Source organism: Clytia hemisphaerica, unplaced genomic scaffold (assembly GCF_902728285.1).
Source record: "Clytia hemisphaerica strain Z4C2 unplaced genomic scaffold, Clytia hemisphaerica genome assembly, whole genome shotgun sequence".
Taxonomy (NCBI): domain Eukaryota; kingdom Metazoa; phylum Cnidaria; class Hydrozoa; order Leptothecata; family Clytiidae; genus Clytia; species Clytia hemisphaerica.
In genome coordinates, this window is record NW_027103289.1 from 906,549 (window position 1) to 1,044,096 (window position 137,548).

General features: G+C 35.5%; 6 protein-coding genes across 21 annotated transcripts in view; 2 read left to right on the plus strand and 4 right to left on the minus strand.

Annotated features, from left to right (window-relative positions):
* Positions 1-2,522: 2,522 nt before the first annotated feature.
* LOC136809521 (filamin-A-like) lies at positions 2,523-55,013 on the minus strand. 13 transcript variants are annotated; one of them, XM_067066124.1, is made up of 29 exons: positions 54,847-55,013; positions 24,186-24,480; positions 22,859-23,028; positions 22,171-22,344; positions 20,812-21,142; positions 19,614-20,603; positions 19,165-19,440; positions 18,747-18,997; positions 18,302-18,497; positions 17,868-18,080; positions 17,428-17,625; positions 16,997-17,265; positions 16,578-16,764; positions 15,926-16,213; positions 15,113-15,438; positions 14,598-14,795; positions 14,016-14,352; positions 13,318-13,827; positions 9,238-12,989; positions 8,842-8,979; positions 8,354-8,542; positions 7,883-8,060; positions 7,524-7,624; positions 6,968-7,114; positions 6,421-6,622; positions 5,905-6,129; positions 5,394-5,551; positions 4,567-4,753; positions 2,523-4,289 (listed from the first exon to the last, which is right to left on the minus strand). In XM_067066124.1, the coding sequence occupies exons 2-29, from the start codon at positions 24,466-24,468 to the stop codon at positions 3,586-3,588; spliced, it is 11,178 nt and encodes a 3,725-aa protein (XP_066922225.1). In that variant the 5' UTR covers positions 24,469-24,480; positions 54,847-55,013; the 3' UTR covers positions 2,523-3,585. The 13 variants fall into 13 exon arrangements, with proteins under 13 accessions (XP_066922225.1, XP_066922218.1, XP_066922211.1 ...); XM_067066117.1 differs by lacking the exons at positions 22,171-22,344; positions 54,847-55,013 and adding exons at positions 22,418-22,591; positions 51,253-51,372; XM_067066110.1 differs by lacking the exon at positions 54,847-55,013 and adding an exon at positions 51,253-51,325.
* A 14,035-nt stretch (positions 55,014-69,048) lies between these two features.
* On the minus strand, positions 69,049-81,381 carry LOC136809771 (serine/arginine-rich splicing factor 5-like). Of its 2 annotated transcripts, XM_067066329.1 has the most exons (11): positions 81,165-81,381; positions 80,875-80,945; positions 80,608-80,715; positions 79,779-79,866; positions 78,043-78,116; positions 75,470-75,563; positions 74,934-75,163; positions 73,003-73,138; positions 72,385-72,538; positions 71,800-71,880; positions 69,049-70,074 (listed from the first exon to the last, which is right to left on the minus strand). In XM_067066329.1, the coding sequence occupies exons 1-11, from the start codon at positions 81,345-81,347 to the stop codon at positions 69,851-69,853; spliced, it is 1,443 nt and encodes a 480-aa protein (XP_066922430.1). In that variant the 5' UTR covers positions 81,348-81,381; the 3' UTR covers positions 69,049-69,850. The 2 variants fall into 2 exon arrangements, with proteins under 2 accessions (XP_066922430.1, XP_066922439.1); XM_067066338.1 differs by lacking the exon at positions 71,800-71,880.
* Positions 81,382-95,549: 14,168 nt separating this feature from the next.
* Positions 95,550-100,193, minus strand: LOC136809731 (uncharacterized). Its single transcript, XM_067066282.1, has 2 exons — positions 100,036-100,193; positions 95,550-98,878 (listed from the first exon to the last, which is right to left on the minus strand). Exons 1-2 carry the CDS (start codon positions 100,085-100,087, stop codon positions 95,604-95,606), a joined length of 3,327 nt encoding a protein of 1,108 aa, XP_066922383.1. The 5' UTR covers positions 100,088-100,193; the 3' UTR covers positions 95,550-95,603.
* A 567-nt stretch (positions 100,194-100,760) lies between these two features.
* LOC136809613 (mesencephalic astrocyte-derived neurotrophic factor homolog) lies at positions 100,761-105,777 on the minus strand. The gene is made up of 3 exons (XM_067066158.1): positions 105,549-105,777; positions 102,496-102,620; positions 100,761-101,961 (listed from the first exon to the last, which is right to left on the minus strand). Exons 1-3 carry the CDS (start codon positions 105,634-105,636, stop codon positions 101,659-101,661), a joined length of 516 nt encoding a protein of 171 aa, XP_066922259.1. The 5' UTR covers positions 105,637-105,777; the 3' UTR covers positions 100,761-101,658.
* A 167-nt stretch (positions 105,778-105,944) lies between these two features.
* LOC136809623 (uncharacterized) lies at positions 105,945-119,032 on the plus strand. 2 transcript variants are annotated; one of them, XM_067066178.1, is made up of 9 exons: positions 105,945-106,072; positions 112,990-113,619; positions 113,860-113,977; positions 114,273-114,363; positions 115,002-115,054; positions 116,647-116,756; positions 117,070-117,160; positions 117,852-117,986; positions 118,745-119,032. In XM_067066178.1, the coding sequence occupies exons 1-8, from the start codon at positions 105,963-105,965 to the stop codon at positions 117,975-117,977; spliced, it is 1,329 nt and encodes a 442-aa protein (XP_066922279.1). In that variant the 5' UTR covers positions 105,945-105,962; the 3' UTR covers positions 117,978-117,986; positions 118,745-119,032. The 2 variants fall into 2 exon arrangements, with proteins under 2 accessions (XP_066922279.1, XP_066922271.1); XM_067066170.1 differs by lacking the exon at positions 118,745-119,032 and having other exon boundaries at positions 105,948-106,072; positions 117,852-118,094.
* A 1,563-nt stretch (positions 119,033-120,595) lies between these two features.
* The window catches only part of LOC136809639 (transmembrane protein 209-like), a 43,943-nt gene continuing 26,990 nt past the window's right edge, over positions 120,596-137,548 (plus strand). For both annotated transcript variants that reach the window (XM_067066188.1, XM_067066195.1), the window contains exons 1-2: positions 120,596-124,290; positions 124,711-124,775. In XM_067066188.1, the coding sequence (XP_066922289.1) occupies positions 124,091-124,290; positions 124,711-124,775 (265 nt within the window). In that variant the 5' untranslated portion in view covers positions 120,596-124,090. The remainder of the gene's footprint in view (positions 124,291-124,710; positions 124,776-137,548) is intronic.

The window sequence follows — 137,548 nt, forward strand, 5'->3', positions numbered from 1 at the left end:
GTTTTCATAAAAAAATTTACAAAATAAGATATGAGGTCTTTCGTTCAACCTCTGAAAAACATGAAAAAATAACAGGCCTCATATTTAAGCTCGATTTGTAGCTGTTTTACAAAGGTTCAACACGAAATTTTTTATACAAATGTTAGCTAAAGGATAGACGATTACTAGCCGATTCATAGTTTGAGATAAGGTTTGAAATTAAGGAAGCAATGCTACTGTAAAGACGGACTAATTGTCGGTTGAAATTCTTGTGAAATGGTTTTTTATTGTCGGCTCACACTCGGTACGCAAAAAAGAGTCTGGGGAGGAAACACGTATATTTCAAAGAACCATGCCGCAAAACAAACGACATGTTATTCCTTCTCTATTTATTCAAGTTCCTTGTTTGTAGCAAAGCCATAAACAGAAAGAAGCAACAGGTTTAGAGGGGGTTTAACTAAAGAATCCTGCATTTCTAAAAATAGACAAAAAGAACGACAAATTTCATAAAAAACGACATATTTCGCCGTCCACAACCCCGACCGAAAGTGACTGTACCATCCCTAGCGATTCATTTCTCTTTGTTTATCACGGGAAATAACTACATGTGGTCTAAAAGAACGACAAATTACGCATGCGTGTTACAATGCAGGATCCTTTAGAGGAACATACTGTTATTATGAGGTGTAATTTTAAGCAGATTGATCAAAGGAATCCTGTGATGTTTAAACCATATTTTGGAAAAAAGAGAGTAAATGAGGGCGATTTTAGCCATAACTAAATTGAAAATTTCTCCTGTCGGTGCAGTTGCTTGTACTTTTAAAAGATTTCCATTATTTTTACATGAATTTTTTTTCAAATTGAATTGAAATGGATCCTAAAATAGCACTTTGAACCCTTCAAAATTCAAAAATTTTCTCCGTTACCCAACCATGGTGGGCTTTTTGTTGATTTACTCAAACCGGTGCTCTTTGATGTGACCAGCTGTCCAACAATTTTTGATATGCATAAGTCAAGATTACGTCATTTTTCCTATCGAAAACACCCGAAAAAACTGGAATTTACCCCTGTGTATTACTAAAAATAGAAAAACAGAGGTCAAATTTCTTCCAGATTTTTCGGTTGTTTTCGATCACCAAACACACAGTTTATATAACAAAAATTATGAGCATGAAAACTAAATTTTCTAGGCGTAATGGCGTGAAATCGAAAAAATTGGCGTGATCGTGAAAATCAAATTTTTCAGGCGTGATGGCGTGAAATCGAAAAAAAATTGGCCTGATGGCGTGAATTTTGAGTCCGCTGGGGGGGGGGCTCTTAGAGGAGACTTTGATTAACTCCGGGTGATTAACTCCGAGCGGATTTTATTGAAACTACTTCCTATTCATAAAAAATCATATTTCATTTAATGTCTCAAGAAACATAATCGCCATAGTTAGTAGAGGCCCCACCCCTACTAACTATGCAAGAGGGAAGCAAGTGGGAGAAGTGGGAAAAAGTGCACTGTAAGGGTGTAAAATTTGAGAAAATACCAAATTTTGAGGTAAAATTTGAGAAATTTCAAAAAATTTCGCCCTGAAAAGGCCAAAAGATTTCGAAAAACTGCACTGTAAGGGTCCGATTTTAGAGACCTGATTTTTGGCCGAACGTACGGTCGTTTTCAAAATCGAGTAATATTTGTTAGTAATTGTTTGAATCGGGGGGGGGGGGTTGAATACGAGGCATGTGCAGTGATATTCGTGACGTAATTTATCCCCCCATTTATGAAAAGTCTATCTATATCATATCACCTTAATATCCGAAAACAAAAATATTTTAGGCATAAAATTCAGCAAAAATATGAATATCCAAAGCCCGGGGGGTAGTCAGGCAAATTGACCGACGGGTATGTGCGGCGGTTAAGGGTATGTTTTTCAAAATATCAGAAATGCACTGTAAGGGTGGACTTTTGATAAATGCACTGTAAGGGTGGAAATTTCAGCAAATCTGGGAAAAATTGCAAATTTTTTGCTCGAAAATATTGATTTTTTTTGCTCTAAAAGAGTTTAAAATTTGAAAAAATGCACTGTAAGGGTATGAATTTCACCGATTTCCTTCTGCACTGTAAGGGTGCGATTCTAAAAGCCAATTTTTTCGCCGCACATACCGTCAGTTGGTAAACCCAAATTATAAAACAGCAACCTCCCAGCGTATTATCAGCTTTTTGATGCTTACTGATAGTGGCGCGAACAAAAAAAAGCCTCTCCTGACTGGCTAGCCAATTAATTTCTTGGAGAGAAAGCGTGCAAAAATTGGCTTAAATTTAGAAAAAGTTAAAGTAAATTAAAAGTTTTTCAGGAAAGTTCGGTAAAAAACTTCTCATAAATTTGACCTTTCAATAGACGATATCGGCTTAACGTGAAAACTCAGATTTGATCCCCGAATATTGCCCACAATGCTTTGTGCGGATAAACTTCGATGGGACTTTGAAGTTGGACTCGTGGTTGGTCTAAATTAAATTCATGTTAATTTTCTCAAAACAACAAAAAACATACAAGATTAAATGAATTTCAAATTTGTCTATTTCTTTCGTTCTTTAGTTACATATAATAAAAGATCAGGGCAACAAAAATTATGAACTTTTTTTTTTACAATACTAAATAGTACTAAAAGCATCTAACAAAATAATAATATTACGCGCATAATTTCAAAGGGAGAAATTTTTTGTAGTTAAACAAAAAAACTCAAAACTTACGAGAGCCGAAAACTTCAATCTTCGCTCTTCACGTGATTCAAGATGGCGGATTCACGTGAAAACTGCACCGAGCTAAATTGAACTCTTGAACCCTCGAAGAAATGAGAATTTTCCAATTTCAAAGTTGGAATTTTGATCCATTATAAATAAAACGTCTTTTAGCGCGTTCTTTTTTAAATGCTAGCTAAGATAGTACAAAAGAAATCTTTTTGCATTTAGAAAGATTCGTCTATTTACAAGGTTGTCTAAAAAAGACAAAAACAAAACAAAAAATGTGACAAATTAATTTTTCTTAAAAGGTATATAAACAAAAAAAGGTTAAACTAAAAGCAAAAATACATTCTATCAACAAAAGGCTAAAATATCAAGCACAAAAAGAAAAAAGGCTAAAATGAAAATTAAGAAAATGAAAATATTTTAAAACAACAAAAAATTGGTGATTGACCAAAAACTATAAAAGGCGTGACTAGATATCTAAGTTCATTTCAATTTCAAATCCAATGGATCTGTTTGTGGTAAAATCTAAACATGTTTTCTGACTTCACTTAGTGCTTGTAGATTTTAAATGGTTTCAAAAAATATTTTGCTATTTTTTTATAAAATATTTTGGTTAAAAGGTTTTCCTAAGATTTTTGGCGAGCGATTTGTTTTCCATGTTCATTTGTCTGTCATATTTTTTTTATCTGAGTGCAAATTTGATTTCGCCATTTTTTTTCGCCATGAGCTCATTTGTTTCGATTCAAGACAAAGATCTCACAATCTTGAAGGCGAGTTCTCTATGGCCGGAGCACGGCTCTCAGCTTAATGTTCAGCTCCAGAGCTAAATCACATCTCTTCCATCAACAGCGGGCGACGACTAGATAAAAGTCATCTTATACAGTAACATGGAAAGGTGATCCTGGGATATGACTATCAGCCCATAAAACTTTCAAGATGTAATCACCTTGTTCTTCTAAGACATAGTTCACACTATAGATGTTTCCGCCAGTGTGTTTTACGATGATTTCTTTTGCCGGAATTTCTGGCCCTTCAACTCCGACCATTAAGGAACCACGCCCAGCACCACTGGCGTCAACTTTAAATTCAGCAGCTTGTCCAGGACGAGCTTTCTTTAAACCGTCCCCAGATGCGTTGCATTTACTGGCGTCACCAAGTCGCATGGCGGCGTCTAATTGGTCTTCAGATTCTACAATGCGAACCTTGTATGCGCTTCCTGGGATGTGTTGACCAGCGAATCGGATTGAGATTTCATAAACACCCGACAAAGTTGGGTTGTAGATAACTTTGTATGTGCCATCGTCCTGTTCAACGCAGTTCATCTTGACTTTAGCTGGTCCATCGATTGACAGAGCTAAAGCACCTGAGCCTGCATCAAGTGCATTGACAGTGAATTCAGCAGGTAATCCAGCTACTCCACCTTTAAGACCGGGTCCGTATGCAACGACTTTTCCTGGGTCACCTTCGAGACCTCCAACTTTGACAGTGAAGGGCGATCCAGGGATGTGATGTCCATCTAAGAACACGCTAACTAAATGATCTCCTAATTCTCGTGGAACAAATCGAACAGCATAGTTTCCTGAAGAGTAAAAGAGAAAAATGATTTGAAAACATGATGAGCACAGTGGATCATGAAGCAATAAACCTTTTTTAAACCTTATCCAAAATATTTTGTGGTGAATTCACTAGTTAGCTTTGCTCAAATTAGTTTCACATATCAAAATGCTTTACAACCGTATGTCACAAACTTAACCGGTAAATTTCATACATAGAAACAAAAACAACAAACTTCAAGAAACGAAGAAAAGCGAAACGAAAAAACTGAATTACGGTGCAATAACATAAAAACAACTTACCTTCATCGAGTTCAGCTACAGAACATTCGATACTTTCTCCGGATGGTGAGTTAACACTGGCAGCGATTGTTCCCTTCTTTCCTTTCATTTGAACAGCAAAAGATGCTTGTTGTCCAACGCGTAAAACTTGATCTTTAAATTTGTCCATAGACATAGCTTCTCCTTCATCGGCAGGCAGGATGTTGACCTAGAAAAATAGAAAGAAATAACCCCCGGTTTTAAATTTGTTTTAAATGTCTTTGGTAGAAGTTTAGGAGGTCTTCAACCTGCTTCAACGGGGGTAATGTTTTGAATTTTGTGTTTAGAAGCATCGCCCGGTTTTTAAAATGGTTTTTGCTTTATTTTTAAACGATTTAACTAACTTTTACGGGGGGTAACAAACATTGTTTGCCTCAGGTAAACATCTGATATTTTGAAAAAAGAATATAATGAAGAAAATAGTTTTAATGAGTAACGAAACTAATGGCAACTCATTAACGTCGCAACACGCAACACTAAAAATTTGAAAACTTTGGTTGGAATTATATATGATTTTTATTCCTCTGTGTATGTTTTTACATGTTTGTTTTTTTATGATGATTTTAAACACTTTGCTTTATATTGTTCAATTACTAATGTCATTAAAGAGTTTAGGTCAAGGAGCTTGACACTGCACTAAAATGACTCTACGAATTTAGGCTGATTGGGTGTAAGTAAAAATGTATTAGGTGGAATAACTCAGCGTAATTAAATATCATTGCTGTGATGCTTAATTTGAATAATTAGAAAATATTTTTGTCCCCACTCACATAGTTTAACAAGGGAATTTTTTCTTCTCATTATCTTACCTTGTAAGGGCTTCCAGGGATAGCTTCATCGGCAAAACGGATGTGCACTGTGTACTCCCCAGCTTCCACAGGGTACCACGTGATGTCACACGAGCCATCTCCGTTGTCATGACATTGGATTTCAGCCTTTGCAGGGCCTTCAACTGCCACGGCGAGACCTGCAAATACGGGATAGAATAATATATTAGAAATGGTATTTTAAACGTCATCAACCACGATGGGATAAATTATTATAATTCAAACAGTAGCAGGAGACTTAAGGCAAGCATTCAAAATTGTTTAATGATAACTTCATAATTAGCCAACCTTTTTAATATAAGAATTTAATACGTTGTTAAAAATAGGACTTGTAATTTTTGGAACTGAATGTTTCATACTGTCTGTATGAACGACAAAAATCAGCCAAAAAAATCTCTTAGAAAGGTGAGCTTTCGACGAGTGCTTTTGGCACAGAGAATCACTAGAATTGTTATAAGAATTTAATAGAAATAACAAAAAAAGAAGAACCAACCTCCTGGTCCAGCGTCTCGGGTAATAACAGTGAAACTGGCTGGTTGGTTACAGATGCCACCTTCCAATCCAGGTCCACTGGCTTTACATGCGGCCGCACCTCCCGATGGAGCCTCCACCAACACTTTGAATGGGGATCCGGGAATGTGACGTCTGCGTGCCTTGACGTTGACCAAGTGTTCGCCTGTTTCGCGAGGAACGAAACGTACTGTGTAGGTGTCAGGGCCTGAGAAAAAAAATTCAAAATTGGAATTTTTGCTGAATGACATACTGAAATCTGTCTTTCAAGATATTTGGATCATGATGTACAAAGACGCTAAATGGGTAATCTAGTTTCATGACAAGTTACGTAATGTTAAGACGTTGAACAAATCGTTGTTAAGTTATTCAACATCCATATAAAAACATTTAAAAGACGTTTTGAAAATCGATGGATAAAATTATGAAGTATTCGAAGCTCTTCTCAAAAATGGGAAAAGTCTAGATTTATCATTAAATGTCTATCTACACTACTTACCAGTTTCGACAACCTCAGCATCATCCTCGATACCAGATGGTCGTGTAACGGATGCTTTAAGGTCTCCACTTCCACTGAACTTGATGACAAAGTCTTGTGGAGATCGAGCCTTAGATGACGGGAATGCTAACATGTCGGAGAACATGTCTGGTGCTTCTTCTTGGACACCTTGCTCAGTGACAGGAATGATTTCCTCATCCACCTGACGGATTGGAAAGAGTGAAGCAATTTTGAAAAAGGATGATTATGAAGTTTGGATAGAACATTGCAAATATGGGTAACAGAGGACTATTTATCTAAATGTTATGTTAAAATCATTAATCTTGTATAAGTAAGCATCTTTAAAGCGTCAAAGAAATCGTCGACCTTCGATAATCGTGGAATAAAATAAACAAGGATTTATAACGAGTGAAAAGAGGAAAAAATACTTCTTAAAGTGAGAGAAAGTAAGTTTATGGAATAGGGAAAGAAGGCCCATGAGTACAGTATATTATGAGGAGAAGAGATAAGACCGGAAAAATACCGGGACAGAGATTTGGGCACTTACCAGTCCATCACCAACTCGGCATTTGAATGGTGACCCTGGTACATGAGCATCAGCATAAGTGACATTGATCAGGTATTGTCCAGCTTCGGATGGTGTGAAGTCCACAGAACATGTTCCGTCTTCGTTGTCTACGCAATTGATCTCAACCTGACGGATTGGAAAGTATGCGTTATTGTTAGATTATCGTTTCGGGAGATAGGAAAAAGAATATCGTTTGAAAAAAGAGTGAACCTTTTTTTTTAATTGAAATACTTTACCATTATTTCTCGTTCGAATTTGATTTACAGAGCCATGAACTTAGCACATGTGCAACTCACTCTGACTCACTCAAATTCATTTACCAAAGTTTTGAATGTAAAGATTTTGGGTACAACAGCATTATGAAAACGTAGTGAATCGTATCTTGCTAAAAGAGGCATGTCAAAACGCTTCCGTTCAAATTCAGTAGCTTTACGTGTTTAAACTGTCAGTCAAACTAGTACATTATTTAAAAATTAAAACGGAAATTTTCAGATAATACACCATTGGACAGGAAACTGAATGTCTTGATTCTTACCTTGCTTGGACCTTCAACAGAGAGACCGAGACCACCGTATCCGGCATCTCGTGTATCCACAGTAAAGTCTGACCGTTTGTTTGGTTTTCCACCACGGAGTCCTAAAGAAAGGTAGACATTTTGTTTAAAAAATAAGTGTTTTAATTTATCATAGTGGAAATGACCTCAAAGCTTCCATGCAAAAGTTGTGAAATTTTGGCGATCTTCAACGAAACGTTTCGAAAATTATGCTAACACCTTTTTAAGCGAAACTTCTTCATTTCCAATGCTTATAACAAGGACGGAATCCCAATTTCACTTTCACCTGTTCATTAGGAAAATTAAGTGTTGTGAAAATTTTCTTATGTATGTCTCTTTACCTGGTCCGTGACATTTGACTTTAGAGGCGTCTGGTTTTCCCATGGCGACATCTTCAGGTTTGACGATGACAACGTAGGGACTGTCTCCAACATCTTTGCCGTGTTTCTTGATGTGAATCAAATGTTTGCCAGCTTCTTTAGGTACAAACGAAACGACAATTGTGTTGTTGGGTCCAGCCTGTTTGAGAATGAAAGAAAACAAGTTTGGTATACAATGTTTACCAAAAGGCACTGGCATAAGACTTTAATTTCGACTTTCTATAATTGCTAAGACCGTTAATTTAAATTTCTTGGTTCTCTTTCGAGCCTGGATGAAAGTCATTCGTTTAGTGGTTCTTTAAAGCTAAACCTTTGTGCATGATTTTGTTGAATTGAAGCCAGAAAAGCTTCTTTTGTACTACGCTGAGACAAGAATCGGTCTAAGACCATCTGAGAATAATGACCTTCGTACACTTCAAACTAATAACAAACCTTAAGTTCTATCGGTTCTTCGCCGCCACTTGGTGGAATCAATGTTCCCTTCAGGTACTTCAAATCTTCGGGCAACCGTATTCCGGGTATCTCAAAACCGACGTCATAGCCCGGCTTCTTTTTACCGGCACCCACCATGACCTCGATCGGACTGCCCGGTACATGATTACCACGTCGCTTGATGTTAACCTACGGGAAATACGGAAAAAAGATTAGAGAAAAGGTAACAAAGATCCTAGATTTATTTTATAAAATCTCATTGATAGCCGCATACAAAAAGTTGTGAATAGCTAAGTAGAGACTCTGAATGTTGTATAACGTGTTTAGGTGAAACCACTCTAATTATTGTGATGGGCAAAGACCCTTTACTCCAAGGAGGGTAACGTCCTTAAACTACATCACATTTTTGTTGAAACCACTTTAATCAAAAACGTAATTTTTGAATCAATACACCAGTAACTTTAGATGGTATTATTAAGACGACGTACCTTGTGTAATCCTTCTTCTTTGGGTGTGAAATTGATGACCAATTGTCCTTGAGGATTCAATTTCAATTCAATTGGTTCTTCGTCACCAGTTGGTCTTGTCAATGAACCTTTCAAGAATCTCAACTCGTCTGGTGAAACCTGGAAATGGCGACAATGGATATAGTAAGTTCATTTCTATTATGTAGCAGACATCAGGGGACCAGGGTACAATAATGTCTGACAACGAGAGAGCTGTCTGCTTGTTTGAAGCAATACTAGTGTCGAGTAATTAAATGATTTACTATTACTTACAAAGAAGTGAATGTCTCCTAAATGGGCTTCTCGGAAAATCTCATCGAAATATTTACACTTAAGAGAAGCATTTGAAAAAATGCATATTTAAAAAGTTAACTGTACCTCCATATCGAGTCCAATATCGACGGGTTGTCCGACAACCGGTTCTTGAACTTGTTCGGGAGCCGCCTCGACCATGACTTCAAATGGTGATCCAGAAACGTGACGTCCGTTCTTCTTGATGGAGATTTCGTGACGTCCAGGTTGTTCGGGTACGAATGACACACCGATGGTGTTGTTATCATTCAACTTGAGTTTCAATGGTTCTTCGGTACGTTTTCCTGGTCGTTTCAATGCTCCATCCAAGTACTTGAAATCGCGTGGTAAGTTCAATCCAGGGATATCCAAATTGACGTCGCATTCAGAGCCGACGGTTGGTGCTTTAGCAGATGGTTCGTCGCTTGGCTCAACCATGACCTCGAATGGGGACCCCTTGACAGGTCGGCCTCGTTTGGTGACATCGATAACGTGACGTCCTGGTTCTTCTGGTGTGAATTCCAAAGCCAAAGTGTTGTCTGGACTGCATTTGCATGGGATTTCGTCAACTTTGCCGTTTGGTCTGGTCAACTTAGCCTTAAGGTCTTTCAAATCTTTAGGTAAGTCAATGTCGGGAATGTCGAAATCGACGTCACATTTGTTGCCGACGGTCGGTTTGGAGACTGGCGATACAGCTTCTTCAACCATGATTTCAAATGGCGAGCCTTTGACTGGTTTTCGGTTTTTCTTGACATCCAATAAATGTTTACCAACTTCTTCTGGTGTGAAACTGATTGCCAATGAGCCGTCAGGAGCCATGTCGCATGGCACTGGCTCTTTCTTTCCAGATGGACGAGTTAATTCGGCCTTGAGTTTGTCAAGATCTTCTGGTAACTTGACGTCGTCGATGTCCAAGTTGACGTCGCAAGGAGAGCCAACGGTTGGGTTGGATGAAGCTTGTTCTGGTTCTTCGACCATAACTTGGAATGGTGAACCCTTGACTGGGCGACCGTTTTTCTTGACTTCGATGGAGTGAAGTCCTGGTTCTTCAGGTGTGAATTGAAGGGCTAAGGAACCATCAGGAGCCATAGCGCATTTAACTGGTTCTTTTTTGCCAGATGGTCGAGTAAGCTCAGCCTTGAGTTTAGGCAAGTCCTCTGGAAGGTTGATATCAGCGCTGTCAACATTAAGATCGCATGGAGATCCAACAGTTGGAGCTTGAGATCCTTGGTCCTTTGGTTCCTCAACCATAACTTGGAATGGAGATCCCTTGACTGGGCGACCATTTTTCTTTACTTCGATGGAGTGAAGTCCTGGTTCTTCTGGTGTGAATTCAAGAGCCAAGGTACCGTCAGGTGCCATAGCGCATTTTACTGGTTCTTTTTTGCCAGATGGTCGTGTGAGTTCAGCCTTGAGTTTAGGCAAGTCCTCTGGAAGGTTGATATCTGCGCTGTCAACGTTAAGATCGCATGGAGATCCAACAGTTGGGCCTTGAGATGCTTGGTCCTTTGGTTCCTCAACCATAACTTGGAATGGAGATCCCTTGACTGGGCGACCATTTTTCTTTACTTCGATGGAGTGAAGTCCTGGTTCTTCTGGTGTGAATTCAAGAGCCAAAGTACCGTCAGGTGCCATAGCGCATTTTACTGGTTCTTTTTTGCCAGATGGTCGTGTGAGTTCAGCCTTGAGTTTGGGCAAATCTTCTGGAAGGTTGATATCAGCGCTGTCAACGTTGAGATCACATGGAGATCCAACAGTTGGGCCTTGAGATGCTTGGTCCTTTGGTTCCTCAACCATAACTTGGAATGGAGATCCCTGGACTGGGCGACCATTTTTCTTTACTTCGATGGAGTGAAGTCCTGGCTCTTCTGGTGTGAATTCGAGAGCCAAGGTACCGTCAGGTGCCATAGCGCATTTAACTGGTTCTTTTTTGCCAGAAGGTCGTGTGAGTTCAGCCTTGAGTTTGGGCAAATCTTCTGGAAGGTTAATATCTGCGCTGTCAACGTTAAGATCGCATGGAGATCCAACAGTTGGACCTTGAGATGGTTGATCTTCTGGTTCTCCAACCATGATCTTGAATGGAGATCCCTTGACTGGGCGACCGTTTTTCTTGACCTCAATGGAATGAAGTCCTGGTTCTTTAGGAACGAATTGAAGTGCCAATGTACCATCAGGTGCCATACCAACTTTAACTGGTTCTTTCTTGCCAGATGGTCGTGTGAGTTCTGCGTCCAGTTTGCCAAGATCCTCTGGTAATGAAATGTCATCAGAGTGGACATTGACGTCACATGGAGCTCCAACAGCTGGTGCTTTCTTAGATTGATCAGCTTTGTCAACCATAACTTTGAATGGCGAGCCTTTAACTGGTTTGCGGTTTTTCTTGACATCGATGGAATGCTCTCCAGGTTCGGTAGGCACAAATTCAAGAGCCAAGGTACCATCAGGTGCAATGGCGCATGGAATTGGGTCTTTCTTTCCGGTTGGTCTGGTTAGCTCAGCCTTTAATTTATCCAAATCTTCTGGTAATTTGATGTCATCACTGTCAACATTTAAGCCACATGGATTTCCAACTCTCGGGAGCCCAGATCCTGGTCCTTCATCTGGGAAGTCCATTGGGGCGCCAGATTCGACATTATTAGCAATTTCAGGCATAATCTCCTCATCAATTGGCTTTCTCTTGTTCTTCTTTCCTGGTCCAACTTGAACTGGGAATGGAGATCCTTCAACAGGCTTTCCTCGTTTCTTTACGTCGATCAAATGCTCTCCTGGCTCTTCTGGGACGAAACTGACACCAAGAGTATGATCATCGGGTCCTTGTTTTGGTGATAATGGCTCTTTCTTTCCGCTTGGATGTTGGAGCTCAGCTTCCACATTTCGCAAATCGCGTGGTAATGACAATTCTGGGATCTCTAAATCAACATCGAACGTGTCCCCGACTCCTGGACCATCTTCTTCGGCTGGGCCGACCATGATCTCGAATGGGGATCCTTTAACTGGACGTCCACGTTTCTTGACATCAATCAAATGTTTGCCGTTCTCTTCTGGGGTGAAGTTGACAGCTAAGGTCTCATCTGGCCCAACATCGCACTTCAATGGTTCTTTCTTTCCACTTGGTCTGGTCAATTCAGCATCAACATTCTTCAAATCTCGTGGCAATGACAGTTCAGGGATGTCCAAATTCACGTCACAGTCTTTACCGATAGCTGGTCCTGATGCAGAATCTGGTGACGATTCTTTAGGTTCCTCGACCATGATGGTGAATGGAGAATCCTTGACATGTTTACCGCGTTTCTTGATGCCAACAAGATGTGGTCCAGCTTCTTCAGGAACGAAGTTGACGGCTAACGAATTATCAGGTCCAACACCGAGTTCCAATGGTTCTTCTTTGCCACTTGGACGAGTCAATGTTCCCTTCAAGTCCTTCAAATCCTTTGGTAGATCCAATTCTGGGATATCGAAATTGGCAGCACAATCAGAGCCAACGGTTGGGGCATCAGCCTCATCCATGACTATGATTGAGAATGGTGAGTTGGGTACGTGACGTCCGTCTTTCTTGACACTGATTAAATGTTCTCCTGCTTCAGTTGGGACGAATGATACAGCAATTGTACCGTCTGGACCTAACTTGACGTCCACTGGCTCTTCTTTGCCGGTGGGTCGACGTAAAGTGCCACGCATCTTTGAGATGTCGGATCGTTTGCATGGTTCCGGTTGGTAGAAGTTCTTGTCACATGGTTTACCGACTTGTGGGTATTGGTCGGGTGTTCCTTCAACCATGATGACGAATGGAGAATCGTCGATTTGTTTGTTGTCTTTGTAGACCTTCAACAAATGTTTTCCTAAGAAAGAAGAAACGAGAAAAATCAGTTAACAAGGGATTCGAAGACAAAAGCAAGCAAGCAAACCATGGGGTTAATTGTTCTTCAAATTGAATAAATGTCACTGGTATTATAGAAATCATTCATATATCTCCACACGTTAAAGCTTATCAAGGATCGCGGGGGTAAATTGTAAAACTGAAGCGTATCAGTATCACATGAAGTTAGTAATACAATGGTTCTCTCCATAAAGATTTTGGCTCAAAGTAGAACTAGTCAAACTTCGCTTACAGTTCGTACATTTCAGTTTTTATATTATAGCTTAGTGGGTTACAAAATGAACACATACCTGGTTCTTCTGGGACAAAAGTGCAAGCAATGGTGCTATCCGGAGCTTCTTCGACCTTTACGGGTTCTTCTTTACCGTTAGGTCTGGTCAAAACTCCCTTCAATTTAGGTAAATCTTTGGGAAGTTCACAATCGGTGCATTCCAATGGGATTTCACTTTCTTTGCCAATGACTGGAGTCTCCCGAACCATGACTGGGATGGGTGATCCGTCAATTTCTTTGTTGTTTTTCTTGACGTGGAGCAAGTTCTTTCCTGGCTCTTCAGGGACGAAAGAAGCCAAAATTGAGTCGTTAGGTCCTTCGGCAACGTCCACGGGTGATTCTTTGCCAGATGGTGCTTCCAAGACACCCTTGAGTTTTGGGGCGTCTTTTCCATCTACGCCATCGGGTGACATGCAAAGATCAGATGGGCGTCCGACTTCGACAGCTGGCTCGTCTTGAACGACCTTTGGTTTGAAGGGACTTCCTGGGACGGGTTGGTTGTCAAAGTTAACGATAACGTCATAGTCTCCTATAAAACAAAAAACATAAAAGATATCAGGCAATGTTGAAATCCAATGACGAAAGTTTCAATTGAATTTTATTGTGTCTTTCAAAGTTTCAAATTCGAGAGAGATCTAGACAAATCGTGCCTAAAGTTTACTTGTTCCTATATTAAGAGATTTTTCGAAACGTCATATAAACGTGGTAGGAACGTACCTGCTTCGACTGGAACGTACGTGACTTCACAAGTACCGTCACCATTATCGACACAGTCAATATCAACTTTGCTGGGCCCTTCGACAGCAACCGACAAATCTCCGGGTCCGGCATTCTTTGTATCAACGGTAAATCGAGATGGTACGGCGACAACACCCTTCTTGATACCTTTTCCGTATACTTTAACCTTGTCCGGTCCTCCTTCTGTGACTTCGAATTCGAAGGGGCTTCCGGGCACGGCGACGCCATCGTAAGCGACGTCTAAGATGTATTTTCCGCATTCCTTTGGTGTGTAGTTCAAAGCGAAGGTTCCGTCACGGTTGTCTTTTACGTCAACCTAGGCGAAAGTATTGAAATGAATTAAAACGGAAAAAATATTTAAGATCGGCCCTGCTTCTTTGACCAAACAACGGCCTAATCGCCTAATCATTACAGTACAAGTACATTTCAAAAACCTGAGAATACTTATCTTAGCATATTACTGTTTTTTTTTTACTTTGAGAGTAAGACTTATTTCCAAAGAAGTGATCAATTTTACACTTCCAAAATTAAAGAAAAAACAGACATTTGAAAAAATTGTACCTTTTCTTTCTTTCCGGATGGTGTGGTGATCTTTCCGGTCAAAATAGCACCACGGTTGTCGGGTACTTCGGAACAGTCGACAGGTGCTTCGAATTGTTGGTCGACACATGGTGATTCTTGAAGCATCTCTTCTAAGACTGGTGTCTTGATTTTGTCAACTTCTGGTGCTGGAGTACATTTGGGTTTGAATGGCGATCCCTAGAAAGAATGGATCAACAAATGAATCAATATTAGACCATTGAATTATTTTTCATCTTCATCGATGCAAATCCTCTCCACGGGACATTAACCGTGCAGACGAGATGTTACTGTTAATGCTAAAAATGTCGCTACTAATCATTTATGAAAACATAAAATAACAAGGAAAAATGTATGAAAAACATTGCAATTCTCCCACGTCGTGACTATTGAAGTTATATGGCAACACTGGTAAAAGTTTATAGACAGAAAAAGCTTTGCTTTAACGATAACTGTCGTAAAGAAGATTCTAGAAAACAGTAAACTTCTCCACCTACCTTGACTGGTGCACCACCGAAGAGAACTTCCAAATCGTGTGGTCCTTCTTCTTCAGGCAAATATTCACAAGCAATAATACCGTCTTCTTCGACCACCTTAACTGGCACTTCTTTGCCGTCTGGTCCTTTGCATTTAGCGTTGATTGCACCCTTACCTGCTTTACTAACGTCACATTCGAATGGGGCTGGCACACCCACGTGGGGCCTCGAGAGACCGGGGCCTGAACACGTAACTTTACGTGCGTCACCGCATGGTTCCCCAGATACGCGGAAAGGAGCTCCAGGCACTGCTTGTCCTCCGTATTTGGGGCTCACGTTGTAACGACCTAGAAAGATAGACGAAAAAATGTGTCACCACAAGCGAAATGGAAACTCTCTTTGGACGTACGAATTCACAAGACATAAACATCGTGAATCGAAATCGTAAACAAGTCAAAGAAGAAAAATCTTATTCTAGGGAGGTTTTATTTATTTATTATCAATAAACATGTCAATAATTTATTTGCCGAATTAGATATAACAGATAGAATGTGATATGATAAAGTTCCCCTTATTCCTTTATTAGGTATATTCATATTTTAATATCAATTAAACATCATTCTAATTGAAATACTTTGATGTTCAAGAGAATTTCGGATTATATGATTGAAAATAAAACCGATGACAGAAAGGGCACATGTTAAACAAAGAATGTTTTTCAAAGTCGGTGATGGTCAGATAAAGTCTGCTTGCAATCATAAACGTGATTTTAAACACGTGTATATCACAATGGTGTTGATGTTATCGAAAAAATTAAAAATAAAAGCAACTCACCCTTCTTTTCTGGTACATATGTCACCTCGAAAGTGCCATCCTCATTGTCTTTGACGTCCACTGGCACTTTGACGCCACCGGGACCGTCGACTTCGACGTCCAACGGGGCCTTGCCCGCTTTGGTGGCATCAACAGTGAAAGTGGCTGGTAAACTGGCAGGTACAGAGTTGGAGATACCCGGTCCTTTGCATTTGACTTTGCTCGCGTCTACAGGCTCCTGGCATGCAACTGTGAACGGCGAACTTGGTACGTGAACGTCATCTAACGTCACATTGACCGTGTAATCTCCTATAGAGAGACGAAAATTGAAAATATTTGTTAAAATAATATGTTTAATTCCTTCTAGGCATTTCTAATATTTTGAATCACAAAGATTTTTGTCATTAAGGGTTGTCTTTTTCGTATTTTGGCGTAGTGGTCCACTTAAAATGGAAATGCATCAGAGTGAATAAAGATAGTGATAAAATGGAAAGGAAACTATAGGTTTCTATGCTAGGTACATGAGGATTTAAAGACAGTATTCCAATGAGTTGAGTTCTTTATAAGTTGTTAGAGAAACTTACACAAAATCTAAACTAAACAAAAAGGAGAAAGGAATCGAGGCCTAGCTAACGCTGGACGTTGGAACAACGTATCATTCATGAGTCATTACCTGGTTGTGTTGGGTAATAAGTAACGGCGCATGTTCCATCACCGTTATCTTTGCAATCAATCTTAGCTTCTTCTGGTCCTTCGATGGTTAGACCGAGATTTCCGGGACCAGCATTCTTCGTTTCAATGGTAAAGTTAGCTGGTGCACCGATGAAAGCGTGCTCCAATCCTGGGCCATAGCATTTGACCTGAAGCAATAAAAAAGAACATGAGAAATGTGAGAATTTTGAGAATAAAACAAATTTTTCGATCATTAACTATAGAAAATACTTTCAGCTGTTAAATCTAAAATTTCGTAGATAAACCGATTAAGTAGTCAATGAAACACTACCTATATTGAATGGGGTAAACGCCCTAGACACCGAAGGATGCAATTTAAGTGTCAAAGATATTGACAGTTCATAAAGTAATATTTTGTACCTTGGTTGGATCTGGTTTGTCCAAAACATCGATGTAGAATGGACTTCCAGGAACTTCTTGTGATCCGTATTTGATGGTAAGTTTATGTTTTCCAGTCTCCTTTGGTGTCCATTCGACGGCGTAAGTTCCGTCACCATTGTCAGACACTTTAGCGCGAATCTTGCGTCCAGATGGAGATTCGATGGCGCAGGTGAGTTCACCAACTCCTGCGTCTGGAGGACATTCAACAGTGAAGGGATTGTCTTGTCCAACGATTGGCTCCTCAATTCCTGAAAAAATTTGGACAATGCAAGAATTAGTTTTGATTAAATTGTATTGTGTCAAAACATTGATTGTAATGGACGTACCATTGTATTAACATAAGTCAATGGTACAAGAACAAGTAGCTGTTTACCCAATGTAGGACTTGTGTAATGGAAATTGAAATGTACCTTGTCCTGAGACTTTGCATTTGGAGGCGTCACAGCCTGGCTCGACCTTGATCTTGAAAGGACTCTTTGGAACTTTAGCACCAGCAAAGGTGACAGTAATGATGTACTCTCCTTGCTTGGGTGGAACGTATTTAACAACGTAGTGGTTTGGTTTCTTCTCAGAGACATCGATGTCCTTGACTTTTGGCATGGACTCATCTAGAAAATTCGATAAATGAATTTATATAGATAGATTCAAAGTAGAGAACTAAATCCTTGACGCATTAGGTGCTTTTAATTTTCATGATAAAGCCTGAAAATAATAGGTTTTACTAATGTTGTTTACTATGTGTGGGTGTGAGTTAAACTGCTCCTTGCAACAAGCGATTTGGAACTTTAAGAGTAATTTTAAGTTGTATTATTTCAAGAAGGAATTAAAGTAAAATATTGATATAACGTACCAGTTGGTTCGATGTTAATTTCAACATTTCCTTCACCAGCTTCGGTAGCATCAACTTCAAAGTAGGTTGGTTCCATGGATTTGACACCAGTTGGTTTGATTCCGGGACCAAATACTTTAACCTTTGATGCGTCGAATGCTGGGTTGATCTTGACTTTGTATGGCGATTTGGCGACTGGTTTACCACCAAATGTGATGTTGACGGTATGGTTTCCTATTTGACAGAAGAATATGGTTATTATTTTATAAGAAAGTTTAGAATCCTATTTCAGATTATTTGTAATCTAAACAATGTAAGACTGAATAAGCATAATAAAAGGCGCCAAGAACTATTTTAGTAAATTTAGATTATTCAAACCTTTAATAAAACTATTGTGTGGTATTATTGTATTATCACGTTTATCTTGTATTACAAGAAACTCATCAGTCAATTACCTTCTTTCTCTGGGAAGTATGAGGAAGCAAACAATCCTGGTTCCTCTTCGGTAAGATCGACCTTGACTGGGTTTCCAACTTCATCAGTAACTTCAACCTTCAATTTAGCTTTTCCAGCTTTGCGTGTATCAATGGCAATATCACATGGTTTTCCTGCTTTGTTGCCTGGTTTCAGTCCAGGTCCATCAGCCTTCACCTATAAAGATGACAAGGAAGAGGTGTGAAAAAGAGTTAACGAAATAAGCCAAATCCTGGTTATGAAAGCCTCTTCGTTTGTAGAAAACCCAAGTGTCGCTAAAAATCCTATTACAAAAACCATTCGACTGACTTTAAAAACTCTGAAGTCAGTTCTATTTCTCTCAACTGAGACAAGGAACATAAAACACTGAAGAGGGAATGTTGAGAATCTTTTTTTTTAATTTGAATAAATTGAACATCTTGTTACCTTTGTTACATCAAACTCATCTGAAATGACAGCAGTGAAAGGACTGCCTGGGATGTGTTGATCAGCAAATGTGACGTTGATTTTGTAATCACCAGAATCGTTTGGCATGTACTCAACACTACAGGTACCATCACCATGGTCATCACATTTGATTTCAGCTTCGGTTGGTCCTTCGATGGTAAGACCAATACCTCCTTCTCCAGCTTTGCTGGCATCGATCTTAAATTTGGCTGGTTTCTTGACTTTTCCACCTGCAAGAGAGAGAAAATATGTTATTGTGTAAATCATAACAATCATTTCATAATGTGAGCTGACATTTATGCAATGCTTGCCAAATTACTGATTTTAAGAGTTGGTTTGGATATCATATTTCACTTTAGATGCTTAGTACAAACTACTTCTTATGAAAAACATTTACCTTCAAGTCCTGGTCCAGATGCTTTGACTTTGGTGGGATCACAGAATGGAACAACTTTAACACTGACTGGGGATTTTGGAATGGCTTCATCCATAAAGCAGATAGTGATAGTGTATTTTCCTGGATTCTTTGGATAATAAATAACAGAGAAGGTATCGTCGCTGTTGTCAGTGATTTTGCAGTCAGCTTCTTCTCCATTTTCATCAACGGCTTTAATTTGGACAGAGCCTTTGACTCCTGCTCCCTTGGTGAAGACAGTGAATTTGGCAGGTGATCCTAGAAAATGAAGAAAGTAAATTCATAAAATTCTGTGAGAATAATGAGAGCTTCTTGAAAGTTATTTCATATCCAGAAAACCCTAATAATCAAATTAATTATCAAATATAATTTTAATGAAAGAATTTTGCTGGTGAGCTTGACAATAAAGGAAGAAAGGAAAAATAACTTACCAGCCATAACTCCATCTTCCAACCCTGGTCCTTCAGCATAGACTTTGCTGACATTTCCACGCTTGCTGATAAGTGATTGGTATGGTGAGTCTTTGATATCAGAATCTTCGTATCTGATGTGGATTGTGTATTTTCCTGGTTTGGTTGGATAGTAGATACATGTTACTGTACCATCCCCATTGTCCTTGATCTCAACTTCAGCTTTTCCTGGGCCTTCCACTCCAACAGTTAGATTGTCAATTGGAGCTTTCTTGAGATCAACATAAAATTCAGCTGGTCTACCTTCAACACCTCTTTCCAGACCAGCTCCCCAAGCTCTCATTCTGGAAGGATCAGCAGTAGAACCAACTGTAACTTTGACAGGACATTTTGGTACAAGTTCATTATCGAACTTAACATTGATAACGTATGTGCCTGGTTTGGTTGGCTTGTATGAACAGGTAAAGGTGCCATCTCCATTGTCTTTGAGATCACATTTGACATCACTCTTTCCTGGTCCTTCAACAGAGACATCCAAGCCCCCATCTCCTGCTTCAGCACAATCGATGGTAAAAGTAGCAGGTTTTCCCGTTTTAAGGCCAGGTTCCAAACCTGGCCCGTAAATTTTGACGCGTCCGGCGGCAGATGTTACATTCACATGATATGGACTTTTGGCAACTTCTTTGCCACCATATTTAATTACAACAACATAGCGACCCACTGCGAGTGGCATGTACATGCAATTAAAGATGTTTCCTGGTTTTTCCTCAACTTTGATTTCTGTTTTCTTGTTTCCCTTTGGATCGATTACATCAATCACAAGATCACCGCTTCCAGCTTCTGAAGCGTTGACTTCAAATTGTGCAGGTCGTCCAACAATAACCCCTTGTGGTTCTAGTCCAGGCCCTTTAGCGACTACCTTTGATACATCAAGATCGCTGGCCACATTAACCCTGAATGGGGATTTAGGGATGTGATGGCCACCAACTCTGATGTGAACATCATAAGTACCTGAAATCAAAACATTGACAATGTTTCAAAAATAGAAAAAAATTTTCTTAAAAACAAAGTTTAACAAGTGGGAAGTTTCTATCATTAGGCCCATTCTTGCCAAGCGTATCCAGGTTTATGATTTGAATAGTTCATTGACCTACAAAGATGAGATAGGTGGGACAGTTATGGGACAGTAATAAAAGAGTGAAAAAAAGTAAACACTTACCCATCTTTGGAGGAGTATACTGACATGAATATGTATTGTCATGATTGTCTTGAACATTACAATCCACTTGTTTTCTTCCTGGCCCAAAGACTAGAATGTTTAATTTACCCCTCGATGACCCGGATGTAAAGACCGTGAAGTCTGCCGGTTTGTTGACAACAACTCCATGTTCCTCAAGACCAGGACCTGATGCTGTGCAGTTTGAGGCATCGGTCATCTTCTTCTTGAGTGGAGCACCTGGTTTGCATTTTGCTTCTGGGAAGTATGAAACATATGTCATGACGGAAAGTTCGTCGACATTTGGGTTAGTGATTTCCTCTGGTGTAATAACCTATTTCAATAGATAATTGAAGACAAAAACAATTAAATTATTTATTGGAAGGAATAATGATCAAGCTATTTTATATAATATGATAAAAACACACTTCAAAAAAGAAATCTTGATTGGGCAACAAATCAGTCCGCTTCAAAAATGTGAAAAAGTTTCAAAATAGACTCATTAAAGAAAAACAAGAATTTAAATAAGTAGAAAGTAAACACATCCGAGGATGTTAGTCAGTTTGTCAGTCACAGTTTGATGTCAGTCAATGTCAGTAAGACTATCTAAATTGTCTAAACTGAAACTGTTTGAATCATGCTTTAGATTCATTCCAGTTGGTTACAGGATCTACACTGTCTAAGGTTAGTCATGCAGTCATTGTCTTTTGTCAGTGTTAGTCATTGGTCATTGTTGGTGTTTGTTTTGTTTTCTTTAGTATTGCCAAATTTGAACAACAGCCAATCACTTGATTCCTTGAGCATTAGCACTGTTTATATGCTGAAGAATATTATTTTGGAAAAATTTGTGCAAGTGAAATTTTGTGATTTCATAAAAAAGGGGGCACTGTGGTTGCAGCATTATAGTCAGTATTGTGTCAGTCTGTCAATGTGTGTATGGTGGTAGATAAATGATAATAATATGTGTATGTCTTATGAACTGTGAATTTCATTGGATTGTGTGAAATATATAATCTGTCGTATTTCAAATGTTTGTAAATGAAAATGAGTGCATTTTGATGCATCAAGTAAAGTTTCTGAAAAATGTTGCGTAGATCTTTTATTTCTTCAAAACTTTTGTCACCTTCTAGTTCTAAAATTGTCCATTATCTATGAACACCGAAAACAAGTCAAATTTCAAAACGTCATTACTTGATGCATAGTAAGTGTTAGGTGATAGTTGATGATAATGATGTCAGTCAGTAGGATGAAATAGTCAGTGTAAATTGTCAGTGATGCTACAAAGTGCAGAGTGAAGGGGCTAGTGAGAATGCTCAAGGAAAATACATGATGACTTAGTTTGTTCTTTTTTCAACCTCTAACCTGTGGTACACCTAACCAATCTTCAGCAAGTTTCATAGCTTCTCTTGCATTTTCAACTGCGTTTTTCTTGTCCAAGTCTTCCCATTCGGGGAATAAACCTGGAGCTGTAGATTCAACTAAACTGGCAATAGCTATCCCATCATTCCAATCCTTGCTAAAGTTAGAAACTTTAACCTAAAAAGATAAAATAAACAAAGAACATGCATTAGAAAAAATAATAAATCGTCATTGGACAGATGAAACAGACCTGTGGAACTCCAAGCCATTCCTCTGCCAACTTCATGGCTTCACGAGCATTTTCTACTGCATCCTTAGGATCTTTGTCTTCCCATTGTGGGAAAAGACCTGGTGCAACGGCATCAACTAAAGCACCGATAGCAATACCATTGTTCCAATCTTTACTGAAATTAGTCATAGGTACCTGCGAATTGGGAGAAAATTAAACCATATTTCATTAGCACTGAGCTCCGATTTTAAAACAGATCCTGTGATCAAGGCTGATGTGCAGTTATTCTTTTTGTGCAAAAACATCAGTTTAGTGCATAAAGGTTTTTGGTGTAGTAAGCCAAATTATGGACATAACTACCATCAAAGAATGGTGTGCGAAAAAGGTTGCAAGACTATGCAGCAGTTTTGATGACCTAATGATTTTGTGTGACCCTTTTGTTTTGTGTTTACATGACGTTACCTCTGGTGGAAGTTTGCTCTTGACCCATCCCATAAGGGCCTGTTTGGGTGTGATATTTGAGGCTTCATCGTCATCATCCATCATCGGTAAGCTGATTTGATATTTCAAAATGAGAGTCCATATCAGTCCTAGAATTAACTTTAAGTTTCCTTTTAAAATGTCGCTGGCGTCTAAAAAGAAAAGAAAAAGGCAAATATAAGTGATTTATTTGCAGCTCTCAAAAATTAAGATCTATTTTTGAAATCACTTTTTTTAAATTTGATAAAATTGATTGAAACAGTGATTTTAAACAATGAAATTAACAGCCTTGTAAATGGAAAAATGATGGTTAAAGTTTAAAAAAAAGTTACGTCAATTCTCAGTAAATTTCAAGGCCTGCATGAAGATTTTAGTTAACAAGATCATAAAAATGTCAGGGAAGAGAGGCAAGGATCTTTTTCATTTTATTTAACAGAATCAGAGCAAGGGATGAGACAAAATAGGTCAATATTTGCATCATGTTTAAAGCTTTTTGCAAAAGAACCATTAGCTCCTACTAGCTAGATCTCTATTCATGGGGTGCAATTAGCACCTTTAGTAGCTTAAAAGGAATTAATCAAGGCAAAGCTTAGCTAAATATTTTTCTCAGAGAATGAGAAAAATATAGCATATACTTTGATGGAAAGACAGAAGTATAGCCTTTCCAAAAATTAGACTATAATTTAGGATTGGATAGGTGAAAGAATTCTTGTGGTAAAAATCTTTTCTAGTGCAATTAGTTTTTGTTGTAAAAAAGGGGGAGTCTTTTAAATTGATTTATTTCTATATCTCTTATCAGTAGTTTAAAATCGACAAATGTTATGTAGACACATCTCTATAATAATTGTGCAAAGGGAGTTGTTATGTATTTTATATTGTTTATTTTTTCTGAAGAAAAGTATGTTTTCATCTGAAGAGTCCTCAAGGGAAAAATGAGTAAAAAAATTATCAAGTAGCATTTTACCTTGGAATCCTAGACATCTTACAGTTTTTTCTTTTCTCAAAAGTCAATATGTTATCAGAAATAACAAACAGATTTTGTGCTAAGTGAATAGACGGGGATATCTTTTTTTAAATAACTTTTACAGCTTTCTCTCTCTTGTGTCTTGTTTTGAAATCACCACTCCCCACTAAGTAGACAGCCATTATGGAATTTATTATCCGTGATCACACGAACAAAAGACTTCTGTTATTGAGAAATCCAAATTATGCAAGATTATCGTGCGTCCAGATTTTTAAAATGGCAGACAAAAATGTAAACAAACTGGATCGTTTCACGTTGCGAAAAAAACCAGAGAAAAGCACTTACCAATATTTACGAGTTTGATGTTTTCATCTTCGATAAATTTCAATGCGATGGCAATATTTTCGAGTTTTTGTGGCCTGAATGTAGGTTTTTTATTATATCTGGAAATTTTCTTGTGTGATAAAACTTGTAATAAAGCAATGAGTTTTAAGCCATCGCTCAAATCTTTTTCAATGTCATAAATGTAAAAGTTGGCACACTTCAAATGTTCATTACACCAACGCGTGAATGTGTTCTGTTGGATTCTTTTCCATTCAGCATCAACGGCTGTTGGGTCGTCAGGCATCCTGTATTCGTCCTACAACAAGAAAATAAACAAATCATCAGATTGAAGCTTACAGACCATAGAATATAATATACAACATTTTCCAGAAAGGACAGATGTTTTTAAATGTCTAATTTAAAAAATGAAATATCTAAGAAGCTAAAAGAACTTCCTAGACAAAAACGAAGCCTTCCCAAACTGAACTATTATATTAGTGAATTTCTTTCACAAAAACTCTAAAAGTTTCCATTTTCTTTCTTATACGATACACAAACAGCCACTCCTCGCTCCTCACGAAGAGAGCGTAATACAATTCATAGATAAGTAAAACAGCCTTTTATGAGATCAACGAAGGAAAAGTAAAGTCAACAAAACCACACCAAAATGATAACGCTGTAAAACCACACTTAACAATAAAAAACACTTGAATAAATACAACACATTAAGTAATAGAAAACCTCCCCGTCATTCCATCAGTATACAAAGTATAGCAATAAAAATAGAACATTATTTGATCTTACGTCTAAAAAATCGTCTGCCATTTTGTATGAAAAATATATCGGTCTTTAATCCCCTGTTACTTGGTGTGAATTTGGTATTTTGAAGATGTAGATTATCCGCGTATAACACACCACTGTGTTCAAAGTATTTTTAGTGGGGGCTACTGTAATTTTTTTCAGTGACTTATTTTGTCACAAAATTTTCTCTCAAAAAAATGACAGAGTAGCTACCCCTAAACCCACTTTGTTGCAAAAGACGTGAAGTGTTCAAATGTTAAAAAAGTATGTTTCAAGAAAATTTCAGCAAAAATTCTCGGTTCTGTGTTGAATGTAATAATTGTAATAAATTAACGTAAAGTCCCCTTCTTTTTACAGTTTATACTGTTTCTTATATTAATACTGATTGTTCAAACCTTTTATATACTTTCGCACAAGGGGCGTGATTTTACGGTTTAAATGACGAGTTCACTTATCCCCTTTCATAGACTCGCAATCGCATTCTAAACAAAACAGTAACGTCATTCGTAAGCCGTAACGAAAATGTACAAATTCGGGTCAAAATCTGTGCCATTATTCAAAACACTGTAATATTGTATATAAATTAATATAAGAGAAATAAAGAATTTAATATAAAGTAAAGAAAAGATCACAAAAGATAATACAAAAGAAAGGTTGAACAGACAGACCTTTTTATCACCCATCTTGTCTTTATATGAAACCAGTTGATGTTAAAAGTGTGTCAGTCAATCGAGAGTCAAGTAGAAAATGTACGCTTCGTCAAAGAAAGTCAAAACTGATGTGACGGTTGGAGAGAATCCCTTGATCGAATAATTCGTTCTTGTCAATGTGTTGTATTCACTCCTTAGATATTAATCTCTCTACAGAATTAAATCCAGCTTTTTATAAAAAAATAATCGACACACATTCTCCAAACCTAACGTCTGATGACATTAAAAGAACAAAAACAATACCTTTTAAGGAAAATATAACAAACAGAGGATCTCAGTGTGTTTTTAATGATCAATCATCGACCCTTTTAAATTTTTTGCATAAATTAAAAAAATCTATAGATAATGCACGATCCTCACCCTAATTTAATCGTCATGGTGATGCATACAAATTCTATTTTATCAGCCCAAACAAAGATTATAGAAAATGATTCTTTATACTAATGACGTTTTTCATGACACACAAAAACGATGAGATATTGATATGGATATGAACTGCAAGATCTAATTTCATCTTTTAAAGGATTTTATAAATTTTCTGTTCACTCGTTTAAGTGTTTAAGCGAACCTTTCACGGCGAAAATTTTTCTATCGATAAATGAACAGATTTCTAAAGGTTTAACATAAAAAAATTCGAGATAAAAACCTTCAGAAGCAATAAAACAACAACGTTTTAGTACCCATCCTCATCCATCTCAACACTCAACCCGTTAGGTATTGTTCACATTTAAAAAACGGGGCTGAACCAAATATTATAACTCGTTGGAAGAAACGCAACGAAATTTAGATTCTAAAACATGCTATAAAAACCAGGCTGTGAGACAGGGATACAACATAACATTAAAAGAATCGCAAATCACAGGGGCAAGCTGGAGTTTTTACAAGCTCTTATTTGATTTGGTTGGTCGTTAAGATGTAATAAAAGAATCTTATTACTTTTTCTAAAGAACGCGTCATCTCTATCACTTTAAATGACCAATTTTAGTGAAGTATCTTGTAAAAACTCCAGCTCATCCCAAATCACAACATGATAAAATCGCCACAAATCTCGTATTGAGCACCGATGATAAAAAAGAGATTTCAACGCAAGTATAAACGAAACTCCTCAAAAACAAAATCTATAGAAACATTCTATCCTTATTGACCAAAATATTTCCTAAATTATCTCGAAAATCCTTCATTAGTTTAGCAAAGCAAGCCCTCGTGGCCTCCCCTACTCACACTTTACTAAGTTCTCCAAAACTCAATTATTTTCCTTAAAAATGAAGCTCTAAAGTCTATTCACGATAAGTGTGCACTCTTTTTTCTTTTACCTATAACTTTTGAAGGAATTATTCAATCTTCATAAATTTGGTATCGTTGGAGAGATATTCGTGAGTGGAACAATCTAAAATCAAAAAGTCTTTAAAAAAACTCTAAAAATGCAGATGAAAATGAAGAAGAAAAAAATGAAGATCTTGTAGAAAAGGGCTAAAACTTTCATTTTCACTGGAGAGATTCTTTGATCTTAGGAGGTCATCACTGTGAAGAAATTTCACTGAAATATTTATTCAATATAAAGTTATGATACAAAGTTAATAAGTGATTGACCCCAAAAAACAGCAGAAAACAGCAGAAAACAGGGTTTTTAGACGTCAATCAGCTTATAACTTTGTTTGATATCTTTTGACTGATTTATTATTTTTTAGAAATTTTTTCACAGTAATGACGTTCGATGATCAAGGATTCACTTAAGTGAAAATGATGGTTATAGCACTTTTCTACAAGATCTTCATTTTTTTCTTCTTCATTTTCATCTTCATTTTTAGAATTTTTTAAAAGACTCTTTGATTTTAAATTGTTCCACTCACAAATATCTCTCCAACGATACCAAATTTATGAAGATTGAATAATTCCCTCAAAAGTTATAGGTAAAAGAAAGAAGAGTGCACACTTATCGTGAATAGACTTTAGTTATTTTTTTTTGTTAAACAGGTGAAGAAACATTGAAAAAATATCTTTTCATTTTAACAAGTTTTACAAATCTTCAATAAGACTGTGATAAAACACTTTGCTTTAGTATTTCATTGAAAAAGAACTTCTTTCATTGTTCTCGAGTCTATTATGGATATTCAGAAATCTTCACAAATATTTGTAGCCAAAATAAAAGGTTATAATATTATAGGTGACCTACAACGATCGTTTTTGTTATTAGAATCTTAGAACTTAGATGAAAGAATTTAAGTCACGCAGATTGTTTCAGCCTTGTTTCTTGAGCGAGATCAGATTCCTGAGGTAATCTTGGATTTTTACACATATTTTAGAAATCTTGTCTGCAATTTTTAAAAGCAAAAGCAAAGTAAAAAACGCCCTTCGAAGTCGGGTAGCTTTAGAGCCCTTTGAAACAAAATTCTAATAAAATGAAACATCTTTTTCGAAGAAGACGTCTATAATCAATTGAGTGTTGTTTATTAACAGCATAAATTATGCAGGAAGAACTTGTTAACCAATGAATAGAATGAATATAGATATTATTCTATTATTTCCTGCAGCATATTGAAATTCCTGTACTACTATTTGCAGAGAAGATTTTTTTGCAGAGATCTGCAGATAATGTTTTTGTGAAAAATTAAAAGAAGAAAAAGAACATGTTGTTATGAATAAAAACAAACAAATAGAGCTTTGAAAAGGAGCAAAAATTTTAAAAACACAAGATTATATATTTTTTACCAGGTCATACCCTTTTGACATTTTATGGCCGTTTCATATGCTCTTTCGTAAGGTTTGGGACTATCTTATTGTGATCCCTGGATCCTAGAAAATACTTGAAGCGAGCGGCAGGCTTTTCAGTTCAGGTGTTTGGGATGTACAGTATGTTGTTTATTAAAAGGGGCGTGGCTGGTTTAAGATAAGACAAGCTTGAAGGTATGATAGAGGATAGTCTGAATCACGCGGCATGAATCCGTTAGCGGAAAAGCAGCCTAAAGATACAGGGATGTAAAAACGTCATATAGACTACAGAATGGATGATTTCCACTCATCACTAGCTGCAATCGGCTTATTTGAATCATACCCTATTTGGTAATCGGACTAGACAAAAAGAATTAAAACGCGTGTGACACACGACGGGAGGCGGAATAACCTTTTTCTTCTTTAAAAATAGAGATAAATTTAATTTCTCAAAAATACGTCAGTCTGTAGAACACAATAGGGTTTGGAATTGTAATCTTGTCAGTAAAGATTAGAATTGGACATAATAATAAGGTTTACTGTTATCATAATGTCGGTTTTTGGAATTTTTGAGAGAAAAAATTACTAAAATATATATAATGACGAAATGTTGACAAAAAGCGATCGTCAAATCCGTCATCTATCAAAGAGGGGAGCGTCAAATTTCATTTCTAATCATTGTCACTGTTTTTTGGTATTTTCGTTGTTGTTGGGAACGTTTGTAAGCAAAAGGACTAAAAACCAGAAAAAGCACTGGAGAAAAAAACTCACTTATTATAGTAAGGTGCTTTTGACCTTATTGAACAACTTTTTGGCTATCAAACTAACAACTGGCCAACAGTTAAGATTCGATGCCTATAGCTATAATTTGGCAACTGGACAACAAAGAAATTCAAAACCTTGCATACGTGATTTTGAATGACATTTCGAAAAATTTCGACACGTTACAAAAATACGACATTAGCCATCTAAATAGGTTATAAGTACGACACTTGATGACGTAATTTTTGTTATTGTGACGCTAGCAACGTTTGACTTGGTGACTCGTTATCTCGTGGTTGCTAGGAAGTAAGAATCAAGATGAAACATAGACAAAAAAACCGAGCAGCACCATATAAGGTTTTGAATGTCCAAGTTTAATGAGAAAAATAACAAATCGTTGAGAAATCTGAAAACCAAGATGTGAATTGAATGTGAATTTGTAGGCTTTGTTGCCAGAAGGTCTATTATTAGATGACCCCATATGCAATGTGATTTTATGAGTTTTTGGTTGGGATTGTTGGAATCTTGCTAATCATACAGTATTGGAATTAGATAGTTTCAAAATAAGTCCAGGAAAAGGATCCTTGACATATATGACAGCTTGTGCGATTGGCCTGGCTGGTACATGTTTTTTTTCTTAAAGTAACTGAATGTACCCCCACGTGCGCCTCTATGTTAGACTTATAGGCACTAAGGTGTTTAGGTTTTAGTGCACCTTTTTATTAGGACAAACTATATGAGAGCAAATGACGTTGATAGAGCCAAAATATTCTGAACAAATTAAGAAAATTTTAAGGCTTTGCGGGCTTTAAACACCCGATTTTTTAAGGAATTGCACAAAAATACTCATGAAATGGCGAAAATAAAACGTTTTAAGAACACTTTTATGATTAACCCCCCCCCCTCCCAAGAGTTAAGGGCATCCAAGAGCTTCAAAGAATCTAATTATAGATATAAGATTTTTTAAGGAATACACCCCTACACGTTTTTTTTTTTATTAGAACCTAGTTTATAAGAACATATAGGCTGAAATTCGTCGAAAAATTAAGAACATCTTAAGAACATGCCCAGCCTCAGTTTGGAAAAAAATGACAAGAAACTACAATTTTTTCCTCTTTTTAAGCAGTTTACCGAATTTAGGGGTGGATCTTCAAAAGTCAAGAGTCAAATATTGTCCAAATTTTGCCAAATTTAAGTGCTCTTTATTTTGTATCATATTGTCGATTTAGAGTAGTCTGAAAAATTAAGAACGCATTTAAGAACATTTTAGGCTGAAAATTGCTAAAAAAATAAGCACATCCAGGCTCAGCCAAATTTTAGGTGTTCTAATAAAAAAAAAAACGTGTACATCAATTTAGGCCCAATTTAAGCTGGTAAAATGGATGGGATGCCTTGGAGTCTTTACAAGATGCTTAACTGATTGGTTATTTTTAAACAATAGGGAAGACGCGTTCTTTAGAAAAAGTAATAAAATCGTTTGTCTCAACATTTAACGACCAACAGAGTCATCAAAGAACTTGTAAAAACTCCAGCTTGACCCAAATGGATCCGTCCCAACTCATATATACTGCATATATTATTCTCTCGTAGAAGCGAACTATAGAAAATATAAAAACATATTAGCCAATGAGGCGTGATTTGATGGGTGTGTCCTAATATAATAAAGGATTCGCCCCAAATCTTTCCTGCAAGAAAAATAATAGTAGATAAAATGCCGTACCCTTTCTCGCTTCTGTCGTTGCATATTTGTATAAAATTCAATAAAATCTCCGTTAAGTGCGTTTTCTATGTAAAAAACTTAGGAAATCTTCTAGCAATTTGCTCTAATGACGATTTCAAATTTCAAATTTCTCGTCTTCATAAAATCACAAAGGGCGTACAACAGTTTTACGTTTAGTAAAAAAGTAGAAAGTTGCGTTTAAAAAACTCGTATTTGCTGCATAAAACAAGATAAAGCACACACAATGAAAAACGTACAAAAGGGTCTTGTTTGCGGCATATTTCGTATTGTTTACGAGCTGTTTGTTTCGATTTTCTACGAAATGGCTATATATACTATCAATGGCGAAGTTTGCCAGGTCAGGTCATATAAAACTTGGAAATATCATGCAAGTTATGGGGGAGCTATGCAAGTTATGGACAGGCTTAACAGAATGGGATAGAGTCGTCCGGTTTGACTTTAATTTGAAGGGAATTTGAAGGAACAAATTTGAGCAACAATATAAACGTACATACGTTATTAAGTTGGGGCAGAGGTCGGGTATTTTTTTTGTAGAGAAGAATGCGAGACAGGTGTTTCAAAGTTTTGAAGCAATTTTGATTGTCTTACAGTAAATGACCTAGTTATCATACTAAGAGTGTTGTTAGCAACGCACAGTTCAGAAAACCTTGTCGAGGTGTCGTTATGGTAAAATACAGCATAGTTAAGAGCATCATGACATGACTTCATTATTATAATTTTGCAATTAATAGGAAAATGTTAATTAAATCCAGTCCATCTTTCCTTCCCTTAATTAAATGAATGAACTGTATATAATGATCTCTGAATAGCAGAAACGACCTTTTATTAATTAGATAAGAGAACATGTGTATAAGTACTGGACAGAGTATACAAAATGATGTACTTGTCCAAATGACACAGCGTTTTACTGTTGAAGAGTTAACTCCTTCAGTACTTTGGGAAACTGAAATTTAAGGATTTTTTCGAAGCCATGGTCAGCCATCAAAAGCAATTATCTCAGCTTTGGTGAAAATAAAGTAGGTCATGTTTGGGTTCGTTGGAAAGCTTTTGTTTTAAGAGCTATCTTTTCAGCATGTCACTTTTTTGAATAAGGTCCTTAATGGAAACGAATCAAAGTTACCGGCAGCCGAAAGAATGGTTAATAAGTAAAGGAAATTTAGCCGGTCAGTACTGAAAGAGTTATTCTGTACCCATGTATATTTTCATCGACCTTTTTTCCCCATTTTACGAGATATGAACTTGACTTTTCCGATCTATTTAAGAATATTTTGTATCAGGGTAGACTTAAGGTCCTATTTCCTAGTCGGCAGGAGGTCCTTCGGGGGGGAGCGTGCGTAATACCGTAAGAAATACATTCGTCCTTCCCAGGACTCAGCAGTGCGGCTTGGGTAAGCGAGCAAAAACTGCTGTTGTCGCACCAGAGTACTTAAAACACTGAGTGTTGAGCTTCGTATAATCATAAGAAATATAAATAAATTAAGCATCCCCTGGCATTCAGTCTGGTATCTCTCTGTTTTGGTATACCTGATATCTGTCACGTATTAAAAAGCAAGGCTATCATCAAAAACAACAATCTAAAGATTGATTTATTGTTCCGACATTCGTGTATCATTTTTAAGGGTTTTGATGACGTAGGTTCGTTGAGAAATTAGATATCAAGAATTTTCATTCATAAAAAGATACTTTTTTCATTTCAAGATGTCATCAAAATAAGCCTATGAGGAGGCGTTTTGTCATCGCGTGAGTCTCCGTAGTTTCTTGATTGTTAGATTACTTCTTTAGAAAATTGGTTCGTATCAAACTGGTTACTCTCGGGTACCTAATAGCCGGGGGGGGTTTGGAATAAGCAGGGGGGTTGGAAAAAATCTCAAAATGTAATAAGAGGGGGGATTGGAATAAAAATGTCCTGGGTGGAAAATGTTCGAAAAGGAGGCTGATACAGCAGAATTAGGGCAAAAGAGGGAACTTTTAAAAAAAATTTTCACAAAAATCAATGAGCGGGGGGGTTGGAATAAGAATGTCCTGGGTGGAAAATTTTCGAAAAATTAATTAGCGGGCCCCCCCCCGGCTATTAGGTACCCGAGAGTATTGTATCAGAGCTGATTCATAAAGGTCAAGCAAAAAGCACTTAAGAAAAACACATTCAGAACTATTCCGCGACGGCTCTCGAACATTCCTTGCAACAGAACCGGTGGTACTCAACATTTTCCATTTTCTTAGGCAAAACACGTGACGTGTATGTGCGAGCCACAGTTCATTTTCGATTTTGGTCCCGATATACTCGTAATCTAGTACCTCCGAGAAATTTGCTCGAAAGGATTATCTTCAGTTTCACATAGAAAATTACCTCCGATCGCGTTCTAATTCCCGTTTTGAAATTGAGACAGGGATGTTTCCAGATGTTTCCAACGTGTTTAGATGGTTATCCTCCATCCTACACAAACCGGGGGCGTGTCAAATTTGAAGAAAAATTAACAAGTTTTCAATGAATTTGGAAGTTATTTTTAACGCTATGACAAGAATGTAAAACAAAATGATCTTTCTTACTTTGTTTGGGATTGAAATACTATAGCAAGAGACAGAGGAAAGAAAACTCATAAATCGGTGCGTGCCGAGACTGAATAAGGATTTCCTTTGAAAGCTTGTTTGCTAAAGTAGTAAAAAACCAATGAGTGTAAAAATTTTGTCATATATGGAGATTTTCTGTGAAAGATTTGGTTTAGCACGGAAAGTTGTTTAAAGAATTTAATCAACGAGACAAGGTAAACAAAAGTTTTATCTTCAAATCTCATAACCGATCTTTTTACTATGGTCAGAGCCTTTAAGGTAACCCGAGCAAAGGCTTGACTGTTTGGAAAAAAATCGTGCCGATAGCAAAATCCACTTCTCGTGATAAGGGATTATAAAAGTTTTTTGGAATATCTGTACCAAGAATTAGAAGCTTTTTTTAAGTCGGTGTTACGGTGATTGTAAAACACCCGTACGCCCGCGCTTTGTAATGGAATTGAAGAATGCCCCGCCCTCTGAATGAAAAATAAAGAAGCAGAAAAATACATTTTATACACACCTATTCACCTACTTTTAACTCCAGATCAGCTCATGCACAACCCCTCACTAAGTTACCAAACCACAATTTAACAACACTATACACACTGCATATACATCAACTTGAAAAAGGTGTACCATTCAAAATTTGTGGAGTCTTTGAAATCAAAAATTCAAATTGAAACTGTCTCAAGAGAAATTTATAAACAAAACTGACTGAATACTAGGTCTTGTATTCAATCATTTATATTACGATGTCTATAGTGTAGGGGCTCTTCAAAAAGAAACTGATGAATTCGACTGTTAAATTTTTTATCAATCAATTCATTTTCATCTCATTCCAGCAGAATTGACCTAGAAAAGCTCTCCACAGTTCAAAAAAACAATTCTTTCGAAATGAAATCGATTTTATTAGAATATTCTTAATAAATTATTAAGTGAGTTTGACCATTGATGAATATATCGCGATTAAGACATCCTATGTTGAAAATGAAAATGAAATTTTTGAAAAATATAGCCAAGAAATTTTAAGAGACTGTCAAATATAGAGCATACTGTCTTGTTTTTAGCAAAAGAGCAATATACAGTGATCGAACACTCCCTCGATAATGTCGCTGGTTTTCCTTTCAACATCCCCTTCTCACAGACCCGGTAGGATTTTTCCAGCCAGTGGGGATAAAAATAACGGACTGAAACTCGATGGGGATTGATATTCCCGTATCTTTTATGGCTGGGGATTTCAATTCTTTATTTTCATGATAATATTTGTCATGATAAACAATTTTTCCAGTGGGAAGGGGTTTGAGAAGGGGGTGTTTCAGGAAAAAGTTTTTATCAACGGGGTGACTTCAAACTGGAGGAATGAACTTTGTGGTAGAACCTATGTACAAATGAACCGTAACATTGCCTGTACATTTTTATGAGAATTTTTTCTCCTTATTGCTCTTCCGATTAAATCAACTAAAAAAGTTACATCATAAAAGGCATAAAAGATAGAATGACGTCAACAAAGTCATGAAATTTAGTTTTTTTAAATAGTCAAAAAAATTAAGTAAGACTTATCTGACCAAATCCAATAAGGGTAGACAGTTAAGAAAAAGAAATTTAAATTTGTAACAAATTAGTTAGGTAAATTTCGTCACCATGAAGGCTTTTGATTTGTCAAATAGGATTTGAGATCTAAAGCCATAGCCATATTTTCATCAAAATCTCATGGCTATCATTTTGTAGATTTAATACCTTCTTGGTCTATATTTATAAGGAGCATTATCACTTTTTGTAGAGTTTTAGATATTATCTTTATTCGAACAGGGGATAATTTCAGGACAGTACCAGGGCTATTCTAAGAGAAAGTCACTTAATCTAAAAGACCTCTAAAGAATTGTCCAGTTTTTCCAGCAGAGCACATGCAAAAAATTATTATCTTAGCGCTAATGACACCATTAAAGGGTAATTTGGAAACCATAATTTGGATTTTCCTTGTAAAGCATTGCAACACATTCAAATGCTATTTACTGAGAGTAAAAACGTCGTAAAAACTCATTATTAAAACATGGTTATAATCTTGAAGCAAAATGGCCGTTAAATAGGCGTGTTCCCTTCTTGTTAAAGCAGTCGAGACAAAATTAGCAGAGTAATTCAAAATTTTAAATCTTGTTAGTGTACAAATTTCAACGTGAAGTTATTTGTGGTCAGGAAGCATGTCTTCGGAATTGCAGCATTTTTAGCGAAACTTTTCCGGAAAAACTACTGAAAAAAAGCCTTAAAAATCGAAAAAAAACCACTATGACTATTCTGAACTTCATCTGATAGACATCTTCAAAACGGCAGGTATTATCCTTAAGGAGCACGGCGAACTAGCGGATGCCTGTAGCCTACACGGTAACAGGATATGTTTCCATAAGACAAGAAGGAGGAGAGAGAAGTGTTTTACCTTTTGTCCAATAGTGCCTCCAGAAACGACGACTTTTTCACGTCGCTCAACGACTTTCTCGCGTCGTTTTACCGGCGCCCCAACAACAGAAAACATGCTCATTTTGCTGAAACGGTATTTCCTCTTCGTAAAATAATTCAATCCAGTAAAATCAAAAATTTGAGGAATAAACAAATATTCTTTTGTGAAAGCCAGAGTTCTGAGTCCAATGGTATTGTTGATAAAACCACTCAAAATTGATAATTTTAAATCTTCATGCAGAAGTTATAAGGAAACCTAACGCTGGAAAATTATGGTGAAAATCGAAAAAAGAAAAAACAACAATCTTGGCCCCGAAAAATCAAAATGCAACGAGCTTATTTATACGAGCTATACTTTGAACCGAATATCAACTACAGTTGAATATTCTGAGATCGGATGAATACATTATGAAAAGAAAAAGGAAAACTTTGTATCGAAATTTTGTGGTTCCTATTTGAATCAGATGAATCGAATTGGACAGTCAATGCAATGGTACAGTTATGTGGGATTCGCAAAAATAGTTTTGCAATTAAAACTTGATTTAAATTTTGCGGGTAGATAATAAAATATTTTTGTTGAATTGGGAGCCATAGGTCATTCAAATCGGTTACATATTTTTGTTGCATCTTTGCTTCAACAAAAGTTAAATCATCGATAGAGGTCAAATATCAAAGAGGCCTTTTCCGCTTTATACACAAAGTCTGCCGACAAATTTTGTTTCTAATCGTTTATAAAGGGATTAGCAGTTATTGAGTAAATATGAAACGATGATTAAGGTTTTGGGTAATGTCGAGGCCTTTAAATGAGGAGTTCATTTGGAACAGAAAAATTCAATCAAACTTTCTAGAAATTCACGTTAAGTTCTCTGGTGTTTTTACCGAAAAAAACGACTTGCTTGATATTCAGTAGAGCATTTTTTACCGTATTTTGTCCGATATTACCAATGAATTGAAGATGGTACACGGTGTATCTCAGATAAGTGCTCAGCAATTAAAGAGACGGATCCAGTGTGTATCAAGTAATCCAGGGAGAAAGAGTGCCACCCTCCCCTACCTTCGGGTAGACACACGCCCGGCTGAACCACTGTGAAAGTGGGGAGGCTGAACGCTCAAAATGAGATAAAACTCACTAGGAATTTGAGAAAAAAATCTCTTTAGGTCAAAGCTGGGAAGGCTAAAGTCTCCCCAGTCTCCCCACTTCCGCCGGGCCTGAGACAACTATCAAAAAAGAAGCCTTGGGTTTGCCTCGCAAGTCGCAAGATTTGTTCATTTCGGACATAGTGTCTTGATTGACAAATAGGTATAGATAAAAGCAACATATTGCACATTTTCCTGCAAAGATTCTGATTTGATTATTAATCAGATTTTCTATCTCGATAAAAGTCTTAAGATTAAAAACTTCAAAATTAATGTTTTTAATGTGATTATAAGTTCGTTTTATCAACGGAAATGCTGCACTTAGAAAAGCGTTCCAGCGAGACACATATAATTAACAAGAGAAAATAGATAAAACTTTATGCACAGTAGGATGTTGCAAGCATCTAAAAAACCCACATAGACTATTTTAAAAATCCCTGCAAAAAGAGGTGAATGGTTGCACATTCTTGAAATGAATGTCTTCTTTCAATACTGATAATTCCAAGGTTGTGTGACTTTGAATCACTATAGCCGATTACAGATGTTTTTATTATATGAAAGGTCGTATGGAAGGAATTGGGCGAGTCACTTACTTTTATTTTGAAACTCAGCATGTTTTAATGAGATGACAACTGTATGTATTCCGATATCTAAGAGTTCTTGAGTATAGAAGTTGTACACACCCTTACAGCGATGCTTGGCAATCTAATTATTCTTAAAAGGCGTTCTCAAAATTGTTTGGTTATTCCTCTTGATTGCAATTAGCAAGATTTTTAAGACAAGTCTTGAAAATCTTTCTTACACTCATCTAGCCCTCGCCATATTCTCAGTCCTGAGAGGGTACCAGAAAGCAAGGTTAAAAGTTGAGCAAGGATGTTTTAAAAGCAAGAATCATTGGGTTGTGCAGCCTTTCAGCAGCAAAATAGATCTAATATTTGCATTTTTTTGTTGTAAATCCATCCATAGTTCAGTCCTTCTTCTTGATCCGCTCCAGACATTGGCTCGTAGTCAAGGTACAAAAGTTTGTCTGTTAACCGTTCAGAGGCAAAAGTGTTCTTTGAGTGAAAAATGTGCTTACAAAGATGATAAGATTCTTATAATAAGCAGATATAAAACGGCAATATCAAATGTTAAGAGAATGCACTGAGGTCATTAGAGATGTTATCAATCGCTAAAAATAAGAGAAACGTTTGAAAATATATGGTATATACAGCCATTGATTTAAAGAGATCGTTTATAGATTGCATGTGGTAATATGTTCTGTGTTCCATTACAATTTGGACAGTTTTTGTGCAGCGAATTTCCAAACTATTTATAGCCAACTCCCCTTGAGGAGGAAATCTCGCAAACCACTCACGGCGAATCTGCAAATCCTTGGCAGTAGAAAAGCATGCGAGAATCTAAACTAAAGCTTATCACCCTTTCCGGAAAGGTGTACCCTAGTTTACTTCCACCGGGAAATTAATTCTCATCGCAGTCGAATCTGGATTAAGAACTGTTTTACCAGGGTCATTCATAAGAGTTTACAAGCACTTAAATCTAAATTCGGTTAAGTCTAAAATCTAAAACAGGTTCAAGTACTTTATAATAAAATGAACCTCTTCACGTAACACACCTATCAATATACAGTAGATATCATATAACAAGGTATAGGGATTCCTCTGTCGTCAAGATAAGAAAGAAAAGAGTGATACAGTGAGATAAAATTTCAATCAACGAAAAGGTCAAATTTCAAAGACCTAATTTAACAAATGAATACATAAATCGCTCACAAAGTTTGTAGCAGATCAGATTCAAACACGCAAAATGCAAAAAGCAAGAGTGCAAGAGCTTTATCATTAACTATATGGTAACCCTGATAGGTGTCACTTTTACCTTAGACGAAAATAACTAATACTTTTTTAAAGCTCTTTCCAGATCCGTGCCACCAGACCAGGCCCTCAGTCATCGTTAAAGGAGTTGAAAATATAAACCCTAGAAGCCTCATAACTTACTTGGTCTCTATTAGGGTCTCCCATTTTGTCGTCTAAAGTCTGTTCTGTGTGTCAATGAAGAATATAATGACTGTTTCTTGCTGTACCAAGTTCAAATCCAAAAATTTCAAAACAAAAAGAATTCGAATTTTCTCCGACCACAGCAAAAATGTATAAGCGTGTTGATTAGGAGAGAGTCTCGCAGACGACTGACTTCAAACACAGTTCAATGTTTTCATAAAATGATCAACTCTCCCAAAAATGTGGAATAATATCAGTAAAAGCCAATGTTTTTGAAGTCAACAAAAATGGGACCTCTCCTTGTCTCAAAAATGGAATTATTTTTCGTGATTCTGTACCAACTAGCCTGTGTTTTGATAGTAAACGAGACAAGAAATCCGATTTTAGCTTTTTTACTAACGGACTCTACACACGCCCAGCCATTAAAGAGACAAAAATAAAAACAAAAAAATGAGAAAAGTAATTCCTTTTTTTATGTACGGGTATTTTTTGATGACATTATTTATTGTCTTTTTTAGTCAACTCAATTGTCTTGTTCCTGACGATTAATTACATTAGCGTAGAATACAAAAGAAACCATAACAGCCCTTAATAGAAAAATCCAATCTTTTTTTTTTGCTTGCTTTTGAGCTTTTGATATTAAAAAGAGCATCCTTAACATTTATGGAAAATTTGACAAAGTAAAACTTTTTTATAAGAACACCTTACAGTATGGCATAACGATCAACTGAGGGAATGTGAAATTGTAGAAAAACAACTTCTAGTATAGAGTGCTACCAATTCAAAATAAAAATTTCCAAATAATTCCTCGAATATTAGTTATGGAAAACTAAAACGTTCACGGCTGCAACTAGTTTTTAGCATAGCATATACTAGTACTGCATTAGCAATTTTTAAGCCAACACACCAAGAGGGTAGGTCACCAAATAGATTCAATATCAATATAACATGGATATGCTAATCTGTAGATTGATATTTTATTCAACCATTGCTTTATTGCAAAATAGAGATCAGGCCTGGCGGAACAACGGTCAAAGTGGGGAGGCTGAATGCTCAAAATGAGATAAAATCAGCTAGGAATTTCAGAAAAAAAACTAATTTGCTCAAAAGTGGGGAGGCTGAAGTACCTCCCGAGTCCACCGGGCTTGGGGATGGCCAAAAGCAACGCACAGGGGTTTGCTTCGACTATTTTTGCTTTTTATCTGGTCCATAATGATATACAAGTCAACTAATTTCACCAGTTCTTCCTAGTAAGTAAGGTAGTCTGCCACAGTCGGCGGCGACCCGAAGACACCTCTTTCGATAGCTGTCTACCCAAAGTTAGGAGAGGGTGCCACTCTTTCTTCCTGTACTGCTCGACTTCTCCTAATCTTAATTGCTGAGCATCAAACCCAAGTTCAGGCTCAGACAGACTTTAGCTTTGTTTTTTTCATAGGGTCAGTTGACTTGACTATCTATAGACTGAATGGAGTATTGTAAAGAGAGGGTTTTCAAACCGGACAGCCCTGGTTAAAGTATTACACCACTCTGGTATCAATCAAGCCCATATTTACATTCCCAAGTTTTGAAATATTTTCAAATTGTTATTTTTATAACTCGCTGACGTCAAACCTGTCGGGATAGTTGCTTTATAAAATAATAGCCCTCATTAAATTCCATTCCAATTTTTTTGCTTTGATTAATTGGCAATAATAAACATTTTCAAACGCTTTTGAAATGTCCTATATAATGACCAATTAAGGTTTAAACGCTATTTTGGTGAAGCATTTTGCTAAATTATAGCTTTTTTCTGAAAAGCTCTTATTCCACCATGTGGAGAGGAGGGGCTTTAAAAAGCATTTTATAAGAACAAGGTATATAAGAACACAAAAGTAAAGAATATAAATCTCCAAAGCCAAAGGTTTAGGAACATTTTAATACAGTTTCTTGAGAGAATTAAACTAAAATGTTCAAAATATTTTGGTAAAACAATAATCCTGTTTGAGAAATAATATCAAACATTACAAGGGCGGCAACGTTTTCAGAATCATTACAAACTGAAATATTCAATAATGAAATTTTAGGCGTTTATTTTTTCTGGATATTTTGATGAATAATAATCGGGATTTACACGTTTTTTGTATAAGAACATCCAACATTTTTAGAACCTTTGGATGTTCTTAACTTTTTGAGTTTTAAGCCTAAAAATTTTCTTAACATGTTCTTATTTTTGCCCGTTTTTCTAAAAGAAACTGGCTGTTTAAGAGTCAGAAAAGCCTTGAAATGTTCTTAACTTGTTCTTAACATTTCGGCTATCGAAGCCTTATGTTCTTATAAAAGTGTATTTATTTTCAAGACTAATATATTGACCAAACAAAAAAGGGGAGGGGCTATTAGACACAAATTGAAAATTTATCTAATCTCAACTAACTTTAAGTTCATCTACTTCCCTGGGTAACTGAACCAAACCCACCTTTTCATGGCCCCCGTCATCGGGGGGGGGGGCATGCCCCCCCTCCTCCCCCAATAATTTGCAAAGTAATTTTTTTTACTTTAAAAAATCTTACATATACCGTTTAGAGGGGTGAAATAAGGGTGAAAAGTCGAAAATTTTCTTCGTCGCCCAACCATGGTGGGTGGCATATTTTTTTGGCCCCCTCAATTCGATTCGCACGTCGAGGGCCATGCTTTTAAATATATGAGTATCAAGATGGCGTTGCAAAAACGTTCAAGACGGGAATGTTTTTTAGATGGATTAGAGGTAGGATCAATGAAAAAGTTACATAACTTTTTAAGAATGTTCTTTCATTGAAGTATTCTTATAACAGAATAGGCTCACTTACTTTATAAAAGCAAACCTAATCCGAAGAGTCTACACGGAACACAATATTTTTCAAAACAACAAAATAGGATAAACAAAAATTTGATTATTAGTATTGAGCAAAAACAACAAGTGTTGTTGTTAAGCCGAATCGGATAATCAAAGTACAGAAGTTTCCCAAGTTTATAACTTTACAAGTAAAGGTCAATAGACAGTTGACACTCTCTAATTCAATTTTCAAGTTGAATTGAATTTTCATCGAATAACGGAGTGTCGTTTATGAGAATTATCGAATAGTAGAACGTCGAATTAATGAGCGTCAACTGTATCCGTAAAAAGCCGTAGAGACATAGAACAACTAGTCCAAGATAAATCAAAGTCCTATAGATTTGATGTATCTGTCTATCTATAACGGCATTTGAATCTTTTAAAATCATTTAAGATTATGAATGACAAAACGAATCGATAAAAGTGACAAAATCCGATCCCAGCCTTGAAAGGATTGCAAAAAAAGCAAAGATACTAAGAAGCCAAACCTTCTTGAAAAAATAGTCCAGATAAAATTGTAGAAGCTGAAGCAATTTCGGCTGTTATTGTCTTTCTTAGCTCTGCTAATGTTCTTATCAATGCAGCCCATTGCCCTATATCCCGTAAACTGAGCACCCGCGTATTACCCTAAATCAATGGATAGAAAACAGTAAATTATCCAAGTTCAGTCAAGGCTTTGAAACAACGAGACTGATATAGAAAGATAATTTCTCCGTCTATTTATTTTTCCATCTGGCTGAGATTTACATTATCTTATTTACATCGGTCCTGACCATCAATGCGATCTACAATCTAAATTACCAATCCCACCCCATAATAATTGTCTTTGTTTAGTTGCAAAGACATACTTTAATACGACAACAAGACTATTTATGAGTGACTACAAAGCCATCTTTTACCACCAAATTAGCAGTATATCCCCGTAGATGCAACTAGATACGAGGTCACTCTTTGCATCGCTTAGCAAACTGCCCTAGGTCATAGCGCAGTCACGGGACACTGAATTCTGATATTTGAAGCATGAATTAAAACCTTAAACTTCAAAATCCAGTGTAATAACTATTCTGAATTGGGATAATACCATGGAACCTTAAAAATAAATTTACCTTGTTTTAAAAAGTTCCTCTTCCACAAAACTCCAAAGTTACCAACAACCAAGTGACCTACAACCAATTAAAACTGTTTCAAAAGGTCGGAAACGATATTTTGACACTATGATAACACAACTTAAGAATTTACTTTCCTAGCAACAACCAACAAATTTGACAAGCCTTGGCAAATCTCAAAGTCCAAGGTAAATAAAAATTAGGTTTAGAGCTTAGACCAAACATCAATCGTGATAATCAAAATGGAAATTTTTAGAAATTCTGTCATCTGATAATGTTTATAATCAAGCTTAATATACTTAGATGACCCGCTATGATTTTAAGTATAAGGGAGAGCAAACATTACAACCAATCCTCAAGCCATTGGCCACACCTTAATGAACAAATAAGTTTGGGGCTAAAATTCTATTGAATTGTAATCTTAGACAAAAAAAGGCTCTCATAGGAGATTATTCGAAACTAATTTCGACACCCACTAGTATTTTGACACTTTTAAGGATTTTCTACATCGCCATAAATTAACCTGGCTTTGAACCATTTCAGGATTTCAGTCTTTTTAGTCTATATTTGGTTAATCGTCGAAAGAGAGATGATTATTAAAATACCTTATCTGTAGAAAATTCGTCGGTCAAAAATTTCGCCGGTCAAAAATATTCGTCGGTAAAAAATTTCGTCACTTGGCAATAATTTCGTCACTTTTTGCCGACGAATATTTTTGACGGACGAATTTCTTTTCCTATATTGTTCTAAATTTCCCCTGTTGTACAGCATTTTTCTGTACTAAAGAGCTCTAAAATGAAATAATATGTTCTATTCAATTCGTCTGTAAAAAATTTCGTTACCAAGCGATTTTTTCGTCACTTTTTGCCGACGAATTTTCTACCGATAAGGTATTTCCAAACTTATCAAATAAGGTTGAATGAATTGTTAAATGAAATTTTGGAAAGTTAGGGGCAGATAACTGATGTGCACAGAGTCAAGGTCATTAATAATTATTAACAACCGAACAGGAACTGTATCTGTTTGACTCGTGACGCATATTACAACAAGCCGTTGCCAATAAAGCGGAACTATTTGACTTTTGAAGTGTTTTTCTAACGGAAAAGGAAATTTTACAACTCCCTTAGCAACAACAATGGCTGCTTGGCATAATGTAAACAAACATCAAAATGATTTTACTGTCGGAAATACAAAGGAAAGAACTATGATTTATTACACAGTTTGAACATTACGAAATTTGATTTGCAGTCGACCATGTTAGGTCATCGATTGTAAAAAGTTGTCGAGACGATCTCAGTCACGTGTTTTCACTTTGGACATTCAAGCATCCTCTCGACGCTATGATATTTTCCCATATCCCGTTTTTAAAGACCTTCGTTTTACCCACTCCAACTTTTTACTTTACAAGAAAGAACCGTTGTTGTAAAAATCGAACAACTTTTCAGCCGTTTTTTAACGTTTCAAATAATCCTAGACAATGGTAATCTTTAGATTCACCCGTGGGTCTTTTATAACGAAATCTCTTTTTTTAAATCCTGTAAACCCTCTGAAAATATGTTCTCATTTGGAAGAAGGATGGAATTTTAGCATGGAGATCCAGACTACTTTTTCGCTATAACAATTGAAGTCTAGACAAAATGTGTAGGAGAAAACTGGAATAATCGGAATAAGTTGTGGACTCAGAGATAGGAAGAGAGGGAAGTATGAACAGTGGGAATCTTACACCTCCCCACCTCAGCCAGTATGGTATAACCTCTCCGAATAATTCTTACCTTTGTTGGAAATTTGGTGTTATAAACTTCGCTCAACCTGCTATTCTAAACACATCAACCACTATGCTGATTTCTTTAAGAATAATAATTGCCACAGAAAAATAACAGCAAAAACTTTATATGCAGCGTGCTTTGGCAAAAGTAAGCGAATTCTTGCAATTAAGGGAAACTCATTAAGTGTTTTAACGAAGTCAATTAACGAAACCAAATTTTAAGAAGTGCCAACAGCTTATGATGATTCTGATCAAAATATCTGATAAGAGAAGTAATTCAACCTTCGTGAGACTTTTCTATTGCAAATGAAATGCATTGATCAATTTGCCTGTATACTCTGAATAGAACCTTCATACCACCATCTGGTTTGTTAGAAGTCTATTGTCCATGGAAGTATGATATCAGATTATAAAGTATATAAGCTGAACCTTCACATGGTTATTTTGTATGCAATTGTAGGGGTCCCATCAGCGGCACACTTTTGATTAACAAAAAGATTACAGAATAGGCAGCTCATTACGAAGTATAGGTAGCACATAATAGCTACCTGTGCTATGGAAAACTTCTTCTCCGGGAGGATGGTTGATCTGGGAGTAACCTTAAATTTGCCATGTGCATATCTTTTGGTTTTCTCAAATTTGTATCATGTTTATTACACACATCTTTAAATAGCCAACAAAACTCAATTCATGATATGCACCACTTTAGAGTCTTCTGAGAACTTTTAAAATGCTCCACCCAATACGTCACTTAAACAATAGAAAAAGTGACGTATTGGGTGGAAGCTTTGAAAATTCTTGGAAGGCTCTCCAGTGGTGCATATCATGAATAGGTCTAATACCTTAGTAGCCATTGCACAGAGAAAGGCATTGGGACCCTGAAAATACCATTGCAAATACCCAAGCAATCAAACTACACTAGACGCTCTCTAATTCAATTTTTAAGGGGGATTGGATATCGACTAGTGGAGTGTCGTTTATGCGAGTATCTTGTTGATGGTGGCTTTCAATATTATTGAATAACTGAGCGCATCGAATAAAAGAACGTTGATTTAAAGAGCTACAACTAAATAAAATAATTGTGCTCGTGTGGTAGTGGTAGAACGACATGTAGATAACAACGCCAGGAATGATTGTTATTAAGAACATCCTCAAATGTTACCATGGTTACCGATGGTAGACAATATCCGGATTCTTAATTCGTTGCCGGCGTTCTATCACGCAATGTCATGTCATGACGTCACTTATAACTGTGTTGCCATGGTAAAATATGGAAACGATACAAACAGAGAAAATAAACTTTTGAACATTTTTATTCAAATATAATTTTACTTTATAAGGGCGTCAATTTTCCTTCTGGTTATTTTTATATAACTATCAAGTTGTTTCAATACATCTTGCCTTAGTATGACCCTCAATGATTTAAGTGAATGATTGTCAAAATTTCCCATTATAATTCAAGTTCGAATTAGAAAGTTATATTGTAGCACACTGTAGTAGAAGCTGCGAAATACGTTGACTTATATTTCAGGGCTATGAGTTTGAGATCTGTTGAGATGTATAAAATTATAACCCCCATTAAGGGCCTGTTTTTAAATAAATCAACATTAGCCTTGAAATTCTTTTTTAAGATTTCATGACCTTGAATATAAAAGACTAGGTTAAAGGTCTGAGGGTTTTAAAGGAAAAACCAAAGGTTATACTGTTGCACACATCTTTCTGTGAAGTCTTTAATGTGATGTAGCAGGCACTTTATAGAGGAATTCAACTTATCATTTTTCAAAATAGAAGGGACATTGATCATTTGAGAGAGGGGTTCATAGATATCGTAATACATACCCCGCTATCATCTGTCGTTTTTTATCCCTATTTTATTTATATTCGCAAAAAACTCCATATGACAGCTTTTGATTTTCTTGACAATAATGATGACATTCTAGAGTACGTCAGAAACTTCTTATCAGATTAATTTATACGAATAAATTATATGCACACCCACTAAATAATTATCATAAATTAACTTTGGAACATAATTTATGCGAATATAATTTCTTTCTGCAAATCTGTTTTTGATAAAAATCAGAGAGGATATAGTTATAACTCAGTTCATAGACAAAACATAAACTTATAGACACACGTTCATCTGATAGGAAGGACACATATTTCGTGAAACTTTTAAAACCTGTTTTGAAATACATGCTTAGCGGGAATAGTTTTGCATAGTTTAAATAAAGCTTTGGCTTAGCTTTGTTGACTCAACCAAGAGCTAATAGGTTTGACAGGGGAAATGTGTGGGTTAAAAGGGGTAAAAGCTGACAGATCAAGATATACACTTTCTTATAAGAACAATCTTATAAGAACACATGACGAGGCTCAAAATTTAAGAACAATGTTGAGCCTAGCCCGGGGTCCACTTAAAGCTTTTTGATAGACTGGATGGCGCAATTAAGTGGCCCGGTAGTATATGGTAATATGCTTTTGCTTAGGCGGATTGTAAAACAGTCCGCCAGATTTTAGTTGTTTTAGGAAGGTAAAAACAGTATGAAGCAATGTTTTTATTTGAGAATAAGGGATTGTAAATCTGTTATTGCTGTTTGTTTCTCATTTTTGATTATATCTTTCAACTCCAAGTAGTTTTTTTTTGTTATTTGGATTTTAAACATTCTTTTGCAAAATGGCGACCTCGCCAAATACTCCTAATCTACTTCACTGGACTCAGCGTCATAAAAAAATATCAAAAAGCAAAGTTCAGCCAAAAGTAGACTCTAGTCTATGTTGAGTCTAAAATTACTCAATTTTACTGGTTATTATAAAAAAAACAATTTGATATTCACTTTATACTAGATGCCGACATGAGCATTTTCGATTTCTTTGCCGATGTCGGGATTTGCCGATATGGGCACTTTCCATTCCTTTGCCGCAAACACTTCTACAAAGATTTTGTATTAGATGGTTTGAAATGAAAAAAGATAATAGTTAAAAGCTTTTCTATGTTAAAAATTAACTATTCAACAATGTTCAACTCAAAATTATAGTCCTTGGCTGATACTTCATATATTATTCAGAAAATGAAGTCAAAATCGCTACCTTTTGCCCATGTCGGCATATGCCGACATCTGGCAAATAGGTTGAACCTTCTTTTTTTCCCGTGGCAAATAGGTCGAACCTTAAAAATACGAACGGCAGTTAAAGGGTTAACACTCTTTTTATTATGAGAACAAACTTACAAGAACAATGAGGCTCGAAAATGCCATAAGAATAAGGAAAATGAGATCATAATGAAGAACAAAAATAGCAAATTAAGCAAATAAACGAGTAATAAATTAGGGGTATTGAACCTAAAAAACCTCAGTTTCGCTTTAGAAAAAGAAGCAAATAAGAGCAATTTGAGGCTCAAAAGTGCCAAAAATAAGAACAGTTAAGCCTCATTACTGGTTGTCTTAAAAAAGAGTGTATAGCGAGATGGTAGTAGTAGTATAAAGAATTATAAGGCTTGTTGAAGGTTTTGTTCTAAGAGTGGTAGCCAATAAAAGATAAGAGTGATATCGTTTGCTTACTCATCAATTTAATTTACAAGCTTTTTCACATTGGATTGACAGGAATGTGGAGCAAGATTGGTCAGAAAGAGAAAAAGTTTTTTGTTTATTCAGCAAAATATAACAATAGAGAGACACCGACCTGATATGAGATGATGTGTCTGATATGAAACGAAACATTTAGATAAAACTAAAACTTTTAATTGCCTTTGATCAATGGTCTTAGACAATCTCAGTTTTATCTGTCTTAAAGATTTTGTAAAGGGCTTTATGACCAAACTCTCCTGAAAACGTCAATAGTCACCGTGCAGTGTCTTTTGGTGAAAAAATGTTTAAGCTCTTTCGAACACCGGCAAAATGTTTTTTAAGTCGCCGACAGTAAAAACTCCGAAGAACCCAGACTATTCGAGTCTACAATTGAATTCGCGCTCTAATATGAGTATTAGATGCGGTTTTTTGGGATCTACAATTCAGACCACGAATAGCCTTATTTCATCATTTCTTCGAACTCCGAAACACCGACATAAAAAGAGCTACGACATACCGTCAAACTATGGATGTCGATAAAGAGGAAAGAATAAGCAAAATTTGAAAAATGTATAATATTGGTAAAAATGGCCGGTTCAAAGCCAAAAAGAACCAGATCTCTCAAATATTTAATTTCCTGTCTCGTGGTTTCACATACTAAAAACCACCAAAAACTTATTATCCATCACTAAGCTCCGAGACAGATTGACCACAGAAACTATAAACAGCCTACAGTATCTCAGACTAATAATAATTCTCCTGAAAATTGGATTTTGTTTCAACTCATTCATAACAGAGAAGAAGACTTACGTAACTCAAGGTAAATCAACCCAAACCCAACCCTACCCAACCAAACCCAACCCAACCTTAATTTATTAATGAAGGGGCCCCCCAGTTTAATTCCTACCTTTATTATTGTAAGTTTAATATTTCAACTGCAACCTGGAATTTCAAAGATATCAACCACTAATACTATTTTATTTAAAAACAATGCAACAAAAATAATACCCCAACCCAACCACTTTCTCAATTTTTTTAAAATAACTATCAACATATTGAAACCATGTTCCTCACAACGAATGTCGAAAATTTTAAAGATCACTCGGATATTTTTCTCTCTAACTGAAAGCTAAAAAGCGATGCAAAATTGATCGCAAAAATTGAACGGAATGGATGCATTGAGATTCAACCAAAATTCTAACCTAGGGGGCACTAGGGTTAGGGATACTGGGTATGTACGTGCTGGACCTCCAAACCCTGACCCTTAAGAGAGACTGATTTTTTGCTGAAAAGGTGACCCTTTTTCTTAAAAATCGTGAATTTTCCGACCCTTAGAGAGACTAGTTTAAAACTTTATGATTTTTCCGACCCTTAGAGATACTTTTGAAGTTGAAAAACCGACCCTTACCGTCCGCACATACCCAGCACCCATTTTTGCCTATAAGTACTAACCCTCACAGTAGACTCTCGGTTATTCGAAGCTCCAAGAGGGATAAAAATTTAGTTCGAATAACCGGGAGTTCCTATCTCAACTTAACCTTAATTGGAGGGACTTTTCTGAAGTAATGAGATATTGCGGTTCAGTTGAGGGTAATAAACACAAAGAAATTGCTTGAATAGCGATATGTAGCCCTGAATATTGAAAATTGATTTTTAAAGGAAAAAAATTATTTCAATCGCAGAAAATTAATGTTCTCACTCGATGAGGGTGGTTTAGCCTATAATGTACCCCAAGGGGAATAGAAATCGCTTCGAATAACTGAAAGTTCAAAGAACTGAAGTTCGAATAACCGAGAGTGTTTTTGCCTGGGTTGAGTAAGCAGATCCAAGGAGGACGCCATCTCACTTCGAATAACCAAATTATACGAATAACCGGGAGTCTACTGTATATGTGAAATTTTTACATGGGGGTGGAGGATATATTGTCCGGGGGTAGCAAAAAATCATCAAAATTTGCCTTGTCCAGGGTGTAAATTTGCTCTGTCCGGGGGTAATTTGGTGTGTCCGGGGGGTCAGCAGATGCTTGTCCGGGGGGGCAAAAGTCACCCTGTCCGGGTAAATCACTAAAAATTGTTATATCCTCCACCCCTGCATGTAAAATTTTTTCCAGAAGAGCCCATTTTGATTATCCCCACATTTTTAGCTATAACTAAAGAATCAAAAACTCCAATAATTCGAAAACGGGAAGTTTTCCGTCGAGGTTTTATCTCTACTGACTAAAGAATTCTCACCGAGTCACTAAGACAGGGTATTTTTCCATGAGTAATTTTAAGTTCGACCTTCATACTGGACTGAACGTAACTTTGTTGGATTTTCAAAGCTCTAAGAAATTATACAGGGGTTTTGGTTGTTCGTCGTAAGGTTTTCTCCAAATCAAATCAGTACAACAGTCTGCTTTTTAGGCCTTGAACCTTGAAAATATTCGAACCTAAAACCATGTAGCAAAAATTACTAAAATGTGGAAAGCTACCGTGAAAAGCACAGGCTGAAATCATACTCAGGGTAGTTGAAACACTCGCTGAAAGCCTGGAATGGTTATGTTCTAAACAAATGAAAGGCCAGAGTAGTAGTAAAACTTGTATTTAAATATTTACACGCCTTCTAGCATACCGATGGGACTACTGGAAAAATCCGTCAAAATATTATCCTATTAGGGTTTCAGTCTGTTATTTTACCCCCACTGGCTGAAATTTTACCAGGACTGTGAAAAGGGGTAGTGTATCTTAGTTTGAAAACAATTTGAAAGACAGGACTTAATGATGATTTGGGGCTGAAGGTGGTTAAAAATAAACAACCGAGCTCCAGAGAAATAATACTGGTTCTTACAAAAATCAGTATATGCGTTGTTTGTGAAATCCATAAAATTAAAATATTACCAACGACAAAAAACCAATAAAATTCGGAAAAAGAACTTTAATTTAAAACCAGATAAAAAATTAAACCAATCTACTTACCCCCATATTAAACAATATGTGTTATGTACGATGGTGTAAAGCAAGGAAACAAGGAACAGATAAAATGGACTCTTCTTTTTTGAAATCTCTACCTCTTGCAAACGAGGTCTATCGTGTTATGACTGTTTTTTTTGTAGATGAAAGTAAAAAAGGGAGAAATATTTATCTCCCTGTGGGTATTATCACTGATCTTTAAAAACTTGACTAGATCGGGTACCCTCTGTAACAAAATTATGTCTCCTTTTACGTTTTACAGAGACGGATCTACAATGTTTCAAAACCTGGTCCAGAATTCGATTGTTTCAAAATTTAGGGTTCAAAAATCTAACGTAAATTAGAAAACATTTTGACAGACCTTGAAAAATAAGCGTTCGGGAAGCAAATGACCTATCCAGTATGCATTGTAGATCTGTGAGTATTATTCTTTTACAGGAATAAAAACTTTGTTATGTCATATGAAAGATGATTAAAAATCCACTAATATTGTTATCTAGATAGCAGTTTAATTCTTGAAAGACGGGGGTTGTCATCATTTAATTTTCTAACATTTTGTATACATATGGAAGTAAAAAAAGTGTTCTCAGGAATTTTTCATTGAATTTTCGAGGTAAAATAAAAAACACAGATGAGTGGGTGGATTTGAAGAAAACAATTAGGTTCTTGTATTTTTAAAGGAAAACAGACCCCGTGAAAACTTTTGTTTTGTGTATTTCTAAGGAAAAATAGCCTTCAATGTCATGTAGCTTCTGAGAATATAAAATGATTTTTTTTTGTGTATCTTTTAGTGTTTTTGAAGGAAAATCCCCTTTAGAACAACGGTTTTTAAGGAAATTAATTTCTCGTATTTTTAAAAGAAATTGATATTTAGTATACATTTCTCAGAAGAATGGAATAATTCGTGTATTTATGAAAGAAAATTCTATGCAACTATGTCACACTTCGTATAGAATGAAATCGGTGTATTTTTGAAGGAATGGATTGACAATCGTATCATTCGGAGGTGAACTAGCAACTACTATATTATACAAATGATATATTAATGGAAAATAGCTACTTTTTTACCAGTGAACCCCCGGTTTAAAAATGTTCATGAAAAATTGAATCGTGATGTTTTGACATAAATACTTCTGCAGGTATTTTTTAATCCTTTTTTTAGTTTCACAGTCTGCACAGTTCAACAAAGCTCATATAAGGAAACCCACCCTGTGTGTATTTTTATAAATTAGTTTGTGTATATCATTTTAATCGGGATATTAAAATGATATATTTGTGAAAAACTGAATTTGACCCCTGTTTCTCTCATTTGTATAAGAATCTAATATCAGCAAGTCAAAATCTTTGATCGGAATTTTAAAAAAGTGGTAGCCTAACGTCAAACAACAACCATTCTTTATAACGGAACATTATTGTATTATAAATTCACACACACTAGTCCTATCATTAGGATACAACTACAGTTGATTTTTCTCTTATTCGATCCTCTAGGGACCAAAAGCTGTCCTGTCCGAATTAAAGAAAGACTCGAATGTAGAGAGTATTTTTACGAGGCTTTAACGAGAGTTCACTGTATTCTTAAACTCCGGTCAAAGATGGCGGGGACCTTATCGGGAAAAAAATGTCGAAGTTTTATTTAGTCGGTTTTTTTTTCGTCGGGAAAATTTTCGTCACTTTCCCCTGACATTTTTTTCCCGACAAGGTATACCTTATCGGGGAAAACTTCGTCGGGGAAAAGTGACGAAATTTTGGCCAAGTGACGAATATATTTCCCCGACGAAAATTTTCCCCAGCCTTAATGCGTTTACCAACTACCAGCAAGTGACGAATATTTTTCCCCGATGAAAATTTTCCCCGACAAAAATTTTCCCCGACGAAGTTTTCCCCGATAAGGTATAGCTTAATCCAGGGTTTCAAATAATATATGCTCACTAGTATTATCATTAAGGGACAAGCTGAAACTCCGGTCAAGGAAGGAAATAACGATGTTTAGGTATACATTTCTGACCAATGAATATGAATGGTATGTATTTTGCTGGCAAATCGTCATGTCTGTTTTTACATGAGAAAATTGGGAAGGCGTGGAAAGTAGATTTTAAGATTTATAACATGTCAGATTCGTGTATAATCCTTTACAGCTTTTGAGATAAATCGTTTACTTGCGTAAAAGAGGACAACATCTGTTAGCGATCTTTAGACGGTTTCTCTCTTCTCGAAATGCATAAAAATCATTGCGGCCCTACGTTAATTCAAAGTATTTTAAGTCTAAATCGCAGACCTCTATATAGATACACTTCCTATATAGGAAAAAGGAACTACCGAATATTAAAAAGGAGCCTCTTTAAGAAACTTTTTCGTTGGAGGGTGACCAGATCCATAAAGTATTTGCTGTCTACATCAACGTTATCAGACGAAGTAAGTGTCCCCAGCGCAAACGTTAGCGTTTCAAAAGTAAAAACCCCCTTTTAGAGATAGGTCTGGAAACGTTAGTTGAACGGTCTCTTTATGGAATAAATGTTAAAATGTTAATTTTGTTTAGAGCAATTAATCTTTGAAAAATATGTTCGTAGGATATTGTATTACGTCAGTAGAGAGCATTAGACGAGAAGCATGCTTGACTACTGAGCGGCTCGAGCTCTGCGTTTTCGGCCATCGTAAAGATTATATCGCATAGAGGTATCACCCTCTAGTTCACCCCACCCTCTCTCTAGTAGATACTTTATAGCCGCTCTCTATGCATACAAACTGAATTCCTCAGAGAGAAAAAAAGATTGACATCACTCGAATCACTAAATTTTCTCATTCTGTGAAAAATCTTTCTTTTGCCTCACTTCGATAGAAAGGTGGTCTTTAGAAAATTAATTTACACTACTATACTTATAGCGGTAACGTTTTCTATTTCCCAGCCCTTAGCAAGCAGCTTTCCACAATTTTATGTCAGTATTATGGAAAAACAAGCAGCCGAGTCACCGTGGGAATCCCGCCATCGAAAAAACACTGAGATTGTATAATTTCAACTTTAAATCAGGAAATATCATGTTGAACGGTGAAAAAGAATGCGGCTATTATACTTTGATTTTTCCTGATTTTTCCACAGGAAATAGGAAATATTAAAACACAAATAAAATTCCGAAAGTCCAAGTTTCATGCGCCAGTTTTTGTGCAATCATCAATCATATTATAAACACCCTCTTCTCACAACCCGGTAGGGTTTTTCTTTCCAGCTATACGGGGTAAAAATGGACTGAAACTCGATGGGGATTGATATTCTCGTGTCTTTTATGGCTGTAGATTGAATTGAATTCCATTGTTTTCAAGTGAGAAAATTCAGCAGATAGGGAAAAAATAGCACAATAGTTTTCAACGAGGATTAGTTTGTTTGATTATTTTTAGTAGAGAAAATTTGGGGCATAATTCATCACTGGGGATGATTTTGGCCAATTATTTTAGTTGGAGGAGAACCCATAGGGTGTGTGAGAAGGGAGTGTATATAATTGATAACCGGTAATGTGGTGTCCGTAAAATTCCGATTTACCAAATTAAAAAATATTCTTACAACACAAAAGATTAAATAAAATTAAAAACAAGATAATAACATACCTTTTAGAAAATTTCTGAAGAGTAAAATAGATTGGAAATTCAGTAAATGGAAACTAAAGCTCCGTCCAGTTGGTGTCAAGATAGATCTTTCAAAGTGAATTCCCTTCTCTTCAAAAGATTTTCACAGTACACGCACGTTTTTCCAACGAGACTCCCCTCTCTCATACAGAGGTCAAGTTAATGAACTGTCAAAATATGTGTCCAGATTTGGAGAAGGCTTCGAGTGTGTTGACAGAAGTTTTTTGCAAGATCGAACTTGATTGGTTAAGGGTTGAGTAAATAATGATGACATTTTTAATTATAAGACGACATTTTTGATTTTGTATCAAGGACTAAAATTTTATTTGGATAATACCTTGTTATTTTTTAGTAGAAACAAAACAAAGGAATAACTTGAATAACTTTTTATTTTCTTCCAAAAGGAATTTACTTCAATGGAAATGGCAGATAAAATTCTTAAATTCAGCAATTTTTTTCATTTCTGCTGATGTTTTGATAAGGGTTTTGGAAAATAGGTCAAGGGATTACCGGGAATGAAAATCTTCCACAATACCTGACATTTCTGATTTCAGTAATAAAGACAACAAAGTCTGATACAACACGACAACATCGAGTGTTTTCGAAAACTAACCCAGTGTTGTAGCCTAGAAATCTAAGCTAATTTGATTCAGTCACCAGAATAAATCTGATGGTAAGTTGTGACTGAATAGCTACCTTAGGGAAAGTAAAATCGGTAGCTTATCAACGGACAATAACGAAATCATATTTTGAACGCGTGCTTCCCCCCCCCCTGAGCCAGTATTCCAAGGCAAACTGAAAATCAGTAAATATATAAAATCTTCAAAGCATCGAAAACTCTATATTTTGCCATTAGGCGCATGTCCTAGCCTTGTGAATACGGGCTTAGTTAAATAGGTTAGCAGCGTTAAAAGTATAATTTGGATATCGAGACAGAATAGCTCAGTCTCACAAGTCAGACTGAATCAAAAAAACCTATAAAAGGTCAAAATCTGACCCTAGAATTTTGAAATCGTACTTATTGAGAAAGTATTTATAAGCTGCAGATTCTATTGGTAACAGTCTCAGAGAAGTTTTCTGCTCTATATAACGGTCAAGTTCTATTAAAATATCAAATTACAGTGGAGTCCCCATTACTCGAACCTCTATAACTCGAATGTCCCCCTTATCTCAAGTAAGTTTTTTTCTCCCCCCACTAAACAATGCCTTATAAACCAGTCTCAATGAATCGAACAAATTCCATAATTCGAGCAAATTTAAGTTTCCCATGCGTCTTCGAGTTATAGAGACTCCACTGTAGTAACGACCCCCCCCCCAAAAAAAAGGAAAAAAATTGGTAAGAGACTCTCGACATTTAAGTGTTTATTTTGTTGTTGTAAGTATTCCAGTAGAGGGTAAATGAAGTTACAAATTCATATAGAAGAGGTGACACTTTATTGTTCTTATGAAGTGCTAACCCCTTCTCTCACTTATATGATGGAAAAATAAGATACAGACAAACATAGAAAGACCACGATAATTCAAATACACGTTTTTTTATATAAGAATAAACTATATAGGACCATAAGGCTTCGATGGCCAATATGTTAAGAACAACTCTAAACCACCCAATATTTCTTAGGAAAAAGGAAAAAAAAATTCAAAAAAATGAGGCTTAAAACTCAAAAAGTTAAGAACATCCGAAGCCTTCAAAAATTTTGGATGTCTTTATAAAAAAAACGTGCACTGACGTACATAAACATCAATATTTTGAAATGGTCATTTATCTATTGGGCCTTAATAGCCTTCAAGTACACATTTGTATAAGAACAAAATATATAAGAACATATTGCTTCTATTGCCAAAATATTAAGAACAGTTGAAGACATTTTAAGGCTTAGTGGACTCTAAAACGCAAAAATCGCAAAAATCTTTAACTGATGTATATAAAAACCACGTACAGAAAGATTCGAAATGGTCAACTACTTTATATTGGGCCTTTAAAGTATATTAAAGTATAAAACAACTGCAGTAGAGTCTCCAACCTTAAAGTCTAAACGTTACTCTCCTTAACTTGGAACACCCCTGTCTCACAGCCCCAGTGGAACTTTTTCTACAGTGCGGATAAAAATTTCTATCGAAATCCCAATGGTGACAGAAATTATATTTTTGCATTGAATTTCGAAAGGGGATGAAATCAAAGTCGATTTCCCAGTGGGGCTGAAATTGTAAGGTATTTTGTCCACCGGGGACGAAATTTTGGCCAAACTTTTCCGTGGGGCTGGGGTCCCAGTGGGCCTGTGACAAGTCTTCTGGAGGTTAGAAACCGTTACAAACAAATCTCTACAAACTCGAATTTAAAAAATTCGACCAAATATCGATTCCCGTGCTTGTTCTTGTAATAAAAACACCACTGTATATTTTTGGTAAAGCACCGGTTGAAATTAGGAGAAACATTGGAGTTATCAGGCTGACCACAATTTGCACATAAAATTTCCCTATGAAACCCCAGAACCCAACTTAAAACATTCAACTTTTTCAAATTTAGACTGCTCGTATTTTGGTCCTCGTTGACACCCCTGTGTCTCACACTTACAGCCCCAGTGGAGGTGGAAATCTCTATCGAACTTGGATATAGAAATTCTATTGTTCAGTTGGGGATGGTTTTGGAGTGCAATTCTTCACTGAATTTCGAATGGGTTTTAAATCAAAGCCTCTTGTTAGTAAAAAAACTTGTGCCCAGGCACCAAAAATCAAAGATTTTGAAAAAATATAAAACAAGTGAGCCAAAGTTCAGCCAAATCTGACATTAGTCTCAAAGTTTTGGGACACACGCACACCCACAGACAGACACTCCTCATATAAACAAAAATACAGTACTATGGACATCTTGCTTAAAAAGTTAAAAGGGAAAAATCTGGTTTCTTACCCTGCTAAACTTCCTGCGTTTGGTTGACATCTCGAATTATTCAAATCAACCAGCAGGTAGAAAATTTATTTAATCTCTATCTCTAAGAAATTAAAATTGCACTTTCAGCATAATTATTAAAATGCAGGCTGAATTAGAAAATTTCCATCCAAGTGGAAGTTTTAATCCAAAGGTCTACCTAGGTTATGCTATAGTCTGACACGATTTAGTACAATAACGAAGAGACTGTCAGGAAATCAGAGAACTGGATATCGTATCAAATCAGCCAAAGAGACAGATCCGATATCTATTGAAATTTTGAATTTCAATAATATAAAGGGCTACATACACTACACAATATATTGTCAGGCAATATATTGATAATCAGTGATAATATATTGCTGAATGCCGGTAATATATTGAAAAGGTGTCCGAAATATATTGGCAGCTCGATTTGCAATTATTCTAACAATTCCTTTTTATAATAGAGCACCTATTGTTTACTCCATACATTACGGTCTGCAAACTATATTGTCAAATATTGTTCACCAATATATTGTGTAGTCTAAGTAGCCCTTAAGACAAAGTAATTTATGCATATTCAGACCAACCAATGTGCAAAACTATTTTAATGCATCACATTATCCATAGTACTTTAAAACATAACCAGATTTCGCTTCATAACATTTCGAGTGCTGAACATGAACACACGTCGATTGTAGAAAACCAACCCAACCCATGATGTAAATGGCAAAAAACAATATCCTTCACTTTGTACTGAGATTTTATTTGAACAAAAAAATGAATTATTATTGGTTAGGAAAATGGTTTAACCCTTATCTCGCCTCAGATCAAGAAGTTCACGAATTTGTGGTCAAAAAGGAACATGAGAAAAGTTGTTGAAAGATTACATAATCTTTTGACTAATTCCTAATGATTTTTTATGAAATTGATAAGATAACGTGATTAATTGGACATTATAAAGATTTCTATCATATTAGCTTCAACTATTTCTGGCTTTTGTAGTCCCAAAGGGAGTATAATCTACCGCGCTTGATATTGGGCCATTCCATTTTATATCCACACATTTCTAAAAATCTTTCTTTGCCTTGAAAAGGTTCGTCCACCCCCTGTATGTAATTTTTATGGAACATCCCATTTTTTGATACAAACGCAAGTCTCGAAGTGTTATGATAGACCCCTGTCTCACACAGTCCAACTTCTTCCGAAGAAGGGGATAGAAATTCTATTATTCAAAGCTCAAAAAATCCAGTGGAACCCCGAAGGGTGTCTCTTTGGCAAAATTAGGTACGGGGACGTGCCGCTAATCAGGATCCCTTTTTAGGCTCTGAAAATATCTGACAGGATTCGACTTTTGGTTATTTTGGACAATGGGCTTTTCCAGAAAAAAATTTTACCTGCACTGTTGAGGATTTTTCGATTGTTTGTTCGGACAGGGTCTCAAATTTACCAAATATTATTATCTGACAGCTTCCACGTTTTAAGCTCCAGTGACGCGTTCCCGTCGGCTTCAAGGTCAGTGATATTACCGAGTTTATGTATGTGTGTTTTTCAGCAACGGAGACGGTAAGGTTCTAATTTGACTAGTTCCTGACCATCTGAGGAAGACGGTAAATCAGCACTTTTATCGTCCATGATTTTGCGGGTCGGAACTGCGGGTTATATATATTCCAAATTGCTTCAATCACCTACCGTCCTCAAAAGTGCGAATACATAAACTCGCTAAAATTACCGAAATTGTAGGGGATTTTTCCACCGAAAACGAAATTTAAGCTAAATTTTACAGTGTAACCGTGACACAGGAGTGTTATATCATAAAAATTGGCATAGGTGCTCTTCACCATGAAACAAACATCCAACAAGGGGGGTTAATTTGCCAGTTTGACATAATGTAGTCCAGGGGATGTCAATCGAAGCGATCGAAGCGATCGAAGCAATCGAAGTCAATCAAAGTCGATCGAAGTCGATCATAAAGAGGAAAAAAAATGTAAATCTTCGATCGTCTTCGATCGATTCGACAATCACTTCGATCGACTTCGATTGATTCGACCGATCACTTCGATCGACTTCGATTGACTTCGATCGATTCGATTGACATCCCCTGGTGTAGTTGAAGGTGGTGATGATAAAATTGATTGGTCAAAGATTTCCCACCTAGAAAATTCTTCTCCCAGCCCCCCCCCCCCCTCAAATGGTTCAGCTGGCTATTTTCCTCAGATAGAGTATTCAGACCAGTGAAAGAAATTCAATAACAATTCAAATGTATACTAGTATACCTTATTTTTTTTGAATGCATCTTGGTCTTCTGGGACTGCGTCTCTTTTTCATCTTTTCCACTTGATCAACGTGTCCGAAACCAAAACAAAAATAGCCTTCACTAAATTTCGTGGGATTTGCTTCAAAATGGAATGCTGAACTGCATCAAAGAGTTTCAATCAATCAGGTGCAGACAGCAGAGTTTAGCAGTCATCCTGGCCTCGTGGCTCCTACCTGCACCTACAGAAGAGAAAATATTTTTTAGCGCATTATCAGAAAAATTTAACTCGTGAGAGCACAATTTTTGTAAACATTCGATTTGCAATAGAACGTCTTCTTTTTTCTGGAAACATTCGATCGATCGGTCGCGCGTGCTTTTTATTTAGAGGGGGCGGTTGTGAGGTGGTGTTAAACTAATACCACCATTTTTTGCTGGTCTGAATCGCAAACCTCTACAAAACTCTACAAACCACATGCAGTACCTCCGGGCGCCCCGGGCGAGGGAGGGGGTACTAAGGTTGGCAGATGAAGGGTATTACGATTAATTTTTAAGTTACTAGTTAGGTAGAAAAGGGATACAGTACTATAATACAGTGTACTACTTTAAGGGCAGAAACTTTCGCGGGCAGAAAGTTTCGCGAGACCGAAATGTCGCAAAATTTCGCGGATTTAAGTTTCGCGATTTTTACTTTTTGAAGAAAATTTTACGGAAGAAACTTTCGCGGTTTTTTGTGAATGTTCAATTTTAGTAGCAATAACTTTCGCGAGTGGCTGGGGAAAGTGAATAAAAAATTATTTCAAATCTCATTTTTTCTTCAATCGAAAGAGTGATATGCTAATATAAATGAAAGATAAACTATTTGCACAAAGTTTCTGCCCGCGAAAGTTTCTGCCCTTAAAGTATACCCTTTTTAGTGCGGATAGGACCTCCAAAAACCGACCCTGATGAAAGAATGATTTTTGCTGAAAAGGTAGCGAGTACCTCACTAAAAACCGGGATTTTTCATCTCGTTTCTTAGTGAGTTCCACTTTGTCGCCTTTCAAGTGTTTTGACGCAAATTCGATTTTTCCCTACTGCAAGGGCTTCAAAAGTTTAAAGTGACGTCAAAACTAGTTTGGAGCCCGAAAACCTGGGCTCAAAACATTCGAAAAAGTCGCAAAGTGGAATAGGCGTTAATTGCGTAAAAAAACGCGGGTGACGTCTAGCATAGGCTACTGAAAAGGTGACCCTTACCTTTTAGAGAGACTTTTTTGAAAAATTTTCTTCGATTTTTTGAAAAATTCTCTACCCTTAGAGAGACTTTTTTACAACTTTTTCACTCTAAGTCAAAAAAAATTCCTAGAAATCGTGAATTTTGCGACCCTCCGACCCACCGTCCGCACATACCCAGCACCAATTTTTGCCTAATACCCATCCCCCTCCCTGGGGCAGCACCTTAAGGGAACAAATAGTGTACTCTGTAAGGATCGAAATCCGAGGAAGGGGCCCCTTTCTTAACACCATCGAAGGGTCTCTCACTGGTCCTAACCCAAATATCTTGGGCCCAGGTTGGGAAATATTGGCTGGTATACTGTATGATAGATGGTGAGAATATGTCTACACTTTTACCGACTTTCGATGTATCAGGTGTACTTTAATGAGAATAATTTTCGCGAGGACTAAATTTCGCGGATTTCGTGGATTTGGTTGTCAACCGTGAAAATAAGTCCCAATGGAAATTTGAAAGGTCTTATTCACCAAATTTTTTTGAATTAAATTCCAAAAAATGCGTCAAAATAAGACCACTTTTTTAACATGTTTTTTGCCATCGAAGAAGCGCGTACATGTTTTTTTTTATAAGCATAACGCTTATAAGCATATGAAGGCTCAGATTTGCAGAATTCCTAAGCATAACATAAGCATATATGTTGGCCTGAAATATTTTTCAAGTTGTCATTTTTTATCTATTTAAAAAAGTTTGGTAGAGGTCAAGTAAAAAAAGACATTCCACGGCTAGCTACATTCCATTGCTCCCAAAATCTGAACAAATTTTTTGTATTTTACAACCAACATTGTATAATAGTTTGGCAGTAAAATAGAAGAAATAGCACAAAATTGTGAAATATTATCTCGCCATATAGTACTCTTAGGTGCCAAATAAACGGGGGGGGGTCGAAAAAACGGGCGGGTTGGAAAATTTTCGAAATTTTAATAAACGGGGGGACCTAATTTCCGGGGGGATTGGAAATTGTACTTCTGAAACCCAAAAATAAGGTATATAGGCTAAAATCAGGCTTTTTGGAGCAAAATAAGGGGACTTCTTTTTGCCAACTGAAAATATTCTTAAAAATTAATAAACAGGGGGGTCCTAATAAGGTCCGGCAGGGTTGGAAAATGTACTTCTGAAAACCCAAAAATTAACAAGCGGGGGGGGGGTGTTTATTTGGCACCTAAGAGTAATCCGCGAAAAATTAATGGACGGATGGTGGGTTTTGCAATATACACTGTTTAGGTTTGGGATATTTGAAATCAAAATATTTGTACCTTAAATGAAGAAATTTTGCACAAATCCGCCGAATTAAGTTCTTGCCAAAATAATTATTTTCCTCCAACCGCCAAACTTTAATTGTTTTACTCATTCCCTAAATTCCTAATGTTTTCAGGCTTTCAAACAAATTTTTTTCACCAAATTTTTTTCACCAAATTAGTACTAGTAATCGTATGGTCTGAAGTGCAATTGCACGAAAAACATACGATTCCGAGGTAATCGTCAGTAAATAATCATTAGTAAATCATAGTTTTTTTAGAAAAAGGGAAAATTTTTGACATTCGAATTGCAATGCAACTTATGTACACAAAGCGAATTTCTTTGTTAATTTCGCTTAGCGAAAGTATTACGATAGCCTTTCGCGGCGGCGGTGTAATAAAAAAATTAGAAAACGAAAGTACTCGATACGGTGGACAAACTCACTAAATTCAATTTACAAATTACACGCTCGTATAACCACGGATCATTTTCGCGGGTTTTCTTTGGATTACGTCATATATCTTTGTGTCTTTAGCTTCACAGTTTTGATTTTTTCTTTATTTTCTTATAAGCATATACTTAATAAGAATCATATCGATAACTCTTGATAGACGGTGATACAGCCTTCGGTAGTTAGTTCTTACAAAGTAAATAAGGGATGGCGCACAATATGAGCATATTTATTTTTCTTATAAGGATATACTTTATAAGAATCTAATCAATAACTCTTGATAGACGGTGATATACCTTCCGGTAATTAGTTCTTACAAAGTAAACAAGGGATGGCGCACAATATGAGCATATTTATTTTTCTTATAAGGATATACTTTATGAGAATCAAATCGATAACTCTTGATAAACGGTGATATACCCTTCGGTAATTAGTTCTTACAAAGTAAACAAGGGATGCCGCGCAATGTGAGCATATTTATTTTTCTTATAAGCATATACTTTATAAGAATCAAATCAATAACTCTTGATAGACGGTGATATACCTTTCGGTAATTAGTTCTTACAAAGTAAACAAGGGATGGCGCACAATATGAGCATATCTATTTTTCTTATAAGCATATACTTTATAAGAATCAAATCAATAACTCTTGATAGATGGTGATACAGCCTTCGGTAATTAGTTCTTACAAAGTAAACTAGGGATGGTGCGCAATGTGAGCATATTTATTTTTCTTATAAGCATATACTTTATAAGAATCAAATCAATAACTCTTGATAGACGGTGATATAGCCTTCGATAATTAGTTCTTACAAAGTAAACAAGGGATGGCGCACAATATGAGCATATCTATTTTTCTTATAAGCATATACTTTATAAGAATCAAATTAATAACTCTTGATAGACGGTGATATACCTTTCGGTAATTAGTTCTTACAAAGTAAACAAGGGATGCCGCGCAATGTGAGCATATTTATTTTTCTTATAAGCATATACTTTATAAGAATCAAATCAATAACTCTTGATAGACGGTGATATACCTTTCGGTAATTAGTTCTTACAAAGTAAACAAGGGATGGCGCACAATATGAGCATATTTGTTTTTCTTATAAGCATATACTTTATAAGAATCTAATTAATAACTCTCGATAGACGGTAATATACCTTTCGGTAATTAGTTCTTACTAAGTAAACAAGGGATGGCGCACAATATGAGCATATATATTTTTCTTATAAGCATATACTTTATAAGAATCAAATCAATAACTCTCGATAGACGGTGATATACCTTTCGGTAATTAGTTATTAGAAAGTAAACAAGGGATGGCGCACAATATGAGCATATCTATTTTTCTTATAAGCATATACTTTATAAGAATCAACTCAATAACTCTTGATAGACGGTGATATACGTTTCGGTAATTAGTTCTTACAAAGTAAACAAGGGATGGCGCACAATATAAGCATATTTATTTTTTTTATAAGCCTATACTTTATAAGAATCTAATCAATAACTCTTGATAGACGGCGATATACCCTTCGGTAATAAGTTCTTACAAAGTTAACAAGGAATGACGCGCAATATGAGCATATCTATTTTTCTTATAAGCATATACTTTATAAGAATCAAATCAATAACTCTCGATAGAAGGTAATATAGCCTTCCGGTAATTAATTCTCATAAAGTAATCAAGGGATGGCGCGCAATATGAACATACATATTTACCTTATCGGGGAAAACTTTGTCGCGGAAAAATATTCGTCACTTGCTCAAGGCTCGATGTAAAGTAGACTTCAGATTAGCTTCCATCTCTACTTCTTGTTTTTTCCCATGCAGTTTAAAAACTTTAGGCGAAATTTTCGACTTTAAGTCGTCTTGTTCTTTTTTATATTGAAGAAAAAAAATGTCTTTGTTTTTTATTATTACCATCGAGCGGAGCGTAGGTGGCTTAATAGTTTCGCGATGAGTGAGAGGCGGGTTAAATTTTTTCGCTGTTTTTTTTTTTGTTGTTTTTGCCGTCTTTCAGTTTCCGTATGTTTTACATTCCGTAGTTTATCCGGGCAATAATTTTGGGGCGCAAATTATGGCGTGGGTGTTTGGCTGCGGGCGTACTACGACCAATATTCTAAAGGTGGACTCACTCACAAAGATAAAAAACAGCGCTTTCCTCAATAATTAAAATACGTTAGTGTAAGAAGTGTAACCAAGCCTTTGTAAACATTCATCGTGAGAACCTTTTAATGGCTGCTTGATTGCACCATTGCACATGCTTTTCTTTTGAAGCTTGCTGCTGCTGTATAAATCTTTATCACGTTTTCTGGTCTTTTGTAGAGTATTTAAAGAGGTTCATTATTCGTTTACTACTAAGTATTTTATGTTTGTGTAGTTAGTGAATGCACCAATAAATTGATAATGCTCAGTAAGTAGTACAAAAAGAGTTAATTTTCCACAATCAATTTCATATCAATAACAGCACTAACAGCAAACATCAACACATAGCCCTCTTCTTCACTAAAACTACAAACAGCACAGGTATGATCTTTTTTTCCTTTTTTCACCAGATAGTAATGTGTTAAATGTTAACCAGTTGTGACAAATAGTCAGTTTTTTATCTGATGAAGTTTGATTGGTGTTCAATGAGTTTGGTTGAGAAAAAAGTTCCAGCGTTTCCTCCTCGATGCCAGCCCAGGCGATGTCAACCGAACCCTATCAAACCGATTTTCGTTATCGAACCATCAAATTTCATCGAACGAAATCGAACGGTTAGGTGTTTAATTACTGAACCTGATCGAACAGTAATCGAACTTTACCGGAAAATCTTCAGTTTGATTAAACTTTGATTACTTATATCGTAGTTCGATCAAGTTCAATCAGTGTTTTTGTAGCTCAAATGGTTCCAGTTAAAATTGCTAGCGCAACAGCTCTAGCCTAAACGATCCCTTACAATCATTAGGAGGGTGAGGTATCACACTTTCTTTATTCTGAAGATTTAAAAAAAAATGGCTCTTAAGCTTTTTAGCGTGAGCGTCTGCTAATAAGCCGTAAGAAATGGGCAACAAGGTAATAAATCAATCTTCAATATCGAACTTCACCGATCTTGATATACCTTTTGCTAATCAGGATTTTCATTTTGAATCATTAAAAACTCCAGTGGTACCGTTGTTTTGTATAAGATTCCCATTTCCGCACTAAGATTCTTGATACTTATCCCTATATATATTTTACAAGATAACCAGCAAGAAATTGGGGAGGGTTCGTTCAATGGGATGCAGTTTAAAGCAGTTATAAAGGAGTCATTGTTGTGATTTGTACTTATTTAGATTTATTGCATATAGAAAAACCGCTTAGCCCATCATTTTTATTTGGATGGATTGTTTATATTGTCATTTTTAAAACTAACCCATCATTTTTATTTATTTAGATAGATTCTTTACATTGGTATTTTTAGAAAAAAAGAAAACCTTCACATTTATTTCTACATGTAACCAAACTTTATGCTTATATTTTATTCCCCATGCACGCCGAATTATTGTCTTGTAATTGCCACTTTTAAAGAAAGTTAATCTCCCATTACAGAACTTTTTTTTCATCATAAAATCGACTTCCCTAAAATAAAAGTTTCCTGCGTCTAGAAATAAAAGGATAAAAATAAGTAAATAAATAAATAATAGTAATAACATTTAAACATATTGTTTCAAAGGTGGCAGTTAGTGTAAGCTATATCTAGTATAGTAAAAAAAAGTCTCTGACACAGGACTTGGGATAGAGAAAAGAATAAGGGGACAAAAGTGTCCCCCCGCCGAAGAGTGCAAAAAGTGGTAATAGTGCAATTAACGATTAATCGCACTCCTCTAAACCAATCAGATTCGAGTAATTTTGCACGGCTGACGATTACTTTATTAATCGTAGAAATTTTAGCGAGACTAATTTTGGCGCATATTAGCGAGTCAGGAAAATCTTGATTTTTTTGGAATTTTTTTAGCGAATCAAAAAATTTTGCGTGGATAAATTTTAGCGAATACTTGTATAGACAGGAACCCGTCTGCGTATTTTTTTTGAATCTGATGAATACTTGACGGGTCAGAGCTGTGAGTCCGATTTTGGCCTCAAAAAAATTACAGTGGGAAATTCGAATTTAGCGCTGTCCTCACTTACTAAAATAAAAACCAAATTTCGGAACTAGCGCTTTCTTTAAGAAAGTGTGACCAGTGAAACAATAACAGGATTTGATTGGCTGTGTTTTCAACCGTTATTAAAATATGGGAAATTCAAACTGTCAGCCCACACCATGCTATATATTTCGCCATCAGTATATAGAATAAGAAATCATAGCATGGATCTCCAGGCTAATACTTGTATTACAATATTGACTGAATTCGTTTCTAGCATTTCTTTGCACCGAAACCCTTCTTATTAATAAAAATGTATCAAGGCAATATAACCAGAAGTTTCGCGCGGATAAATTTTAGCGATCTGTCGATTCGGCGTGTTTTAGCCATTGAGTTTCAAGCCCGAAGGGCTAGAGGTCAATCTCCTTGGTAGGATTTGAAGCCAACAAATCCTACCAAAGTTGCGCGGCCTTGAGCGACCCGCCTGGTTTTTACACAAATGACAGATTGAATCTAAAATTTACCGCTTAATTTCGAAAAATATATCACTCGAAAACAAAGGAATTGCTAGATTCAATCCGTCATCAAAAATACGGCGCATATTTTAAGGCTTCAATTTTTCTTGCCTGAGAAAGGTTAGAGATTGACCTCTAGCCCTTCGGGCTTGAAACTCAATGGTTTTAGCGAGATTTATTTTAGCCCTATGGATATTCTTTTCATATATCTATAAGAAACTATTTTCGCTAGAGGATGGGCAGAAGCCTAAAATATTTGGGGCAAAGCTAAAGATTTTGCTTAGATAGACAATCGAGTTGTTGGAGTTTCGGCCGATGTTTAGTCTGACTCGCAAATGTAGGTGCACGCTTTATTATTTATAATCATAGCAAGACTGAGATTAGGCCTGGAAAACAATATATATCTTTTGTCACAGAACAAAAGAAATTTAAGCATATGTACAGGCCAAAGTAGATTTGGTTGAGACTGTCATGATCAGTGGCGTTGTGGGAAAATTTTTCTGGAGGGGCCAAAGTCAATTTTTTTTAAATGGCGCCCCCCTCCAATTTTTCAAAATGGTGTCCCCACCCATCATTTTTTAAACTTTTACCAAATTCATTTGCCTAGGCATAACGAGGAAGGGAATATTTAGTGTAGACTAGTAAACTAGTCGGTTATTACTTATTTATAATAAAACTGTCAATCAAATAATGTAAACACTAATTAAATATTCAGCACACGCGAGAGAAAAGACAGAAAAGACCTCACCTCTTTGATTCTTTTTATTTGGAGCTTGAATTTTTTGTATATGGGTCTGTTTTCAACGACTAGTTTACTAGTCTATATTTAGTGGAGAAGAGTAGATTTATCTTTGATGAATGGAAAAGGGAAAAACAGGCCCCACCATGGTTGGGGCCGACTAGAAAATTTTTTTAAATCAACTGCCAAGATACCCTAAATCACTAAATAAAAATAGACAAATTTGACACTTGCTAGAGTGAAAAGAAACTTAAAGAAACAATGTGTTATGCGAGCGAAGCGAGCGAAGTGAGCGAAAAAATAGATGTTTTATGATGTCAATATTGTTGTCAGCAGATTGGTCTTGGGACGCAGTTAGCTTTACATTTAATAATGCTATATTGTACACAAAAAAACTTATAAATTAGCTAGATAGCAAAGAAGTTACCCATTAACTGTATTGCGAGCGAAGCGAGCGAAAAAAATTGCAAGTATTTTATCTCAGTAAAATTGGTCCTGGGCGCAATTTAAGGCGCATAAAGTATGATTTTTAAGATTGGGGCGTTTAAAAAAATCTCTTTTGGCGCCCCTTGCTCTTCGGCGCCCCTTCAAAAAAGCTCCGCTGGGGGGGCCATGGCCCCCCCGGCCCCCCCTGCCACAACGCCACTGGTCATGATGATACAAGTGGCTATACACAAAGTCGAATTGTCACTCAATCGTAATCAGATACTTGTTGATTCCCAGATATTTTCTTTTCTGTCATTAAAACATTTTTTATTGGAATAAAAAGAAAATCTTTTAAAATGTACAAGATGTTGACATTGTTAATATCAAATACACAAAAAAATCCCTTATTTATAGTACTAAAAGGATACCGTGAGACATAATTTTCCTGGTAATAAAATTGGCCTTTTTTGCGGATTTTTTATTTCTGCTATCAAGTAACCTTAAGGTTCAATTTAGTTTTCTACTCAGTCTTACGGTGGAAAAAGTACAACAGGGTTTTGAATCAAAGTCAAAGTGAAGAGCTTCCTAGCGAAATTACCAATGGTATTCGAAGAACAGTACCAGATTCATCGTATTTCAAGTCAGAGAGGTTTAAAACTACAAGGCAAAAATAAAACATATTTACACACTGAGGTTTTAGAATGGCAAAAAAAATTGCTCAATAATATTTTTGTTAAAGTCCTTTTTTGAAAATAAAAATGAGAATCTATATTCTTCCATTCTATTTTAACTTCCTGGTTTAAAAAACTGGTCATGAATTTTACCTTTTTTTGGTTTAAAAGGTTGGTCAATGAAAAACCAATAAATTTACATGTAATTTTTGTTGAGCGACATTCCAAATCGCGTGTATGATTTAAAATACTGTATAAGTCCAATACCGATGTTTATTGTTTGATGGTGTTTGCGGTTTTAGTTAAAATCTTCGTTAAAAATACTCTCTCATTGCATCAAGTTAACAATATGAAAACTCTCCATTATAAAAAACATAAATTGACGCATGCGTACTTCTCCTCATCATTCATCCGCCTCCTCTTCCGTTGGCTTCGATGCTCGCCTCGAACTTCTTCGCGTGCTACGCGCGGACGAGGCGGCTGCTTTTCGACCGCGTGTGCGTTTACCATCGGCTTCGGCGTCTGGACTGGCGGCCGCGTCATCATCTTGTGAGCGCTCATCTCCATTTTCGTCAACTTCCATTTGCCCGTTTTCTTCTTTAGCGTCTTCTGTATTTTTCTTGTTTCCTTTGAGAAAAAAAAGAAAAGAAAACAATTCAGATGATTGAATAATCAAGAAATTCAAGGGTACCAAAGGGATCACACGCATGTTTATAGGAAAAACTATCATTTGATGACGGAACCTTGATCTGCTGGGCGAAGGAGAATTCACAATCTGTTTCAGTATGAAAGTGTAAAAAAAAAATAATAAAAAATAAACATGGAAAAGCGTTCGCTAGACAAATTTTCATTCAGGCTATTTGTATCTTAAGGGCTCTGACCATAGTCAAAAAATAGATTTTAGTGTTTGAACATAAAAGGTATGTTTTAGGTTCTTTAACACTTTTAACAAAGAATTGCCTATATAAATAGCTTTTTAATCAAATCCCTTAAGAGTAATTAAGAATTTAGTTACAAAAATGACGCTATGAACTTTAAAAAGACGTTAATAATATGTTGCATTACCTTCTTTTATAAAAAGTGCTAAGTTTTAATGGGTAATTAACCTTTTTGTTTCGAAGTTTTTTCAAACTGTTCGCAAAGAATTGAACTGTTTTAAATTTTTCGGAAAAATTTTCTAAATTAGTTCGGTAAAAGTTATGGCTGTTTATCTATGAAAAATTGGGTTGAAAAACTGGTCAAAAAGCAATATTTTCAAGATTTTGAGACAAATAAGCTTTTAGAAAAATTTTCCGAAAATCTATTTTTAGTTCGGTAAAAGATAAACCATCTACCGCAAAAAAAATTTCAAAATATTTTTTCTTCGCCGAAAATAAGCTCTTCAAAGTTGAAATACTCTTCTTCGCAAAATTCTTCATTTTCTTCTTCATCAAATTTTTTCATTGCGATTCTTAAGTTTTCAGACTCAAAAACAAGGATAATTTGTCTAACAGAAAATGTTTAACATGCCCCAGTTTTGTGGACTACATCAAGCAGAAATTTATATTTTGTACGTGGCAAATATTAAAAATTCACTATGGTCAGAGCCCTTAAACAAATTTAGAACGCCATGACCCTGCCTAAAAAAACACGTAGAAAAAAACTTTACGTAACACAAACAGGACTGCAAAGAAAGTATAACCTAATAGTTAGTATAACTATGCAAAAAAAAGCACCTCGGAAAAACTTAATTGACAACGCTTACTTCAATCTACAGAATAATGCATCGCGAATCTAAAAACGTAATAAAAACTACCTTGTTCCATAGAGAAAAACTACCCTGACTATCGTTCCTAGATTAAGTTTTTATTTCCTTCATGCAGATCTTATTTTGTGCAGGCTATTGTTCAAAATACAGACGTCAGTCCATGTTTGAGCTTATATACCGTATTACTTCGGATGAAATGACCCGGGGGGTTATTAAATTGTTTGGATTTTAGGAGGGGCCTTTATTCGACGGGAGCGTTTAAAAGAAGGGGCGTTTATTCGAAGTAATACAGTATCCTAAAAAATTACTTTAGAACCAAAGAACACCTTATTCCTGTCCTCAAATTACTTTTATTTCCGTATATCACTAATCTTGTGTTTTAAGAACTAATTTTAAGAGAGGCTAAAGAGTTAAGAGCAATTCGAGGCTGGAATTTTCAAAATTGTAAAGAAGTTTATGATTTCAGGCCCCTAAATGCAACAAAGTAGCGAAGTGAGAAAAAATCTTAAGAAAACATTTCAACCTGAAAACCATGAGCACATAAGAGCAGTTGATGATAAAATAAATCCATTCGGGTGTATTATATATGATCACTTATTACTTACCTTCAGTACCTGTCTTTCTTGTTTTAGTTTGTTCTTCTCCAACTTTGATTTCACTCATTTCTTGGACAATCTGTTCTTCTTCTAAACGTACATGCATGCAACATCAAAATATTTTGAAACTATTCTCTCTTCCTATTCTGAAGATAAACACTATGAACAAAATTCACCTCAAATTCTGATAATAAAGCTGTTCTAAGGTTAGTTGGCCTTGAAAAGTCCTATTCGGTTTTTAGGTAGAATTAAAATATGATTTGTCTAACAAGAAGTGTATAACATAGATAACCTCCCCTAGCCCCGAATCGTGATTCTCTCAAATTCTTTTACTGCTACTCAAAACTATAAAACAACCTAAGAAGACAGCCAGAGTCAAATACGAAAAGAAAACTTTTATTATCCTAAATTATAACCTCTTACTTTAACTTTTCTTTAACTTTTCTTCTACAGTTCAAGCCATTTTAATTTTAGAAGAACTCCACAAATTCTTTTTAAATTTCACTCTCCTGGTTTTCTTTCAAGAACAATATCAAAAGAAAAACAAGCTTAGAAACAACTTAAAAGAACACCGTAAGAACAACTTATTCTTACCTTCACTCTCCTCGACTTCTTCTTCAACTTCGACTTCTTCCTCAATAATTTCTTCCACAATTTCTTCATCGTCATCGCCACCTTCAGACTTCTTCGCTTTTTCGCCTCCTTCACCCTCACTCTCCGATGCGTCACCCTTCTCCTTCCGTCGCTCCTGAAATGTAACGATAACAATTTTATTTGCGTTTAAAATATTATAGGTAAATACTTCTGTCGCTCCTGAAATGTAATGAAAAGGAGCTTCTAACGTAGCTTATATTAGACGTCATCCGCGCTTTTTCTATGCTATTAACGAGATGAAAAATTGGTGAGGTGCTCGCTACTTGGAGCAGTAGTGGATGGAGGATGGAATATTATTCAAGCAATTTTGTAGGAAATAAGCGGTGTATATTTTTTTAACAATATCATTATCAAGGACTTACACCTCAGTTTGATGGCGAACTAAAAACGGAGGACGTATCACTGTGCAACTGCTATGTCGACTGAGCCAATCCACATTGGAAAAATTTTTTGACATAGCATAAATAGGTGCTGAGAAATTTCTTTAAAAAGTAAAGTGTTCAATAAATTTTGAGTCGGACTTAAGATATGTAGTCAACAATGGAGAAGAAAATATACCTTATTTCGTTTAACAGATCGTTCCGCTTCATCAAACATCTCATCGTCGCTTTGCTCTTTCTTCACCTCCTTCTTTTCTTCACCGCCCGCCGATTTACGTTCGGCCGAACGAGATTTCGAGCGTGAACGAGAACGCCTAGAATAAAGAGGGAGTATATTTCAACCGATATTTCGTACAGCTATCAATTCTAAAGTAACGATTGGATTGGATGCCCTTTACCAGGCTCGACTAAAGGCCGGTCTCCACTTGCGCGCGCTTTGATCGCACTTTTTCGAGCAAAGCTTCCACGCTATTGGTCAAAAGAAAAATGAAGCAACTCCATTGGCGCGATCTGACGTAACGGCTGATAAAAGTTAAAATGTATTCTTTTTTTCGAGCGCACGCTACATTTTAAGACGTAATCTTCTTTCCAAGCAAAAAGGATTGAAGCCAAAAGGTGTGATCGAAGCGCGCGCAAGTGGAGACCGGTCTTAACATTTACATACTTATATCTGTGAGCTTATCAATGCAACGACTTCAGACATCTGACACCGTCCATTCTACCCTAGTAAACTCGTACCTAGTCCCCTTCTATACAGCTTTGAACGTAAAGGTTGACAGGCGTATTAGTGACCCACCCATTGAAGTATAAGCCCGAAGGGCTATAGTTGGATTGAAGCCTACCAAATCCTACCAAAGTTGCGCGGCCTAGCGCGGTCCGCCTTGTTTTTACACAAATCACAGCAGATTGAAACTAAAATTTACACCTAAATTTTGAAAAAGACATCACTAGAAAACAAGGGAATCGCTAGATTCAATCCGCCGTCAAAAATACGGCGCATATTTTTAAGGATCTCTTGGGCGAACCCGAAAAACTTTTGTTTCCGGTCCACCGGGTGACGAAAAAAACACTCACCCGGCCGGCCGCAAAATAATTCTTTTTGCTAAATTTCGATCCCAAAACTCGATTTTTTAAAGCACTCGTAGAAGTTAAAATGATGGTCTTCTTTACCTTAAATCTGTAGTAACTTGACACCGCTACAGGCTTCGGCATGAGAAAAATTCACGTGTGATCATCGGACGCCTAGATTTTGATTTATAGTGGTCTAGGTGTGCGATTATTCAAATACTTAATTTTCATCGTTTATATTTTCAACTGTGTTACAATATCTCTAAGAACTGGACACTCTCTTTCATTTTGAATATTTATCTTCAATTGCTAAAGGCTCCAAACTGTGATAACGAAGGGAACTTTTTTGAGAAAAAAGTAAAGTGAGAGAAACATTACCCCAATTTTTTAAATCCTCACTTTATGAATGTTTCTTTTTATTTTACTCACAAGTCAGCATGATTCCTTTTATAAAAACAAAGCTGTTTACTTACTGAAAAGTCCCCACTTTGTGAATTTTTCTATTTATTTTACTCTTTTATAAAAACCAAGTTGTATATTAAAAAAAAAACATTCTTAAAAGTTGAGTTGCAAGCAAGAATTAACAAAAACAATGCAGGGTTTAGTTTGAGATGAATAAAATTTCATTTCTATAACAATGATCAGGATAAAACCTACATTCCAAGTGACTTCTAGGCGTGCATTTTACAGTAGAATATAAAATATCACACGATAAATCACACGCCTCAAAAACTGATTCACAAAAGTTTTTCAAACAAACAAACAAACAAACTAACCCTAACCCTAACGATGATATACGAAGAAAAAAAATGCGGCCTGTGACGACGAAATAAATTTTCACCCGGCCGGTGGACCGGAAAAAAAATTTTTTTTCGGGTTCGCCTAATAAGAACGTGTCAATTTTCCAACGGAGAGGAGTGAAAGTCGCCATTTGATTGTGCAGAAAAAAATAAAAATAGCAGTTGGATCCGATGACTATCTAGCAGAATGAGGACTAGCGCCCAGATTTTCCTACAGGAAATGAGTGAGGAATAAAAGTACCTTGGTGATCGAGACTTAGATCTTGATTTCGATCTCGACCTAGACTTGGATCTTGACTTTGATCTACTCTTTGATCGGCTGTGTGAGCGACCGCGCGAACGTGATCTTGAACGCGAGCGGGATCTTGAGCGACTGCGCGATCGACTTCTGGATCTGCTTCTTGATCGTGTTCGAGAACGACTTCTGCTGCGACTACGACTACGAGATCGTGATCTGCGTTTCACTTCATCCTAAATGTTAAGAAATTGAAGAAATTTTGTACAAAATCTAGTGTACGATTTAGAGATTCACGAAGCAATTTTTTGCGAAACTTGTCGGTGTTTATATATATCGCATTCGATTATGAGATTTAAATGAAAAGAGAGATTTTGTACAGAATACGAGAGAAAATTCGTTGATTATAACAACAAGTTTGAGCTTTTATTCTCATGTCTGGTTAAAAAGCCATTACATTACATTTGTCAAAAATAAACTTTCTCCCAGCTTAAATAGATTTCTTTCATGGGGACAATTTACGAGAGTAAAAATAGACTTACGATTTCCAGTTGAATTGGTTTTCCATTGATTTCAAGTCCGTTCAATTTTTTGAGAGCTCGCTCCATATCTTTTCTGGAGTCGAATTCGACCAGACTGTAAGAGAAGTGTGCAAACTACAATGTTTAAAGAATTTTTCATAATTTTCATCTTTCGCTATTTCTACCTGAGCTGGCCAGGCAGAAAAGCTGACCATTATAATAAAAAGGTGAGACTGTCTGGTTTGACCTTCTGAAAATACAATTATTTCATATCGACTCTATTTGAAACAGGCTTCTGAGAAGTCAAGATCAGTTTAAATTTTAATATTTTAGCCAAAACAATTGATTGAGAACATCTGTTCAAAATCTTTGTTGAAAAACGCCTGTCGAGTTTGTGAAAACACATCAGTGGATCTACTAAATATTACTGAAAATGTTTCACCAGTTTTGATCATGTTTGGGTAGTACATTAAAGGAAGAAATTTTGGCGGGAATTTAATTTGGCGGATGGCCGAAAAAGTTTTTTCAGAGGGAATTTAATTTGACGGTTAACTTGAACTGTCGAACGTGCTAACCGCACTGGGCTCAACTTCAGTGTTTTTAAATCATTCGTAGGCCCAATTGTAAAATTGTAACCAATTTCAACTAAAAACTCATGACCACCCCCTTAAAATGGAAATTATAAAATAGTCGAACGTGCGCACCGCACTGGGCTCAACTTCAGATTTTCCCGTTATTAGAAGGCCCAATTGTAACATTTCAAATATTTAGTATTAGGTAGCAAATATACTTTGTCCGTTTTGGCTGAAACTCGTCCCCAGGCCCCAAAAATCAAAATTTTCAAAAAATGAAAAAAACACCCCCAGATATTCACCCAAGGAACAAGTGTGCCAAATTTCAGCCAAATCCGACCTTTTTTGAAGTGTCCAGGCTGCCAGCCTCGTTTTGGTGAAAAACTCGTCCCCAGGCCCCAAAAATCAAAATTTTCAAAAATGAAAAAAACACCCCCAGATATTCACCCAAGGAACAAGTGTGCCAAATTTCAGCCAAATCCGACCTTTTTTGAAGTGTCCAGGCTGCCCCAAAGTTTTAGCCTCGTTTTGGCGAAAAACTCGTCCCCAGGCCCCAAAAATCAAAATTTTCAAAAAATGAAAAAAACACCCCAGATATTCACCCAAGGAACAAGTGTGCCAAATTTCAGCCAAATCCGACCTTTTTTGAAGTGTCCAGGCTGCCCCAAAGTTTTAGCCTCGTTTTGGCGAAAAACTCGTCCCCAGGCCCCAAAAATCAAAATTTTCAAAAAATGAAAAAAACACCCCCAGATATTCACCCAAGGAACAAGTGTGCCAAATTTCAGCCAAATCCGTCCTTTTTTGAAGTGTTCAGGCTGCCCCAAAGTTTTAGCCTCGTTTTGGCGAAAAACTTGTCCCCAGGCCCCAAAAATCAAAATTTTCAAAAAATGAAAAAAACACCCCCAGATATTCACCCAAGGAACAAGTGTGCCAAATTTCAGCCAAATCCGACCTTTTTTGAAGTGTCCAGCCTGCCCTAAAGTTTTCGGACGGACATACATACAGACAGACATACAGACATTCTCAGATTATAGCTCAACTGAAGTTGAGAATAATGAAAACCTTCCACAGGGATTAGCCCTTGAAGTCTCCAGCCTGCCTAAAAGTTTTAGCCTCGTTTTGGCGAAAACTTGTGACCACGCCCTTGAAAATGGAAATTTTGAAAAAATGAAAAAACCGCCACCAGGGATTCGCCCAAGTATCAAGTGTGCAAAATTTCGGCCAAATCTGATCATTTTTGAAGTCTACAGCCTGCCCCAAAGTTTTAGCCTCGTTTTGGCAAAAACTCGTGGCCACGCCCTTAAAAATGACAATTTTCAAAAAATGAGAGAAAACACCCCCAGATATTAACCCAAGGAACAAGTGTGCCAAATTTCAACCAAACCCGATCATTTTTGAAGTCTCCAGCCTGCCCCAAAGTTTTAGCCTCGTTTTGGCGAAAACTCGTGACCACGCCCTTAAAAATGAAAATTTTCAAAAAATGAGAAAAATACCCCCAGATATTCACCCAAGGAACAAGTCTGCCAAATTTCAACCAAACCAATCATTTTTGAAGTCTCCAGCCTGCCCCAAAGTTTTAGCCTCGTTTTGGCGAAAACTCGTGGCCACGTCCTTAAAAATGAAAATTTTCAAAATATGAAAAAATGCCCCCAGATATTCACCCAAGGAACAAGTGTGCCAAATTTCAGCCAAACCCGATCATTTTTGAAGTCTCCAGCCTGCCCCAAAGTTTTCGGACAGACATACATACATACACACACACACACACATACATTGTCAGATTCTAGCTCAACTGAAGTTGAGAAAAATTAAATTTGGAGGAAAATTTAATTTGGCGGAAGAAGGACATTTTTGTCCCAAAAATGCCATTAAAAAGGAAAAACCTGTTTCAAAGCCTGAAATAACACATATTTGGGGGAATAAATGGACAAAATCCGCCTAATCTGCCAAATTTTCTTCCCACCAAAATTTCTTCCTTTAATAAAGAAGAGTAAAGAAATGTAACTTTGACATCAGCCTTACCCTTCTCCGACTCGCTTCTTGTGTGCGTCTGCGAATAATACGGATCCAGCTTTTCCAAAGACTTCTTTCAAGTCCTAAGACAAAAAGAAAGAACATAAGAATAAAATTTAAGCGAGAATAAAGGTAACATGGCTCATATCCATACCAAATGAGAAAACTTTTAAACTCGTTCAAATTTGGTTGATTGTGTCGTTGCTGTGAATTGCGAATCATCGGGTTTGTGATGGTATGTTGCTGATTGCACATTGATTGAAACTGCAGCTCAATGTTCAACATGACAATTACATTTCAAATGTATCAATCCGTTCCTGCAGATGACAAAAAACATCTCGAGTAGATGCATAATGATTTGTAATTGAAGTGTATGAAAATGTGTCACCGATGGATGTTCGTCGAGTCTTTTAGAGTCATTGCAAGTGTTATTATGTGCGAACTACCGTTTACGAAGACTGCGGATTTTCCATATAATAGTTTCGATCGATCGCACCATCTACTAAAAAGGGATGCAAAAATCAAGCATCTCGTCTTTTTCGTCATCTTGTCATATCAATCTTTCTTCCGAGCCGGATATATTGATTATATAAGTTGTCAATTGTGATGAAAAATCAATCGAACCGAAGGCTTGAAGTGAAAAACAGGTCCAAATGCGGCTCATTCACAAGATAAAAGAACGGTCGATTATGTCGAATTAATTGATCAATTCGTCTGCTCCGACAATAACTACCAATGATAATGTCCTCCGTAAATACAACAAATTCGCTCAACATCGTCTGAGTTCAATCCAAGCCACAATAATTTGTCTATTTTAAAATGTATTTGATGGAAATTAAAGTTGCTCTTCTATCAATATCCTCGAGGGGAAAAAAAGCTGGAGAGCGTAGGCTCAGAATTCAACAAGGGTATTCAGTGGGCACTAACCCAGCTCTACAAAAAGCGGGGTGAAAGACTTGAAAGAAGTTCAAACTTGGCTGCTCAGCATGTAATTTTACCATGGGGGAGATTTTCCCATCTTCCAGAACAATATCTTACCTGTTCCATAGCCAAGTGTAGTGTTGCCGTAATATCTAAACTTTTTTATCGTCTTGTGTACGTCCGTGTAAAATTTCGAAAACTTGTAAATTTCGTAAATACGTATCGTGGAAATTACGCGAAAATAACGTCTGTGTATACGCTTGCTCGTAAACAAAGCATAAGGATAACGCGATTGCGAGTGACGGCAGCTTATTCCGTTTTCGAGCATTTTCTTTCGTAACGAATTTACGCGTGGCAATGGTTACGAATAGCAATCCAAGTTTCAGGACCGAATGACCGAGCGACACAACATAACGTAACGTAAAACAGCTCGTAAAATTTACGTAAATACGGGGAGAAATAGTCGTAAAATCTCCCTGATCACGACAAAACGAGCTGTAAAGAAGAAATACACAAAAACATTTCGATTGATGGCTACACTGCTTTCTCTCAAATATTGAAATATCAATCTCTTTTTGCTAAACATCGGGTCCATTTGGCAGAGAGAATTTTCTTTCAATAAAGAAAGAAAGGGTGTAAATTTGCAATACTTTGAAAAAGATTCAACATTGAGATCAGTGTCTAATAGAACTGACATTCTTTCCATCTTTCTTACTTTCATTGAGATAAGCCCTCTTAAAAGGCCCTCAAACATGTAACCCATCATGGACACTAAATTTGAGGTCGGCGACAAATCTAAAGGATGGAGCTAAATTGTAACTTACATGGAAATCACATCTAGTTGATAGGTTCTTGACCAGAATTCGATAGTCACTACGCAAAGGCGATCTTCTACGTGAGTGGTATGAGTCTCTGAAGGAATAGAGGTTAATTGTGTCAATTAGGGAGGGCCATACAATAAAACCAAGGAAACCACCAAGGAAATATATTTGGCAGTGCAAATGACGTAAATTTTACAACGCAATATTTGCTTTGCAGCCAAATTACAAAAAATCAGTCTCGTCCTAGCGGAAAAAAGATTTCTGAGTTTCGGTAATTCCATGTGATGGATCCAATGTTGCTTATGAGTTTCATCCTTAACTTCACTATTTTGAAATTTAATAATTTTGAGATTTCAGGAGTATGAAAGAGGGGTCCTTCCAAAATCAGTATACTTTAAATGTCAGAATTTTTCCCCACCAGAAAATTTTGTCAGGCCATTTGAGAAAGTGTTTGTAATTTAATTTAATTTAAGAGTGGAAGTATTTGTTTTAATGATTGCATGATTGTTACAAAAGATTGCTATAAAACTTCAGAAAAGGAGAGTATTTGAACATTTTTTATTAATAAGTTTAAAAAAATTAAAAATTTTGCAAATTGAAAGCTCTTTTGATTTTTTTGCGGGAATTAAATTTCACAAATTGCAAATTATTTTGCACTAAACAAACTCCTAATTGTTGTGCCCCCCCCCCTCATAAAAACAAGACATGACTAATACCTAAAAAAAACCATCTAGTTGGATTTTGGGTAAAAATATTCGATGTGATTGGAATACATCAAACAACCTTCTATACAACAATTTCTTACATTCATTCAATACAAGGGGTTACTTACCTGTATGAATCTCTTCTGTAACCTCTATCATGGTATCGACTTCCACCACCACCACTACCTCTTCTATAACCAAACTCTTTCGGTGTTCGTGCATGCTCCACTGACATTCTATAACACATAATAGACATTATTTTAAGCTGATTTTGAAAATATTTAAAAACAATAAATGTGCATTTAATAGGGACCACCTAAAACCTGCATATAAGCAACGATATTCCAGGATATCTATTGAAAAAATTTATAGCACAAAGTAAGAAAAATATATACCTTTCACCCCAAAGCATGCGACCGTGTAAATCGTGGACAGCATCTGATGCATCCCTCGAGCTTTCGTATTGCTAGAAAAAAATGATAAATGTCCAAAATATTACATGCTTAAAATATTACATATTCTGTTGAAAATATAGTTGTGTCTGATCAAACAAAGTTAGTTTTTTGCAATAAGGATTACAACCTTTATTGAAGGGAAGGCTTGACCCTTCCCTCTGACAACTATGATTGAAATGGGTAGGCGTACTGGCAAGGCTATGAAAACTTGAGAAAAAACAAAAACTTACGATAAAACAGTAGTTTCCTTTCATGGAAATATCCTTGACACGTCCGTATCTGCGAAACTCTTTTTCTACATCACGCTCTCTGATGTCTCTGGGAAGTTTGCCAACGTAAAGTCTTCCACCCATCATGCTTTTGGTTGGAAGAACAGATCTTCCTTCAGATCTTCCTTCATCGTAACGAGGCATCTTGAAGTTCTTAGTTTTTATTTAATTGACTAAAAAGAACACGTAGTAACATAGAAGTTTAATACTTGACCAATATCTAAATTTTTGAGAATGAAATTTCATTAAGATCTCGAATTTGATGGTTTCGACAGCATCAGAAGTTCCACAATAAGAATGAATTATTATGATGCAATGCTCTTTGTAAGAGCAAATCTGAGCAAATTAAAAAAAAATAAGATACTTGTTTGCTAATTAAATGTTTCTATCATTAATCTTGTTACAGTTCACACCAAAAGAGACACAAAACAATTATCAACAATTAATTTAGTTCAAGCTCATCATTAGAAGACTGTCTTTAAAATTTTGATTCTATTTTCTAATTATTGAGCATAAAGCGCTCTGACAACATCATCTTTTTTGAAAAGCAGCTTATTGCAGACTAAGTTACTACTAAGGAAATACAAATAAAGATCATTCACGTAAAAAAGAAAACAAAATATTATTTTTGGGTGTCAACATCAGAAACAGTAGGATCAAGAAAAAAATTACACAATAAAAAAGTGCAATATTATTGATTTTTATTTTTGCATAAGTTGCAGTTAAGATACATTAGATATAGGGATATTTGGAATTTTTAAACTTCCTAAAAAACCCCAGCAAAATATCTCATGATATCTATTTTCTGCTTCTTTACAAATACATCAGAAGATAATTTCCCCTCAAATAAAGCCAGATCAATGAAACAAAAGGCACATATAAGAACTGTTATAATTTAACCCCAAAAAGAGTGGTCTCTTTTTTAATTTTTAAGTTTATAAAACACTGTAAAAAGAGCACAATTTTGGTAAGCTTTAGTTGGCTTTGTCATTCTTTTAGTCTCATTTTGAATATTATTCTAATAGTTAGTTCTTATCACAGTCAAAAAATCTCAAACTTTTGATAAAAGGTTATTACCATCAAAGTTTCAGATTTTGCTTATTTTAACATGCTGAATATTTTAAAGGTAACTTCAAGCTGTTTCGAGCTATTTTACAGTAAGTATAATTAAGTAGTAGGCGTTTTGTACTTGTCGTTTTATAAAATCAGTTAGTGGAAGTACCTCAATTTTAAGCATGGTTCAAAGTTCACAATAATAACTTTCTTTTTATTACGGAAACCAAACGAGTGAGAACAAGTCATAAAACTAAAAGTCAGCGCTCCATGGTTGTGAAGTAGTTTACAAAATTATTAAGATAAAATGACATACTTTTTTAACAACCATTTTCTCTACAAAGCCTCTATGTAGGAGAATGTATCTTTCTATAAGAGATTTTTTATCACTTCACGGCAGATTAAAAAGACAATCAGAAAAGGAAAGCTTCTTTGTTTTTCATTTTTGCAATTATGGGGAAGAATGAAATTTTCAGAAGATGCTTTATTTGATGTGAGGATTTCCGTAAAATCGCGATTCCCCATGGTTGCAAAATGGTGGCTATGGGCAATTCCTTTGTTCTTTTACTATTTTCTCTTGTTCTATGTGATGTAAAAACGCTTCACAAATGGAAGACTAACTGAAAATAGTGATTTCTCTTCTCTTTTCAAAGATAAATGTTCAAGTTCACTTTATATTTTCTTTTTCTGCCATTTTAGAATAAAAAATTTTAAGGTGTCAGCCCCTCTAATTTAAATTAAAAAAAACAGGGAATTAGGTATGATTGGTTTTGAATTCAAATTTGATGTGACAGTTAATATTTTCAGTTACATAATTTGTGGGACTCTGGACTCTCTCCCCCCCCCATCAGAATTATTTAAAGTAAAAAGTAGTCGAGCTCCAGTTTTTGTACTATCCCTAGGTAGGAAATTAAAATCCTGCTAGCTGCAAGGGCGAAAAAGTTAATTTAGGATTTGTCTTACACACATGATTTTTAGAACCTAAAGCAGGGGGGGTCAGTGTACTAGAAGGCGGCATGTATGTGTACTACAAGGTATTTTTCAAAACTTGACACCCACCCACCCCTGAAGTACACCATACTACATGGAAAAATCCCAAAACCACCCCATACCCCCTATTTACTACCGGGTAGTACCTGGAAAAAAAAAAAACCACCCCATACCCCCCATTTACTACCGGGCACTACCTAGAAAAATCCGGAAAATAAAGAAACTTTTTCCGAAAATCAGAAAATCGGGTAAACATTTTTCTAAAAATCGGGGAAACTTTTGTTCGGAAAATCAGGAAATCGGGAAATTGGGAAAACTTTTTTCCAAAAATCGGAAAACAGGAAAAATTTTCTCAAAAATCCAAAATGCGTGAGAAATCAAACTTTTTTCAAAAATTATGCAAGACCATGTGGAAATGCATGAGTCTCACACCCAATGCGTGAGAATTGGCACCAATGTTGAATGTTTGAATTCAAATGTTCGAATGTTTACATTGACTCGATAAACCTTCATTTCAGTGGGATCTAGTAGGATTTCAATTCATTCCAAGAAGTTCGGAAGAATGATCTTGGACAAACTTGGCTTGATCAATTTATAATAGAACAACTTTACATTTCTATTTTAGCAGATAATTTCTGAACCTTTTTGTTTCCACACTTTTAACATCGATTTTGGACCCAACACCCCTATTTTGGTACACAGGTAGTAAAAATCAAATTCGATTTTGGACCCAACACCCCAATTATAGTACACAGGTAGTACATGACAAATTTTTTTCTTACACACCCACCCACCCCAGGATACATGCCACCTTCTGGTACACTGACCCCCCCCCCTGCCTAAAGATAAGAAAAAGAAAAAGATATAGACAAAGCGGGAGATTTAAGCCTGAAGGCAAATCTTTCTTGAATAGCTGATTTTCTATTTTTAGCACTCAAATGAAGGTTGTGGCTTCTTCATAAAGACGAAAGACATATCTGGACTTATTTTGTACTTTCGACAGTCTCTTGTTCATAGTTTTTCTGACTTCAGTTAGGAACATTTGGCGAGTTCCTGTACGCGGCCACAATAAAAAAAATCATAACAAAACTCATTAAAATGGCGTTTGTGTCTTTTCTCACTTTTTTGTAGCCTAGACAATGTAGCAAGCAAAGTAAGTATAAGCACACTGTGCTTTTAAAACCAAATACGGTGGGGCTCTGGAACAAATTACCAACAAAATTGACAAACATAAAAGACCTGGATGATTTTAAGAAAGAAATGGATAAAATATCAATTAGCGATTTTTAATCCTATTAAAACATAAAATATTCAAAATTTTAAACATTATCTTGTTTATTTTTACCCACAATTGCGACTATTAAACCTTTGTCAAGCTCTAACAAATTCCCTAACTGGACTTTCTGGGTCTTCGTGAGTTATTTTCTATGTTTTCTAACTGACTGAATGAGTTACCGAAGGATCGCCACCGGTGGGACCCACTAAATGCAAAGTTTCAATGTTTAGAAACCCAATGCCTTAGCCACTGCGCCACGGATTCATGCCAAGAAAGTGCTTCTGAAGGCTATTCATATTGTTCAAACTACAGACCAAACTATATTAAGAGAAAATCACAAAGGAGTGCTTGTTTTGAATGGAGTTTTCAAACTCAATTTTGAAAGAGAAATAACGGTACAAAATCTTGAAGGAAAATCAACTCAATCTATTGCAATGAGTCTAACGAATAGTTTTTGAAGGAAAAAGTTGAGTTTTTTCATTTATAATCAAGTTAATCAAGATGCAAGAAATCACCTACAGGATGTTTAGAGGGCAAAAATTGTCTTTGTCATCCAACCATGGCAAGTCAGTTAGGGAAACCATCCAGGATCCTGCCATTCTATAAGCCAGCAAAAACTAAATGACACTTGTAAACTTAAGTTTCTTACCATTTTCCATCGAAAACAACCAAAAACATTGCTACTTCCCAAAGCCGGAGACCAAAACAAATTATCTTCCAAGATTATGGCGCCCTTTTGGATCTATTGTTAAGGCCAGGCGAACCCTAAAAATATTTTTGTTTCCGGTCCACCGGGTGACGAAAAAAACACTCACCCGGCCGGCCGCAAAAAATTTTTTTTGCTAAATTTCGATCCCAAAACACGATTTTTTAAAGCACTCGTAGAAGTTAAAATGCTGGTCTTCTTTACCTTAAATCTGTAGTAACTTGATACCGCTACAGGCTTTGGCATAAGAAAAATTCACGTGTGATCATCGCACGCCTAGATTTTAATTTATAGTGGTCTAGGCGTGCGATTATTCAAATACAATTGAATATTCAATATCTCTAAGAACACTCTCTTTCATTTTGAATATTTATCTTCAATTGCTAAAGGCTCCAAACTGTGATTACGAAGTGAACTTTTTTGAGAAAAAAGTAGAGTGAGAGAAACATTTCCCCAATTTTTTAAATCCTCACTTTATGAATGTTTCTTTTTATCTTACTCACAAGTCAGCATGATTCCTTTTATAAAAACAAAGCTGTTTACTTACTGAAAAGTCCCCACATTGTGAATGTTTCTATTTATTTTACTCACAAATCAGCATGATTCTTTTATAAAAACCAAGTTGTATATAAAAAAACATTCTTAAAAGTTGAGTTGCAAGCAAGAATTAACAAAAACAATGCAGGGTTTAGTTTGAGATTAATAAAATTTCATTTCTATAACAATGATCAGGATAAAACCTTCATTCCAAGTGGTTTCTAGGCGTGCATTTTACAGTAGAATATAAAATATCACGTGCGATAAATCACACGCCTCAAAAACTGATTCACGAAAGTTTTCCAAACAAACAAACTAACCCTAACCCTAACGATGATGTACGAAAAAAAATGCGGCCGGGTGACGACGAAATAAATTTTCACCCGGCCGGTGGACCGGAAACAAAAATTTTTTTCGGGTTCGCCCCATCTAAAATGGTGGAAAGAGTTGTGGAAAGACAAAGGCCCTCGCTGCGTCGAGGGTGGTAACGCCAAAACGCCCAATATGATCTTCCAACAGAAGGCGAGTTAGTTGTCGCGCGAGTTACGTCATGCACTCCACCGCAGCGCATAACGAAGTGTGTTTAAATGAATATCATTAATTATAAGAATATCTTATGTGCTTACTTTCAGTAAACTTTGAGTGCTTCATTAAAGATGAAGAAGGTAAGAAGATAACAAATGCGCTGGATAATTTTCATTGTAACAGTTTGATCAATCATCGCTGAAAGTTTGAAAAAGTTTTTCCGACGCAAAAGAAATTGTCAGCCAATTAAAAGCACAGTGTGCTTATACTTACTATGTTTGCTACATTGTCTAGGCTAAAAAAAGTGCGAAAAGACACGAACGCCATTTTTTATTGAGTGACGTTATGATTTTTTTGATTGCGGCCGAGTACAGGAACTCGCCAAATGTTTTTTTTTTTTTTTTTTTTTTTTTTTTTTTTTTATTTATTTGATAAAGCAGGTTAAAAAAACGCAGACTAAGCTGATGTGGACCTGCAACTAAGGACTATATTACAAATGAAAAATAGTTAAAATGTATTAAAATTATGTATATGCTGTAAATAGAGATAAAAGAATTATTAGTGCAGAGATTTCTGAAGGATAGTTAACCAGAGAAAAAAGTAAGCTTGATAAGCTTATGTGGCTTAAGTGAGATTTAGTTTTGTTATAGGAGTTAATTAGAACTAGACTTGAGCTAACCTAATGTAACCTATGAGTCATAAAAACCTACGCATGTGCAATATAAAATTAAAAGCTATGTATCTAAAAAAAAATAATAAAATTTTAAAATCTAGGTCATCAAAGTGAGATAGGGAAATTAAGCAAACGAATTGTTTTGTTTACCAAGAATATAGCTAAGATAGGACTTCAAAGTTTATGTTTCATAATCAAAGAATTTAATGTAACGCAAAGTTCATAGGAAATGACTGAAATGATGTGTAAGTTGTTTGATAAAGATTAACTAAATAAATACATAGTCATCTCTAATATTGTATGAGTTATATGTAAAAGAAAATTTATTGATCTTATCTTTAAAATTTTTCAATTTATTCCTAAAAATGTCAAATTTTGACACATTGGTAAGTTCATTCGGCATTGCATTCCATATCTTTGAAGCTCTAACGACAAAAGTATTTTGATTTGTTGTTTTGAATTGACTAGCAATTTTTACTTGATTGTCCCTCCGTTTAGGAGTAGATTTTGAGTTCAAAATACAAAACATATTTGATAGTTCTGAATCAATATTTCTGTAAAATATTTTGTGCATAAGACATAACAGTCTTCGTTTATACAAATATTCAATACTCATCCATCCAGCTGCCTTTAGTACCTCATCGTCAGACAAATGGTCAGGTGGTTGGAATATTCGTCTAGCAGCTCGTACGTGCAGAATTTCTAGCTTTTTCAAGATAACATTATTGTTGCCCCATACTGTTATATTATACGTAACGGATGGAATAATCGTTGCAAAGTAAAATTTTGACATGACAACATTACCAAGAATAACCATACGTTTCAACATTTTGATTTTTGTGCGATAGTGCTTTTCGTTTTTATCAATTTGTACTCTCCAGGATAAGGAATCATCAATGGTGGTTCCCAAAACCTTCTGGTGATCCACAATTTCAAGGTTCTTCCCTTCATGGTGATGTTCTGCAGTGGACCAATAAATTTACGTTTGGAGATGATCATGATTTTTCGTTTTTCCAGGATGAATTATCATTCCATTCAAAGCTGACCAATTGTGCAGTTTATTGGCAGCTGCTTGGATTTTTGGTATCAATTCATCAATAGTATCTGCAGCACTGGATTCTGTAGTATCGTCAGCAAACATTTCCGTTTCATCTTGATTCTCATCCTCAAGAGTATCTTCTGATTTTGTTGCATCTGGAAGGTCATTCGCATGGTAGGAATAGCATCTAGGGCCTAAGATGGAGCCCTGTGGAACTCCTTGCTCTACTGGTTTGATGGTTGATTTACTATTTCCAATTTTAACAAACTGTTGCCTTTCACTTAGATAACTTTTGCACCACTCGAACAAGTCACCTGAGATTCCAATGGCAGTGATTTTCTTTAATAACGTTTTATGGCAGACGCTGTCAAAGGCTTTACTAAAATCAATTAGCAGAACTCCAATAAATTTCCCTTTGTCGAGTAATGAGAGCCATCTACTACACATTCTTATAAGCATGAGCTCTGGAGATCGTCCCTTTCTAAAACCCCATTGCTGATTACTTAGGAGTTGATGTTGGTAAACATGAGCATCGACTTCTGAAGCTATGATAGCCTCCAGCGTCTTTCCTGGTAAACAAAGAAGGGAGATGGGCCTGTAATTTTCGCTTTTTGTTTTTGACCCTTTATTTTTGAAAATACAAGTTACTTTTGCCACTTTATGTTTGGTTGGAAATTTATTTGTTTCAAAACTTTTCTTTGCAATATAGTGAAGACCAGTTAAAGCTTCTTCACCGATTAATCTCATTATTTTAGAATTTACACAATCGTGTCCTCCTGCTTTGTTAGGTTTGAAGACATGTTTAAAGATTCTGCTCAGTTTGTAGAATTTGTAGTTGACATTCGATATTGTAGGTGTCACTCTGTAAATATGGCTCATCAGGTCTGAATTTTCAGGTATTTTATCAAGTTTCCCAATGTTCGCAAAATAGTTATTAAGAATATTACATTTCATAGGTTCATCGGTTGTAAGGACCTCCTTTTCATCCTCTAGAGGGCCGACATTCTGTTGTTTACTTTTTCCGATAAATTCATTGATACAATTCCAAAAGTTTTTACTTGAGGGAGAAAGCCCCTGAAATTTATCCCTCCAATATTTTGCTTCAGCAGTTCTAAGAATTTTAGTGCAGTGATTTTTGGCTCTGCGGTATATTTTCCACTCATGTGAGTCCTTTGGTGTTTTTTGGGCTGTTTTAAGTAGTTTGAAGCGATTGTTTAACTGTTTACGAATTAGTCCATTGATCCATGGATGTGACTTTGATCTTATTTTGACTTTACGTTCTTTGAAGTGTTCATTGACAGTACTATTATACAAGGTTTCCCATACATATAATGTATCATCAACATCGTCAAATATATCACAAACTTGCCATGGGGCTGACAAGATATCATTTTTCAGCTGTTTTATATCAATGTTTTTGTAGTTTCTAACAGTTTTTATCATCGGTTTTTCCTTTATCTGTACTGCGGAGAATGAACAGAATATAAGGTGGTGATCTGAAATTGCAGGATCCATTGATTTTGCATTATTTATCTTGTGTTTGATCGCATTTGGTATAATTATGTGATCAATGAGAGTTTTGGATGTTTCTGTGATGTGCGTAGGTTCTGTGATTGCATTATGTAAGTTGCGGGTGTTTAACAGTTTTTTTAGTTGATTTCGAATAGGTGCACTAGATTCGTTTTCCTCTAACATATCAATATTCAGATCTCCAACAATAATTACATTACGTCTCTTGGTTGTTATCTCACTAACAATGGTTTCAAATTTGGTAAGAAAAGTTCGATGTTCACGTGGGGGTTGATATACACAAGAAACAAGAAATCTCTGTGATTTGACATTGCATTCCAACCAAGTCATTTCAAGATCTGTCTCATTTAAGGTTTTATATTCAATACCGTTTAGGATTTTTTTATGGTAAACTATAACTCCTCCCCAGCCATTTTCAGTTTTTCTGTCACGACGCAACAATTCATAGTTCTCAATTTTTACTTTGTCATCTGGTGTATCTGGTTGAAGATGTGTTTCAGTGATGGCAAGGATGTCTAGATTAGTTTCTTCCAACAAAACTTTGAGCACGTTTAGTTTTGCAAGAAGTCCATTTATGTTGAGATGAGCAACTTTTATTCCGTTTCCTTCATTGATTTTTGTAGCAATCTCTTTGAACGCTTTCATCATTTCCTCATCAATTTCTAAATTAATTTCAGTATCATTATTCAAGAGTTCATTTAAGTTTTCAGTTGGTATACGGTGACAATTTGGACAAAGCCAGTTAAATGTTTCCAAAATTTGAAGTTCATCATATCGCTTTGGACTGATCTGGCCACATTTGATATGTATCCAATTGGAGCAACCATCACATTCAATTGCTCTATGTGATATGGCAACAGCACGATTGCAAATAGGACATCTTGGAGCCATTTTATATAGTGATTTTAGACAGGTTGCCGCCTTTTAGTGGACGGGTCTCTGTCTTTGTTTATTTTTCTTGGTCATTCATCTTATCCCTTATTCACTAATTCTTAATGGAGTGAATTTTTTTATCTTTGACTCAAATTTAGAGTTATGGTGTTTCTTTTTATTTGTAATTTTTTGTAATTTTATTCCTAACTGCAAGTGACATTTAAGACCACTGCATTAAACTCAATTTTTAAGACCAAAACGGTAATAAGGAAAAGTGCTTGGAAATTACCCTGATGTCTACTTTCGCTTTTATGAAGTAGCCTTCACCTCAAATGAATGATCTGGCTGGTCATTAAAATACAAAGTTAAATCAAAACAGAAATGGTAGAGTAAAGCTGCAGGCAGAGCTCCGTACTTCTTTTGTTTTGACATTTGGCTGCTTTCATAGACCTTTTTTTAAAGAGGCAGCCATGTTGAATAATTATGTACTCTAGCATAAAAAATGATACAGCCATGCATAATTTTTAAAATATGCATGATACTGTACAGTAATTATGCATGGCTGTATCATTGTTTTTATGCTGGAGTACATAATTATTCAACATGGCTGCCTCTTTAAAAAAAGGTCCATTGCATTGGTCAGACGACCCACGGCATGGCCCGAACATGTTCGGGCCTCTTGAGTAATACTTTTTAAAAATGGCCCGCGCGTGACCCGCGCAGTTTCGGACCATGTTCGGGCCAGATTTTTGAAAACTTGCTACGATCGCGCGTGTAATTTCAGGACCCAATATTTATATTTTAAATTCCTTATTTTAGCAAACAAATTTAAAAATCTTCATCTACTGTATATTCAAATATATATTGTTCAAATATAAAAGTTAATCATCTATTTTCCAATTAAGTTAGGAAAATTATTAAAAAGAATGATTTGAATCTTACATAAATATGGTCTTCTTTTTATTCTTTATCCCGTTCCCTTTTCTCGTGGTCTTCTCCTATTCGAAGTAGAATTTTTCTGGGTTGTTTTTTGTACTGTTATACAACTTTGTGAATCAAACTGGTATTTGGAACTTTGAATTTGTCTAATGAAAATATTTAACAATGGATGATGATAAACCAGGAAAGGTAAATAAAATTAAATTCTACTACTTAAATACATGGCCCGAACATGGTCCGAACAAAATGTTCGGGTCGATTCAATAATACTTTTTTGTATTTTTGTACTTTTTTGAATTCACGGTATATACCTAGCCTAGGTATAAAACACCTGTGTTTGTAAAAGATAACACGTTTTGCAGTGTTTTAATAATGTAGAAAAAACTTCACGTAACACAAACAGGACTGCAAAAATTGTTTAAAAAAATTCTGCTGGAATAATTAGTTATTCAAAAGTCTGTCATCACGTTCTCCCAGCAAACGACAATAAATGATGATAAAGCGTTAAAGGCAAAAGCCAAATATGAAATGATACGTACAAAAGTGTGAGTGAAGAAGCAAAGAAGAGTGATGCTAAATTTTGAAAAAAACTACTGCAAGATCAAGAAAAGATCTTTAATTTTAATTCTTTCTTTTAGAATTTGTATAAAAGCTCTGAGTGACTTTATACCTCGACAAGATAAGCAAAACACAAGACATTTCCAGACATGTAAAAAAGCGCCATTTTGATTTGACTGAAAGCTGCATTTTAAGTGCGCATGCGTAGAGAAATGTGCGTATTATGATATGTAGTCTCCGGTAAATATACTAGTTCCGGATAATAACTGGCTGCGGTAATACCAGGGGGGGGGTCGGGCTCAAAATCTTCGAATATCTGGTATGTATCGAAAATCGAAGCCTTATGTTCTTATATGGTTTGTTCTTATAAGAAAAGTCAAAATTATCCTCTATATTCTGACTAGCAATGAGCTCTATGAAATTTGCTGATCCAGGTTTAAAAATGTTCTACGTCAGGTCTCGGGGATCAGAGAGTTAGAATATTCAATTTGAAAAAATTAATTAACAATTATTTTTAATAACTAATTCAATGTTGCGTGAATAAAAAGCACTCCCACATTTTCTTCTTACGATTTTCTAAAGTTGAATTGAAGGCGTAGTGGTATAGTGGTTATCGTGCATGACTTCTGTCCAGGAGGCTCGAGTTCGATACCCAACGTGGCACTACGATTCACTGGGCAAGTGAAATGAATTGGGTACCATAACTCTGATACAAGAGAATGGGTAGATATTCCAGACAACGTGGTGTACTGAGACACTCAGGAGGTTCTACACCTGAGAGGACATCCGTTGACATTCCGATGCATCGGAGGGCATATCTATCTATCTATCTATCTATCTATATTCTAAAGTATTTAAGATATTTTGTACTTGTCTTCCGAATAGACGGGGGGGGGGGTCCGAATAAACAGGGGGTAGGAAAATTTTCTAAATTCTAATAAGCGGGGGGAGATTGAATAAGAGGGGGGTAATTTGAAGACAGAATTTTTTTCAACTGATATCAATTTCAACAACAAAAAAGAGATTTTAGCAAATGAGCACGTAAAATAAGAACCAATACCAACAAAAGGAAAATTTTAACAAGTTTAAGGTCTATCTACACTGTGATATATTGAATTATTTGAATTTAATTAGCAGGGGGGTCTTAATAAGAGCGGGGGGTGGATTTTTTTAATAATACCCTGGCATTGGCTGGTTTTCGAACGCGTAAGATTACGTAATTCAAAAACAAAACGTCAGATTTCATTCGTACCTGGGTTTGAAACCATTGCATTGCAGTGTAATTTTGTAACGTCAGATTTTGTTATGACGTATTGTTTTAGGAAGTTCCCCCTCTGAGAGGGGGAACTCGCATCAGCCAACACCAGGGTAATCAGTAACGTAAATAAAGCCTGGGATACACGGGGACGAGGTTGGGGGGACGTCTATTCGGGAGACAAAGTCGAAAACAAATAGAAAAGTAGTTATTATCAAAATTCAACAAAAGAAATAAAGCAAAGGAACAGCCCTAACCGAATCCATTTTAAAGGCGCAATCATGGACTTTAATGTTTAAGAAAAATACTTAGAAAATTCTGGGAAAACGATGGAAAGGTCCCCCTTTCTTCCGGTGGCAATGTTTAGTGCGAACGGCCGTCCCACCGACCTTTCCAAATTCCAATGCTCTTCAACATTGCCACTGGGGGAAGAAGGGGGTGAAGCTTATATTCTACTCTTGTCTCTCCAAATTTTTGAAGCCTTCGGATGTTTTTAACTTTTTGAGTTTTAAGCCTAAAAATGTTCTTAACATGTTTCTTATTTTCGCCATTTTTTGAGTATTTTTTGTCTATTTTTCTAAGAAAACGGGTGTTTTAGAGTTCGCAAAGCCTTAAAATGGTCTTAACTTGTTCTTAGCGATTTGGCCATCGAAGCCTTATGTTTTTATATAGTTTGTTTTTATAAAAAACGTGTATGTCACTTTAAACACTGAAACAGAGAGAAAAAGGGCTTAAAATGTTTTGTCAAAATTACAAAAGTACGCAGAAAAATTACAGAAGTGCGCAAAGAAATTACAAAACTGCGCAAAAAAATACAAAACTGCGCATAACAGTAATTAACTTTTTTCCTTCGAACTATTTTTAAATTGCCCGCAAAAAAATAAACTATTTGAAATTTTTCGGGAATATTTTCTAAATTGATGTATCAAAAGTTATGACTCTTTTTGTACGAAAAATTGGGATGAAGAATTGGTCAAAAACCACTATTTTCAAGATTTTGAGACGATAAAAGCTTTTACAAAAATTTTATCCGAAAATCTTTTTTTAGTTTGGTTAAAGATACACCTTCTAACGCAAAAAAAAAACGCAAAAAAGTCTTTCCAAAATGTTTTTTTTTGCCGAAAATAAGGTCTTCAAAGTTGAGATACTGTTCTTCGCAAAAGTTTTCATTTTCTTCTTCATCAAAATTTTTCATTGTGATTTTTTAATTTTCAGATTCAACAAAAGTTGGCTCAACAGAAAATGTATAACATGCCATAGTTTTTTTGGCTACATCAGGCAGAAATCTATATTTTGTAAATGGCAAATGTGAAAAATTCACTATGGTCAGAGCCCTTTAATTCAGAATCACCAAAACAACACAAGTTGACGCAATTAATAGGAACTGACAACTGTAACTTAAAATTTTTATTTTTCAGTATATAAATCATTTTACCCTAAATATAAATTAAATTCAAAAACTATACTTTAACGTATGAACAATTTGTCCAGAATAAAGCGGTCAAATTTTTACAACTAATGAATTTTTTAAATGACTTTTTAAAGAAGGATGTACCAACAAATTCGTTTGGTTTTCCTTAACGCAAAATTTTTTAACATTCTTTGGGGATAAAAATGTGTTGAATGAATGAAATTGTCTCAATATTAATTTCAAAAGGTTCGGACTATCAAATGTTTTTACCAAGCAATGATAAACAGTTGACGCTCTCTAATTCGACGTTTCAAGTATTTGATACGCTCCATTACTCTATATTCTATAATACACAGTTGACACTCTCTAATACGCTCCATTATTCCATGGTATTGAAAGTCACCGTCAACGAGGCTCTACCATTTGATTCCCTCCCTTATTCTATGAAAATCCTCCTTGAAAATCAAAATAGAAAGCGTCAACTGTAGAATAAAGAAGCGTCATTTGCTGACAAAGAATTACTTTATCGGGGAAAACTTCGTCGGGGAAAAGCGACGAAATTTTGGACAAGTGACGAATATTTTCCCCGACGAAAATTTTCCCCGGCCTTAATGTGTTTACCAACTACCAGCAAGTGACGAATTTTTTCCCGACGAAAATTTTCCCCGACGAAAATTTTCCCTGATAAGGCAATTTAAAGAATTTCTCAAAATATGTGCTCGTGCAACGCTAAAAATGCTGTGTAAGCATATGAAAAGATATACGTTAAATAATGTTCTTTGAAAATACCAATAGACCTTTTTCATAAATTACGTCAGGAACATCACTTGCCTCGTATTCAAACAATTACCATGGTGATCATATCCCTTGAGACATTAAATAACTATTTTATGAATAGAAAGCAGTTTTAATAAAATCCGTTGGGAGTTAATCACCATGACAATAATTTCAAAACGAGGCAAGTGATGTTCGTGACGTAATTTATGAAAGGGTCTATTGTATCAGCATGTACTGATTGGATAAGCTGAATAAAACTTAGTCTAATTTTCTAAGACATGCTTTATATACACATTTTCCTAATTTGAAAATAGCACCAAACATAACAAGACAAATTGGTGTCAACAACATGATTAACTCCAAAACGAGCAAAATCTCTCCAAAAAAGTAAAATTCAGTATTCCCCAGCACATCTATGTTTATTGATAGCGCCCAGAACATATTAAAGAGTACTAAAATTCCTAAACAGGACATTGATATCAATTGAACGAAATTAAGAGTTGGATCTTTGAATGGTTTTGTAACGTAATCATGTATCGTGAACAAAACCAATATGATTCCAGTTGGGTACAGTTTCATTATTGGTGACCTGATAAACGTGGTAATAACTATAAGAATCAATCGACGTAAGATTAATACCGGTTCCCATACAGTTCTCTCCAGGCGATCATCCTTCGTTTCAAGTTCTCTGAAAGGCTCGTTAAGGTAATTTAGAATATGTTTTCGTTCGTTAAACATTTGCTCACTCCATTGATTCAACCTGTTATCGCGACAATGATTTTTGATAATGATTGCCAGGGCCGTCGGAGGAAAGGTTTGAATTAACAAAAACTCATTTGGTGTGATACGCCATGATCTTAAGGAGCGACTCCCTACAAACAATACTATTGGAAAAGGAATAACCCAAACAGCAATTACAACCATGGCGAAGATTTGCCAGGGCTGATGATAACATTCCAATTCTGCTTGGTAGAAAATATAATAAGCCCCATCTATTTCAATACAATCTATTGACCGTATACATATCACTGCAATGCTGGCGTAACCAAAAGTCATTAACTGGACATAACCGACTTTCAATCTGGTCATGAATTTAGATCTCAAATGCTGGGTTTTACGGTAATTTCGGATTACTTTTAAAACCAACATTGCTGCAAATATCAAAAAGAAAACTCCAAAAATAACACTTAATCGGAATAGCTCCATGACTGCAACAATTTTGGTTTGAAATGGGCAGATTTCAATTAAGTCTGACGATGTGATATCAATTTTGACGTTGAAAAAAGATGTTAGAATATCAATGAAATACGGCATTTTGTATTCTATCCTTGAAGGAGCATTGATGCGAATAATAGAAGCTGTCTGGTAGAAAAAGAATGTGATTTTGACTAAACCAGAGAACATTGTTGAAGTTTGTCCTGTCGGTTGGTCTGTACTTCTGTCTTTGTCCGTCAGTAAGTAAGAAGCGTCCATTTCATCATTTGTGTCAGAACTCGTTTCAGTTTTCAACAATGCTTGTTGGTTTGAAGGTCTATTGAATATGCTTTTCGAGAAAGTCTTTTTAATGTGAATGAATACATCTTTATAGTATAACAAAATGACAAATGCAAAAACAATTCCAGCACCGTGTATCAACCAAAACCACCATTTCGGTTTACAAATTTCAGATTCTACACATTTATTATTAGAGCTCAACAAACTGATCGAATGGTTGACCTTGCATTCACCACACAGTCTTCCTTGGCGGTTGTTCATACACGCGTTATAAGAATTACATTTCTTTAATCGAGGACAACAATAGAAAGCTGGGCATTGGTGAAAAGTGACGTGTCCAGATTGATCAGTAATTCCCCAATAATTACCTTTACTTTTGATCCCGTTAACACAAAATGCTTGATATGGACAGGGGAAACATGTTGTGTTATGGATCAGTAAATTTCCAGCTTGGTTCCATTCAACATATGATCGATCAAATGCATTATAGCTTGTACCGTCACATTTGGTACACCAAAGTTGAAAATAATCATTTTGAGTAGTTTTCAAATCCCCCTGCAGATAATAATCCGAGTGCTGGCATTGCAATGATGTGTTTCGGATAATTACAGCGTTCGAAAAATTGTTCAATTTTTCTACGAAAATAACAAGATTTTTAATTTCATCCAAATTACCAGAGTTTATGGTAACATTGGATATTAGTAGATTTTCATATGGATTTTCGTTTACAAAACTGATATAAAAAGCGCGAGGCATCCAAGCCGGAGTTGTATTGTTCAGGAATGTGCAATTAGAGATTTTGATAATATTTGACTTTATGGTGACTATGGATAATATTGAAGTACTGAAATCAATGTCCATTACGTTTTGACTGATGTAGTTATCATTAAAGTGTGTGTTCCCTATCTCTACGAGACCCGCATTCTTTATATTTATTGCACCCCGGTATGTGTTTTTGAATTCACAATTATAAATGACTACTGAACGACAGGCTACTGATTCGAATCGAGTCAAAGGACCTTCGAATTTTGAATCAGCCAATTTCATAATGACTTTTCCCAATGACAACACATACACATAGGATATGATTTCAATACTTGAACTTTTCATGGTTATATTTGAAATGGAAATATTGGCTGGGTAATAACCTGCAATTATAATGTTGGTAACTTCAAAATAACAACCTTTGATTATAAGTTGACTCAACCCCATCACCTCTTCATTGTTAACCTCTAAACCAATAGCATGGTTAAAGTCCGTGTCATAAAACACATTCCCATGGTATTCAACTCTACTCTGCTTATCGGTGAAAATAATAATACCAGATTCTAGAAACGTGTTCTTTATTATTTTGAAATCCATTTCAATTTCTGAAGCATCTATATAAAGAAAGAAATTAACGAACTTGCATCTGGAAATGTATAATATTCTTTTTATTCGTTCTGCTCCATTTTCGTTCTTGACAAGTAACCCTTTCTTACGATTATTGTGTTGATAATTTGTATTAACATTTGAAAAGAATAGACAATCCTCCAGGAAAATAATCGAAAAATTGGTTTTGAAAATAGCGAAATCGGGTTCTACTACTGGTACGAAAACGCTTGACTTGCGCAAAGTTACATTGCTGCTGTATGAAGTGTTTTTGTCATAAGTGGTGGTAAATAAGATGTAATCATTCTGATGGGTCTGGAAAATCTTTATAGAAAGGTTCTCTATCGTCAAATTCCCTGAAATTGAGAATGAACTGAAAGTTTCCAATAAGTGTTTGTGAGTCTTGAATTCAATGATAGCCAATCTGCTACAATTGTTATCGCCTTCAGAATCACAATAACTGGAGATTGTTAAAGTATGTGGTATCTTTACTGTTGTATTCTGGGTATAGATATATTGAACATCTAAGAGAATAGAGTCTGATTCATTAGATGTGCTGATGGCCTGCTGCAAATCTTGACATGGATGAATAATTGTTCCACAGTCTGTTTCGTCTGTGCTGTTTGCGTTATGCGAGACGTAGATGAATCTTGACTCAGTTATATAACCTAAAATGTAAAGAAAGATAAGAAATGAAATTACCACAGCCAGATCTGAAACAATATAGGCACCTCACCAAAAACCGGGACTTTCCATACCATTTCTTGAAAAGTTCCACGATTTTCTGAAAAGAAAAACAAGGAAAGGCTTTCAAGTGTCCTGACGCAAATTCAATTTTTTCCTACTGCAAGAGCTTCAAAAGTTTATAGTGACCTCAAAAAATCTAATGTTTGGAGCCTGAAAACCTTGGTTCCAAACATTCGAAAAAAGTTGCAAATTGGAATAGACGTTAATTGCGTAGAAAAAACGTCTAGTATAGGCTCTGAGCCTTCCACAACATCCACAACACTCGTCAATAATTGTCACCTTAGCGAGTTTAGGTTAGGAAGTAAAACAATTATGAACTTTCTGCTGAAAAAATGTTTGCTTTTTCTGAGGGGGTTTGTAGGGGTTAGAAATACCATTTTCCCGTCAGAATCCCGGAATCCCGAAAATTGAAAAAAAATAATAACACCGTCACATCAGTTTGTAGAGGTTAAAATTTACTGGCATAATTATAAAATATAAGGCTATAAATACCGTCACTGTCTGATTTTAAGATACAGTTTCTATTTTCGTCAAATCCGGTAATACCGTATTAGAATAGGACCAATCCCGTCACACCGTAAAAGTGCAAACCCCCTTTTTCTATCTACATCTAAAACATCCTCCTTCTTTTGAAGTGATAAAGAGAATTCCCAAAGCTCCTGTAAGACGATTATCGATAGACTTCTAAGCCAATGAAAATACTAGGACAGAAAACTGAGCAACGTCTGCCGTGGCGACCAAACCCGTTGCTGAAGTCATCACCATCTTCCATAAAATTCGGATTCAGCAAATTAGTTTTCATCGCCAACTTTCCAGACTAACACTCCCTTCTCACAGACGTTCCCTTCCCACTGAAAAAATTGGCCAAAATATCGTCCCAAGTGGAAAATTATACTCTAGTTTTTGTCCCCACTTAAAATAATCAAATCATCAAATCCTCACTGCAAAATATTGTGCTATTGTGTTACAAAAAAAAGGCACTGAAAAAGGATTTTATTAGAACCCTACCGAAACCAAAGGCGTTAGTTATTATATGGAAAATTTGATCAGACCTAATCAGCAGACTTTAGGTTCTTACCTGATATTATTTGGATGCATTGTAAAACGAATAAAATTTTGACATTGACCATTATGAGTTTTTTTACTGAATCTCTCAATCTATGTGTATCTCAATTTCTATTCTCCTTTCGCATAACATCGGCTGCTATACATATGTATGTCGTTGTTATTATTTTCTATGTAAATCGATATCTATCCTTTTTGTTATGTTTCTTGTGTCAATAGAGCTTTATACCTTTTTTAAACAAGAACATTTTATTATGACCTTTTTCTGAATTATATTTTCACTTGAAAGGAAATACGTCTTTGATTGATAATTCGACCAGTATTAAACAGCTCAAAAATGATAAGCAAATGGGACTGGGATCTAATTCAAATTGCTTTGAAACCCAAAGCAAAAATTGGTATTTTTGTGGAAGTTTTGAGCTGACTGGTGGTGTGGTATAAATAATATTTGCGATTAAAAATACATTCAAATTCTCATTCTTCAATACACGGGTTGCAAAATTTTAGCAGTGCAGTCAAAACACGTGATTACTCGAAAATGTTCACATGATTTCATTCCCATGTTACTTTATTAGTGTTGATAAATTCCAGCCAAGCAGAAGTGAAGGTCATGTAACAAACGCATAAATATTTCGAGTAAAAGCGTGATTTGATATCTGCAACCCGTGTATTCAAATTCTCTAATTCTAAGGTTTCAGTTCAAAGAATTTTCAGGTTTCAGAATCAAAGTTCAAGGTATTTGTTTCTGATTAGTGTCAGAATTTTTCATTGCTTGAACCGAAAAAAATATCTAGTTTTTTAAATATAACAACAGATAGATAGTTTATAAAAAATTTCCAAAACATTTCTAGATATTAATAAAATAAGACAAACACCCCCTTCTCACAGACCCAGTGGAAATCCCTTCCACTGGGATAATTGGCCAAAATATCGTCCTCAGTGGAAAATTACACTCCAATTTTTGTCCCCACTGAAAATAACCAAATAAACAAATCCTCACTGCAAAATACTGTGCTATTTTTCGCATCCCCATTGAATTTTCTGACTTGAAATCTATGATATTCAAATCCAAAGCAATAAAAAACATGGGAATATCAATCCCATTTAGTTTCAATCCGTGATTTTTATCCCTACTGGCTGAAAGAATTCTACCGGGTCTGCGAGAAGGGGGTGTAAACAATATCTTTTATAACCAAGCAGAGCCCTGCCGAAATTTTTCAAAATTTTAAAAATCTTTTTCAATATTACTAAATTTTGATGAAAATTCTCAATTTTTAAAAGCACTCTGGCAATTAAAAACGTTTAAATTGAAAACACTAGAGTGAAATTGAAAAAAAAAACCTATAAAAATTGACAAGAATCTTTGATCACTAAACTTTATGACAAAAAAACAAAACAATGTCTTCAAAAAGAATTGTTAACGTATTTCTTAATTATTGACACTCAACAAATCGAATCAAATCAAACCTAAAAGCCATTTTTTTTTCTGGTAAACAACCTGGGTGGCAATGAATTTATCAGTATAATAAAGCTTTGTTAAGATGACATAAATATGTTGTTTTAGTGAAAACATCCCGTAGAAAAGATTCTCTCTAACGTGTCTTGTTGATGTTTACAAAAAGTTCTTCATAGAAGTTTATAATTCAACGTGTCGATTTTTGACCTCCTCAATACGTTTAATATAGTCTGATTTTTCTAAACATCCACTGCAAGTCTCATCCCAATTTGCCAAAATATTTTTCAATTGTTTAACTCTCATTTTCTTCAAGTTGATATTTTTCCAATCGAGTTCTTTTTCATATGCCAACTCACAAGTTTGTGGATCTTTCTTCTTTAGTGCTTCACAAATACTAGTGATTGGTTTATAGAATCCAATAGGTTTGGTAATGTCTTTGAGAATGTAAGTGGCTGCATCTTTCGTTCCTCCAACGTAGTAACACTAAGGAAAAACGGCAAAAATATTAATAACTAAAAATTACACTGCATTACTTAAGTGCATTTGAGCCAAGTAACAAATATTATCACCCTGTCCGAGTATCTTCACAGATTGAACTAGGTAAACCTTAGAAATATGATGTTAAATAGTTTAAGACTTACTCTCAAATCTTGAACTAGATGCCCAGGGGAGGGGGGAACTAGGTCAGTGAAGGGTACAGGTTTGTGCCACCCTTTAAGGAACCTTGGAAGTCCCTTTAAGGGTTGGAAAACCAGAAAATTTAATTTCAGTGCCATCACGGGTCGAAAAATAGGAACATTTCAACTTTTTGGTTTTGCCCCATGAAAAATCTAAATTTGGACAAACTATTCCCAAAATGGGTTGTAAAATTTACAAAATTTGACCATTTTTCCTCAATTTTAGTCCCACTATGGGTCAGAGGGTTGAAAGTTAGGCAGCACATAACCGCCAGCTAACAATCCTAGTACCACCCTGGCCTAGGTGACAAAGAAAAGTACCCAGGTAAAGTTAACTCACGAATCTGTTATCTTTATTTTTGGCTTTCCCACATGCTTTCTTTAATTTATCTGTCAGCTTATCTTGGCTTTTTCTGTCATCATCTGATAAGGATTTCTCGAATTTCGTTAAGAACTTGATACAAACTGAAAAAAGAAAAATATATTTACATAAAATCTGTAAAATCATTATTGTGGTCTTTTGATTTAATAGATTCTGAGGAAAATTTAACTTCCCACGCAGAAAAAGACAAGGATTTAATGGCTTCTCTAATCTATATATTAATAGCCGTGCTCTGTATGTTGTGTGTCACCACTTTCATTTTCCATTTGTTTGTGTTTTGAAAATATGACTTCGAGTTGTTCAATAAGTTTGTTTTGATTGATAGATTATAATTTCTGCCTTGACTTGCCCAACTATTTGTTTTTTTTTCTCTTTTCTTTTGTTTTATGTTTTCGAATGTAATTAACAACCTTTTGATTTTTAAAGTCATTTGAATTCTTTTCAAAACAAAACAAAACAAAATCTTTTAACGAAATCTGTTATAGAAAAGAACAAACCTAAAATAAAACATGACAATCCCAAGACAGTTTCTCAGAAGGCAGCAACATTAATAAGCGGTAAAAAACAAGAGTTCTTTATTCAGCTTTCTTTTGCACTTGCGGGTGCGCTTTTTCAAACTTCTTGTTCACGGTATGGAAATTTTTTTTACCGGGGGATACTAAAATCAAAAGCGCTAGCCACCTGAGACAGCTATCAGCCTTTTTTTTTATTTTCCTCCGTAATAGTTTAGCTTTCGAAACGTACCACGTTGGCGGACTAGAGCATTCTACTTTTTTCAGGAAGTTAAAATATGCACTTAATGCAAATTTTTTCTTTAAATTTACAACATTTTTTAACAAAACGTTAACATTTTAACAAGATAAATGTTTTTTTCTTTCCAAACCTAAAAAAAAAACTAATCATCAAATAAACCCTATTCGTACTAGGGGGGGGGGCTGTTTCTGTTCTGGGGTGAAGCTATCGTTAATAGCTCCTGAAATATTAGAGATTTTGGGATGAGATTTTCTGTAAATTTTTAACTTTCTAATTTCTAACGTCCATATTCATTTGATAACACATAACGTCAAATTGACGTTATCCCCTAAACCCCCCACCCAAACAGATAACGTCAAGCGATGTATACCAAAAGTTGTCGCCATTTTTTCATCAAAGTTTTGGTATACACCAGACGTCCGCGCTCAATAGGATCGATCATCGGAACGGCTCAATGACGGATTGATATGTGATCGATGGATTACTTAACGATCCGGATAGCAGATCGATAGAGGATCGATACTCAAGATTTTTTTAAGCTTATGATTAGTTATCGATTATTTATGGATCTATCATCAATCTTTTATCGATCTTGATTTTCGATCGATAACAAATCGATTAACGATCGATAACAAATCGATTAACTATCGATAACAAATAATCGATTAACGCTCGATGACGAATCGATTAACGATCGATTAACGATCGATGACGAATCGATATACTCGATTGAAATCACGTGCGTTTGCGTAGGGTAAAATGGCGAAATGCGAAAATCGAATTTGGCAAAAAAATTTTGAAAAATGACCCTACAAGATTTGACTATATCTTTTTATTCCATGAAGAGATTACTTTCAAATAAAAAATGTATTAACAATGAATGGGTAAGCTTTCTAGAAATCCAAACATAAATTGTATAGCTTTTACCAAAAAATAGCACTTTAGGATCAGAAACAGTCAAAAACCAGTTTTTTCCAATTTTCTTCGAGTTACAGGAATTAATTCCTTGTTTGTTTTGATCTGAAATTTTCAGTAGGGGTGGCCATTATGGTTTCCTTGCTCATATCAGGGGGGGCCGAGCCGGGGGTAAGAGAATTAAAGTTTCTAAGTAAAATCTTAATTATCACCCAAAAAAGTGCCTTTTTTATGTCCATATCTTTTAAATAGATTGTCCCAGCCTTATCCCTCTTTCAGTAAAGCTTCCTATACCTTTTGTCCTTCAGAAAAACCAAAAATATTGGCCTTAATTGCTTGCTTTCAGTTCCTGTAGCCAGTAGTGTGACCCCTTGTATTTCTATTTTTGACCCCCTGTATTTCACGCGGGTTTTTTAATAGAAAAGTCACATGACTCAAATCCCGCAGTCTTATTGGACTAGAGAAAGCGAAAGTGAAATCGCGCGATCTGATTGGATGAAAAAAGACCGCGGGAGCTGGAAACGAATGGAATTCTCTAGAATTCTCATTTTAAATTCAAGATGGCGGCGAGAAAAGCACGTTTTTGCTTTGGACGAAAGGTTGTAAATTCTGGTTGATTTTAAGGTTGTTTTGTTTTATCTTATCTTATCTCATTTACTTTAATTAGTAGAGGCTTCTTCAATGTTTGGGGAAGGTAAGTCTGTAAAAGTTATTTGTTTTTCGGTGGAAAAAAGTGTTTAAAAAAGCATTTTTTGTGCTCAAGGTATATTTTTCTTCGCAAATTTTTGTCTTCAATCTTAAATAGATGAACGAGTATTTGACTGATGCTTATGATTTTTCCATAGAACATAGTAAAACTATTCAGGAACTCAGACCTTTTTACAGAATTTCAAAAAATCTGTTAGTTCTGGAGATATATTGAAAAGTTTAGACATGGGTAGTTTGCGTTCGTGTTTCGCGTTCCCAAACCAAACGCACGTGAAATACTAGCAGCTCTTTAATGGATCAACGAAGGATCGATACTCAAGACTTTTTAATGGCTGAATCTTCCATCGATCTCCTATCCGGATCGTTAAGTAATCCATCGATCACATATCGATACATCATCATCGAGCCGTTCCGATGATCGATCCTATCAAGCGCGGACGTCTGGTATACATCACTTGACATTATCTGTGGAGGTGGGGGGTTCAGAAGCGATGTGTGATTTGCAATGTTAGCTTTTTTAGGCTTATGCAAATAAATGGATAGAAATAAAGAAGATAACGTCAAAATGAGTCGAGTTTGAAATTTCGACTGACCTTTCCTTTATAAAATTTAAATCAAAATTCTTGAAAATATACCTTCACATTCTCCTTCTTTGAGCTTTGCCTCTGTAAATTGAAACTGAGTTATATAAATAACAGCGAGGGTTAAAAATATATACTTCATTTTGATGTTGGTATCCAATTGGTATTAACCAAATTCACAACACCAAAAATTTACCAGGTTTTTTGCTGTTTAAAATTTTTTTGAAAGTGACTTCGTGTTTTGAAATTTCCGAGAATTTTCGATTTCGCTCGCTTCGCAAATCGAGTCACACAAAGCAATGGTAATTTATAAGCTTTTCAAGTGATATTTTTCTAGTGAGTTTGTCCATTTTGATTACATCATGGTCTACTTTGTGTGTCGGCCGTTGATTGGTGTAAACATATAGCAAAATTTATCGGCTTCCGTCTCATTCTTGCTGATGTCAGCTAAATTTATTCCAAATCAAGATGGCGGACTCAAAACATCGAAAGCGGGAACGTGAACACAAAATCCGAAGTCCTTCATCATCACCACCGCGACTCAAGAAGAGCTTCCACAATTCTTCACAAAAACGCAGGTTGTAGGCTTATTTCGATTGATTTTTTATTCCTTTATTCTAAGGAGGCTTTGAAAATGTAGTTTATTTCATAGTGTATAGAGTCCCCTGCCCCTAAAACCTGTACCTGACCTGAGATCAGATTGTGGTTGTTTTCTGCCCACCACGCTGAAGCTCTTAAGGGATGGGTGAAAACATACAATCTGACGAATATGGAATCTCGAAATCGTAAGGACCGCGTTCGTCTAAAAGGACTGGGGATGACAACAAAGTTGCGTGATTGTGTTTATATAGACCCCTTTCATAATTGTTCAGCTTGTTTTGATTTTCTCGCTTAGTCTTCTTTTCTGTATGGTCTTTTTTAACAAAATCTGAAATAAAAGAGACAGAATTTGGAGGCAAAGTGGGAGGCATATTGCCTCTATCATCCAAATTTGTAATATATTTTATTTAGGCTAAACAAGGTAATCCAAAACATATGACATCACATGAAAGGGGTCTATAGGGCGCCGTATTAGTTTTTGACTTTCTGGCGCACAACAAGATTCTTGTTGTAAAATTTTCCGCGGGAGGACTATTTTCCTCAGATGTATAATTTTCAAGTGCCTTCAGAGGTTTACCGTGCACGTAAGAAAATTACGAACAGCTGTTATCAGGTTACCTGCCCCAAGTTGGCGACCGGTCTAGTTGGCGACCGAACGTCTTTGAACCCAGAAAAGTCATACAAAAACAAACATCTGAAGAATTTCTTTTGGTAGTTACCGTAGAGTCGTTTAATCTCGACATACGTCTTGCAATCTCGACATAGCTGTAGGCTGGTCTTCGAAATAAAAAATCAAACATAAACAAATACATACCAAAGTTATCAATCAATCACTAAAATGTACTCTCTCTATCACGTCACAGATTGTTAATATAATATGAGAAATCTGAAGTGTTATTACTTATACTTATATTTGAAAAGAAAACTTTAACGATGTAGTAATCGCTAAAAACTAATTAGCATGCTTTCAACGAAGATGTCTAAATCACAACAACACAACATTTTGCACGCGAGGAATTTTTTAGTAGACATTTTTACCGTGAACCGAAAATAATAAAAAGAACCCGGTTTCCTTTTGAATTTAATGTGACCGCCATACTGGCCATCACGGCGTGCGGCCTGTTAGCGCCTAGAGCGTGTGTTTTTATATATAAGGAAGGGGAAACCAGGCTAAGCGCGCGAAATATTTTTATCACGTGACTTGAAGCGTAATAAAGTTGTAAAATTTTAATGATGGACACGAGAAAGTTACGAGGAAGTTTGCATGCGTTTCGTGTGTTGTGTAAAACTGCTTTATAATTTGGCTTTCTTTTTAATTGAAAGGATTGCAATGTTTACTGAACTTCTAGTTTGATGGATGAACTTGTTCGATAAGAATGATACCAAGAATTTCATTCAAGGTTTGTTTTGATTATTTTACAGATCCGGTGTCGAGATTGCAAGACGTATGTCGAGATTAAACGACGCTACGGTATCTGCCTTGACCTATTTCCCGTACTGTGTAAAAAAAGTTCCAGAAAAGAACAAGTAGAATCCGAAAGATCCAACTTTGCACGGAACACGTGCGTTTGGTTTTGGAATGCGAAACACGAACGCAAACTACCCATGTCTAAACTTTTCAATAAATTTCCAGAACTAATGTCAAAATTCTGGGTAATATTTTCTCGACTGTGGTTCGATCGTCGATTCGGTTCGATTGAGATCGTCTGGCTTTATTCTTGCAGCTTTCCAACATCCAAGCTCTCAAACATCACAGGCCGAATAAAATAGACCTTTTTTCAAAGAGGACGTCCTGTTGAATAATTATGTAGTCCAGCCATAAAAACAATGAAAGAGCCATGCATAATTACTGTATCATGCATATTGTAATAATTATGCATGGTTTTATCATTGTTTTTCTGCTGGACTACATAATTATTCAACAGGGTGGCCTCTTTGAAAAAGGTCTACTACTTTCGATTTCCCATAGAAATTATGCGATGAACAATCCGGGGGTCAATGAATCGACGATCGAACGCAATCGAACATCAATCGAACTCTTCGAATATCAATCGAATCTGAAAATTGCGGTAATATTCAATTGAGATTCGATTGTGTTTCAATCGGTCGATTGCGTTTGATTTGGTTCGATCGTCGATTCCGTTTGATTGAGATCAAGCAAGGGAATACATGGTACTTACAAATGTAACTCTATAGTATTGTCAAGGTGTTAGGCCAAAAAAAAAGAAGTCTTGTTTCCAAAAACGCGGGTGACGAAAAAAAACTCACGCGGTCGCCCGCAAAAATTTTTTTTTTACATTTTTTGGATTTTGGAGGGGGGGGGAGAGAAATTAAGAAAGAACAAGTATGTGTGATTTGTTTTATTTCCTTTGCAGAAAAAAATCTTTTCATGCGTTTCAAAAGACAAAAATCATAAAGTTTTTGAGCGTAAAATATCCTATTGTAAAATGCGAAATACTAGAAAAAAAATAACACAGCTTTTATCTGAAAGATTGCCCTGGGTGGGAAAACTACTTGTACAACTTTTATGTATTTAAAACACTACACTTCCATCATGGTATGAGATCGATAGACAGTCAAACGTTTTTCATTTGCTGCTCTTTTTTCGTTTCGCGCTCTCCTTGTTGGCATTGGTGGTGTGAAGAGGCCCTCTTGTCAAAACAAAATCTTTTTGCCCAATGCCTTACATTGGTCGCAGATGGGCAAAACTGTTTTAAACAATACCTTTTCCTTGGCATCAACTTTGGCATTTGTTTTATTGCAGTAGCAACACAAATCCTTCCTGGTAGAAGTTTTTGTTGCACTATAGTAGGCCCACTCAATTGGACTACCGCAATGCATCTCTAGCCTAGTAAAAATCGAACCAGACAGGAAAGATACATCTGGCGTTATCAAGCACCCACAAACGTAGTCGTACTTCCTTGTGATGCTCCTTATTTCTTTCTGTTCTCGATACGAGAGGGTATTTTTGCTGTAAATGCAACAGGGTTTACTGCAGCTTTTGCATCTGACTCGTAAACATCAATGAGGATCTCCCGAAAAGTCTCACAAGTAAAAACTTTTTTAATTTTGTTTTTAACAGTAAGTTCTCTCTTGTTGTTTTTAATAACAACTACGTTGATAACAATTCCCTGCTGAGACATTATTTATACTTTTTGATCTTGCTAAAATATTAAAAAATATAGTATGAGAACTGTAAATTTTGCAAACAGACATAACACCCATAATAAGAACATCAATCAAAGAGACAGTACCCCCAACAAGAGTACTTTGCTAAAGTTTTCAACTCTTTTTCCAAATACAGTAACCTTAATCAAATGTGAGGAGTTTTAACTTTCACTCCTTCATGCTTTCACTCTCTTCCTCTTTTATCAAAATATCTGCAATTAAACGTCTTTGTGAAATATAAACAAAAAGTATTTTTTAAAACACAAAGAAAATAAAAAAGAAAGAAACAAACAATCTATTGACGTCACAAAAATTAAAAAAAATCTACTTTCGTCTTTTATGCATGTTATAGTGGCCGGGTGACTCTCAAAAAATAGTTCACCCGGTCGATTTCCGGAAACAAAACTTTTTTTTTTGGCCTTAGCATAACTGCTTAAGAGGGTTAAAAATCTGATAAATACTTTAAATAGTTATGTCTGCAACATACAATTTGCTACAGAATATGACTCTGTTTTGAACTATTGGAGCAATTCTAACTAGTCTGTAAGTGAATGTGTAGTAGTAGATTATGTTGTGTGAACACTACACAATGAATTTAATATGCAAATTAATGCATGATTTATGCTTTATTCAAGCTAACAGGTTCAGAACCATCATTTTCAAAGAAACAAAAAGTTTATTTTTTTCTGTTAAAGTTTTTATTTTGGACCTTAACTTGGTATCAGAGTATTTGTTTTCTATTTCTGATAGCTTAAAAGCATTACTTTCATATAATGAAACATCATGCCAGCTTGCAAATACACTTTATCAGCAACATTTTAGATGAAATAGTTATGTCCGCAACATGAAATACATATGAAATAGTTATGTCCGCAACATGAAATACATTATGAAAGAGGTAAATTAACTGGAAATCTTGCCAATGGAAAATTATGAAACTTTTTTCTGGTTGTAACCAACTTAAAATGACCTTAGATGCAATAATTTGTCAAAGAAACCTAAAATTGGTGTTTGGAGGTTGAGAAAACTTCATGATTTGTTGCGGACATAACTTTTTGTTGCAGGCATAACTGATTTTTGGAGAAACTGTTTTGTTTCACTGTCTCCCAACAAATAGCCTTTGAGACCTCAAATTTGTATAAGATGATCCCATATTTAACCCTTGACATGTGAACGGAAACAAGACGCTGTTCACTTCAAAATGATTTTTTGCATTGACCAAGATAATTGGCATTTTTTTGCAACTTGCTCTAGTTTCCCATAATCTGGGAAGGATTTAAAATTTAGGGGGTTGAAGGGGATGTTGTTGGCAATGCATTTGGGTTAAAAAATTGATTGGCTAATGGTGTAACAAGGCTTAAAGGTTGTAATGTTCTGTTCCTTTTAAGCCAGATTTTGTTGATTTATCAATGAATCCTTTATCAAAAGGCAGACTTCATGCTATGTTTGAGACAATATTATGATTTTACTGACAAATAAAAGGACAAACTGGCTAATATTGTAACATGTTATACTTCTTTAGCCAATATCTTTGGTTTAACGATGTGCAATTTCCGCAAATAACAACAGTGGGTAGTTAACACACAAGTTTCATTTCCAGACCTTGCTTTAATTATTTTCACCTGAAATAAAAATTTAGGTAAATTTTAATGAAAATGTTACATTTCTAGCCATTTTCAGCAAAATAACCTAAAAATCCAAATTCTTTCAACTCTAGTGCTTTTGGACCTGTGTTACCTTTTTAGCCCAGAAATTTTATTGATCTAGAAGCTATTTTCTATAAAAAGCTCTCTACTCCCAATCTTTAAATAAAGATTGAAGATGAAAATTCACGAAGAAAAATCAAACCTTAAGCAAAGAAATTGCCTTTATAGCTCATTTTTCCATGAAAAATAGAAAAACTTTTAGATATTTGAGTTCCCTAAACATTGTAGAATCTTTTAGTACACATGGAAAAGAAAAAGAAATGATTAAAACCTTTAGATCAACTGAATTCTTTCCATAATCCATATAGATCGAAAAAACGTCCTTTCGTCAGTTAAGGACATTTGGCGAATTCCTGTACGCTGCCGCTATAAAAAAATCATAACATCACTCATTAAAAAATGGCATTCGTGTCTTTTCGCACTTTTTTAGCCTAAACGATGTAGCAAACATAGCAAGTATAAGCACACTGTGCTTTTAATTGGCTGAAATTTTTTTGCGACGGAAAACCTTTTTCAAACTTTCAGCGATGATTGACCAAACTGTCACAATGAAAATCATCCAGCGCACTTTTATCTTCTTACATTCTTCATTTTCAATGAAGCACTCAAAGTTTACTGAAGGTAAGCACATAAGATATTCTTATAATTAATGATATTCATTGAAACACACTTCGTTGCGCGCTGCGGTGGAGTGCATGACGTAACTCGCGCAGCAACTAACTCCCCTTCTGTTAGAAGATCATATTGGTCGTTTTGGTCGTTTGTCTTTCTGCAACTCTTTCCACTATTTTAGATGGCCTTAACAATAGATCCAAAAGGGTGCCATAATCTTGGAAGATAATTTGTTTTTCTTTGGGAAGTAGCAAATGTTTTTGGTTGTTTTCGATGGAAAATGGTGAGAAATTTAAGTTGACAAGTGTCATTTAGTTTTTGCTGGCTTATAGAATGGCCCTAACTAAATGTGAAGTCAATAATAGCAATAGAAAAAAGTCATTTGACAGCAATTTCTGTAGAATGGCCGTTTCGTTATATTTATAGGATAAGAATACAAAGATTCAACCAGGGGTTTGTATTAGCTGGGGCTTCATGAGGCTAAGCTTAGGGGTCACTCACATATCAATTCCTCCCACGACTAACATCAAATTGACGCAAAGGGGTGGCAGGGTTAGAGATGAAAGTGAAGGAGAGAGTTTCATTGATTTTTGGTAGTTTTTAAACTTTGACGTTAAGAGACAGGGGTTTTCAAATTAGCGTCAATTTGACGTTAGTCGTGGGAAGAATCGATATGTGAGTGACCCCTTAGGGCAATGTTTATGGTTTTTCTGAAGCACATAAGATGGGAAGACCTAAAAAAACAGAAAAGGGAAAATTAGGGGAACAATTCTATCAAAAGCTATTGGCAAAGAAAGTCACCTTTGAGGTGGAAATGATGGTTTTACTTGCATAACTTTTTATTGCAGTACCTCCGTCTTGTCCCGGTTTGACTTTGTATTTTTTGCAATTTTTTGTATTTGCGATGTTAGCTTTTTTAGACTTATGCAAATAAATTGATAGAAATAGAAATGACAACCGGTAGTCGAGTACATCAGAAACATACGGGAATGTTTACACATGGACAGTGTTCATTTTTGATAAAAAAATTAATAAGTCTCCTTTGGCTTTGCTTCTTTTTCAATGAGGAACGATACCCTATATTTAAGGACGTCCTTATTTAAGGACCGGGTCCAATTGAAAAAAGCTATTTTTTATTAGGTTTCTGGATCCATATTTCATGCTGAATTTTTTTGCAAAAATAAAAAAAACTGTATTTGACCTGCTTTTTATAGTTTGCAATTTTTGTACAGAAGCAATACCAAATTGCACAAGGCCGCCATTCCAAATAACTTGTTTTTGTGACAATTTTAGGTAAAAAAATGAGTCGATCAGTTAGTCGGACAGAGCCTAAACAAAGAATCAAATAGAATTTCTATTATTGATTTTAAAGATTGATTGGTTAGGATTTTTACGATCTTGATTTTTAGGGATTCACCTGGGGACAGTGAATACAAAAGACAAGTGGATGACAAGCTACATCGGAAGAAAGAAAGATCAGTTAAAACAAAAGAAATTGAGCTAAAACACGACAAGCGTTATCAGAGAGATAAACATCGTTCAAAGGATGAAAGAAGTAGAGATACAATTTCTGGCGATGACAGTAGAAAAAAACATGAACTAGAACAGGATTTGAAGAGGACTCACAATAAAGAACATCGTAAACATGATAATGAATGGGAGCACAAACAGCGGCTTTCCCACTCAGATTCTAATGAGAAGCATTCAGGGCATGATCATGATCACAATCATTCTGATAAAAAACATGACATTAAAATTAAAAAGGAACCCTCAGGGTGGGATGATGAAAAGCCACGTCCTGACCAAACAGAAAATAAACGTAGACAAGAAGAAGATAGGGATAGAGACCGTGAAAAAAGGGATAGAAACAGACATAATAATAGGGATAGAGACGGACATGATGTGCATAGAGATAGAAACTCACGCGATAATAGAGATAATCAGAATAGAAATGATTCTAATAGACAAAGACATTCAAACCGTGAATGGGATAGGGGTAAGCGTGCTAACAGAAGAGAAGAAGATGACTCAAATTTTAAGTATGATTTTATATTTTCATTTTCAAAATTTGAGTTAAAAGTAACATGCTTCCTACATTACCCTAAGAAATGAAGAGTTCTTGAATTTAAAGACCAATGGAATAGCCACATTTTAACAAATCAATTTCTAAAAAATAATAAACTGACTAGTATTCCAGAATTTTGATACAAGTTAGGCTTGATGATATCATTTTTGGAACCATTCTCAAATCACAGTACATATTGCTCCTTGATCATTAGTTTTGGTGCCGAAGGAAGGGATGAAAGTAGCACCAATGACAAAAAAGAAACCGTGTCGAAGGAGGAACCAAATTATGAATTATCTGGGAAACTTACCGAATATACAAATACATACAATGTAAATGTTTATCAACTTTCTTTTCAATTTTCTCTGATTAGTTTGCTTTCTCTTTGTAAAAATTGTATCATAATTATTTTGAAGTAAAACATTTTATGAAAGAACAAGGGTGATCAAGGTTGGGATCAGTTTACTGGTCAACAGTAACTTTTTCAACTTGAAAATTATTAGAAATTCCTATTGAAGTCAAAATCTTTTATATAGATTCATAATAACAGCTTGTTAAGTTTCATCCAGATCTAAGATGACACTTTTGATTTAAATTTCTATTTAAAGTTCTATTTTTTTATTTTAGGGAGTTGTCATTAAATATAATGAACCTTCAGAAGCAAGGAAGCCTAAAACAAAATGGAGACTTTATCCATTCAAAGGAGACAAATCTTTACGTAAGTTTTAATAAAGAGAATACAGCTACAGGGCCTACCAGGACGACAGGTTTTTTATAAGGTAGAAGACAGCCCAACCATAAATTTCTAAAGACATGTTGTGCTGTCAGGATGTCTACACAACGCGTTGAGTTTGCAAAGTAATCAGTTTTTTACTCAAGATTCCTTTTACTTTCCAAGGGGATATTCAGGGTTGCCTGAAATGTCTGGAATTAAGTCAAAGTTAAAGTCTGGAAATGTCTGGAATAAGTCTGGAATTGGCATACTTAAGTCTAAAAAAGTCTGAAATAGGTATACCTGTCTGGAAAAGATTTGAAGGAAATAGTCCTGAATGAAGTGTAGTAAACTTTCCGGAAATGGGAAACTTTCATCTGATGTATTCATCAATCTGGCTTTTCAAATGACCGTTAAAGAAAAACTAAAAATCTTCCCAATGGATAAAATGTCTGGAAAATATTGCGTGTTTCGCTAAAATATCTGGAAAATATTTGGCATTTTCAGGTAAAGAATCTGGAAAAAACATGGCTTTTGAGACTAAAAATCTGGAATTTTCAACTTGGCAAACCTGTAGCAACCCTTAATGATCTGGATTTTAAAGGAGCTAAATTTACTTGTTTTTCCTTCCTTTTTATTTTCAGCCTTATTACAAATCCACAGACAGAGTGCCTTCTTGCTGGGCAGGGATCGAAAGGTATTCAGATACAACTAACAAGAAACAAAAGGGCCAACTATTATATGACACTTATATTTCATATTGCATCTATTAATATCAAAAAAATTATTCATTCTTCAAGTGATCAAATGAAGCTTCTTTGAGAAAAGGAAAAAATATTTTGCTTTTGTCATAACTAAGCAATAAGTTTTTCAATTTGTTTTATCCTATCTGAATTATTATAATTATATTTGAATTTGAAGTAGGCAAAATAATCATGGTTAGTAACAAGGCAGTTAACAAAAATTCTGACCAAACTTTCAATCAGTTTGAATGGTAGTCTATTCTTAGTCTACATGTTTTTTTAATAAGCAAGAGTCTGTCCCTATTTCAGACTCGCATTATGCTTAGCATTCTATTGTTCTCAAACAATAAAGCCATTGTTTAGGTACCAAAAACTGAGCCTGCGTATGCTTATAAATGTTATGCTTGTAATTCTTTTTGGACCTACCCCGGTGGAGGTCCTATAAATTAACCTTTGTCCGTTCGTTCGTTCGTTTGTTATTAGCTTTCCTCATGATTGGCTCATTAGTTTTTTCTGATTTTTTGCACAAAGATGCATAATTATAAACCCTCAAATGTGACGGAGCCCGATTTTCAAAAAAAAAAAATTTGGGCAAATTTGGGCCAAAAAACGGCTAAAAAACGGGTTTTTTGGACTTTGTGAAAAATTAGGTCGTTAATTTTTTCTGATTATTTGCATGAAAGTAGTGTACCATCGTAGGTAAAAGATGGCTTAAGCAGTTTTTTGCAAAACAATTTTGTTGGCTCAAAAAACGCATGTTTCTCTATAAGAATCACTATTAATAAGCATACATCAATGTTCTTAGTCAAATTACTCAATTTTTTTTATGAGATAGATGTTTTTTTTGCTCAGGAGGCCTTACTTTTAAAAAATATGTGTGTTTAGACAATTTTAGTTGCTTGGCGTGTTTTTATAGGAAAATAGGCCAAATTCGATATTCTTTTATAAGCACATTATCAATTACTTAGGTATTAGCTTTTCTCGAGATTGGCTCTTTCACGCTTTATGATTTTTTGAGCAAAGATGCATATCTAAGAACCCTCGAATGTGACGGAGCCCGATTTTCAAAAAAACAAATTTGGGGGCAAATTTCAGCTAAAAAACGGCTAAAAAAAGGGTTTTTTGGACTTTGTCAAATATTGGATCATTGTTTTTTCTGACTTTTTGCATGAAAGTAGGTAAAAGATGGCTCAAGCAGATTTTTGTAAAAAAAGAATTTTTCAGCTCAAAAAACGCATCTTTATCTATAAGAATCACTATTAATAAGCATACATCAATGTTCTTGAAATTGCTGAATTTTTTGATGAGATATGTTCTCGAAGTCTTGAATATGAAAGAATATTTCAAGAGCATGAAATTTTGGTTTCTAAACGTTTTTTTATAAGAAACAAATGACTAATTTTAATAGATCGTCACTATTTGTGTTCTGAATGATTGTTTCATGGTCACGCTTAGTAGATATCAATTATATATGTGTTAAATGCATAACCAGGTAGGTCCATAAAAGTATCACTTGTTATATTTATCATACCAATTACTGTTCTAGATAGCAGATATTCCTGTGGATCATCCCTCCTGTTCATCACAACATGCTGTATTGCAGTTTCGGTTGGTGGAACATGAAAAACCCAATGGTGAAATGGGGAAGAAAGTCAAGTGAGTTTTTTCTGTGAGACTGGGAACCTTGTTTAGGGACAAAAGTTGTATATCATCAAGATAAAAATTGGAGGCCATTCCTCTTGTTGGGCATGTGTCCTAGCTTCAATCAAGCTTCTCCTTGTGATGACAAATTATATCTAAATGATTATATAGGGTGATGAAACTTTGTCTCTTAAAGCCCATGGCATTTGTTGTTTGCGTTCTAATCTATTGTCTTAGAATTTGATTTTGTTGCTCCCATAATATGGGATTTTGAGAAGGAAAATAGTCTCTTATTTTCGGAAAATAATCTGTTATTTTCTCTTTGCAGGCCTTACATTATTGATTTGGAATCCACTAATGGCACTTTTGTCAACAACAATAAAGTTGAGCCAAGGAGATATGTGGAACTCATTGAAAAGGTCTGGTCTGTTACAATAGTTTTTCCATTATTGAAGAAAAATTATGACAAAATTTATCAATTTCCAAATTTCTACCGGGTGGATGTCTATAATTTTTACAAAACTAGATTTTGAAAGTTTTTGTTCAAATTTTCTGGAAATAATAGAGTTAAGTCGAATCATCTATCTTCATCATCATTTCTTCTCGAAATATTCTAATCTAATTCTAATCAATCTATTTTTAGTTCTTTCACTCGTCAAGACAGTTTCAATATAACGTCTAGGTGTCCCATACCCTCCCTAGCTGGGCCAGCCTGCTTCATTTGAACAACCCTTAATTAATTATTAATTAATTAATTAATTAACCGATCATCCATTCTACGCATTCTACGCTCTGCTCTAAAGGGATATGGCGAATGTGACGATCTGGCCTGCTTTTCAGCGAAAACAATCAAAACTGCGTTGTTTTTTGCTTGAAAACGAAATCAAAAGCAAAAGCGACTGGATTCTAACGTTTATGATTTAATGTTCATTCCAAATCTGGTTGAAAAAGATCAAAGCGATGTGCCAACCTGGTCAGATTCTCTTACGGAGCCTTGACCTTTACAGTGAAAATGTGTCATGCGTGGAATATCAGAATCTGCTTGGAAATTAAACAACCCTTTAACTAAAAATGCTCATTAAAACTTGATTAAAATTTGATTTATTTTAGGATGTGATAAAGTTTGGATTCAGTTCTCGGGAGTATGTCATTTTACATGAGAAGTCACAAGCTGACCAAGATTCGGAAGATGAAACTGAAGACGAAGAAAAAGCTGCAGGATCTGACAAAGAGTGAAATGCAGAGGTAGCATATCAAACCAAAATTAATTAATTTTAGAAGAGTATTCCCTGTTAATTACTCTTTATCGATATGTTTTCTTCAGTTACTGAAGTCAATTCAAAGGAGAGACATGGCTGCAGGATCTGACAAAGAGTGAATATTATAACCACAAAGTGTTATTGTTTGAGGCAATTTAAAATAGCTGGAGGATCTGGCAAAGAGTGATAATAAAGGCACCATATTACCCAAATTAATTAATTTTACAACAGTATTGCCCCTTATAACTACTCTTTATGGATATGTTCTCTTCAGTTACTGAAGTCAATTCAAAGGAGAGACATAGAAAAAATGGCTGCAAGTCCTGACGAAGAGTGAATATTATAACCACAAAGTGTTATTGTTTGAGGCAATTTAAAATAGCTGGAGGATCTGGCAAAGAGTGATAATAAAGGCACCATATTACCCAAATTAATTAATTTTACAAGAGTATTGCCCCTTATAACTACTCTTTATGGATATGTTCTCTTCCATAAATTGTTGTTACTGTTATCAGTCTCTGAGGCAATTCAAAGGAGACATGAAGATGAAGTAGCTGAAGGATCTGTATACAAGAAACAAAGAAATTTAAAACCATATATCGTTTGATTATGAAAAATACTTTGACAATTAATGTCTTATTACTTTCTTATACGACAAATATACTATTGTATATTATATTTTTCATATGAAAATTGATGTTGTCATGTTACATCGAAAATCATAAATTTTTTTTTTGGTTGCAGAGCAATACTCAATGTTATTCTTGAATAAGACGTGAATACTGTGAATACTGGCGAGTTTGATGTGTTGAAAATATTGAGCTGTATCATTTTTTTATTGTCTACAACGAGCATTTCGAGGGATTTTCAAGACATCTTACAGTATATATTCTGTTGTGAAGTTTGGATATGACTGGATATGATCCAGTGATGCTTTTGAAACCATCGGAGCTTTGTGACCTCAAATAAACACTGTTTATACTATGAATGGATGAATTTTTTTTGTGTATCAAATATATAAAAAAACGTAAAGTTGACTAGATATACTTCTTTGGCATTTGGAAAAACATTTTTTTGTAAGGTAAAGGTCAGGATGAAATTTCATAAAAATATAAAAAATACATTATTGGAACTCATTTTTGCGGAATCAATTTTAGCGTTTTTCGTGGTTTTCGTCAAAATTGCGAAAATTTGAACCCGCGAAAAATTTTAGAGTTAAAAACCGCGAGTTAAATCCCTAGGAAAATGAAAGAAATTTGTCCAAAAAAGGGCAAAAACCGCGAAAATTAAAACCCGCGAAATATAATTTTTCGGATATTTTTTTCGACCGCGAAAATTAGTTCCAATAATAAGGTAGCAAAATGTCCATTTGCTGTACGTTCTTTCTTGCTATTAAAGATATGGAAACAACTCTGTAGGAAATAAGTCTAATGAGGATCTAATCAGTGCACACTTAAAGTGAACGGACCTAAGTTTAGGCAAAATCTATTTTATTTTTGTGATAATGTTTTTATACTAAATTCGAGCTGATTAAAGTGAAAGTTTTATAAAATTCACTTGTTTTCATCTAATATTGAAATATTGAATTTCGGATTCTTCTTGTGTTTCTCTGCACAATTAAGAGTGCTCAATACATAAGTAGAGCTTGATTTTCACACATATATGAATTTCGGATTCCGTATTTTATCATACTGTTTTAAATGAAATTATGCGTGTCCTAATAATAGAGGGTTTCACGATTTGATGCAGTGAAGGAATTAAATTTTAGAAGTAGTACATGGATTTCTTTCAATATGAATATATGAGGTTACGAGCAAAGCTGTAAAATTCTAGTACGGCTGTATTGAATATTTTTGTTTCGAGCCGGCTCTTTTACACTTATCTTTTTCTACAAAGAAAAAATGTCTTACCAAATAAATTTACTATGCGCTGGTAATGAACTTTAATTTCAGTTAAAGAATCCAAAAATATCGGGCTATTTCATTTAATAATCATGGGGTGAACGAGCTTTTTTCAGGGGGTATACTGAGAAGAAGAAGAAGAAGAAGAAAGAGGAAAGAGGCCTTTTTATTTTATCTGAGGTTTTGTTAAAATTGCTAATTTTTTTCAAGGGGTTAGAAATGATGAAGCATCGTCTATGAATTATTGTTTAAGAAGTGTAGAATTTCTCTTTCCAGTGAGCTTATCAGAGCTTATGCAAACTTTGATATTTTTCCGGGGAGTATCTGTGCAATTTCCGAGAAAACTTTTAACCTGAAAAAGTTCGTCCACTCCCCTGTATGGATATTGAAATTCAAAACCTGTCAACACTTGTATGTAGGTTCATAATGTTTCCACATATATTCCTAGGGCTTTTAATCAGGGCCGGCGAATCAATTTTGAAAGTGGAGGGGCCAAATAGTAAGTGTCTAAGGAGGCGCCACCATGGTTGGTTGTTTTTTTTTTCTTAGCAAAAAAGTGGGGGGCCATGGTCCCCCGGTCCCCCCCCCTGTTTCGCCGGCCCTGTTAATATGTGTATCTCATTGTGTTAATAATATCCTTCTATCTTTTAAAACAAATTTCTATTATACTAATCTATTTTATTTCGTTTAAGCATGAAAAAATAACAAGATGAAAAATGAAAAAATTAAATTAATGAAAATAAAATCCGGGCATTGAAATCAATACGTACTCCGTGGCTTTGGTGAATTAACTGTTTGTGTTTGGTGGCTGGGTAGGTAAGAACAGAATCCCACACAACGAGTAAGTCTTTATCAGTTTCTGCCTTTTTCTAGAAAAGTTTTTCTTGCTTCTAGAGGATGTTGTAAGATATCCTTGGAGTAACTTTCTTGTATGGGGTAAGCCTCAAAAAGATGAAGACGGGTTGAGAAAAAGAACTTCAAGGGAGGAAATCTGATTGGCTTTTTGCTACAAGTGAGGGCATCCATACATTGGTTAATATTTTCATTTAAGAAGGGGTAAAAACTTTCCTGTTAGAAAATCCCATTCTGTTATAAATAGATACTTATAGGTACTTGACATAACATTTATGTTAGGGTACATTTGTCTCTATTTTTCGCTGTTTTTATACTGTTAATGCCAGAAAAAAATGTAGTCAATTGCGAAAAAGAGTTTCACGAAAATGAGTTGAAGCGTTACAGCAATAATAGATGGTTTTGAACCATCCTTCTCATCTATGACAAAGTCTTCGGTCAATCTCAAATATTTTATTGTTTATTCTCACCTCAGTATCTGTGATTAGAGAGATAACACTTTCAATTTCTTCAATACTAGGGAGATCATCGATTATATTTCCAGCGAGTATCTTTTGAAGAACTTGAACTGCCTTATTCCCAAGTTCTGGTGTAACATGACTCAAAACATTGACTCCTTCAATAAAATGATGATTCATGTAAGGTCTCCTTTCATGTTTTAGTTTTGGTGTATAGGAGTCTTTCAAATACTCCAACAAGCCACGAATTAGAGTCATCGCTTCTTGAAGATTTGTTTTTGTTTTTGTTTTTTCATGCTTAGCATATAACGATTGATGATGTGTTTGTTTCTGGTGAAATTGGACTAGATCTTTGAATTTACGGTTTGTTATTGATTCTGTGGAGGAGTCTGGATGACTTTGGCAAGTCATTTTGTGTCCACTTTTAAATTTTGCTGACTCTGTAGTTTCTCGAACCCACGATAAATCATCTTTCACGCATTTAGTTGGCACTGGCTTTTGTTTGCTTAAAAACTCCTTGTTGTCATTATCAAGAAATAAGCTAGACTTCCTATCCTGTAGAGAATCCGATAAACTTATAGTCTGTTGAGTTGCACTCGGCATACGGAAATAATTGAATGTTGCATTTTTAATTGCAAATGATGAAAGCTCTGAATTACCATCTTTAAGGTGTGATAAATGTTTATAATAAATTATTTTGGCAATGAAGTAAGCCAATTTTTGTTGTTTGTCAAAACTTTTCACGATCCTTGATTCTGCATCTGATAATGAAATCCTCCAACTCAAATCACTTGTTTCCGTTTCCGGCTTGGGAACAATACTACATCCGTTTTCCTTAATCTTCTCAATTTCGCCTCCTAAATTAAGGGATTCAAAACCAGGACCCAAGCCCCATTCTTTTGCACTTGGAGGCCAATAACCGATACATCTTATGGTAACAATATTATCACACGAAAAATGGATTCCACCTGTATTGTCTAAGATTTCCACTACAATTGAAAGACCATCAGCTTTTACATTGGTTTCGATTCCTAACCAAGGGAAACGCTGCTCATTCGCTGTCCAATGATCTTCACAGTCATCAGTATCTCCATGAATAATATCATAAAATTCTTTCTTCACCATAGGCTTATTAGCCTCCATAAAATCTTTCAAACGCGCAAGTAGATTTTCTCGAAACTCTTTCCCGCTACTTCCGAAACCGTAGATGCGCGGTCGGACGTAGCCTGGACGATTTGTCATTTCACTCAGGCTAATGTCTTTTGGATCGCCTTTTAGCACTTCATACTCTATGTCCCATTCCATGTTAATCCGATTTTCGCCATTTTCGGGCTTGCACTTGAACCATCGGGCAATACAAGTTCCATCTCGGGTGCTACCGGTTAACCGTTTCGGGAAATCAGGGAGAAAAAGCTGTTTGATTGATCTGAATAGATCTTGATTTATTGAACACCATTTTTAGATCATAGTTGAGTAGTTGTTCATACTTGTCTAAATAGAACTTTTCTCCCATATCCAACAAAGTTTCTATGGAAAGAAAAATTGAATTTATTTAAAAGTATGAAACTTTCATCTAAGGCTCATAGTTATACTAAAAAAAATGTCCAAAATAAGCTAAATATTAGCAAATTGTTAGTTTAGCAAGCTAAACGACTAACCAGAAATGGGAGAAATAAAGCAAAAAGTAATGGAGGGAACCAAATCCCGTAACAATAATTGTATTATCATATAACGCCTATACTACTGTATTACACGCATTATAAACGACTCCAGTCTAACAAATTGTTCGAATTCTTATCTTCTTGTTTTTAAAAAGACTGTTATTGACCCTATTGTAAGATAGACTGACCAGCCAGTCTTTATCTTATCCAATTTCAAGGCTAAAAGAGAACACTGCATCACATTAAATATATTCAACTAAGTAACATGCTCTACATCGAAACTTTTCTTAAAGGTAAAAGCCCCTTTTTAATTTTAGAACAAAATAAATATTTTTTTGTAATTTTGTAATTTGATCCCAATTATGTGTGGTTAGGTGCTCTAGATCGTTGATTGCGGTTTTTGTTTTCTTTAGAAAGTACGATTAAAAATCTTTTTAAGCGACCGCATGACCAAGGTAGAGCGTTTGGATTACGGTGCGTAAGGTTGTGGGTTCAATCCCCGGCTGGGTCATACCTAAGACTTCGTACTTGGTAGGAAAATGGTACTTAAAACGTCTCTTTGTTATATGCTCGGAAAATAAAGTTGTAAGGATCAAACCGGAGAATAAAAGTGGTGTCTTCCTCTACATTCGGATAGATAACCATCCCCTATGGAGCCTTCAGATCTGGTCACCTCCAACTGCGTTCACATTACTTACTACTTCGGAAGACGTTCTCAACCGTTCAAATAATATTGGGTTTTGATTTGTAGAACTTACTTCAAATTTTCATAGATTTTTGTGCCGCCGTGGTTTGTTTGGTGTGTTTGGGTTACCGCCCGATTTTTTTTATTTCCTCCCAGAACTTTATATCTTTGGGCTTTGAAGATGTGATAATTTGTTCCTATTAAATCGATAATAATATAATCGAGTGAATACAGTCGCCCTGTAGTTGTCTTCTGTCCAGCCACCATTGAAGCCGGCAAACCCAACCAACGGATCCAGTGAGATTTCCTTCAACTAAGCTGAATGCAATTAACGTTTTTTTTCTCTTTTCTAGGGCAATTGAATGAAAAATATTTCATTAAAAATGCACTAAAACGTAAAAAGGAAGAGATTTCTTTTTACTGAATGAAACTAACGGTTTTTTTTCTCTTTTCTAGGGCAAGTGATCAAAAAATTATTTATTTAAAATGTATTAAAACGTAAAAAAGGAATATACAATTCAAAAAGGATAAAAATGTCTCAGACAATCACACAACGCTCCCCAACAGCTACAAGGACGTCATCATTTAACACGACTCCCTCAAAAATACGACGTCTCCAACATCCCGTCGTCGGCAAATCGAATGACGTCATCTTGACAAGCAGAAACGCAAAGAAAAGTGCCTTTTGGTGCGTTGTGAATGTGGTTGGAGCAATACTTGCTTACGTTAGATTGTAAGTGCTCTTCAATGAATAGGTTTTCAAGAAAGAATTATAGGGGCGAATAAAGGTGTCGCGGATATCGGACTTATTGTCCATACAGTCAACTTTATGTAATTCGAAAATATTAAAGGTTATCGAATCACAGCGAGTAATTATCAAAATCTGAAATTTACTGCTTTAAAAAAAAATCAAAAAATATGTTACAGACTGCTTCAGGTCACAATGATAATCTTCAGGTAATAAATTAAGTTTGCAAAACTCTTACAAAGAAAAGCGGCAGAAAACACTAAAAAGCACATCTTTCTATTATTTCCATTTCTTGTCCCGCGTCCCGCGTCCAGCGTCCAGGAAAGATAGAAATTTCTTACGTTTCCAGAAACAAAAAATATTAGTTTTCTTTTAATTGATATTATATCTTCTTTCTTTTTTTAGATTCAGCTACTTTATCTGTCACGTGACTGGCTGGGACCAATCAGCTGCCGTTTTCAGCTATCTAGGTAAACGTATTTTACTATTTTTTTTTTACTTTCGATATGTCGTGAACACAAAAACAATAAACCAGCTACGCTGGAAACTCCGGCTTAAGAGATTAAAAGATGTGAAGAATGAGTTTGTTGAGCTGTGTTAGAACGTTGCCCACAAACTAATAATCAGAAAACAAAGTAATAATTTTATTGTAGAGCGAGTATGGGAAATAATTTTAGTGAATAAATAAACCAGCTGGAAGAACCAGCTCTTCTAAGTGATTAAACACTCAATTTCTTGCCAACCCAACCCCCCCTCCTCACTCATCCCTCGTTTAAAAAGTACAAAATTGGATCTAAAGGAGATAAACGTTTAGAAGTCATTATTTCCAAGTTCTTATAAATTTATATTTTTCTAAACTGGCCAATAGCCAAGCCATTATGTGCCCGTTGATTTGATTGTCCGGACCGGGAGAAAAATAGGCTAAATTAGAGGCCACGGCTTTTAGCTAAGCATTATTCTGTTGGGATAATACTTGAAGGAGACTAGGATAAATCAAATAAAATGGTACGATAGTGTGCATGTAATAGTGTTGTGTTTGGAAAAAACCTGTGTCCGGTTTGAAAAATCTTCAAAAGGAACGGTCTCCCCAGCCTTTGAAATTACGACAAAGTCCAAAAAATGATCATTTTCAGCCATAACACTGTGAAAATTTCTTCGATCTTGTTCAAATTTACACAGGAATTGTGTTTTAGTATCCTTTATTGAATTCCGACAGTGGTATGTTTGGAAAGAATCTGTGTCGGGCCTGAAAAATCAAAAGGAACGGTCGCCAGCCGCGATGAAATTACAACAAGGTCCAAAAATGATCATTTTCAGCCATAACACTGACTGTGAAAATTTCTCCAATCTTGTTCAAATTTACACAGGAACTGTGTTTTAGTATCCTTTATTGAATTCTCATAGTGATAATGTTCGTAAAAAATCTGTGTCGGGTTTGAAAAATCAAAAGGAATGGTCACCAGCCGATGATGAATACGACAATAACAAAGTCCAAAACAGGATCATTTTCAGCCATACATAACACCACAAAAACTACTCAGTTCGTTTTCAAATTTACACTGTAATTATAATTTAGTATTCTCTTTTGCATTTCAATGGCTGTGTGTTTGAAAAAATGTGATCATTTTTACAGCATAAAATCATGAGAAATGCACCAATCTTTCTCAAATTTACACACAAGTAGTCTACTGAATTTAAATATATTAATAGTTTGCTCTCAAAAAGTTTCCATCAATCTTGAAAAGACAGTTTTTTGGTTTTGTGCGTCTATACTAGAAGAGAAGTTAGCCATAGTTATATCCATTATAAAAGCTCGATCAGCTGACGATTCATGGCACAATTTCTCCGAAGTCTTTCAACATTATTAGAGAGCCAGTATGCATCAAACTTCTCATAAATCATGTCCAAAACATCATGAATAATGATGAAAATGATCAATTTTTCACTGAGATTTGCCAGTATTTGCTACACAGTCAGCTAGCTGTCCACTTTCGGCAGCCATTTCAAAATACTTTCGGCCAATCAAATCACAGTATTATCGGAATCAAATAATCCGTTTTTATTAAATCGGAATAGATTAACGGAATTGATAAACAAACAAAAAATGTCTTGACCGTTGTTGTCGGAAGAGATAATTAAAGGCTCCTAGGCCGGAGCAATAACCAAAGTTTCCCTTGCATCCATTGAAATGTGGAGTTACCGCGATTTATGCTAAAGTATTTAATTATCCAACATGACACCGTGCCTATTAATCTACAGCCTTCTTTAAAATCCTACATCCATTACCTATCGATTATCGGAACCGGTCGATATAAAATTGTGACGAAATCTTTTATAGCCAGTATCCGACTTTGGCCAGCTTTTAGCTTTCTAGACGCCAAAATTTAAAGTCCCATTCGCTAGTGCTTGGCCAAATAGCGAATTCAAAGTTCTATTTATTTGGAGTAGTCTACTAGACCAGGCAATGACTCACCGTCGCGCCACCTTTTGATAGAAAATGTGTCATATTGATTTTTGGGTGCTCTTATATATAGTATTTATGAAACCAGGTGGTTTACGGGCTAAATCGGTGGCTTTCAGGTTTTACAGGGGGTCTTACAGGGGTCGGTAGCACAAAATTTACGATATTTCTAGCCTGGGGTTGGTCACGAAAATATGCCATATCTCAAAAACTATTTTTCGATTTATTTTTAAATTTGCAAACGAGTAGCTATATAACTAGAAATGATTCATGCAAAATTTCAGAAATTTTAACCCAGTCAATCATAATTTACAGACCGGAATATTCAATTTTTTGCTTTTTTCATGATTTTTCCGAAAAATGGCTAAATCTTTTTTTCTTAAAGAAAATTTTCTCATTATTTTCTCATTATTTTGATTTTTTTGGGAACCTATGCCCGTGAACAACGAATCTGTGCAATTTCATCACAAAAAGCAGAGTATAAGTGCAACTTTAGGCCCCTTAGGTAGTCTGGAGCTTCAAAATTGAAATTTTTCTTGCCTAGGGTTGGTGTCTGAAAAATGTTATATCTTGCAAATGACTCATCTGATTGTGTTCAAATTTTACAAAAGGCTAGTCATATAACTAGGAATGATTTCTGAAAAATTTGAAAGAAAAAGTCTATACTAAGAGATATTTTACAGACCAGAATACTCAAATTTTGAGTTTTTTTAAGATTTTGCCATAACTAGATGGACACTGTTCTCATGATAATTTGGAGGCTTTTGTTCAACTATTCAAGCTTTTGGAAAGTTCAACTTATGAGACCAATAAACGTGTTGAAGAGTTTTGATAAAAATTAATTCTCTTTGGGCTTATAGAATGGTTGATTCCTTTGATTCTGAGGTCTTACTTTTAGATTTTCAAATTTAAGTTTCAAGTTCAAGACAAACGAATTTATAATTAAAAACTGTTTAAAAATAATCAAAATCTAATGTAAAGTTTTTATGGGTCAATATAAGTTCTAATCATTAGTTTCCTCATCATCACTGCTATCGTTCGCACCATCTTCATCTGATTCATAAAAAACATCGCCTTCGATATCGTCCTCAAAATCATCCTCGTCATCATCTTCGTTTGAAACCACGTAATCAGTCATGCTTTCAGGGAACATTTCATCAGTCCATAGGATGTCCCAATCTTCAGTCCATCCATGTTGAGCGTGGCTTGGTAGATCAACCATAGCTATACCAGTAGACTTCCAAATCTTTGCAACATAATTGGCTCTCTCGAGATGTAGCATTAAGGTCCGTCGACAAGGTGGTATCAGAGAGAGGTCAGCTACTTGCTTTGATTTAAGATGCTTTTTCTCAAAAATTTTAAATCTTGCTTGATTAACATTCGACTTTTTCGAAGAATACAGATGGCAAACAAATTTTTCGAAGTCATCCTTTTGACTCTGAGAGAGTGTCCATGTTTCTCCTAGGTTTGCAAACATTTCAATCCAGTCATTCTCCTCTTCAACCATCTTATCCCAGCATATTTGTTTACTTTTACGAAAAAAAGCAGAGACATAATCATTTCCGGTAAAAGAATGAAACCCAATTAATGCATTCTGTTGTCTGCTCGTCAGAGTGATGGAATCAAGCCAAACTTTCTTCCTGTTGTCCCCATTTCCTGTGTCGACCAAAATGCGAGGATTTTGATTCAACAATGCAATAGCAATTACCAAAATATCAGTATCTCCTGAGGGCGAGCGAATGCAAACATTTCCATCATTCTTCAAGGCATCCAAGGCGTGTAATACAACTTTAGTATCCGCTTCCTCTTGATTTGATACCAAGCTTTCCACATTTGTCACATTTTCTTGAGTAACTTTTTGACAATATTCATCACCAGACATTACTATGGTTTCACATTCAAGAATTTCAATAAATTTCTTTGGGTTTGTCTTGATGTGTTCGAAAGGTAGGTTTATAAGACGAGTTTTGTTTTCTGCGTTCGAATAAAATGCGTTCAAATCACTAGGTAGTAGTGTATTGATAGATTTGATCAAGATTTTCTCTGACTCCGACGCCCCACGTTTAGCTCTCTCACCTGCCTTGATGCTAAAATTTCGATAGCAATCTGCCACAAAGTCGACTCTGGTATATCCTTTTGGTAAAGATGATACCAATCGAGTGACCAGATCTCCAAATGTCTTCGCTTTTCCTTTAGATGTGGTGCGATACTGGGCAATTAGATCCACAATAAATGTATCGCATGTGCGGTCTCCAGAACTTGGTATAAGAGACGGTAGAATGATTTTGATCAGCTGGCTTTTGGAATTACTCCTTTTTGTTCCATCGGGAAAGGCCAGGCTGAGCGGAACTGGGCATAATGGAAACGATAAGACATTGGCAAAGTCGATAGGACTCTGGAGCTTGGTTGAAATATGTAGAAGTTTGCCAAGAATGTCTCGATTGACTCTTATGATATCCTTTGCTTGGTCTTTTTTCTTACGTTTTACCTGCTGCTGCTTGAAGAGAGTTGGCTTTTGTTTGGTGATTTCTAGTTATATAGCTACACGTTTGCAAATTTAAAAATAAATCGAAAGAATAGTTTTTGAGATATGGCATATTTTCGTGACCAACCCCAGGCTAGAAATATCGTAAATTTTGTGCTACCGACCCCTGAAAGACCCCCTGTAAAACCTGAAAGCCACCGATTTAGCCCGTAAACCACCTGGTTTCATAAATACTATATATAAGAGCACCCAAAAATCAATATGACACATTTTCTATCAAAAGGTGGCGCGACGGTGAGTCATTGCCTGGTCTATACACAATAGACAGCTCCAGGCTTTTAGGCCTTACTCTTGGTCTATAGGCACTGATATAGGCGGCCACTAGTAACCCCCACCGGGAATTGCTTATTAATAGGTTTAAACATAATAGACAACTTTCACAAAAGATGTTTATCAATAGAGAATTCAAATAAAAGAATGTAAAAAACACAGCTGATTGGCTTAGGTTTCGAAACTCTCTATTGTTTCATTAAAACCTCAGTGCGCATGCGATTTATCCGGAGAATTTCAATATTCAAAGCAAGAGCAGTGCTCATATCCCGAAGAGTAGGAGTTTTACACTCGAGTTTTACAAGCGACCGTAGTACAGTGGTAGAGCATCCGGCTACGGTTCGCAAGGTTGTGGGTTCAACCCCCAGCCGGGTCATACCAAAGATTCCCAAAATGGTACTTGATGCCTCTCGGCTTGATGCTCAGCAATTAAGAGAAGGATCAAGGGTAAGTGGAGAAATCCAGGGAGAAAGAGTGGCGCCCTCCCCTACCTTCGGGTAGATAGCTATCGAAAGAGGAGCCTTCGGGTCGCCTCCGACTGCGGTCGCAGACTTACTTACTACTTTACACTCGAAACGAAGGAAGATATGACGTAGCCTAATTTGGAGAAACTTCCTCAAAATCAACCCTCTATAAATCTCCATCGTTATCAGATGTCTTGATTGATTGTATTATGTAAATAAGAAGGAAATAACAAACATCCTTCTCTGCGATTTCTCTGAAAACAATTTTGGAACCATAGCAACCCTCAAGATAAAGGAAGTAATTTAAAAACCTTTTTTATCCATTGTTCATGAAGAATCATTTATCACAGTTGAATAGAGTATAGTTGTTTTAAAAAAGAAAATAATATAATTCTGCTACACACTGGTATAACATTACTTCACCAGAGTTATTTCTTTGGAATCTTGATATCGTATTCTTAACTTTAAATGGAAGTCAAACCACAACTACTGGATTATTTTTTGTTGACGTTCCTGATTCAGATTTTGGCGATTAGTTATTCTGATGCTGCAAATGGATATTGCTTGCATCAGACACGATTGACAATTTTTGTCGATTCGCATCGGCTTTTTAGAGGAATCGATTACGATGCATTACCAGAATCAATCAGAATATTTCTTGTTTATGACGAAGACAGACTAGATTCATTTTATAATAGTTATTTGCTCCCAAAGTTCAGCTTAATTATCAAGAATGTTTTAAATGACCCGTGTTATGAAACCAGGTTGTATCATCAATCGAACCGAAAATTCATTAATGTTTCATCAAATGACAGGAGTTTCGATTTGGAGATTGAAAAAGTGTTCTTCAAATTTAGATACATTGAAAACAGAGAAATTGAAGACTTTGTTGATTTCTTTCGAAAGGAAGAATCTTCTGGTAATGTTAAACAAAAACGAGAAATCATTCTATACATCAGAGACGGTGATTTCAAAACAAACATGGCCCATGTTACATTAAAGAAACTATCAGAGCAACCAAACGTTCATGTTATAGTTGTATGCCACTCGGCTTTTAGAAACATTAGAAGTGAGACTGAAAAATTCATTGAAAATCGTTTTCCTGAACTTTCATGGCTACCAGTTCACCAATTTCTTTTGGTGACAATTGATTTGAAAGAGTTATTTTCGGCTGTAATTGGCCACGGTCCCCCGATTGACAAAGATCTGCCAGTATTCTATTCCAGTTTGTACGGTCTACTTAGAAATCCGAATTTTAATCGATTCAAGTTTATAACTAAAGCGTTTTTACCAAACTACCAATTTCCAAAGACAGTTGAAAACACCTCGCTCTATTTTGTGTCTAATATGGATATTTTCGAAGACAAGAAAGGCCTCGACGAACTTCTACAGGAAGACAGTGACGCGATGCTTCAGTTAATGGTTTTTCTGAAACACAAGCTTGCGAATGTTAACGGTGCAACATTTTATGTCGTTATTAGAAAGCTTCAAACTGAATTCAACCAATCAACTATCAATGCTGAATCTAACCAATCAACTGCGACCATATATCAACGCCTTGGATTAAAAGTAGTCGATTACGAAGATATTACAAAAGAAAGCGTACAAAAAACTAAAAAAGCCTTCATCTTTGGTAGAGAGACTGGTTTTCACATTCGATGGTTTGGTCGATGGGGATGGGGACTGATAAAAGATTTTATGAGGCCGTTCAAGGTGTATACTCCAATTAAAGAATGTGATGGGAATGTGAATTTGAAAGGAAATTGTATAATGATTAACCCGAAAAATCTGTTAACTGACAAATCACTGAAGATCTTTATGGATGCAATAATATCTATGGTATCATGATAATGAGACAAGACCGTTCGTTCGTTCGTTCGTTCATGATGCAAAATGGCAATACCCAAAATGTAACGGACCCCGATTTTCGAGAAACAATTTTTCGGGCAAATTGTATTTTTTGGAATTACTTCATTAGTTTTTTCTTGAATTTTGCACCAGGCAGAGTGCAATGTTCCCTAAAAAGTGGCTGAAGTGATCTTTTTCGCCTTAAAATACGCATTCATTTTTTTGGGAAATTTCCCTTTTCTGTCACAGGAAAAAATCTTTAAATCCCAGGCCTGGGAAATGGCCATTTTCGGGGTGGGACTTTTTTAGCCCTGAGGTTCTTTAACAATTACATATTTCGATTAAATTTTGGGGGTGATTTTGGCCATTTTACAACCCTAGGAAAATTTTTATGCAAACTTTCCCACCCCAAAAATGGGCATTTCCCAGGCCTGGGATTTCTCGGGGTTTTCAAATCTCTGCTCTGATTGTTTGAAAAATAAATCCCACCCCAAAAATGACCATTTTACACCCGAGAATCTGAATAAACCAGCCGAGGCTGGAAGGTCAGCCAATAGAGCTTAGCTAGATAGCTTTAACAGAGATCCCACTCGGCATGTTTTTCATGATTTTCATGATTTTTGCAAATTTGGCATTTTCATGGTTTTTAGCATGTTTTTGGATCATTTTGGCATGTTTTTCAGAGAAACATTAGGGAATTTTGTTTATATTGTCTCTTCTCTGTCCTGATATTCAGATTCATTAAAGATAGCTCGAAATAGCACTTTCAGCCCCCCAAAATTCTAAAATTTTCTCACTTGCCCAACCATGTTGGGCAATGTTAAATATTATCTTAAGTTTTCAATAAATACCATTGACAGAAATGTTAAACAAGGATGTGTCAGGCAGGGGATCCATCTTTTCCAATGCTTTATAGGGAGGTAGGAGATTTCCCGAAAAAAATGGGGGGGGGGGGGGGGTTAAGATTTTAGGGGGGGGTCAAGTAAAATAGGGAATAACAACTTTGGTCAAATATCTATTATATTTCTATTGATTTAGCTATTTGGTATGGGACAACTAAAAAACAAGTGTAGATAGCTAAATCTTTGCCTGCGGCACTATGTAAAACTCTTTTTGGACCTACCCCGGTGGAGGTCCTATAAATTAACCTATGTTTGTTCGTTCGTCCGTCCGTCCGTCCGTCCGTCCGTCCGTCCGTCCGTCGTTCGTTCGTTCGTTCGTTCGTTCGTCCGTTCGTCTGTTACCAACTTTTCTCAGGATTGATTCATAGGAATCTTTTGATTTTTGGTACAAAGGTGCAAAATGGTAGTGGCCAAAATGTGACGGAGCCCGATTTTCGAAAAAAAAATCTTTTGGGCAAATTTGGGCCAAAAAACGGCTAAAAAACGGGTTTTTTGGAGTTTGTGAAAAATTGGATCATTAATTTTTTCTGATTTTATGCATGAAAGTAGGGTACCATCATAGGTAAAGATGGCTCAAACAGATTTTTGCTACACAAAATTTGTTGGCGCAAAAAACGCATGTTTATCTATAAGAATCACTATTAATAAGCATACATCAATGTTATTAGTCAAATTACTCAATTTTGTTATGAGATAGATGTTTTTTTTGCTCCTGAGGGTTACTTTGAAGAATATGTGTGTTTAGACATGAACTTTTGGTTTTGGCGGTTTTTATAGAAAAAACTGGCCAATTTGATATTTTTTTATAAGCACCTTACCAATTACTTAGGTTCGCTTTTCTCGAGATTGGCTCTTTCATTCTTTATGATTTTTTGCACAAAGATGCATAACTATAAACCCTCGAATGTGACGGAGCTCGTTTTTTGAAAGGTAAATTTCAGCTAAAAACGGCTAAAAAAAGGGTTTTTATGACTTTGTGAAATATTAGATTATTGTTTTTTTCTGACTTTTTGCATGAAAGTAGGTAAAAGATGGCTCAAGCAGATTTTTGTAAAAAAAGAATTTTTCAGCTCAAAAAACGCATCTTTATCTATAAGAACCGCTATTAATAAGCATACATCAATGTTCTTAGCCAAATTACTCAATTTTTTGATGAGATATGTTTTTTTGCTCGCGAAGTCTTGAATATGAAAGAATTTTTCAAGAGCATGAAATTTTGGTTCGTAAACGTTTTTGTTATAAGAAACAAACGACTAATTTTAATAGATCGTCACTATTTGTGTTCTGAATGATTGTTTAATGGTCACACTCACGTAGATATAAATTATATAATGTGTTAAATGCATAAACAGGTAGGTCCATAAAAGTATCACTTGTTTTCATATAATTTTTAATACAAATTTCAATGTTTTCGGTTTTGAATGACGGTTGGACTGCTGCTGTCAATAGCACGGGTTCGAAAAATTTTTTAAATAGGGGTACACTTATAGGGGGGGGGAAAAAAAATAGGGGGTTTAGATCCCTCTGCACACATGTTTTTCTCCTTCAAGCTCTACTTTATAAAAAGCAATATTGGAAGTTTTTCAAGACTACTGTCACTGAACCACCTCATTAATTCTTCCAGGGTTAGACAGGTCTACCTCGGCAAACAAGGGTTTTTTTAAAGCACCAATTTTGAAATGTCTTGCTTATAGCTTATTCTAGTGCTGGATACGTGATTTTTAAATATTTCTCCTTTGGGGCCAACTGTTTTTTTCAGAACAGGGTTCCCTAAGCTAAGATTTGCCTTGTGTACATTTTTCCGATTCTTAGTTAATATGTTCCTATGCTAATCAAAATTAACCCCTGTTTTGTGCATTTTTTATGTCATCCATTTTTGCGCATGAATGAGGCCATCACGTGGTTACATGTCAATATCCATGGTTAAGCTGAAAATTTATCGACCTGTTGCAAAAAGAAAGTTTTGTGGCTTACTCAACGTAAAATATTAAAGCATGAAGTGTGAGTAAATATGTGGCTGACAAAAAAGCCACAAAAAGTACACTTAACAACGCAAAAGTATTAACATTAAACACTTTTTTGGAAAAGCAGCCTTCTTCTTTCAAGTCTACGATCTAATCACTTTTCAATATCGTGTGGCTTAACTTAAAAAAAACAGAATTTTGAACTGCAGCCACAATTTTGACTCAAATAACAAAATTTCTTTTTTAATCATATCTCCACGTTGGAGGTCTATTACCCTGTGAAATCTCTATGGCTGATTAAAAAAATATGAAGAGTTATTCCAAAAAGTTGATTTTGAGTATTTTTAACAATGTCACACTATTTTTGATTAGCATCTCCTACATTTCAATCAGTTATTTTCTATTTAGTTTTCTACCTTGAAAAGACACTTTTTTGCATCTTGAAAATCATAAACTTTTCCTATTGTCCAACCATGGTGGGCTACATTTTAAATTGCAGCCTTTGATTGATTAATAAATTCCAAGTGAAATGATTTCTACTTATGTTTGTGATATTGAGGAAATTTTCACCAGAGCATAATTTGCAAAAAAGAGACTGTTGACACTGTTGTATGAGTGTTGTATTATGCAAGCTGTATGAGTATATACCTAAATTAGTCAGAAAATTCAGGGAAACTAAGGTAAAACTGTTAATCGATTTCTCATCATGTCTACATCACTGTTAAATGACTTCGTTGATTACTCTACTTTTTAGCATGTTTTATTTAAAACAAGCCTGAGAGCTCCTCCAACCTCCCCCCCCCCCACGAGAAGATCAAAGTATACACGTTTTTTTTTTTATTAGAACACCTAAAATTTGGGTGAGCCTGAATGTGCTTATTTTTTTAGCAATTTTCAGCCTAAAATGTTCTTAAATGCGTTCTTAATTTTTCAGACTCCTCTAAACCGACAATACCATGCAAAATAAAGAGCACTTAAATTTGGTAAAATTTGGACAATATTTGACTCTCGATTTTAGAAGATCCATCCATAAGTTCAGTTAAAACTGCTTGAAAAGAGGAAAAAATGTAGTTTCTTGTCATTTTTTTCCAAACTGAGGCTGGGCATGTTCTTACGATGTTCTTAATTTTTCGACGGATTTCAGCCTAAATGTTCTTATAAACTAGGTTCTAATTAAAAAAAAAACGTGTACTTCTCTTTAGCATTGTAGTACTGTTTCTATGACATCAAACAATTAAGCTATAGTTCATTACTATAAAATAAAAGAGAAACATAGTATAATTAAACTTTTTGTTAATTTCATTCCAGTCAGTTATGATACATTTTTTTCTGTTGGATGTAGACAATATTCATATCTGACCAAAGTGTTATACATACTAGAAATAAATAAGAAAATTGCCATAATGTCAGAACCAAAATAAAGATATCCATCAAATATACATAGAAACTCTACTTTTTGTTTTACTTGATAAAACTACAATAACACTTTAAACTAACAAGCTATAAACTTTAAGTCACAAAGCGCAAACTCCAGAAAACACAATTTGCATCAAAAACTTTGCAAAACGTAGTTCATATTTATAACATTTTATGAATTTGGGCGATCGATTTACCGCCTTGGTGGAATAAACACACGACCATAATAAATAAATTCAACAGGGCAGCGGAGTAGGAATTATTAATTTCAACTGGGAGTCCTCTCTTCTGTGCCAAGCACTTGCAGTGTTTTTTAAACTTTAAAACAATTAATGTTAAATGAAGACCAGATGGATCTGTTTGTTATGGCTGTGCAAGTTGTGACGAGAGTGTGCATATTGTGTAACTTGACGGTATAATTCATTAAATTCTAGAATCCATTTTTCATAACTTTCTGCAGTCCGCTTTCTGCAAGTCGGATAAGAGATATGTATAAACTGTTATCGCCATTCATTCCATTCCATCATTTAGTCAAAACGTGCGCCAAGGTTAGAAAATGTTAGAAAAACACAATCTGCGTCCAGAACTGTGTGAAAAATAGTTTGATAAATTTCATCAAGAACTGTATATATTAATGTTAATATAATTGATCAAATTCCAAAGACCATTTGTCATAATTTTGCAAGTCCAATAATAGGAGATGTGATGTCATCATTTGGTTTCCGTCATCTGACCGACCCTGATTTACGGTCAGCAGGTAGAGTTGGAGAGTCGGAAAGCTTTTCCGCTGCTTTGCTGGATTTCCACTGTCGACCTCTGCACGCTCTGTGTTTACAAGTTTTCAGTAGCGAGCCGCATGCTAATTAGCCTAGAAATCTAAGCTAGTTTGATTCAGTCACTTGGATAAATCTGATGGTTAAGTTGTGACTAAATAATTAGCTTAGGGAAAGTAAACTCGGTAGCTTATCAACTGACAACAACGACAATTGAAATTTCGCGGCGAGGGATAACGTAAACTCACATAATTTGCATAATTATTCGTCGTTGACTTAATTCGTTTCATATCAAAAATATGAAATTACACCACACACAGAACATTATTTATAATTTTTTTATGAGTTTGGAAACTATTCTAGTCGCGAGTTAGGGAGTTGCTAGTTTCGAGTTGGGGAGTTGCTAGTTTCGAGTTGGGGAGTTAAAAAATTACCGGCTACCGAAAATGAATAACATACATCAAAAGTACGATTTTGAAAGTAAATGTAATATGAGAATAATATATAACACATATAATACGTATAATACATAAACCACCTGTAATATGCTCATTTGCCTTAAACACGTGCTCTGAGAGCATGGAAAGCTATTTTCTACTG

What these genes read in the sequence shown, in the direction of transcription:
- LOC136809623 (XM_067066178.1), top strand. Translation starts at nt 105,963, where the DNA reads ATGGCGGACTCAAAACATCGAAAGCGGGAACGTGAACACAAAATCCGA. An exon ending in AATTCTTCACAAAAACGCAG is followed by an intron (nt 106,073 to 112,989) that starts GTTGTAGGCTTA and finishes CTTGATTTTTAG; the next exon opens with GGATTCACCTGGGGACAGTG. An exon ending in ATGTGGAACTCATTGAAAAG is followed by an intron (nt 117,161 to 117,851) that starts GTCTGGTCTGTT and finishes GATTTATTTTAG; the next exon opens with GATGTGATAAAGTTTGGATT.
- LOC136809613 (XM_067066158.1), bottom strand. Translation starts at nt 105,636, where the DNA reads ATGAAGTATATATTTTTAACCCTCGCTGTTATTTATATAACTCAGTTT. An exon ending in CAAAGAAGGAGAATGTGAAG is followed by an intron (nt 102,621 to 105,548) that starts GTATATTTTCAA and finishes TTCTTTTTTCAG; the next exon opens with TTTGTATCAAGTTCTTAACG. An exon ending in AAAATAAAGATAACAGATTC is followed by an intron (nt 101,962 to 102,495) that starts GTGAGTTAACTT and finishes GTTTTTCCTTAG; the next exon opens with TGTTACTACGTTGGAGGAAC.
- LOC136809771 (XM_067066329.1), bottom strand. Translation starts at nt 81,347, where the DNA reads ATGCCTCGTTACGATGAAGGAAGATCTGAAGGAAGATCTGTTCTTCCA. An exon ending in CGCATGCTTTGGGGTGAAAG is followed by an intron (nt 80,716 to 80,874) that starts GTATATATTTTT and finishes TATGTGTTATAG; the next exon opens with AATGTCAGTGGAGCATGCAC. An exon ending in TCTAAGTCTCGATCACCAAG is followed by an intron (nt 73,139 to 74,933) that starts GTACTTTTATTC and finishes TCTTTATTCTAG; the next exon opens with GCGTTCTCGTTCACGCTCGA.
- LOC136809731 (XM_067066282.1), bottom strand. Translation starts at nt 100,087, where the DNA reads ATGGTCAATGTCAAAATTTTATTCGTTTTACAATGCATCCAAATAATA. An exon ending in ATGCATCCAAATAATATCAG is followed by an intron (nt 98,879 to 100,035) that starts GTAAGAACCTAA and finishes TTTACATTTTAG; the next exon opens with GTTATATAACTGAGTCAAGA.
- LOC136809521 (XM_067066063.1), bottom strand. Translation starts at nt 39,040, where the DNA reads ATGGGAGACCCTAATAGAGACCAA. An exon ending in AAGAACCGATAGAACTTAAG is followed by an intron (nt 8,061 to 8,353) that starts GTTTGTTATTAG and finishes ATTCTCAAACAG; the next exon opens with GCTGGACCCAACAACACAAT. An exon ending in TCCCTGGAAGCCCTTACAAG is followed by an intron (nt 4,754 to 5,393) that starts GTAAGATAATGA and finishes CTATTTTTCTAG; the next exon opens with GTCAACATCCTGCCTGCCGA.